Raw genomic sequence first — 109832 nt, forward strand, 5'->3', positions numbered from 1 at the left:
CTGAACCGCGCACTGAGCAATATGGTTTTCAACTAGTTTTGGTTTTTTAGATGGGCAAATTTTTTAAAATATAAAATATAAAATATAAAATCCCCAAAAAATAAGAGACTTGTTGGTGATATGTTTTTTAATGCTTTTCATGATTTTGGCAACGATTGGAAAGGGTTTGGCCATGAATACTTATTTTTACATTTGTCGATATTTTTTGGAAAATTTTGAAATACCTTATGCACAATTTTTCACAACTTTTCAACTTCATTTGGATGTGTTTTATTTAATCATGATTTTATATATATATGGAAAAGCTTTTCCAACGCCTATTGGCGATAGGGAACAGTGATTTCGTCCCAGCCCTATCAACCGTTACTTTAAATGGGATGAAACGAGCATCTGGGATTGAATAAAAATAATGCATGCGCCTAAAACCAAAACTTGAAACTCATGTTAAATTTCAACGTACTCCTCCCTTTCCGCTTCCTCTGGTCTGCGAGTTTCCCGTCTCCCCTTGTAACTCAAAAATACAAAGCCCTTTGTCTTGCTCGCACTCCTGTCTCCTTTGCCCTCTTCTCTCACTGTGAAGTTTCTTGCTGTCAAAGCACATATGCCCTTCTTCAACAAACCGTGTGTGGCATGGAGAGAGAGGGCAAGGATGACCTCACCTGGTTTGTTGAAGAAGTGTGTATGTGCTCTGACAGCAAGAATCTTCACAGTGGGAGAAGAGGGCAAAGGAGATAAGAGCACGAGCAAGACAAAGGGCTTCGTATTTTTTAGTTACAAGGCGATTTGCAAAGCAGACAGCGGGTGAGCGAGAGAGAGGGAAGCTCGCAAAGCAAGGGAAGCGGGAAGGGAGGGGTGGTTGAAATTTTAGACGGGTTTGAAGCTTTTCTTTTAGACGCGTGGGTTGTGTTTATTCAATCCCAACAGCTCGTTTCATCCCATTTAAAGTGACTGTGGATAAGACGGAGGCGAAATCACTGTTCCCTATCGCCTATAGGCGTTGGGAAGATTTTTCTTATATATATATATATATATCTATATATATATATATATATATATATATATATATATGTGGAAAATGACCTTGTGAGACCCTCCCACACCCATGTGTGTAGGACCCCAAGGGATCACCATTAAATTTTAATGGTGATCCCTTGGAGTCCTACACACATGGGTGTGGGAGGGTCTGATATGATCATTACTGTATATATATATATATATATATACATATATATATGGATATACATATATATATATGTATATATATATATATATGTATATACATATATATATATATACATATACATATATATGTGTGTGTATCTTTTTTTGTTTTTTTAAATACTTTTTGGTCTATTCGGGACATATATCTTCTTCATGGTCCTTATCGCCTCGTGCCTCATGTCTCAACAACTCTTCATGTGTTCAATTATATGTGGGCCTCATGTCTCAACAACTCTTCATGTGTTCAATTATATGTGGCCCTGTAGTTAAGAGCCTGAATTCAGAGGGTGAAAAACCAAGCTAAATTTTTTTTTACCACTGAAAATTTTGGTATTAATTTCTTGAACCCGATGAGTAACTTGGAAAAAAGAATCAAATTGCAAGCTATATGTGCCAGAAAAATAGCATCCCAAGATTGAAGAATGGCAAGCAGCCGCAAGAGTTAGAGAGTTAGGTTGATACACGATGGAGCCACAAAACAATGTGATTTGTTTCAACAACTCAAAATCAAACGCCTTCACTTTTTCTGAAAATAATAATCTAATGATTATTAGATGAATCTAAATTTCATATCAAGAAAATTATCTTGACTAGCTCTTTTGCTTGAGGGAGTTAATGCACATTATAGTCTCTCGAGAACATGTAATTTATTGACATTAAACAGTGATCTTATCTCCATGGACTCATCTCCCAAAAAAATCGTGCTCTCCATAATTAATTCTCCTGGTCTCATATCCCAAGAAGAGTCGCATGCTCTTCATATTCATTTCCCTTGTGCTGCACATGGAACTGAGGGTTCGAGCTTTTTATTTTATTTTTGGATAAGCTTTCAGTAGTGGTGATGATCATGATCAAACAAATTTATATATACTTAAAAATCTTGAAAATGGACGGTCTAAATAAAAAATAAACTATTTTTAAAGATAGAAAAAACTCTTTTTTCATGTCTATAAATCTCAAGGTAGAGATGAGATATTTGAGGGTTTTTCAAAATATTTTCTCTAATGGGTTTGTAAAGTGCACCTTACACGTACAATATAGGGTTAAACACTTTATATAAACTTTTTCTTCTATTTTATTTTGGTATTTGGGCTGCATCGTATGCCATCATAGTTTAATATTACGTGTGGAGTGCATCTGCACGTTATTTGAGTTCAATGTATATTAAATAATTTTTTAATCATATCTTTTCAGTGCTTCCATTTTTTTGAACTACAATATTACTGTGTTTCCTTTTTTTCCTCTCAATCACATTAAAAAGGAGTGGTATTAAAAGACTGAAAAAAAAGAAGGGCTGAGGTTTTTTATAAGGCCTGAGCTTTCGGAAAACAAAATAAAGCCTATCTCAAAATCAATTTCTGGCACCAACAATAAAATTTGAAATTAAAAAAATGGTACAGATATTATGGATTTATGAACACTTATTTTTAAGGTGAAATAAACACTCTAAATAATTTGTAATAATATACACTATTTTTAGAGATTAAATTTCTAATTTTTTTTCACAACCATAATTCTCAAATGACAATGATGTAAAAGTTTTCCAATGCTTGAATTATAATTTTGGATAAATTATGAGGTGAGGCTTTAGATACTACCATAGGGGTGCAACCCTATTAAACCATTTTCTAAACAAACAAAATCACTTTTTAGCTTTTAAAGTTCATTTAATTTTTCATGTGATCAATATCATCGATTCTCAAAAGCTTGGATCTGAAATCCATATTTTAGAGGCGTCCACGTGAATAGGTCAGTCAGCCATATCCTTCATGATTTGAGTGTACAAAGGCTGAACCCATTAGGTTATATTTTAGTTTGTGTTTTTTTTCAATGGTTTCAAACTTCGAAAGCTAGATTCCCACAACTTAAAAAAAAGAAAAAGACAAAAAAAGAGTGAGAGTGATTAAGATATGGAAAAAGTTTATATAAGGTTGCAACCTTAGTTATGGTTGTACTTCAAAAATCCATTGTAAAAGTTAGTTTTAATATTGAAAAACCTTTTGATTAATCATCTCGATAAATGATCATGAAAAATAAAAAGATTTTAAGTCTAAAAAATAGTGTATTTTACAACATATTATTCATACCGTCCATTTTCAATATTTTCATTGTTTATAGATCTACTTGATTTTAACTATTTTTTAAATTTAAAATTTTATAATTAAATATAAAAATAGATTTTGAGATAATCCTAAAAACATTTTACATCAAAATTATATACCATAATAAAATTTGAAAGTGCACCTTACCTCTACCTCTACGAATGCATCCATATGCCACCGGTACCCTTAAGATATTAGTGGAGACTTAAATATTCCTATAGATTTATAAAAAAAAGAATTGAAAGACCTATAACCAATGACAATAATTCGACTAAAATATTGCTATAGATTCGTAAAAAAAAATAAAAAGGCCCAATGATCAATAATTGATGTAGTTCAATGGCAATCAGCCTATAAATAGGAGCACCAAGATTCCATGACTTTCACATCTGAATCAGCAATGGAAGTTCCTACTCTCACCACCCTCTTCTTCTTTGTAATGCTGGTGCGCCTCACTCTCTCTCTATAGCTTGCTTCTTTTTAACGTTTTTAGCGAGATGTAATCTCTTAGCTTTTCTATCACTTTTGTGCTATGCTACTACTAATATTTCAGCTGGAGGTTGGACACTTTAGGCCTATTTTTTAAGCCCATGAGGCCTTAATGCCTTCATTTAATCGAAAATTTTGAATCCTTAGTTACCTTTTGGAATATCTTTTCTGTATCTTGATGATTCCTATAATCCTTGATGCTTCCTTTTTTTTTTTCATTCTTTCTTTTTTGTACTTTCCTTTCTACTTTGAGATTTTTATGTACGGACTGGGTAAAATTACCAAAATTTACTCTTCAATTTATAAATTCGGTAATTTTACCATGAGGTCATACTCCCCCATTGTTATTATATTTTCAAATTTTACCACGGTTCAAACTTTCAAACATCAAATTGCTTTTTTTTTTTTTTTTTTTGACATTTGTAAGGGGTCCGTGTATATTATATGGAACTACCCTATTTGTAGGGTAGTCCGATAACTGCAATATTGGACCACCCTATATTTTTGGCCCATGCTTTTTTATAGGGCCGTCTCATATCACAAACATGAGACCAACATTTTTTATAGTTTGTTATGTTCGAGTAGTCCGAGCTTATGACACAAAGGTAGTAAAAAAACATCTGATGTTCAAAAGCTTGGACCACTAAAAATGAAAAGATATGAAAAAAGGAAGTCCGATATTTGAAATATCGGACTATCCCACAGACAACGTTAGGTCAAAAACATAGGGTGGTCCAATATTGCACTTATCAAATTGCCTTTCGAATGAGGCCTTTCTAAATATTTAATATCGGACCGACCTACAAATGTCAAAAATAAAAATAAAAAAATAAAAAAATGATCAGTTGGGGGAAAAATAGAAAAACAATAATAAAAATAGAAGAGAGTATGACTTCGCCATAAAATTACAGAACTTAATGACTAAAGAGTAAATTTGGTAATTTTACCGAATATGTTAAAATTCATTCTACTTTTGCTGACACACTTACTTTTGCGCTCATATTGGTGCAGCTTATTTGCGGTGATGCAAGGGTTTTGGAAGAGCAAAACCAAGAAACCCCATCTACAAACGACTTTGATCCTGAAAATATCCTCTTGTACCATAATTATGCCAAACAAGAAACCGCATCTATAAAGGACTTTGATCCTGAAAATATCCTCCTTTACCATCAGTATGCCAAACAAGAAACCCCATCTACTAAGGACTTTGATCCTGAAAATATCCTCCTTTACCATAATTATGCCAAACAAGAAACCGCATCTACTAAGGACTTTGATCCTGAAAATATCCTCCTTTACCATAATTATGCAAAACAAGAAACCCCATCTACAGAGGGCTTTGATCCTGAAAATATTCTCTTGTACCATAATTATGCAAAAAAGGATGAAGATAGCAACACTATATCTCACCATCCCCTAAGCTCATCTCAAACAACATCCACAAAGGATTTTGAACCTGAAAGCAGTGTCAAAGAAATGGACTCACATTCTCATATAACCAGCCATGATCATGCTCCAGGACCCCAAAATGTTTTCTTCCACATGAAGGATCTCAAGGTTGGAAACAAACTTGACCTCTACAATATGGTTGATAAAACCTTGGCAGCCACCTCCCCTCTACCACGCCAAGAAGCCGACTCCATTCCCTTTGCATCTGCTTCACTCCCTGATATCTTGCATCGCTTCTCGATCCCTCCGGACTCACCTCTAGCTAAGAAAGTAGCAAGGAACCTTCACATATGTGAGTCTCCCCCATTAATGGGCGAACGCAAGTTTTGTGCCACAAGCCTCGAGTCCCTGCATGACTTTGTCTTATCGATCTTGGGGCCTAAAGCTAAACCCCAAGTGCTGGCAACTACCTTGCACAACGGAGAGAATCGTCCTCCCCTTGTGCAATCTTACATTGTGAAAGAGATTATGCTTCGATTAACACCACCATATCTGCCCGTTTGTCATCCAATGACTTACCCGTATACTGTGTTTCATTGCCATGTCGTGGTTAAAACCACGGCCTTGATGGTGAAGCTAGAAGGTGAGGATGGAAGCAAAATGGATGCTGCAGCAGCTTGTCACTTGGACACCTCTGACTGGGACCCCGACCATGTTTCTTTCAAGGTGCTTGGCATCAAGCCAGGCACTGAACCTGTTTGCCATGTCTTTCCAGAGACTCACTTGGCTTTCATTTCGACTTCTCTCGAGGCAGCCGTGTGATCATGATCCTGAACCATGTTGGATGATCAGAATGCCATTGCGTTTACATGTAATTTGGTTTGTGTGTTAGTAACAAAGGCATTCTATTGCTCGAAATAATACCACCTTAGACCTTCTTCTTCTTCTGTTTTTTTTTTTTTTGTCAATATGCGAATTTATTACGAGATTAGTGCTGCATGGGTCGTCCAATAAGACCACCCTACACCTCACGTTGAGTTATAAAAGATGAAAATTTATAAAAATAGGGATGGTATACCACTTACTTTTAGAATTGGGGGGTCACAATTACTTATAACCGGTGTTTAAAAGATAGGTCGATTTTTAAAAAAGCAGCCGACTGACTCGGGATCGGTCCCTAGCCGATCCCTATCTGGCCCGATTCCAACAATCATATATTCAAAATTTTTTTTTTTCAATTCACTAATCGGTGATTTGTTCTAAAAATCGGTCGATAAGTGCACTATCACCAGAGTCTACAAAGTTGTACATATAACATATTTTATATATTTCTCTTTTTTTTTTCTTTTCCTTATTCTTCTATTTCTCTACTTAAGACTTTATATATTATTACGAATTTTTTATTTGTTAACTGCAGGGTTTGCCGCGTTGGGCGAGTAGACTCAAACGTACCAGAGTTGGTTGGGAGTGACTGGGTGCCAAGCCCATAAGTCTCTCAACTCAGGGGATGTAAAATATCTTCCTTGTTCATTTGATTAGTAAGGGCTTTTCCGGTACAACCGAAACCGATCAAAAATGTTGTTCGGCGTTTCTAAATACTGGACACAACTCAACTTTCTAAGTTGTCTGGTATTAAAAAAACTAGACCTAAAATAAGTAATTATTATTATTTAAGTTATTATTACTTAGTTAGAATAAAAGAATTATGTTAGGTATCAATTTTTTTTATTTTTGTTTTACTTAGTTATTTATATTTGAATATATTTTTTTTCAATAGAGTTTCCTTTATCTGTTGATCTTTAAATTTTTTTATTTCTAAATTTCTATTCTATATTATATTATATTATATATATATATATATATATTATTACTTTTTTCATGCAACAGTTGTATAGTAATATAATGAAACCATCTTCAAAAACTATGGTAGAGCCATTTGCTTGACACCAATTTCTACCTATACACTATTTTCATTCTATCGAACAATCACAAAAAAGTAAAAAGGAAATGCTTATATAGAGTCAAGGCGCTAAACAATCAAATTAGAGCCTACCTAAAAAAATTCACTAGAAGAGGTTGTTTTGATGTTCAAATATCTTCAAATCAATCATCTCGACATCAAGATGGATGGACACGAGAAAAAAAATAGATTTCAAGTTTTAGAAATAGTTATATGATAATGCATTTTTGGACCGTTATTTTTCAAGATTTTCAAGTTTTCATATATCTACTTGATCTACATTGTTTTTGAAGCTTTAAATTTTATAATTAGAGATGAAAATATATTTTAAGGCTATCACAAATATTTTCAATTTTGAAACCACAATTCTCGACGCTATTTAAAGGTAGGCTCTACTTTGATTGTTTAGAGCCTCGGCTCTATGCAAACCGCACCATTCTTTTCGGAAAATTTAAATAATGTTATTATCGTTAGATTAACATTGCTAAACAAGAAAAAAATTATTTTAAATTTGTTAAGGTCTAGATCTTAAAATTCATCAAATGGATGGTCGATATTCATTGTTGGAGAGCACTAATTTTGACCATATCTAGGGTGCATATTTAATTTTATTTTTTCAGGATTGATTATGAGAATGAAGAGAGTGTGTGTGTAAATTTTGAGGTTATACAAATATGAAAAACATAGTTTTCTATAGGTGTGGTTCACTTTATTACAATGACACGTTGGTATGAAATCATTCCATATATACATATATAGATATATAATTAAAAATTTCTATCCATTAAATACTTGAGAATAGAAAACATATATTAAATTCTAATTCAAGAATTTTTTTTGAAAAAAATACATTCCTATCAAATGATAATAAATGAAAGTAATTACATTACATAAATTTTAATTATACTAATTACATAGTAAGAATTTAAATAATAATAATTACTTAATAGATCCCTTTTTTTATGCTGGACAAATTAATAATTGAGTTGTTCGATAGTAGAAACACCGAAATACACATATATTCGGTTTTGGTAGTACCGAATATACCCTTACCAATAGAGAAGGCTTGTGTGATATCCCACTTGTCTCGTGTTGGTAATGGCACATCGGTGGGCAACTTTAGAGAAATTTTTTTTTTAAAGGCTTGGGTGGGGGTGGTGTTAGTGTCATTTTCACAAAATTGCGACCCATTATGAGTAAACACGTTAAAACCCTATCGGTTTGTGAGTTTTCCTGAATTTTATTTGCTTGTTTTAATACAAGAAAAACCACTGTGCATAAAAGAACTACCTTTTCGATATAAACTTATGGATAAAAAGATGGATACTGTTATAAAACTAATGAATGATTGAGCAGGTCAAGTTTTTCATATTAAGAGGCTCGATTTCAAGTGTGGTTTTTCTTTTTTGAATTAAAATTATTATTTTTCTTATGTGTGCCCATTTGTACCAAATTTTCGGAGTAATCGGATATACGGCCATCCAATCAGCCCATATTGAAAATCTCTCTCTCATCCAATCAGCCCATATTGAAAATCTCTCTCTCTCTCTCTCTCTCTCTCTCTCTCTCTCTCTCTCTCTCTCTCCCCAGTTCATTGATAGGGTATGGGAGAACCTCTCGCCATTTGGTATTGTCATTTTATCCCGCAGTACAAGGCCTTGCTTGTTTGATAATATATCTGTAGTAGAAAATCTTGTCTAAAATTGATGTACTGTGGAGAATATTAATTTGTTAGTAGATTGCTATGTATTTCGCATTGTCTACAATATTATTTAATTATTTAGCTTTCTTGACAATTTCCAGCTATTTTTAGCTAAGAACTTATAATTTTTAGCAAATTGCTTTGAATAAATTTAAAAAATCTTTTAACTAGTGAAAATTATTTCTATAACTGCCTCTCAGTTAATCTCAAAATACTTTATGATAGAGACCACCAAACAACAGATAGTTCATTATAAGGATCAACTTTGTTTAAATAGTGAGTTACCAATAATAATGAATACAACTAAATAGTGCCTAATGCTATGTATAATATGTTCTTAGAAATTGAATAGCTCATACCTGTTTCTTAACACATCAACTTTGTTTAAATAGTGAGTTACCAATAATAATGAATACATCTAAATAGTGCCTATGTATAATATGTTCTTAGAAATTGAATAGCTCATACCTGTTTCTTAACACATCTTATAATATATTTCCCCTTGTTCTTTCATGGTAGCTTTTGAGTACATATGGTTGGATATAGTTATATCCAAAATTACCCATATAAGGCAACCCATATCATGTAAAATTTGGATTGATATTGATAAGGTTTTTTAATAAAATAAAAATCCAAAAAGATTAGGACTCTTGGGTATATCTTTTGGTTTTTTAGATATATGTAACATTTATATGAAGTTTTCTATTTAGTCTAGATTCCTAACCTTATATATAAAGGATAAAAGATAAAAGAATATGCACGGGCTTTTTGGGTCATCATATGGGAAATGTGGCTTCCTCTAGAGAGAGAGGTATGAGCCTCTCGTGCATGAGGGAGAAGCCTTTGTGCATGAGGGGCAAGGTCTCCCTTTAGAGAGAAAAAAACTTCGGTCTCCCTTTAGAGAGAAGAGAACTTCCAATGGAGAGAAGCGCCGTAGGCCTCCCTTTAGAGAGAAGAGAACTTTGACCTCCCATTAGAGAGAAGAGAACTTCCTATAGAGAGAAATACTACGATGGGCCTCAGGGACAAGACCTCCTTTTAGAGAGAAGAGAACTTCCTATCGACAAAAACACCTATGATGTGCCAAGCAGAGAGAAACACTACGATGTGCCTCATGCAGAGTGAGGGCACAGAGAAAAACTATGATGTGCTTGAGAGGCTGGCTTCTTGTAGATAAGTCGTTCCCATGGAGATTTTACGTGGTTTCCCCCTGCCTTTTAATTAGCCATGGAGATTTTACGTGGTTTCCCCCTGCCTTTTAATTAGAGAAAGTATCGGTGGGTGGTGTTTTAGTTGTGGAGTGGAATAAAGATGGGTGGTGTTTTAGTTGTGGAGTGGAATAAAGATGGGTAGTGTTTTAGCTGTGGGATGGAATAGAGATGGGTAGTGTTTTAGTTGTGGGATGGAATAGAGATGGGTAGTGTTTTAGTTGTGGAATAGAGACGGGTCTCTTCCTGTATGTTAGTTTAGTTGTGGAATAGAGATGAGAGATCGACAATTGATGTCGGTCAAATGTGGAATAGAGATGGGTCTCTTCCTGGACAGTGATTTAGCTGTGATATAGAGATAGGAGATCGGCACGCAGTGCTAGTCAGGAGAGTGGGTCTTAAAAGGTTTGCTCGATTGGGTTTTGTCGAGGGACAATAGTTGGGAGATGAGAGATTCACATTATGATAATTGAGAACAAATGATGAAAGGAACTTGGTTTTAAACACTTAATTTTCTAAACCATGATCTCCTAATTTCAAATATTTGAGCACAAAAGGATGTATGAATCCAAAGAGGAGAATCTTTCCAATTTTGTGTATTTCAACTTTGTGTTATTTTCCAATAAAGGTTACGACTATACAAAACTTCACATCACCCATTTTGGATGATCTCCTTAAAGATGCATTTTAGCATTAGGCTAGGACCGCATAATTATGTCATAATCTTTTGGAGTAACTCATAGTCACCAATCTTTGAATAGAGTTCTATTTGAGACCTTCAAAGTATTCTTTAAAAGCAACTTGTATTTCCAAAACCAAAATTCAAGTTATTTTAAAAAACAACCTTGTTAGTTTGAGTGGGAGCATCTTTGATAAGTAAACTAATAAAATCATCCTCAAAAGATGAATCTTGGTCTTGATTTTGGAGATTTATATCTCAAATCAATTTCGCTTATGAGAAACTTTAGACGATGCATTATATAAAAATGATTTATTAAAAAGCCTGGCTCTGATACCATTGTTAGTATGCAAAGCCAAGTACCAAGTGACTAATTTAAAAAATTTATTAGTGTGAAACAAATAGGTTTTGAAAATACATAGATACCTCATATAAATTGGCAAATGTATATGAGTTCAAGCCACTACTTTTGGCCTTACACTTGCTTTAAAACAAAAATTACAACTCTAATCGGTCTCTTTACAAATCCCAAACTAGAAATACAACTAAACATAAGACAATGCTCAAATACTTAAGTCCTCATATATACAACACTATATAAGATACATACTCACATTTCTCATCACTTATGAATAACATGAAACACTACAAGACCAACCTCCATCTTAATAAAAAAACATAAGATTACATATGCACAATTGACTTGATCATTGTGAGACAACTATGAATTCAATTTGCATAATGTATGGCCAAGAATTCATCATGGCATTAAAGCATAGGGAAACTTACAAAAAACACCTTGAAATGAACTATCTATACAACTTACCCCCACCCCAATCTTTTCTCACTCTTTTTTCCCCCAAACAACCTTTCCTCGCAAAACCCCCCCAAGGTAAAAAATTCTTTTTTTTTGGAAGAAAATGCCCTTTATGTACAAACCAAATCAATTCACGGATCCCAAGTATAGTAGTGCCGGAGCGCAGAATACTACTGTCAGAGTGGAATGTCAAAAAGCACTGTCGAAGCGCGGTGCTACATTGCCGGAGCGTTGTGGCTCCAAAGACTTCATTGCCGGAGCGTGTTCTTAGAATGCTAGAGCGCTGTGGGTCAGACAAATGATTACCAGAGCACACATTGGGACTGCCGGAGCGCGCATTCAGAATGTGGGAGTGCAGTTCTCAGTATGTTGGAGCGCTGTGGGTTAGACAAAGCACTGTCGGAGCGCACGTTGTGACTGCTGGAGCACGCATTCGGACTGTTAGAACACAGTCTTCCATTGCCAGAGCACTGGCTCCAAAGGCTTCATTGCCGAAGCGGACTGCCGGAGTGTGTAGTTACATTGCCGGAGCGAGTTATCAAAATGCCGGAGTGTTGTGGGTTAGACAAAGTACTGCCGAAGCGCACATTGGGACTGCTGGAGCCCGTCTTTACTGTGGGAAACAAGAGAGAGAAGGCCGTGTGAAAAGAAACGAGGGTACTTTAGTCTTATTTTATGTTACTTTTGGGTTAGGGGGTTTTTGCGAGGAAAGGTAGTTTGGGGGAAAAAAGTGTGAGAAAAGTTTGGGGTGGGGGTAAGTTGCATAGATAGTTCATTTTAGAATGTTTTTTTGTAATTTTCCCTAAGATATATAGGCATAAAAGCAAACATGTCTCATACTAGGGTTCGCTCAACCAGTACATGATCCTGGTGGGTTCCAACTTTTGGGATTCTTGTTTCCGCATCTAAAAGAACTATTAGATCCTAACGTATACAACCATTTCTTCGATTTGTTCATTTAAAGATGATGCCCGGTATAGGCCTTATCCTTAGTTAGACCTTAATTTTACCTAGAAGTATGATTTTAAAAATTGTCACAAGAATGAAAATAATGCATGTTAGATTAAAGTGTATGTAGTTAGAAACTCAAAATCAAAATTTTCTCACCCGAAAATACTAAGATGGGTAAAGAAAATTGAGAAATTATCAAAATGGTGCGATTTGTACAGACCCGAGGCTCTAAACAATCAAAGTAAAGCACACTTTCTAATAGTATCAATATATGTGGTTTCAATACTAAAAATATTTGGGATAGCTTTAAAATATATTTTCATCTTTAATTATAAAATTTGAAACTTCAAAAATAGTGTAGATTGAAAAGATCTATAAAAACTTGAAATTTTTGAAATTTGATGGTCCAAAAATATGTTACAAGAAGCACTATTTCCAAAACTTGAAATCTACTTTTTTTTTCTCATGTCCATGCATCTTGATGTCGAGATGATCCATTTGATGATATTTGGACATCAACCCAACCTCTTCTAGTGAAATTTTTGAGGTGGACTCTAATTTGAATGTTTAGAGCTTGGGCTCTATATAAATTTCTTCCTTATCAAAATATACATAAGAGATGTATTATTTAACATTATATTCATTTACACTATTCCAACTCAATATTATGTATCATTCTATTTTGAAATTAGATAAAATTTTTTAATGGATGTTTGCACAAATGTTTCGAAAAGATTTCCGTAAGACGTGCTCCTCTTTTGCCCGATGGAGTAAATATACATTGCGCTTCTGCGGGTTTACATTCAACTTTACACCCCCATTATGTCACCTTGTCAAGCGTACAATGCACCACACCTCTAAGTTTAGTCAGACCAAAGAACACCAAACTTTATCCTTCTCGGATTTTCTCCAAGTGACACGTGGCATCGAAAACCCTAACCCGGAGATTACACGTGCCTTTCCCACGTATGGTATTGGGACCTCAGGGTTCCTGGTTTAGAGAGAGAGAGAGAGTTCGATTGATCTCTCCACTGCCCAGCTCACTCTCTCTCTCTAACGTAAAATGGTCTCCTCTCTCTCTCTCTGAGGTGACTTGGTGGTTTCTCTCTCTAGGGTAGCATGGTCTCTTCTCTCTCTAAGGTAACTTGGTGGTTTCTCTCTCTAGAGTTACATGGTCTCCTCTCTCTCTCTCTCTAAAAGTGACTTGTTCGTCTCTCTCTCTTTAAAGTGACTTGTTGGTCTCTCTCTCTCATCGACGACGCTTACTCAAACTGAGAAGGCCGAATCTGGTTGGTCCTATCTGGACTGCCACTCTCCACATCACTAGCCCGCACTGCCAACCGTCCACCATGAAACTAGGTTCGTCTCTCTCTCTCTCCTTTTATCCCTTCCTTTCTCACTCTTAGGTTTCCAATGTTCTCTTTCTCTCTCCTCCCTCTCTTTCCTTCTATCCCTTCCTTTTTCTCGAGTGTTCTCTTCTCGCTTTCGCTTCCAATTTTCTCTTCTCTAGTGCTTTATGTTTCCTCCATTTTTGGGATTTGGTATCTTGGGTTTTGGGTGCCTGGTTTTGATGGCGGATCCTGTCTAGGGGCTATATCTCTGGATGATCTACCCACTTTGCTTCTGAATTATTGTGACTTTTCCTTTTTTTTCTTTGGAGGGTTTACCTTTTTTATTTTGGGACTGGGGTTTTGTTTTCTGATCTGTTGATGTTCAGCTTATAAGTCTCAGAATTGGAGCTCGCAGTAATGGAAATGTTATTTTCTCTTCTTCTTTTTTTGTCTTATGTTCAGATTATTCTGTTTTTTTGGTCCAAAGTTAGAACTTTATTAGATTTATTGCTTTCTCTGTGCTATTTCTTTTACTAACTCGTTTCTGGTATAATTTAGATAGTATTCATTCATTTGTTATGAGTTATGGCAGGTTTCAATTGTTGGATCTCTATTTTGTAAACTTTGTTTATTGCGGTTTGAGTGATTTTAATGGAATTTTTGTATAGATGACTCATTTCAGAATCTTCAGATTTTATTACTTCTATCTTATCTCTAGACAAGATAAATACAAGAGATGTTGTAGTTTCTAGAATTAACAATTTCCCCATTTATGGTAATTTGGATTCAATACATGTTCATAGAACAGTAATCAACTGGGGCAAACCCCAAGACTCTAGAGATTCAGGTTAGAGAGTCCATGGGCGCCTCAAACATTTAAAGGAGACAAGATCATATCCGTGAGATTGAGGCAAGAGAGATAGTCCACAGGTGTGAAACATGTACTGTAGATAAGACCAATGTTTCAGGACCGGGCCAGTCATCAAACTAGTGAGAGCACTGGTCTAGTCCAAATTAGTCGGACTGGCCCGTTCAATCAATTCAACTCTGGTTGAACTAGCCGGTTCAGATTGGTTTTTGACCAATTGCTAGTTCAGTAATTAGGACATACCAGTTTTGGGCTTGGTTCCCAGTTTAAATAGTTGGATCAGTCAGTTCGGTCATTGAAACAGTGAGGGCATTGGTCTATTCCAAACCAGTTGGACTGGTTCAACCGAATCAACTATGTTTGAACTGGCCGGTTCGGACTAGTTTTTGATCAATTGTTGGTTCAGTAATCAGAATATACTAGTTCTAGGCCCAGTTGCCAGTCTAACTAGTCGGACCGATGGGTCTATTCTGGTCATGACAACAACACCAAGATGCCTAGTCAGGTCTACATTTGTAACGTAAACTTTGTTGGTATGGAGGTCTCTATCATAATTGTTACTTCATTGGTGACCTTGTTTCATTGTTTGAGAAAATGTGTGATATCCACTGTGGTCCCTCTAATTTTGTGTCCTAATATTTGCCAACAATAGTGGTAGGCCTAGAATATACTGGCTTGGCTAGTAATACATCGCCTGACGCTTTCCATTCACTTTGTGATCTAGTAAGTGCACTTTCCCAAGTTTATTTGACACAGACACATGTGTGTATGTGTGTGGAAGAGCTTACATACACCCGCAAGCGAACTTTTACAGTATCCACTCTTGGTACAGTTTGAAGTATGGTCAATATCACATAGTGCTTGATCTTTACGTTTTGACTTCCGTATTGTGTTCTTTTGTTTTAGTAATGATGCAAACATTGAGATGACTTAGCAAATGCAAGTGAGATACTGATATCTAGTGCAGGCACAACATCATCTTATATACTTCTTGCCCTATTGTATTCTTTTTTATCTCTTATGGAATGTGATTATAATTGATTTATTTATAAATAGTTGGATAGTTGGATCAGCCAGTTCGGTCATTGAAACAGTGAGGGCATTGGTCTATTCCAAACCAGTTGGACTGGTTCAACCGAATCAACTATGTTTGAACTGGCCGGTTCAGACTAGTTTTTGATCAATTGTTGGTTCAGTAATCAGAATATACTAGTTCTAGGCCCAGTTGCCAGTCTAACTAGTCGGACCGATGGGTCTATTCTGGTCATGACAACAACACCAAGATGCCTAGTCAGGTCTACATTTGTAACGTAAATTTTGTTGGTATGGAGGTCTCTATCATAATTGTTACTTCATTGGTGACCTTGTTTCATTGTTTGAGAAAATGTGTGATATCCACTGTGGTCCCTCTAATTTTGTGTCCTAATATTTGCCAACAATAGTGGTAGGCCTAGAATATACTGGCTTGGCTAGTAATACATCGCCTGACGCTTTCCATTCACTTTGTGATCTAGTAAGTGCACTTTCCCAAGTTTATTTGACACACACACATGTGTGTATGTGTGTGGAAGAGCTTACATACACCCGCAAGCGAACTTTTACAGTATCCACTCTTGGTACAGTTTGAAGTATGGTCAATATCACATAGTGCTTGATCTTTACGTTTTGACTTCCATATTGTGTTCTTTTGTTTTAGTAATGATGCAAACATTGAGATGACTTAGCAAATGCAAGTGAGATACTGATATCTAATGCAGGCACAACATCATCTTATATACTTCTTGCCCTATTGTATTCTTTTTTATCACTTATGGAATGTGATTATAATTGATTTATTTATTTATTTTATGTGTGGAAAATGCAATTGGGTTTTATAGCACTTAGAGAATGAATTTTATATGGTTCAATCTTCTACAATTTTTTTAGGGATAAGATCACAAAAGGGCTTAATTTTGACTTCATCACTTTCGTGTTATTCACGCTTGTCGAAAATTTGATGTAAATGTCGGGTAGCCTGAAGTAGCTGGTGCAATTGGGTTTGATTCCCGATTGTTTAGAATTGTCAGGTAGATGCACAAACAATGTTATATGATGGGGTTGTCTTGAGTTGATCCATAAATGTTTGGAATACTTATGGTCTTTCATTTGTTCGAAGACTACGAGAACCATTTTCTTTCCACATTCTCTAGTATGAATTGATGAGAGAATATAGTTTTGTTGCAAATTCCTTTCCTAAAGTGAATATTAGCATTATTGGATTTCCTGAATCAACCAAAAGTGAATGACTTGTGGGTTGTTTGTGTTTAACTTGTACTACAGTTAGAAATGTCTCAACTTGGTTGGTTGATGCAATTTTGGACATCCGAAATCCTTACCAGACTTTTTTGAGTATTAATAACAAAATCCTTCTCTGTTGAGTTTTTTCTTTCTTACAATCTTTGATTTTTATAGGGTTTCGTATAAAAGAGAAATTGATCAGTCTATTTTAATCAAACCCTGCCTTGGCTGTAATCAAACCTGTTGGAGTCCCTAGTTGAGTTCTTCAACGGATTAACAACATAATCCCTATCTATTGATCTTCTCTTTTTAAACATTGATTTATTTTGGTTATTTGAAATAGAAATCGTTCATTTTTTTTTTATTGAACCTTGCACTGGGCTTCATGCTAGTCACCCTCAGTGGCTCTTGCTTCTATTGCTGTTTGCAAAGGTGCTTATAGGATTGTTTTAATGGTGATCTTGATTAAGTAACTTAGTATTTCGTTCCTGTGTGGGAAGACTTGCTTGTGTATTTCATGTGGAGGTTTCTGACATATATATTGTGTTGTCCTTTTATAGTTCTGCCCTTCTGAATGTTTCTTTTTTCCTCGACTTTTTGTTTCACGTTTAGTCTTTTTCCTTTTCTCCACATAATTTGTCTGACTTACTTCTGAGTAAGATGTTCTTGACGACTATATAAAATTTTGCTTGGAGCACTCATGAAAGGATATCCTAGAGTATTGCTGCATTCAAAAGTGTATGAAATGGTCATGCAATGGGTAATATCTCTTTTGGCTGCGAGCCTAAGAGTTGCCTCCTCGCCAGGTTATCCGTAAATTTCATTGATGAGTTTTTGGTACCATTTGTAATTGATGTTGGGCCTTAGGATTTAAAAAGATGCTGTATATTAAGTTCCAGTGATTACATTTCCTTTGCTATTGATATTAGTTCTATTCTAGGGCTTAGAAATTTATGAAACTTATTTCTTGCATTTTTTATGAATCTGTGATTATGTTGTGGGGAAGCAGGGTTGAGGGGGTTCTTATTTTCTTTTTTTTGCTTGTATGGAATGTTGTTTACGATAGATGGTGCACAACTCTCCTAGAGAAACCTTGGGGCACATATGTTAACGGGGATATGAAAAACCTTGGGATGTAAAAATCCTGGCTCCTGGGATCCTAGCTTTATAAAGACCTATATTTAGCCTTTGTTGCATGGATATAGGTAAGGGTGTCGGTGTTAGACATAGGTACAAGGTGTCGCATTCTTTGAGCTTAAAAAGTTAGATCAGGTGACACAGAATTATACATGCACACAATAGATGAGGGGAATGATTACTTGACAAATGAAAATGCTACCCGATTGGATACTGGTATTTCCTTTTGAACCATACTAATCAAAATTGATAGGGCCATTGGATCCTTTATTTTTCTTTGAATCTTTTTCATTTTGATTTCTACACGCGTCTTTTTTTAGGGGGTCTACATCCATTATGTGGTATGGGAGTTACTTCAAGTACGAAACTTATTGTGCTGCACAAAAATTGCAAGAATCTGACGCATATAATATCCATACAAAACCCGAGGAAAAATCCAATAGTCCAACACATTTATAATAAAGAGCTTACAAATATTTGATTGTGGTATAGGTAGGAGGACATATTAAGGTTTATGAACCTTATCCCTTATGTATGTTTAGGGTTAAATAAAGAAAAGCTTAATATTAAAATAATTATAAATTAAAAATATAATATTATATAGTGGATTATTTTGGGAGTAGATTATAGCGTATCATGAGAATGCAGATGTTTCAGATTCCATGTGTCTCAAGAATCCTCTTTTTAGCATTCTCTGGAATGGAGAATCTATACGATACATTCCCATCAAAGCATGTGGATTTGGGTATTACCATAGATACATACCCTACCAAAGTATTCTATATAAATCATTCAATTCCTATCGATTTCCACTTTGTGTAAACGAGTGAAACCCTCAAGTTGAGGCCATAACTCTCGTGGAAATTATGTGTAATACTATGTGTATAAGAATCACACCAACAAGGCTGCAACTCTCATGTAAAATTAGAGTAAGAAGAATCATCTCTTATTTCCTATAAAAACTCCCTCAATTGTCTCTAAGGTTCTTCCCTCTCTCAGTTGGCCCTCTCATTAAATTTAGACTAATAAGAAGCACTAACAATGTGTTAACAAACCCAAATAAAAAACTTTCTCAAAAAAATAGAAAACTTTCAGTCACTCGTATGACAACAAGACACCAAAAAAAACAAAAGAAAAGACAGAAATAAAAACAAAAAATAAAACTTGCAATTGGAAACCAACAATATATGCACAAAGATTTCAAATTGGCCAAGCCCTTTAGAAGACCAGAATCTTGATCCTAATAAATTGTAACATTCCTCAGGTTTGAAGTATCACACAGATGAATGTCATCAAACACGATGAAGAAGAAAGTGGTTTGGGGCATGAATTTTGAGAAAGAGTCCATCACAAGCTAGTACCTTCAAGGACTCCTACTTCTTACAATTGGAAACTAGGGATTCAAGAACATCTACATCATCATAAATGGAAAATTATTCAAGAGGAAAAAACCTTAGTTAGAGTGAGAGAACCTTTAGAGCAAATTGGGGTTACTTTCCCATCTCTTTGTGAACTCTTCCCTGATATTCATGGATGGGAAATGTGGAACTTCTGGTTTTACTCAAATAGCTTTTAATGAAATGAAAGAGAATAATGTGGTTCCATTGGAGCTTCATTCTTGTTACTTATTCAATTAATGAACAGCCTGATGAGGCATTACCGTTGTTTGATGAGATGCTGATGACAGAGAAAGTCGCACCACAATTTTGATCATTCGACAAAGTGCTAGGAGAAAGCGAGGCCAAACATAGAGGATAAGAAAGCATTAGATGAGACACAAAGGACAGAGAAAACGAGGCCAATCATTTGCAAGAGACAGGGTGGAGAGAGAGAGAGAGTGAGAGAGAGAGAGATAGAGAGATAGAGAGAATGGGATTGGGGGAGGGGTCGGGGTCATTCACCAAGAAAGTTTGAGGTTCAGCCAATCTCCAAAATTCAAGACCCCTTGAGTTCCACCTCCCCCAAGGATTCCCATGTCCCCATTTTTTGGGGATGGGGGCATTCTTGTTTCCAGCACTGTAGTTAATCCCCATCATGAAATGTGACTTTATGTCCAATTCAAGGATAGTGCAGTCCAGGACTAGCAATCCCTCTTATCACCCTAGTATATTTTCATAAAGCCTATGATTGAAGGGTGTCTGACATGAGTTGTAGTTTCCCTTCTTTTTTATCTTGCTTGCACTCATTTTATATTAAAAATTTCAATTTGTCGCAATGCTTGCTATCATCTCAAGCTCCAATTTATAACTAGTTTTTTTATTTTCAACCTGACACAATATTTTATACAGTATGGTTGCTGAAGATGGAATTGAATGTCAATATCCACCAATATTTTGCAAGTGCAAGTAGACATGATTAAATGTGCATTCTGATTTTATGAACAAATAAAAATGAGGATCGACTATTATATGAATGCCCTAATTGGCCTATAAATGTCATCGAGAAAGTATTCAGAATGTTCTTAAATTAGTCTTATTAGTAAATGCGGTCCTAATATTACATAAGATCTTGTATAGTTTAAATTATTTTATTTTTCGTATTTCTTTATTAATTTTCATTTTGGACCTAGGGTGAATATGTATGTAGATATTTTCATACGGTTTTGTAAAGAATCTTTTCAGAGATACTGACTCAGATCGGTATCGATTTGTTCACCTGAATGTGAAGCTCTGCTTATGAATGTGAGTTACATAGAATTCTTGTATAATAGGAAATTTGGTTGGTCTAGTCCATGGTAAAAATTGAGTTTGGTTGAAAATCGGTCAAAATCAATGCTTGACTGATTTTGGTTGGTCTGACTGGTCGTTTTTGACTGGTTAGACTGGCTGAACAAGGTTGGTTAACTTTTTTGTAATATATTTCATATTTTTAAGCTATTATTTTTATGCTTATTTATTTTTAAAAAATCTGGTCCAACTGGTTCGACCGGTGGTCAGATCGATTTTGACTAGACCAAATCCCTAACTGGCTCAGTGATTGGTCCATTTCTGGCTCTGAAAAAGTGAAAAATGAAAAAGCTCATACAATGCACAATGAGGACATCCACCATTTCGTACGCCCTACAGGTTGGAGATGAACCTTTGGATGTTTAACACATGTTTACAATATTAAGAGACAATAGAGAAAAAAGTAAGAATACAAAGTGCAAAGAATAAATTTCAATAAATTGACATGTATAAAATAAAATATAGAAAGGGCAAAGTGGCAATAATATGTGATGATATGTTTTGAATTTTAGACCCATTTGTCTTTGCCCCAGTTTTTGGAACAACAGAAAAGTGAAAAGTATTTTGGCCCTTTTTATAATCAATTAACTATGGGATTGTAAGATTGCTTATTTTCTTTCTTTATTGTCTTTTATTATTTAAAGGAACATGTGTTATTTTCTAAGGCTTCCTTCCCCTTATAATATTTCAAATCCTTCACCAAAACATGTTTTTTATCACACCTTATAATATTGTAGTTTTAAGTTTTTCGTTTTCAATTGTTTTCACTTCTTTCAAAATCAAACAGGTCACTGAGCTGGTTAGGGATTTTATCTAGGCAAAATTGGTCTAACCATCGGTTGATCCAGTCGGATTAGATTTTTTAAAAAATAAAAAAGTATAAAATAATAGTTTAAAAATATGAAATATATTACAAAAAAGTCGTCCAATCTTGTTTAGCTGGTCCAATTGATCAAGAACGATCGGCAGGACAAGCCAAAATGGGTTAAACATTGATTTTGCTCGATTTTTTATCAAACCTAGCTTTTACTTTGGACCAGACCTGTCAAAGCACCGTTATATAGGTATATATGCACCAAATGAAGCAAATATCTCTATGTAAAATTGGCACTTACATGTTTATTGAGTTGGTACTTCTCATATTTGCCCCTTTTTCATATTAAAAAATTGGGCATAAGTTTAATTGCGTCAATGGATCTATAAAAAACTTTGTGCTTGTGACTAGTTTAAATATTCCAAACTCTGAATTTTGTACTTTTGCGAAGGGTTATTTATTGTTATCTTCACTAATTGGGATGGAAAATGGTGCAATATATTGTCATGAGCAGTTTAATTGTATAGGTTATTGTGTATGTTTGAGAGGCTTACTTTCCTCTTCTAGGGTTTTTTTGGTGGAAATGTGGGGTGTAGGTTAAACAGATTAATAAGTTACCATGTTATCAGAGTTTTGAAGTCCTTATAATGCAACTGAGCATGCGAGATGAGAAATACTTATATGCTTTGCTTCTTTGGAGACTTGGAATTTGGGGTCTCACAATGTAGGCTAACTTAGGGTTTATTTAGCTTCGAGTCTTGGAATGTGAGACTTTGTTCTTGACTTCTTCGGAATTGCCTTGGACCCCCTTGTTCCTTCTCCATCTTCTTGTGTATTTCCATCTTACCACATTTTTCAACAATTTAAAAGTGTCAATTTCTTGATCTAGATTATGTTTCATGGAAGGAATATATCTCAAATATACAAAACAACTCACATATTTTAATTGATGATGATCCAACATGACACTACTTCCATCCCAATGGTGGACATAACGAGAATGACCCTTTCAACAAATTCCAACTTTTGAACATTCAAACTATTCATATTGATAAAGTTGCTTACAATTTTATTGACAGCATTAAACTTTTATGCCCCTTTTGTTAATGTGCAAAAATCCCAACTTGAGAACGACTAATATAAAGAAGCATATAAGTACCGATTTTACATAGAAAGAGATATTCATTTCAACTGTCGTGCAAATTCTGTGTAACTCGTTTAAAATCATGACAAGATCTTCACTTGGAGCACAAATCATCCCTTTTTGGGTCATTATCTCTTGATAATGATCTCTTTATTACACTACATAGAAGTATTAACATCCATTTTCGCCGTGGGTCCAAAATTGATACTTTAAGAATTGAAGACTATGAGAAATAAAATATTCTATATTCTGTTAGATCTTTCATTATATGAGAACTTTGTTTATTTAACAACTACTTATTAGAAGGGTGTGTTTAGCATACGGCCAAGGCTAGTATTGCACCAGTGAGGGATAGTTTCTATGGCCAAATATTTTATTAATGTCAGTGAGTGATGGTCTAGTTCAAAGCTTCAGGCACGCATTAGAAGGGTGTGTTTAGCATAAGGCCTAAGCTTCACTTTAAAAAGTGAAGTCATAGGTCAAAACACCTCTAAAGATACAGTTTTGGCACCGAAAATCCCTATGATAGCTTGAAAATTTATGTTTGCCTTTGATTATGAAATTTGAAGATCCAAAAAATGGTGTAGATCTGACGGATTTGTAATGTAAACACTTGAAAATTGACGGTCGCAGAAAATATGCTACAAGATATACTAATTTTTAGGACTTGAAATCCTTTTTTCCCAATTCCATAATTGTTGAGGTTGGGATGATCTATGTGAGAGTTTTTAGGTACCAAAATTGTTGGGTTTGTCTTCAATCCCGAGGAAGCTTATGTGGTTGATTTTGGTTACTTATTTGTGGGGATGTGAATCCTTAATTTTAGGGAACCAATATTTCCCATGTGCTTATTAGGTGGTAAATTATGCGATTCGGTGTATCTCTTGTTTTAGGAAAATAAAGAGTACATCACATAAAGGGTTTCTCTCTTTATAAAGTTAAGTAGAGAAGGAAAATGAGAGAGAATTAAGCCTGTACGATATAGTAAGAGAGAGGATTGACATCTGGGAGTGCGTGGTGAGGTGAGAGGGGGGTGAGAGATTGAAATTAGGTGTTCTCTAATTCTCTCTTTGAAAGGATCATCTTGTACTTTTTCTATTTGTATTGTGGAAACTATTGATCATCTTTGCTCATGGAAGTAGTCGTATCTGTGAGGAACTACATAAATTCTTAATGTTCTTTCTTGTTCATGTCTTTCTTATTTTTGCTTTGTCTTATATTGGTTATTTTCTCGGGTTGTTAGTTTTTGCTCCAATTTGCCAAATCAAGCCCTCTAATTTTAAAGCTTATGCACAAGTGGTATTCGGGCTTGGTTTTAGGGTTTTGCAATGGTGGTGAAGGTCTCGAATGCAAATTTCAAGGTGGAGAAATTTAATGGCATGAATACTTTGGGATCTGACGGGTTAATGTATGGGCTTGCACTAAGGTTTATACAAAGCATTTAAAGGAAAGTTAAAGAAACCAAAATCAAGGTAAACAATTTCACCAAAAAAACAAAAAAGGTTTACACCAAGTATTAAAAGGAAAGTTGAAGAAACTAAAATCTATGTCTACTGAGGATTGGGAGGATTTAGATTTGAGAGATATGAGCATAATTATCATGACTGAACTAGACTTGGCAGTCCGACCGGTGACTAGTGCCTTGGTTGGTCAGGTTTACAGTAAAAACCAGATTTTGTAAAAATTCAGTCAAAACAAGTGTTTGACCGGTTTTAGGTTTGATCGGCCAAACGAAGTGTACAATTTCTTTTCTAGTTTATTACATATTTTTAGACCATAATTCTTTCTTTTTTATATATATTTCTAAAATCTGGTTAAACCGATTTAAGCGGTGGTCAGATAGCTTTGACTGGACCAAATCCCTCAACGGCTCAACTGTCAGTCTGATCCTGATAACATTGGATATGGGTAACTATTTAACTGTGTCCAACAAACGAGGTATTGTATAGCATCATCAATGAGGATTCAACAACAAAGCTTTGGTTGGTGTTGTAGAGCTTGTATGTGAGGAAGTCCCTTATGAATCATTTGTATTGGAAGCAACAACTCTAATCTTACGGATGAACGAAGGTATGGATATCCTAGAACAACTAAATTGATTCCATAATGTTATATGTCAAATTGTCAATTATTGAATATTGATGTTAAGATGGAGGATGAGGATAGAGCCATGATCATACTGTCCTCACCCCCTCAATCGTATGAGTGTCTTGTCACAACATTGTTCCATGGAAAGGAATACCATAGATATTGAGGATATGATTCTGACGTTCCTCTCGAGTGATCTAAGGAAGAAGTATAGTATTGTTGAGCGGAATGCTCAAGGTTTGGTGGCAAGAGGGGGGTATGCAGAAAGAAAATAGAGGGACATGAAAGTCACGGTAGGTCTAAATTGAAATCCAAATGAAGCAAGAGTAATGTTCGATGTACTACTTTATGGAAAAGGGGCATGTGAAGAGGGATTGTCCAAAGTTCAAAGAGGAGGAGAATAAGCCTTTGACACAACCTATAATGTTGATGGAGGCTCAGACAATGGAACAAAGAATCTATTGTTAGTCTCAATGAGTTGTAATTACTTGAAAGACTTGTGGATTCTTATTTCGAGTGTTCTTATAATGTGTAGCCTCATTGGGATTGGTTCACGAAAATAGAAGCATTGATGGGGAATGAAGACCATTGGTGTAGGGATAGTTAACAACTTAACATCAAGATGTATGATAGAATTGGGAGAGCCTTGGCTGATGTGAGAGGTTCCAAATCTAAGAGTAAGAAAGAATATCATCTCTTTACCTTGGATACCAATGCTGCAAATATGTTGGAGAAGGTGGAGTACTGAACGTTCTAAAGGTTGCCTTGGTTGCGATGAAATGCACGAAGATTGAACAGAATTTATATGTGCTGCTTGAGAGCACAGTCATGGACAAAGCAGCTGTTTCCATAGTTGGTGGTGATTATGAATTGACTCACTTGATATATGCGGCTAAGGCACATGAATGAGAGAGCTTTGTTGAACTAAGCAGATGCCAATCGATAAATAGTGTGAAGAAGTGCAAGATATACTTCTACGAGTAATGTGTTTATGGGAAGTTGCCTGGGGTGAAGTTTAGCATTTTGGTGTATATCATAAAGGACATCGTTTAATATGCTCATTGAGATGTATGAGGCCATGCATCAATTGTTTCAAAGGGAGGATCGTCGTATTTTGTTTCTTTCACTAATGATTTCTCAATGAGGGTGCACATTTACACCTTGAAGAAGAAGACATATGTGTTTTAACAGTACCTCGGGGAGCTCTTGGGGCATACGTCTTCAAACTCTCGAAGCACCTCTTGCACTTTTTGAGGTATGGGCTGCTCCCCTGGCCTGGAAGCCCAAGCAGCTATACTGGTATGTGTAGGCTTTTCACTTGCTTAGCTCGCCACTGGTGTGGATCGGTGTATCTGGTTTGATTAACGCGTTTGGTTCCTCTGGTTGAGGAAGTAGTTTAGGCAGGGTGGGAAGTTAAGTGGGAGACAGGAAGGTTTAGGGGGAGAAGGAAAGCGACGGAAAGAGCTATATGCGTGAGGTGATGATGCGACACTGGTCTTTGAGGTTGAAGATGCCCCTGATGCCTCGCTGAATTAATGGTTTCTCCTCTCTAGGCTCACAAAAAATTGATGTCGGTGTTACGATTAATGGATAGGACACGACAACACTTGTTACGACGGCATAATTGAATTGCAGAGCGGCTAGCAAAAGAGATGGGACTTAGACTTGAGCGAGACTCGAGCAATGAAGGTAGTGTAGGCTTAAACATTAAGAAGCTCAAGTTGAGAAACATACCAAGAAAAAGGTGATATGCTTGAGGGCTGATAATGGTGGAAAATACACCTTGGCAATGTTTGTGAATTTTTGTGAAGCCTGAGAAGGAATTGTTTGTCATTTTACCACTTCAAAGATGCTGCCACAAAATGGAGTTTATGAGTGCATGAAAATGACACTTCTTAAAAACACTTGCAACATGTTCAGCAATAATAGTTTGGCCAAAGAATTTTAAGTAGAGATAGTTACGACGACGTTCTACTGAGAGAAAGGGCCTCAACTTGGTATAGTGAAGAGAACCAATAAGCCAGTGGTGTGGTATGGTTTTGAGGGCATAGTGGCTTATGCGTTGGCTGCAACAATGCCAAGAGCTATCCACTTTTGTGGAAGCTATGAGGGATGTTAACAGTAGTACATGGAGTGATTCAATGAATGAGGAGATGGAGTGTATTCAAAAGCATCGTACCTAGGATCTCGTGAAATTACCCAAGGGAAAGAGACTGGTGCTTATTAGTTTAAGGCACGAATAGTTGCAAAATGGTATGCGCTATGTGCAAAGCTAAGGTATTGACTGTAATGAGATCTTCTCTCTGGTTGTGATACACACCTCTATTTGGGTATTATTAGCCACATTTTCATTGTTTGATTTGGTGTTAAAGCAACTTGACTCAAAACCACCTTCCTGCATGGAGAATTGGAAGAACAAATTTATACAGCCTGAGGGTTTGTGGTCAAAGGCAAAGAGGATCATATCTACAAGCTGAAGAAGTCATTGTACAACCTAAAACACTCTCCAAGGCAGTGGTACAAGCGCTTCGATGCGTTTATGAGTAGACATAGGTACGTCAGAAGTATGATAATTGTGTCTACTTTAAAGAGATTTAGTGATGGCTCGTTCATCAACTTGTTGCTTATGTGAATGAAGTCTTATTGTTTTGAACAAGTAAATCAGTAAATTGATTAATCAATTGGATGAAGAATTTGAGAAAAAGGATTTAGGTTTGGCAAATAAAATTTTGGGTATGGAGATAAATAGAGATAAAAAATCAGCGAATTGTGGTTATCTCAAAATGAGTACATTGAGAAGGTCCCCATGAAATTCAGGATGGATAATTCGAAGCCCATGGGTACACTTGCTAATCATTTCATATTGTTAGCAAAATTGTCTACTAGGACAGATGCCAAAAAGGAGTGCATGTCCCGTGTACCTTATGCAAGTGCAGTTGGAAGTCTCATTTATGTGATGGTTTAGGAATCGGGCTTGGGTTTGAGCTGTTAGCAGTTGATGTCAAGCAATATTATGTCTCAAGTTTGATTCCAACCACTGAACTACCTAACAATAAATAAAAATAGTTGTGATGTTTTGCACTTATCCATATACTTCACATGCCGTTGGTTGTGTTAGCAAATATGTGGTTAACCCAGGAAAGGAGCTTTGGCATGCGATGAAATGAATACCATGTTACTTAGGGTATACATCAGATGTAGTTTTGATGGTTAGCAATAACAAGAATTTCGGTTACAAGGTTGTTGGTTATATAGATGCTGATTTGAAGGTGATTTGAACAATAGAATGTCCATTATAGGTCATGTGTTTACACATGATGGAACTCCAATTAATTGGAGGTTGATGCTACAGCCTGCCTGCTCCAATTATAGGCAGTGGTTTGGGTGGACGGGCAGTGGCTGGGAGAGAGAGAGAGAGAGGGCGATGGAGATTGGGGGGAGAAAGAGGGCAAGGGTGATAGATAAAGAGAAGAGGGTTTTGAGGTGGCATGGGAGGACCAGAACCTGGTAGGGAGCCCCAATTCAATTTGATCCCTTGGTATATTCATGGGAATTTAGATGGTGATAAAGCCACTCACACACACACACACACACACACACATATATATATATATATATATATATATATATATATATATATATATATATATATATATATATATATATATATATGGAAAACACTACGCAACGCCTATAGGGGAAAATGAACAGTGATTTTGCCTACCCTCATCACCATCCAAAGTTCATCGCGCAGTCACGATTGTCCGATAGTGTTTCATTTTTCATTTTTTTTATACAAATCGGAATGACCTGAAATTTGGAGTGTGTATTCATCAAAAATAGGGGAATCTTTGAAAATTATAAAAAAAATATTTTACATAAAAAAAATTGGCCAAAATACCCCGAAAAGTTTTGGGGGTATTTTGGTCAATTTATTTTCATGGATAGTTTTTTTATAGTTTTTTTAGATGTGCCTCAGTAAGATGTACATACCTTCCAAATTTCAGGTCATTCCTATTTGTAGAAAAAAAATGAAAAGTAAAACACCACTGGACAATTGTGACTGCACGATGAAATTTGAACGGTGATGAAGGTAGGCGAAATCACTATTCATTTTTGCCTATAGGCGTTCGAAAGAATTTTCCTATATATATATATATATTCAATTGCCAACATATTAGCCAATCAATCCAAGCCCAATTCCTACCAGGCTCTAATTTCTGGAATATTATTGTTTGCTTTTTCAAATAGTTAAGAGAAAGCTAATGACAAATGGGTATGGTATTGCCTCCTGCCTCACCAAAGTAGCATTGCCTCTCCCATCTATGTTTAGTTTCCATTCCAAACCTCCTTTTTCAAAAATCTTGGACTGGGAATAACATCTTGATGTGATTTCAAAGCTGAAATTATTCTTAGTCGCACAGTCTCTGTTCTTAGACTTTGAAATCTCCCAAGTAGTGAAGAAGCCAAATAATATCCTGCTTTCAGACTATGCTTAAATAATTTCCTGTCTAAACACTTCTGTCTCTAAGTAATTTTATCCTCTAAAACCAAAGATGTCCATTGTTGCCAATTATCAATGTTATTCCATTTTGAACATTTCAAGATACTTGATTATTAGCATTCCCATGGAGTGTTGATTAATTCACCGTAGCGATTTACATTCTTTGATGGAATTTCGTGGCTATGCTCTCTTTGTTTTGTCTTTAGGGGATGATGTTGTGAGCATATGCTTGAAGGTTCGAATCATAGGTTGCCCACTCAATGAAAGAAAAGAAATCCATGGGTTTCAAAATTTGTCAACTGTCTTCATTTGTCTTAGACAGAGAGAAGATGCTTCTGTTCATGTCTATACCTACACCTGAGCTATCACATAGGGAAGGGATTTTTCTAACAACTCTATTTGCATCTAATTTTGGTTTCTATAACTTATTGAAGGTTTCTATACATTCATTTGTTCATTTTGCCTGAGGAAAGATCTGCTAAACGAAACGAACTGGAAACTTCATTGGGAACCTGGGACCATAATTTGGAAGTCAAAGGAGCACTCTCACTTTTAGTGGTGACTACTCTTATGTGCAATTAGGAGTACTTCAGGAGATGAATTCAGAAGATTCAAAAAATTTGAACAATGGAAAAAGAAAATTGCATCTGAGAAAACTGAGCCATGTGCATAAGCTAAGGTATATTATGTATTTGAGGTATTTTTGAAGTTCTATATGGAATTGAATTTTTGTTTTGAAGATTTCTTGTTTCCTAATGGAATAAATGTGATGATAGTAATCAAAGATTACTCCCTTTTATCTTGCTAACAGTATTGTTTTTGGCAAGTCAGGAAAGTCAGTTGTTTTTTCCCTTCAGAAAATTTTACTTGATGGGTGAGAAAGGTGTACTAGTCGCACACTGCAGTAGTAGAATTATTATGAGGGCATGGTGTCCAAATACTTAAATCTATATCCAGTGATACCTGCTTTGGCTTGATATCCTGCATTCAAATTAGCTTTCTCTATTGATAAGTTGAAAGAAATCGATTTGCCCAAAAAATGTTGAAAGATATCTCCAGAGTACCTGTTTAGTCTCTGGTTTCTTCACATTTGTTTCTTTCTCCATGTGTTTGGGCCTTCTGTACCGACCCAATGAATAACAATCAAGTAAACCTCTTCCACGAGGCATAGACAGATAAAGACTTAAAGAAAATCTGAACTTCACTGGAAAGAGCTGCGAAAACCTTTTTCCTTGGATCTACACACCTATTCGATCCTGCAAATTTCTATTAATATGCTGAGTGTGCTCAGATTATCTACTTTCCAGACCTTTGGATCCAGGGTTCTTGGATGACCAAGGATCAAAATTAAGCTTCAGCATTTTCCCCAAAAATACTACTTTACACTTCTCTGTGTGTATGTTACTAAACCTTGATCCAGTATAGTCCTCTGATCTCACTCATCTTAAATTTTCCTTTACAAGGAGGTTTATCAACTTCATCTTTATAGTTTCTTCTATGGTGACCCTACCTGCCTCTTTATCCTCCTAAAATCCTATTGTTATATTGTGACCTTATGCTATCCCAAAGGATAGTGAATGGATAGAATCATTACAGAAAGTCAGCCAACCCCAGAAGGATCCTAAACCAAAAAGAAGTTTGTTGTGGCAAGTCTCATTACAAGAAAGTTATCAATGAGATCAGTTTCTCTGTAGTTTTTGAAGCATATGTACTTTTTTGGGTGGAATGGGTAAAATCTCAAGAAAGTACCTGAGGAATTTAAAAAGAAAAACAAACAAATTCAAAAATAAAAGTAAAAGAAAAGGAGAAAACTAAAGCATACTGAAGAAAATAAAATAAAACTTTCCTGTGGTTTTAAAATTTAAGTTCTTTAAGCTTGTGGCCTTCTGATGAGACAGGTGTGATACTGGTCGAAGTGCTCATCAAGCCACACTCTTGAGTCCTTAACTGTTGTATTACTCAATGGGGTCCGGTGAAGAGGTGACCCCTGTTAAGTCTTCGAAGGCTGCTACTTCAAATCAGGTACTTGGCCTAATATTTCCCGTTTTCTGACTGGCTTCTCAAGAAGGCATCACCATGTTAGTTTAAACATATCGGACTAAAGTTGAATCTTGCTTCTTTTCTTAGCAGGAGCTTCCTTCTACGCCTTCATATCCTGACTGGGCAACTATGCAGGTGCATCTTAATGTGATTGGTGCCTGTCTTCTGAATAAAAACTTCCTGATTTGCTTGTTACTTATCCGGAAAACTTTGTTTTGAACTGCTATTGATCGGTAATGGTTACAGGCATACTATGGGGCAGGTTCTACTCCTCCCCAGGCTTTTTTTGCATCCACAGTTGCTTCTTCTCCAACCCCTCTTCCTTACATGTGGGGCCAGGTGAATCTCCTCCCCCCCTTCCCCCCCCCACCCACCCAAAAAAAAAAAATATCAGTCTTGTTTTCTTCACTTATTTATCTCTGGAAAGTATACTATAATCAAATATATTATGGAAAACCTTTATATCCATTTGGGGCATTCCACTCTTTCTCCATCACTACCGATTTCATTGTACGGTGATGACCCCCAATAAATTACGATATTAGTCCATTTGATGGTATACTTTTCCACTTATTATTCCTCTTTTGCTGATTACTTTCTTATACTTTCAGCACTTAATGCCACCATATGGAACACCACTTCCATACCCTCCAATGTACCCCCCAGGAGGAATGTACCCGCATCCACCGATGACACCGGTAATCATACTAAAATCATTATCATAACGTCCAACATAATAATATTAAACTAGAGGTTATTACTCTAATTCTATGTCTAAGAATATCGATCGTTATATGATCCATGTGGTCATAGCAGCATTATGACCATAAGTTTTGGCGATGAGGTTATCACCATTCCCTTCAAGCATTGGATGAAGGAGGGAGTGGGATTCCACCAAGTCATTAGTTCATCTGTATGTTCCAGTCTCCAACCATCACCATCCAACCTATTGATTCAACCGTGGTATCCACGTGGTCATGCTGTTATCTTGACCATATGGATCACACTACGTGTTACCTTGAAATATCCCTTCTCTTCAGCTCGAGTATTTATGCAAATAGCCGGTTCTATTCTTGAATACCATGTTTTGCTACGTGTAATAGACTTATTATTGTACTCATGGGAAATAGGGAACAGTAGCAAGTGCAGCTGAATCTGAACGAAGGGCTTTAGAAGGAAAAGAGCGTGGGCCGATGAAGAGGTCAAAGGGGAGCTCTGGAAATTTGGGTTTGGTCAGTGGAAAATCAAGGGATGGTGGTAAAGCAACATCTGGTTCTGCAAATGATGGTTCACAAAGGTGGTTTTTTAGTTGGATATTCCTATAAGCATGCCCTTGTCTAATTAGTTTTTCTTAGGGCTGTACAAGTTCTTACTTTTTAAATCCCTTAAGCATACGGGTTAATATTTTGATCCTTCTTTGCATGTTTACAGCGGAGAAAGTGGTAGCGAGGATTCGTCAAATGGAAGCGATGAGAACAACAGTCAAATTGTATATCTTTGCCTTCTCTCCTGCTTTTGTACCTACTGTTTATTACTAGGCTTTAGAAGTTGTTCTGGGAGGAGAAAATTGTGATTTTTGTCATTGTATATGGAGTTAATGTAGTATTAACAACCTGTGTTACTGTGTAAAATTCTAGGATATGCAGGCTGCTAGGAAGAGAAGTTTTGATCAAATGCTTGTTGAAGGTGCTTATTTCTCTACTTATTTATAGCTTAATTGGATGATTTCTGTCCATTCGAATGATTAATTCAATTAATTTGCTCGTGTTGTCGAGTTAACTACTTATTTAACTTAATTGGATGGTTCCTGTCTAGTCAAATGATTTCTAATTTGTTCAGGGGCTCAGCAAAATCATGGTGCTCAATATGGTGAATCATATCCAAATGCAAGGGGCCAACCTGCCTCGAATATTCCAGGCTCCATGACAGGGAAGTCAGGCGTAACTGCTCCCACAACTAACCTAAATATTGGTATGGGTATGGACCTTTGGAATGCATCTCCTTCGGGAACTGTCCCTATGAAGCCTAGACCAAATGCACCTGGTACCTCCTCCGCAATGATTTCATCAACCATGGTTGGGCGCGATGGTGTTCCATCTGATCTATGGATTCAAGTATGCCTCTGTGTGTGTGTGTGTGTGTGTTCTACTTAGTGTTGTGTACATCATATCCTTTCATGAGGCCTCGGTGCATGGCTATCCAAACTAGTCTAAAGCCCTCCATTAATTTTTGGAAGTTGAGTATCCTATGCAACACTGTATATGGTTTTGCTTGTGACTGCTGTTATGGTTTTTGATAGGATGAGCGTGAGTTAAAGAGGCAAAGGAGAAAGCAATCTAATCGTGAGTCGGCTAGGCGGTCAAGGCTGAGGAAGCAGGTACAGTTCTGCTAAAGGCTACTATGTACTAGTTACCTTATCAAATGGTTAACCTCTTTCGTTCTGATGCATTTTGGACTTGTTTTGAGGATTCATATGCTATATGTTTCTTTAATGTGTTAATACATATGGGAACAAGAAACTTAAGTGACTATCCAGTTGTGGCCTCCCACCACATTGACTGGAACTGTTCACCATTTTTTGGGGCTCATGCCGAATGATGCGTTCAAAGAACTGACGGATCTATGAAAACTTGAAAATTGACGGTCGAATAATGCATTACAAGATGCACTATTTCCAAAACTTGAAATCCATTTTTTCTCATGTCCATGTATCTTGAGGTCAAGATGGTCAATTTGAGGATTTTTGGGCATCAAAACAACCTCTTCTAGTGAGATTTTTGAGGTGCGCTTTAATTTGATTGTTTAGAGTCTCCCACTTATATAAACTTTTTCCTTTAAAGAAAGGGTTTATATTTATCCATTTGAAGGCATGTGTATATTACATGTAGTATCTTCCAGTGAGTATATCTTCAGTTCAAGTAGCTACTGCAGACTTTGGTAAGAGCAAATCCTAGCAAAAAAATATGGAGCATATCAGTCTAAGTTCACCATGAAAAAGTTGTATATAAAAATACACACTAAATTTTGAATGTTATTTTGTAATATGCCATATTTAATTGACAACTATATAGAGGCAAATGAAAGCCTAAAACATTGTTAGTATTCTATTTCATGATCAAAAAAGGTATCAAGCCAAAAAGGTAATATGATAGCCAAAAATAAATAAAAGTTTTGACTGAGGATTCAAGTATTCTTCTATTCTATAATATTTCCACCACCAGGCCATTGAGAGCAGAGTTTCCTGTACTTCTGCTAATACAACTATTAATATTTACTCAAAGAAAAGAGAGCAGAGTTCTCTATGACTATATTGTTTCTACTTAATAGTTGTGTATTAATCCTTGAACTTTCTTGGTTATACCATTCATTAGAATCCCAAATCTCAGAGAACTTATACAACACATGTTGATCTCGATCTGCTTCCTTCAATGTATATACTTTTAGCTCAATGAAAAACAGAATTTAGAATAATATGCATGGATTTGAGTGCTGACATGTGTTTTAACATTCCAATTCATCAACTAAAGAAGAAAAACCTCTCATCAATAGTCCCTCTCTGAAACCATTTGTGTTCACATGCAAATTGTTATAAAGAAAACTGTAATCAAATATAAAATTGTTATTCATACCAAGTATTAAATGTCAAATTGAAATTTAAGTTTTTTCAATGACGAAAGTCCAATAATGTTATTTAAAAAAAAAGAAAAAAAATTATTACATATAAGAAAAAGTAAGGATAGTTATTGTTGTTGATAGGTGATGGTGTCAATTTCGAAGCTTCTTTGAAATGTTTAGTGTAACTAATATTTAGCCAAGGTCACCAATACTCCTGCATAAGGTCAAGAATCCAGGGCTAATCATTCTAACTTTTGTACGACGACACAAAGTTATGAACTTAAATTTTTTATCTGTTACATATGTATTTATCTTCACATGTACATGCATACATAAATGTATGTATGCATGTATGTACATGTTTTGTTTATTGTTAGTGAAAAACCTATTTGGAATCACATGATTCTTCAGGAGTTCTAAGTTTCTAGCAATTCCGCAATTATAATCTCTATATTTTATTGAGTAATGCAAGAGTTTCAATTCCCTCATACTTGGGAAAAGCTAAATATGATTTGTACTTCTTTCAGGCTGAGTGTGAAGAACTAGCATCTAAAGTGGAGCAACTTAATAATGAGAACATGACACTCAAGAATGACCTACAGAGGCTTGCAGATGAATGCGAGAAGCTCACTTCCGAGAATGCATCCCTAATGGTGGGCTCTCCTCGCCCCCCCAAAAAAAAATAAAGGAAAAAAACAATGGATGCCAATGAAGGTTTTTGTACTGAACATGATCATCTCTTTCTATGAATGCTAATGAAGGTGATTGTCTTGGACAGGATCAATTAACTAAAATATATGGACCAGATGCTTTGGCTTCAATACAAAGCATTGACATGAACCCAGTCGGTTTTAAGGCCACTAATGCGGAAAGCAATGGCCACTTACACGATGCGCCGAGGGGAAACAACTCAATTTCTAATGGAAAGCTTGGATCAAATTCAAACTGAACACCTTTTCTCTTTCCTTTTCTTTTTCTTCAATTTTCCTCTCGTTTTACTTGGAGGGCCTGATCATTGTCACGGCTGGTTTTTTCTTCTCCCCTAATGTATGTAATATATCAAAAGCCACTGGCGTGCTAATTACCTTTTATGTGACTTAATGTAACATCAGGCAGGATCACCATCTGCGTAAAATGGGATATGTGTGAATAATATATATTATTGTATTATGTGGTATTGTTTATTTTATATTATATATTATTGGAATTTTATATTATCAAACTGTTTATCTGTCATACAAAAAGGTCATAATCACCCCAATCGTCATAAGTGAAATTAGGAAATTAAGGGTGTTTTATATTTTTTGAGGCTTGAGAGATTTTTTGAATGCGATTCATAGTGTAACTTTAGTTGTCAAATTTTATTACGTAACAGTTATGGGTGATTATAACCTTTTTGTAATAAATTTAAATGATCTTATTGCATACTTTCTCTTATGTGAATGGTTTGGATAAAAGTATATATATTTGTGATTAGGGGATCTTGATTTGGAAAAACTCTCAAGTGGAAAGGAAAGGAAAGGAGAGAGAATATTTTATAATTTCAAAAAGTGCAAGGGAAATAAATGATTACATTCTTTTGTAGTTTGGGTAGTTGCATGAATTTGTGGAATCCATTGTTTTACAAATAGGTAATGTTTGCACATGATACCTATTTGAGATTATAATCATTTTGAGATTAGTAAGGGACTTATTACCGTAGTTCTATGGTGTGAGATTTTGTAAGCATTCTAAGCATATGTAACATGTATAACACGTAAATTGAAAGAGAGAGAGAGAGAGAGAGAGAGAGAGATGCTTCAGTACATGTACTACAAACTATAAATCAATGGTATTGCAAAATGTCCCATCTTACTAAGAAAATAAAAGGCAAAACAAGAACAGTTTTTCTGTGCTCTTGCTTGTGCAAAATGTGCATATATTTCCTTGTACAAAAGACCCAATTTGGGATATACTTTAAAATCACTAGACAAGTAGTTCCAATAGTTTTTATAAGTTCATATCTGGCCATCTCAAAACTGGATGGCCTATGTTCAAATTTGGGGCATGAATATTTTCGGCACTTCTAGAAGACATGCAATTTCTTACATGGCTACAACATGTCGTTTCTTCACAAAACGTTTGAGGATTTTAAATATAATGAGTGTTAACTCTTAGTTGTTTCATTTCACATGTGATAGTTGAAAATAATTGTATGCAGAAAAACAATTTTATTGCTTTTCCTCTCTCTTATTTTACGTCATTTGGGTTACTAGAAATTATCCTCAAAATTTAAGGTCCAAGAGATACACCAAAATTAGTCTTTGCCATAGGTATCAAGTTAAAAAGTTTTTTAGTCTTTTACAAATGTTTTTTTGCAGTAACATGTCTTTTTACCTGTATTTAATCTTCAAAGCAAGCAATGAATATTCTAGCTCCCCTAAATGACACTTTTTTCCGTTTTTCTTCTGCAATTCTTTTCTTTTCGTTTCTAAGCACGTAGACAATGCTACATAGTTTACTTCTACTCCCTCGATAAGATAATCTACTTGGTATCCAATTTAGAATCCCTAGATGATTATTCATGAAGAAAATTCAATTTGTTTTTAATACCGAGATCTCACCTTCTAAATATTGGACATTATTTATTTAATTTTGAGACATTATTTTTTTCAAATGCTTAGAGGGTACAATTAATAAATTTTTATTGAAATTAATCTATGTGTTAAAAAGCTTATATCCCCAAAATTGAGGGTCTAATGGGGTTTTACGGGGGAGAGTAAATAGACAGTATACTCCCGGGGTGGTACAATTATCTTTTGAGTTCCTCTTTTATCCTTCTCTCTCCTCACTTTCTCCCTCTTTAGTTTTTATTTATTATGACTTTCTCGCGCATATTTCTCTCTCTGTGGTTTTTAAAAAGCAAAATGCAGGCCGGGCTTGCTTCAGTCTATGTCAGGTGAGCTCCGCTCTCATGGTACGTCAACCAAAAACTAGTTATTTAACGTGGAATAAATTAATAAATTAGAGAAATACAGTTATAATTATAGTGAATTGTCCACTTAATTATTCGTTGAAATTTGTTAGTATAATAATTCCTTTCCATATATTTGTGCATTTTCGGTTATAATTTATCTAAGATTGAAATGCATTTATTGCTATCATGGAATTTAAGCGCTTTCTTTTTGACAAGAGTACTTAACTGTTATTAGAAGAAAGGAATTTAAGCGCTGTTACTCCTTATTTTCTCAATCTTGAATGATATTCAATGTTGGTGTTTTCAGGAAGTTGCATTTTAGGGTTTGAAAATCTTTGCAAAATGTAGAAGGCCATCATGCTATGTTTCTTTGATGAAATACCCATAATTTTGTTCTTATTTTGATCTGCTAGCATGCCTTATTTTGGCAACAAGTGGACGATTTTTAATCCATTTTATTGAAATATTTACTCTAGAGTGGATGGCTAAGCTCACTTAACTGTATGGTTTTTATTATTTTTCAAAATTTATTTTTTCTTTTCTTAGAAGATCTGCAAAATGTAGATAATTGTAATGCTTCATAAGATTTTAGGTCTTTAAAATTGTCCACAATGGAATATGGATTGACAAAGACCCTGGCTTGTATTGAAATTTAATGGACAACCCCTTGTGCTGTCATTTAAGGATTTTATGCTGTGTTGGAAAACTCAAAGAGTCCAATTTGGACTCAGCTGACTTACTCGGACTCAGAGGCTATCAAGTCCAGAATAGAAGTCTTGGGAACTGATTGAGTCTCATCAGTTCCCAAATCCGAAGGATTTATTGTTATTTTTTTAATACTCGGCTGATTTGAGTTGCCTAACTCTAGCTCAAGACCGTAGTGAGTCTGGGCTAAGATCCTTGCTATAAGACACTGATTTTATGTATAACATGTTGATTAAGAGAAAAGAGTGAGAGTTAGGAAAATAGAGAAGGGCGCACTCATGTTTCAATTTAATGGGTGCATTAATTGGATGTTTTCTACATCGTCTTTTTGAATAACATCATCATCATTATCAGAGCCTTTTTCCAACTATTTGGGATCGGTTATACGAATCTTGGTTTGCTATTCTGCTCTATAAATAACCATACCTTTAGTGAGGTCATAAGTTTCCATATATTTTCTCATTACTTCCAACCATGTCTTTCTAGGTTTTCCTCAACAAAAACCATGTCCTTCTAAGCCTACCCCTTGTCCTTCTGGAGCCTTCAACTTGACCCAACTCGTACCTCTTAATAGGTGTTGTACTAGGTCTGCATTGCGCATGGCCAGCCCACCTAAGTCTAATTCCTCTCATCTTATCGCTTATTAGAGCCACACATAAATTCTCCCTAATATATTCATTTCGAATTCTTTCCCTTCTTGTCTTGTCACTCATCCTTCTCAATAATATTTTTTTTAACACTCATCCTATGGGTATGTTGTTTCTGGACCGCCCAACATTCTGCCCCATACAACAAAGCTGGTCTCACAGTTGTCCTATAGAACTTCCCCTTCAGCTTCATTGGTATGCGGCGATCACATAAAACTCCGGTTGCACATCTCCAGTTCGCACACCCAGCTCTAATTCGATGTGATTTTCCTTAATAACAAGTTACCTTAAAAAAAAAAGCCAATATTGGGAGTCAGGATAATTGAGAAGAAGAGAAGGACTCATATTTTAACGTTATAGCAAAAATGGGACCTTGATCCATTGGGTCAATGCACATTTATTCGATACGAATCCAGTGGCTTTTGTACTATTGTATATCAAATCTCTTCTATTCTTCTCTTTCTTTAAATATTCTTATCTTTCCTAAGATAGAATCTTCCACATTTCACCATCTCATGGCTGTGTTTTTAACAGAAATGTAAGCCATGTTAATGGGATTATGTTCATTTTGTTCCTTCCTTGATTGCCTTTTCCTCAGGTTCAAATACTAATTTATGTACAACCATTTCTCCAGCTTCACAGTAGTTGGAATGTTCCTCTTTGTATGAATCAATTGGAGTGTGCTTTATTGTTCCTGCGAAACAAACTATGGAGTTATCCAGATGGCAAAGCAGAGATCGTGTTAGTAAATCGTTAGGCATAATGACACTTATTATCACTGATGTACAGCTTGTTGAAAATAATAATTCTTGTCAGCTTATATTAAAGCTTGCAAGATAATAGTATTTTAGCTTACCTGGATTGATACGCCTGTTCATCATCACTTTAGGCATTTTCAATATATATGGATACAAATTTACGAGTCAAAAGACAATACAGTCAGCTTAATAATGACAAAAATAAAATAAAATCAGCTTAATCAATCAACAACAGGTTATTTCAAAATTGAAGAGTAACACACTTATTGGGTTTTATTTGATTGCACACTCTCTTCCTTTCCCTGTATTCCAATTACTCATATGCATGATATTGCTTTTCACCAAGAAGGTTGAAAGTTCTGAGCACGATCATCTTCTAGCATTAGTAGCTTTTGATGATTTTAAAAAAAAAATAGTGGCTTTTGGATTAGAAGAGAATAAGTCTTATGTCTTTTAGTATTGCAGTACCTCATTGAAATTCCGGAGTCGAGCTATTGGCTTTTCTGAAATGAGCAGGATGCAATGCAACCAAAGAATTTCTAATTTATCGGCATCTTTATCTGCAAATTTTAACGGCAGGAGAAAAAGTAGATTGAAGGGATCTGTTGCTAAGGAGAGTAGCCAAGCTCCAATAAATAATTCTGAGAAACCAGGAGAGATGGGCGTAAATTTAGCAATGGATATCAAGGTTCAGAAATAGTTCTTTGTCTGAGTTCTCCATTAATATGCCTATGTCAGCATTTGCCCTTATGATTTCATATGTTCTTAAACCATTTCTTCACTATGGGTGATATCCAGGTGGACAAGATGGAAAGCCATGAAGGAGTTCAGGAGGCCGAGAAAGATCTAAAGAGTTTTGAAACTATGACAGTTCAAGAACTCCGAGTATTGATGAGGTACTGTTCACTTCTAATCAATAATGACCATATGACTTTAGAATTTGAATTGTTTCAGCACAAGAAAAGTTTTTGGAAGAACTTCAAATTTGGCAAATGAAAGTTCAAGACATGTTTTGGATTATGCAGTGAAAAAGAAAAGGCATATCTTGGATCAAAACTAAAACATGCCTTCTTTAATAGATATTTAAAAGATCTAAGTCAAAACTTCTTTGATTTAGGCATATGTTTTGGAAATGATGGCCAACATATGGGTGTTTAAACATTCCATCTGTTTTGCTCAGGGTGAGAAGCAAATTTTGGCTGAGATTTCCTGGAATTTTGTTTTATGCTTTGGTCTGGTTTATATCTGAGAATCAGTGGAACTATGATGGGTTTTCATAATCTTGAAAAAGAATTTTGCTTGTATTCTATGTATTTGCAGGAAAGCAGGTATCCCTCCTAGGGGTCGTAAGCAAGACCTTGTGTCAGCCTTGAAGCATTCTATGGAATCAGGATTAGGTGGGAGTGTTTGAAGTTTTTTGCCCCTTATAGCTCATCATATATCATGTTTCTTATTTCTATTTGTTAAATAAGCTGTTGGGTTTTTATTACTACTCAGAAACAACATTTGCTGGATCAGGATCGGAAAGTCATAGCAAAATACCATAATGGGTGATTTGTGATAGTTTTGTGTCCCATTGAGTGCAGGTCAGAGTTCTCAACGTCTGGAAACTGAGGGAAATGCTGCCTCCATGATGGAAACTGGTCATCACAAAAGGGCAACACAGAATAGAAAGGTTAAGAATTCATCTGCCAGAGAAACTCGGACTCTTTCTCATCTTTCTGTGGACAATGTTGAGAGTTTGGAGATTATTTCAGAAGTTTCAGGAACTCACGAGGATGATTCTCATGTGGTCCTGACAAAGAATGCATCTACCACCAGAAGAAAGGAGAAGACAGGGAGTATGTCAACAGGTGAACAGATTATAGTCTTTGCTATATTCTTTCCACTCTTTTTTATCAGTTTCATAAATTTGGGTACAGTGCTGATCGGGTGGGTTATGACCTATCATTAGTCTATCGGATTATAGTGTCCTTTTGCAGGATATAATACTTCTAAACTGTTTCAGCCAAATTTCACTCTTGCAACATTAAAAATGAAGACACATAACTTGCCGAGTTCTCTAGTCAAATATTCTAAAATTTTGCTTCTGGGGCTTGCATGTCTACATTTTCTGATGCCATGTCTCATGGTGCGTTGTTGGAAATTGTTTTACACTAAAATAAATGATGCCAGATATGAAGCCTACCAAAGTTAGCTACAAGAGAAAGGCAGCAGCGAGGGAGTATGAGAGAGTTGAGGTTGCTAATGGTGTTGGTCCATTCATGAATGAACAACCATGGACAGTGTTAGCACACAAAAAACCACAAGAAGGATGGGTGGCCTATAACCCAAGCACCATGAGGCTTCCACCTCCTGATGATACAAAACATGTGAAAATTCTCTCGTGGAATGTTAATGGCCTAAGAGCACTACTAAAACTGGAGGGATTTTCTGCTCTTCAACTTGCCCAGAAGGAGAATTTTGATGTTTTGTGTTTGCAAGAGACAAAACTACAGGCAATAGTTCATTACCACAATCTGGCTTTCTTCAGATATGTCATGTTTTGTTTCTGTGATTGTGTTCTAAGTATGCTATAAATCCATCATTGCTTTTTGCTTTTTATCATGCTCATGATGATGGAAATAAGGGTGGTAAGATGAATAAAACCAGTTGATGTTTTTGGTTAGATCAGAACTATAAGAGAATAAAAATTAATGCTTTTGGTGGATGAGATTAACAGCACTATTAGTTATTTGCCTGTTCCATTTTCAGCTATTTAGATAAGAAATAAACCAGGCAAAATGAGGAGTGATGTTACCTTTCATTTGTACTTTAGAAGTCTAGTCTGCTGATAAATAAGAAACAAAAACGAAAGCCCAAGTAATTCTTTGTTGGCTGTATGGTTATGTGCCATTGCAACTTAAGTTAATAAATTTGTCATGGTAACAAATATACCCTTTGTTTAATAAATCTTTATAGTTGTCCTCTCTACATATATGATTGTATTAATTGTAAGCTGGAATTATTATACGTGGCAAGTCCTAGGGATTCTTCCTGATTTAATTATCCATTTAAAATCAAAGCTGCCTTGCTCATGCATCTACTTTGTATACAGTTCTCTTTTTATTTATTTTAAAGGTTTCAATCTTATTTCCACTATTTTACTGTTGCTAACACTCAAATATGGTTCAGACTAACTAGCAAATCCAGAAGAAGATGAAGAAGAAGCTGGTCCCCACTATTCAACTACAGCGTATTTTTAATCAAGTTGTATACAACATATTTATAAAATTCATTTTCTGACCATGCACATTAAGAATTGTAATAATATTTTTTTTTTGGATTGCTAAGTGAAATTCATTGGTCGAAATTGGTGCACAAGGTTTTATGTTCTACATTAAGAGTTGTATGTCTTCCCTCACAAAATGAAACGTATTTGGTATAAAAATAGGTGGAACCTTCAGGTTATTCGTCGTAGTTAAGCCAATATTTACTCCTGTGACATTTTATGAACTTTAAGTGTTGCAAAACGGATTTTTTCTTATTATATTCATTATGTCAATTTATACTTGTTTATGTCACTTATTGCTGCAATTTCATTGGTTTTCTCTTGGTTTTCTTGTTTATGCAGGAGAAGGATGTGGAGAAATTTAAACAATCCCTAATAGATGGTTATGAAAATAGCTTCTGGACGTGTAGCAGTTCCAAGCTTGGTTATTCGGGTACTGCAATAATCTCACGGGTATGTTGGTTCTCTTCAGTACTTCCAGATGTGCTTGTCCACGAACGGATGAGGAAGCCAGAAACCTGTAGCACACTTGATGTTGAATTATTAGATCTGCTATATATACTATTGCATACTGAATATTTCTTACAAAGTTTTTTGTCCAAAAAAGATAAAGAACTTACATATCAAACACTTGGAATTTCTGTTATTATTTTTACATTATTATTATGTGTTTTTCTGGTTTTGCTTTTGGTAGATTGAAAGCCATAATCTCTGAAGTCTTTTGAGGCCTGTCCTAGTTTAGCAGGCTAACGTGTGACCTGTCTACACTTGCAATTCCTATTACTTTAGGGGCATGCCGGTTGTTTGGATGGAACCTGGATGTGTTTTAGATAATCAAGGGCCCATTTTTTATAATTTTTTTCTCACTAAATAGACCCTATTTTTCCTGCCTGTTTTTATACCAACAGATAAAACCACTTTTTGTTAAATATGGGCTTGGCTTACCTGATCACGATCATGAAGGACGGGTTGTCACAGTGGAGTTCGATACATTTTTTTTGATAAGCAGCTATGTACCTAATTCCGGTGAGGGTCTCAAGAGACTGGTATGTGACTCTTATACTTGATGCTGTAGTTTTGTAAGATTGACTTTCAGTTTGGCTAGTCTAATTTTCAGCTTAAGACTAATGCCCTTTCTTTTGGTGGTAGACTTATAGAATTGAGCAATGGGATCCATCACTGAGCAACTACGCAAAAGTAAGTAAATTTCTTAAGTTTGTTCTCATTATTTAAGGTTTCCTGCTGATGATACTCCAACAAGAAATATATACAATACCATGTAAAAACTTCCCTGTATATTATAGCATGCAATGCAGTCATCTATAGTAAAGAGTATCTAAGCAGGCAATGGTCACTGTATGACCATATATTTATGGAGGGGAAAGGTCTGAACGGTGTCTAAAAACAAGTGGGCTGATTACAACTTAGCATCACTAAAATTGAATGGCTGAATTACCATCTATACATGTAAATGTTGCAAGTGGATGTTCTGCTTACGGGTTTATCCTTAGGCTTTTTTCCTGAACGTTTTACCAATTTTATTAATAAGTTGTATTGATACAAGAGCGAGGTCCCTCAAAATGGGACCAAAGACGAAAACAACAAGAAAGGCAACCCCCTAGGGCACCCAGATAAAACTGGAATACTAAATCTCCTTAAGAAAGCTCGTTTTTATCACTGTTTTTTATTTTTTCAGATGTAGTTGTTAAGATGAGCGTTCACAACTTATGAGCTGGATGCCTTTGTATCGTTTCTAAATGAAAATGTTTTTGAGTGTTTACAGAGATCTTATATAATTCCACATCCAACTCACTGCTCTTTTGATTGTGGCATGTGCTTGGATTAACTAAATTGCTTTCTTTATGCAGGAATTGGAGAAGTTCAAGCCTGTCATTTTAACTGGTGATTTGAATTGCGCTCATCAAGAGATCGACATTCATAATCCATCTGTAAGCAACTTATGACCTTGTTCCTTATTCTCAGCCATAAAAGTAACCTGTTGTTCAAGCTCGTAGTTTATCTAAGTAAGCTCCCTTTAATTTATTGAACGCATTGTAGTTCAAGGTTTTTTCTTTCACTACACAAGCAGGGTTGTGCTGGTATCTCACCCATTATTTTTTCTTTTTGAAACAGCCCCCAACATTATATTAATATGGATGAAACATTCTGCGTTATGACATTTAGAAATATCCTCACTACAAGTATCTATCTTTCCATATACATTGCATTAGTGGCAAACCTAACCAACATGTCATTTTATGTTTGTCATTTTATATTTGATGTAAGAAATGGAGAGATTATATACCTTATATTATTCTTTTTGTCATTATTTGTTTTTTTTAACTCTGGAGAGTTACTCGAACTTGCCCAATTAGCTCACCTCGGCCAATGGGTGAGTTCCCTGGCTAAGTTGAGTCCCGGTAGCTTGGTTCAAGTTATTATACTAAAGAAATATTTCTTCTAGTTTATTTCTTGGTTATGCATCACATGCCTCGAATTTATGAAGATCTTGCTTCCTGCAGATTCCATTTTGTTTTATGCTAATTATAGAAACCTCAGAATGTGGCCTAGACAACTTGAATGTGAATTCCAACACTTTTATCTTCTTCTTTTTTTTCAATTTTTTTTTTTTCCTTTTTCTTTTTCTTTTTTTTTCCATGAAAGTAAGAATATATGCCTTTGCTCCTATTTTATTTTAATAAACCTTTGCTTTTACTTACTAGTTTTACTATAGTAAATTGTAGGAACCAGTGGCTGGTAATTCAAACATCTTGTCTGGAATTTGAGTGACTTTCTTCGAACTTTTACAGGGAAATCGCCGAAGTGCTGGATTTACAGATGAAGAAAGGACATCCTTTGGAACAAAGTTCTTGGCCAATGGTTTTGTGGATACCTTTCGTCGACAACATCCTGGTGTGGTTGGCTACACCTACTGGGGATATAGGCATGGTGGGCGTAAAACCAACAAAGGTGAATAAGAATACATATCTTTTATTCAAAAAAAAAAAAAAGAACCCATGTATTTTAACTTTACAGAATCTATTTGAGATTACTTGATGTCGTAAAAAAAATTTAATAGGCTGGCCTGGAGATTTCGGGTTGAAAAACCTTATAATTGCCTGAATTTCCTGTTTTTCATAATATTTAAAATTTTTCTTTTCAAAAGTTACCTTGTCTGACTTGAACCCACCTGAGTGTACCTGGGCAACTCAGTCTCGGGTCTCTACCGAGTTGGAGCTCGAATCTGACTTTTTAGACACTGCTTGAAATGCATTGGTACTTATATATGCAGAGCTATTTGAGCTACTTGTTATTAGTTTGTTTACGAAAAGATTGTTCCATTACTCTCCATTTTTGTTACTTGTTTCAAATTGATCTTCATTGAAGTTAAGTGTACTGAAAGCACCTTTAGATGGAATTGCATTATGGATCCCATCAGATTCATCCAGGTAAAATATTCTTGGGAAAAGGACACGGTTTCTATTTGAGTCCATGTAGAAATGAGTCCTCTCTTGAAAATCTATTTTTGAGATGGATTTTTGGACCCAATTTTTAAGGACATATAATGTTTGACATGGAGATCATGAATATGAAAAAATAAATAAATTTTAAAAATTAAAATAATAATTTATGAAGAAAACATTTGGACAGTTAGATTCAATTGTTTTTAGATGGACCACCTATTTGCAATCCATCTTTAAGATGAATGCTTTATACCTCAGAGGACGCAAATGTTGAAATGCATTCCCTGACGCATGAAACAATTTTCCTTGGGAAAATATCACTGAACTGGTCAAACTACTTCAAAAAATCAATGAACTGATTTAACCAACCAATTTACCAAAGAAGTGATATTTTCTTTAAAAAAAAAAAAAATTCATTTCACCGATTTGGTCATTTTTTACACAAAATTCTTTTGTACGTAAATGCGAGGATTTCAAAAAAGTAACTTTGTTTAAAACTGTTGATTCAACCACCTTATTGATTTTGGGAGTTAATTTGACCATTTTAAAGGTATTTCCCCTGAATACTTTATTACTAATGCATTTATTGATTAACTCTTTAATGCATTTATTAAAACTGCTATTTGCCTCTTTAATATGCAACTTTATGGAAACCCAATGTGGCATTGTCAAAATCTTTTGCACATGATTTTAAGAGTTAAAGAGGCTGGACCAGTGTTTGGGTTGGAATAATTAGTTGAACATTGTTCGAAATCAAGTTATTGAACAGTATTTTGTTTTTCATACATTGTCTGCAATTCACTGTTTGATTCCTATGCCTCTTCTATTGTTTATTTGATCAATGAACCATGGAAAATTCAAAATTACACAATTATGTTTCCGCCATCAGGCAAGAATATTTCGGCTGTTCGCCATGAATATCAGATTTGCTCTCTCTCTTTCTCTAAACTACAACCCTATGTTCTTGGGACATGTTACAGGTTGGCGGCTTGACTACTTCCTCGTTTCGGATTCGATTGCCGCCAAAGTTCACGACTCCTACATTCTTCCTGAGATTGATGGTAGTGACCATTGCCCCATAGGCCTAACATTGAAGCTCTAAATTCATATCCAAATTTGCATCGTTTTGTGTATTATTTTGCTCCAGTTTTTCTGGTCTCCTCTTTGTTGAAGAATCTGTTCAAGAAGCGTGTCCATGGAAATGGTTGGGATTTGCTTGGTGTGAAGATGGAACATTTCAATTTTGATGTCAACTTCAGTAATTTATGGGTCAGGACTCTCTTCCATTTATTGTCTATTAAACGCGGTAGTGGAGTTTAGAATATATTGTATCCAAGATTGCTAGATCTTAGAGAGGGAGGTGTTTTTTTTTTTTTTTTTTTGTGCAAGTAATTGAGTGGGTAACACATGCCCTAAATGTTTTTTGTTTTTTCAAATAGTTTAGGAGTTAATTTTATTTTTTAAGTATTAGTATGGTGGTGTTAGTAAGAATGGAAACTACATGAAAGTATAAGGTTGCTATCACCACAACCCCGGCTTTTTTACCAAGGTGGGGGATTAGATTATAGTTATTAGGATTAGGGGTCCACTAGACCCGTGATTTGTTTGACCTGGTTGGCCACATTATAGAAAACATAAACAATTAGATTATTGTAGTAAAATGTTTTAACTTTGTCTAGCTGGTCCAACCGGAAAAAAATTGAACAATCCGACCAGCCAAAATATTTAAATATTGACTTTAACTAGGTATTGATTTTAATTGGTTTAAGACCAAATTATAAGTTTTGCTTTACCAAATCAAATCAGTAGCCCAACCAATCGGACCAGGTTGTTGGCCCAATCTTAATAACTATAGTTTAAATTGAATTTTCTTTATTATTATTATTATTTTATTCCAAAATTTGTAGTAATATCAAAAGAGAGGCACGCAGATAGGATGAATGCTGAGAGAGAGAGAGAGAGTGTGCGTGCTTGGAGAGAGAGAGTTAGATGCATGGTTGCTTGGAGAGGGAGAGAGTTTAGATGCATGCATTTGTGAGAGCGCGCAGTTCCCTCAAAAGAGTCAAATGACAGCAACACAAAAGGATGACCGCAGATGCATTATAGTTTATAAACGATCAAGTTGGTTTGACGTGCAGCATTCAAGACTTAGTTTTATAGATGACCAGAATCCAGACGCAAATGCTGCAGAGTGTTGGTGAAAAGGAAAGAATGCAGTGCATTTAAACTTTCATTCAAGTGATGAACCATTCTAACATGCATTGAAAAAGGAAACAAAGTCTAGAGAGAGAGAGAGAGTGCGCGCCTAATCTTACAGAGACTATCACCAGGAATTATATCATGTGTGGAGTGTACGTGTGTGAGAGATATTAATCTTAGAGAGAGACTATCACCAGGTATTAGATCATGTGTGGAGTGTGTGTATGTGTGTGTGTGAGAGAGAGAGAGAGAGGGAGATGCTTTCTCTAATCGATAATATATCCATATCCATGGGCAAAACAGAAACAGCAATGGAACACTAACCATATGGAAAAATTCAAAGTAAGATGCATTCCATTTAACAAATCTCTCAAAAGGGTGAAATTCAAGAAAACCTGCCAGTTTTGTGCATCAAAAATCTGTGTCACATGAAGAAGAAAAACACTGCCATGCGTGAATGCGTAACAACACAATGCTTCACCAATCTGAACCATCCGGGAAGGCCTTGAGGGCATCCTGTTTCCCATTAACATAGTACTCAACAATGGCCTTCATCCGAGGAAGCTTGTCGGGGTGGTAATTAACATGAAGAACCACAGGCTTATACTGTGCAAAATTATGCTCGTGCCTCAAAATTTTGAACAAAACCTTGCTATTCATGAAGAGATAGAAATCCATGGTCCTCCTCGATGCATGAAGGCCATCATAGCCCGGATGAGAAGGAAAGTAAAGCTCCTCATTGAATACAGCTTGGTCCCATAATTTGGCCTTTGAAAGCCTATCGGCCACCCTATCCAGAAGCTCAATAGATGGGATAGTTGGCCTGATATAGAAGAAACCTGAGTTATAGACCCATATACGCATGGTATGTGCAAATCTAGCCCAACCCATCTTAGGATCCTCAGACACATCATTGTACCCATATGCAGTCATGTTGTCATGGCCATCGCTCATGGATTCCACATCGCAATCTCGGTAGAGATGGTCAAATGGGTTTTGGAGATAGACTATGTCGATATCAGAGAGAAGAACACTATACCCAAGCTGTAAAAACTCTCTCAAGATCTGGAACTTCAGTCCCGAGATCGCATGGTTGCTTGCTGTTCTAAGAACGGAGTCCACTTTATCATCAGGGTCCCTCTTATATGCGGGAACTCCCTTGGACTCGCAGTATTTCAGAGTGTCATCATCTAATGCCACGACAAGATAGTTGGGTATGCCCACTCTTTTAATACTGTCGGACCACACATTTAACATATCCCTAACATGAATATCAGCTAATGCAACGATGAGCTCCCTATTGATGGCCACCTTCTTGAGTAACTTGGCAAGCCTAGGGTTGACAGTTTCATCGGGAAGGACAGTGGGATTGGTTCTAAGGCTCTTGACTGTGCCTACAGGCCCAGCTTTATGCTGTTTCCCTAAGACTAGGAACTGCTTTTGAGCTTGATCCTTTCCTTGTTCTTCTTGCTGAAGCTTCAGGGTTAGTTCCCTCACCTGTTTCTTTAATCCTGCATTCTTCTCCATTAGAGAGTTTACCTCTGATTTCAATAGGTTGGTACGCTCTGATGATTCGCAGGGTGCTGAGCTAACCTATGCATTGAAAGTTAATGCATAATAAGAAGCAGATAAAAACATATAAAACTCATGAGGCAAATCTGAATACTTTTTTTTCCCTTTTTGTGAATTGACTTACATAAACAACGCATAGAAGCATAAACAACAAAAACATTGCCTTGAGCAACTCAAAAAACAACACATAATTGACAGATAAAACCCAATAACCAAAAGCTGTGAGATTGATAACAAAAATTTTATTCAAATATATATGCCAAGAAATACTTCGGTTGTGAGCCGTATAGCTATAGATCACATCAATATCACAATATTTAGGAGACCATTTACACAGATGCCACAGTTAAGTGCAGGGAGAATAACAAACATGAACAGAAAAATTTACAGTGTAATTCCATAATTGTTGGGTTAAAAGGTTAAGTTCCTACCACTAGCAACATTCCGTTGCGCAACTTTAAAAAAAAAAAAAACAAGTCATGTATTTTTCATGAATTAACTGACCAAAGGCTAGATCTTCATTTTTCCAACAAGGTACCATGCATTTCCATCTGTAATTACAACTATAAGGGCCCTTTTGGGTCCTTGAAAATTAATTTCTAGGATATTCTACCCTGGAAATGAGGCATCTCTAATGATTGACACCCAAATAGGGGGGAGAAATCTTCATTCCATTCAGTTTTTACCTTCTTTTTGGGAAAAAGATCTTCCAAAGTAAATGGTGCAAAACAATTTTCTCTGAAGACGAATCTTCTTCACCCGGATTCATCTCTCTCCTACAAACCCATGCCCTCTCTCTCTTGCGAACCCTCTCAATCATTTCTCACTCCTCGAGATACTCAAGAATGTTTTTTCGATGGAACCAAATGGACCTGAAGGAATCGCTAAATCACTTAAAAAATCACATTCGTAATATAAATTCATACAGCATTTGGGCCGAACCATCTCAAGATTCATTTCTTTCTTTCTTCGATCAGTTCCTCTCTTTTTTTCCTTTTTTTTTTTATTGATGAACCACCTTTGAAATTAAAATACCATTCGCTATTGGCATAAATTCCACAAAAAGCCATCCGAAGGTTCATTTCTTTCTTTTTCTGATGAGGAAACAGAGATATGAAAATCACTATTTCAACAAATTCCTTCATTCATCAAATGAAGTAAAAGTTTTGTCCCAAAGGTGTTAAACCATAAATTGCAGAAAATGAAGGTCACCCAATTTAAGACAACTGTGGATTCAGCCTCAAATTGCTAAGCATTCCAGGTATTGTTCACGAAAATCAATCTCTCTATACACTAACCTTAACAGATTCAATGATTCCCCAAAATTCATCACCTTTCCATGGAAATTCTAGAGGAATCCTATATATAGATTTGCAGAAAAACTATGAAGAAGAGGCACCATGAAATCTGATATCTTCAACGAGATCCAAAAATGCTGATCAATCTGAGCAAGCAAAAAATTCTAGAGCAAAAACGCTTACCTGCAAAGAGGACCTTTGCTGCTGTGTTTGAGGAGTTTCTGATCTGAAGAATCCATGGGGATAAGCAAAAGCAAAGATACAGCCAACAAAAATACCAGCACCAACGGCCATGGCCAGCCTTGAGACACGTATCCCCTGCGAACCACCCCTCAATAGAGTCTCTCTTCTCCCCGTCATGGCTATGGCCCCAATACTGTTGCAGGTTTAGTGATCAGAAGCCCGATCAGGAGGAGAGATCACAGGTGCGAGTTCAGAAACCCTATAAACTCCATTTTTTCCCTGTTTCGTGCAAAGATCGATTGCTAGAAGAGAGGGAGATAGATCTCCATCTCTTGTTTGAGGCGAATTCAATGGCGAAAGCTTCAGGAGAAGTGCGTCTAATAGAGAGAGAGACAGAGAGAGCGCTTTAAGTCAACAATTCAGGTATCAGAGGGTTGCAAGACTGTCTTGACTCAGTTAATTTTTGAGAGAGAGATTTCACTTTCTTACAAAAGAAGCAGTTTTTATGAGAGAGAGAGAGAGAGAGATAGGCGCAAAACCTTGACTCAGTGAATTTTGAGAGAGAGTCGAGCGGGTGGATTTAGAGAGAGAAAGAGCAGAGCGGGTCAAACTGCTCTCTGTGAAATTAAATACAACTCAAGGAAACTGGAATCCAAGGGGAACTCTTGTCTGAAACGTGATAAATACCCCGTTTCTATGCGGCCAAATAAGCGATATACAGGAAAATTTATCAAAATAACGCAAGCGATTAACTATTTATATTATTTGCAAAATTGTTTCCTGCTGGCTGAACCGCATTTCTACATATGCGGTCCAGAAAGTGTGAAGCATCCATCTTTATGATGGATCCAAGTAGGTGTTCCATCTAAAAAAAAATGGAAACTAGTTGTCTAAATGTTTCTGTACTAGAATTATTATTTATAGTTTTTAAATTTTATTTTTATTTTTATATTCATGATCACCATATTAGAGATTACATGTCTTTAAAAATTAAGTTTTAAAATCCATCTCAAAAATAGATTTATTAGGAAGCCCGCATTGCTACATTTGCGGGCTTGACCACATAGAAACCGGGTCCTTGATATTTTGAAGGGTGTGGTTTCTATAAGGTTATAACCTTAAACACTCCAATTAAGTTGCACATCCAAAATTTATCATAACATGTAATTTTTTGGTGAAAAATATTGTTAGTGTTAGCTTAAAATCTATTTTTATATCTAATTATAAAAATTTAAACTCCAAAAATGGATAAAATCAAATAGATCTATAAACATATGAAAATATTGAAAATGGATGGTCTAGAGACAAAATCTTTTATTTACTTCTGTTTTCCTTTATATTCATACATCTCGACGTCGAGATGATCAATTAGAAGGGTTTTTCAACATTAAAATAACATTTTCAGTTGGATTTTTGAGATGCATCTTTAATTCTGCATTTTAAGATTGCAATCTTATATAAATTTTTTTCTTTAATATTTGAACAAGGTTTTTATGAGTCGGCTGACTCACCTGTTCAAATGAGTCCTCTCTCTAAAATCTATTTTTAAATATAGATTTTAGATTCAAAATTTAGAAGACTGTATAATCTATATACCGATAAGTAGTAACTTGAAAAAAAAAATTTAAAACAAAAAAATAAAAAGTTTTGGCATAATTTTTACACTGTCGATGTTAAAACTTTGATGTTAAAACTTTTTGGAACAATTATTTTCCAACGCCCATCTCCACGATAGATTTTTCATGCATCAGGAATGCAATTAAAGAAATGCCTCACCTGACACATGAATAACTTTTTGTAATATTTTTCTATAATTCTTATTTAATTTCAAAGTACCAATCAAAATATAATTATTGATCTGAAATTAAAAATAAAGAAAGTAAAAGGTTAAATAATAAAGTATTTTGATAAATTTCCCTATTATTAGATATCCAAGGTTTGAAATTATGAACAAGTGTGTTATGATGATTGCACATATATATGCATTGCCAAATTACTAAAATGTCACAGCTTGTCGAGGATTTCAAACCCCAAAACAAGAGATTTTAATGGAAAATATCAATACATAATCTAGGTTTGGAGCCCATAATAATTGCGACTAGTCTCAGCATTTTGCTTAGACCACTTAAATGATAAACTTTTGTATAGAGCCAAGACTCTAAACAATCGGAATAAAGTCACTTTCAAATAGCGTCGAGATATATGGTTTTAATATTAGAAATATTTGTCGTAGTTTCAAAATATATTTTTATTTTTAATTATAAAATTTAAAGCTTCAAAAATAGTATAGATTAAACTTAAAAATCTTGAAAATTGACTGTCGAAAAATACATTACAAGATGCACTATTTCCAAAACTTGAAATCTTTTTATTTTATTTTTTTTGTTTCTATGTCCATGCATCTTGATGTCGAGATAATCACTTTGAGAATATTTGGACATCAAAACAACTTATTTTAGTGAAATTTTTGAGGTGGCTCTAATTTGGTTGTTTAAAGCCTCGCTTTATATGAACTTTTTCTATTTAAAAAGGCATTTGCTAGTTCTAAGTTTAAAAATAAATTTTATTTTTCGATTGGGTCCGAGTCTGGCCGAACCCGACATGACCGAACCCATTGCCACCCCTACTTTCTCTCTCATAATCTATATCTCTCTCTCTCTCTCTCTCTCTCATTCAATTTGGCATAGGGAGTTGGTAGAGTTGGATTCTCCTTAAAGCTATAATTTTGTGTTTCATTGGAATGTATTGTATTTATTATTTTTGAAGGGGGCCAGGCCAATGCGTGCTCATGGAACTTGTCTCGTCTCTCATAAGAAGACATAAGCATCGGACATTCACGTTATCTAAAGAGACGAATTTGGTGGATGTCCCGTTGTCTTTTTATGTATAAAACGTGAGGAGGTAAATTCATGTTATCTAAAAAGACGAATTCATATAAAACGTGGGGAGGTTTGTGACCAATAAAAAATAAGGCCGTGACCACTTGCGTGGCGCAACACGTGCCCCCTGCAAACAAACAAACCAGCAAGCAAGCAAGCAAGCAAGCTTGCTTCTTGTCTTGTACACTGCAAATCAAACGATTTGAAACCCAAAACCCCATGCCACACACACTCTCTCTTTCTCTCTCTAAACCCCATCTCCAGACCCTCGTAGTAGGCAGGCCCAAATGGAATTCCGCAGACAATTCAACAACCGTCCACTTTCTCTCTCTCATCTCCCGCCTCTGCAAAGCCCGAGATCTCTCCCAGGCCTTCTCTCTCATCACCCAATTTGAATCCCAAAGCACCCCAATTCAGCCCCACATGTATGCCCCCATATTCATGGCCTGTACCGGTCCCGCCTCTCTAAAACCAGGCCTCCAAGCTCACGCCCACATGACTCTTCGCGGCCTCCAGCCCGACTCCTTTGTAGCCGCAAAGCTCGTGGCCATGTACGCGAGTTCCCGTGATGTAATCGCAGCTCGTTCAGTCTTCGACCGAGTCCACGAGAAGACCTCTCTCTTGTATAATTCAATGCTGAGAGGCTATGCAACATGTGGCTTTCCACTAGAAAACCTTCAAATTTATACACAAATGCACAAAAGTAGATCCCCACCTGATAATTTCACATTTCCATTTCTTTTGAAATCGTGTGCGGATTTGAATTGGGATTTCAATGGGAAATGCATGCATAACCATTGCTTGAGGGCCGGCCTCGAGACCGACTTGTATGTTGGCACATCTATCATAGGCATGTATGCCAAATGCGGAGACATGAGCGATGCGACGAAGCTATTTGATATAATGCCCGTTAGAGATGTGTCATCATGGAATGCGTTGATCAATGGGTACATGAAGTGTGGTGACATCGATTCGGCAACCAATTTGTTCCATGAAATGCCTGAGAAAAATGTGGTCTCATGGACTTCTATGGTTGCAGGGTTTACACAGAATGGATTATCTGATCGGGCCATAGACTGCTTCAATGCCATGAGACAATTGGGCCCTACACCCAATTGGGTCACTGTAATGAGTGTCCTTCCGGCTTGTGGCCACTCAGCCGCTCTTGACCAAGGAAACGAAATCCATGAATATGCAAATTCAATTGGGCTTTCGGGCCACCCATCGGTTCAAACTGCCCTCGTAGCCATGTATGGACGGTGCGGTAGTTTAGACCTAGCCCAAGAGGTTTTCGAAAAAATTACACTAAAGGACTTGGTGGCTTGGAACACGATAATCACGGCTTATGCCTCACATGGCCATGGCCATGATACAATTTTTGCATTCGAGGAGATGTGTGAGCATGGGGTAAGGCCCGATGAGGTAACATTTATTGCACTTTTAACAGCTTGTAGCCATGGAGGGTTAGTGGAGAAGGGTCAAGCCTACTTTGAGCTCATGGCTCCAGCTTATGGTGTGCGCCCTAGGCTTGAGCACTATGCTTGCATGGTTGACCTCCTTGGAAGGGCAGGGCAATTGATCAAAGCCAAGAGCTTGATCGAAACCATGGATGTCGAGCCAGGCCCATGTGTGTGGGGTTCGTTACTTGCCTCTTGTCGAGTCCACCGAAACCTAGAGATAGGAGAGCTTGCAGCCGAGAAACTCTTTGTTTTAGAGCCTCAAAATACGGGGAACTACGTGCTGTTATCAAATATATATGCGGATTTGGGAAGATGGGTAGAAGTGAATAGGCTGAGGGTTCGACTGAAGGAGTTGGGCTTGAAGAAAAGCCCAGGTTGTAGTTGGATAGAGATCAATAAAAAGGTCCATGGCTTTGTAGGGGGAGACAAGTCACACCCTCAGGCTCAGGAAATCTTCACATTCTTGCGAGGCCTGCCTTCGAAAATTATGGCATCGGGTTATTCGCCTGATACGAGTCTGGTTTTGCATGATGTTAGTGAAGAGGAGAAGGAAGACAGTCTTGCGAGCCATAGCGAGAGGCTTGCTATAGCATTCGGTATCCTCAATACAGGGCCGGGAACTGTGCTTAGGGTTACAAAGAACCTTAGGGTTTGTGGTGACTGTCATATGGTTGCAAAGTTCATTTCGAAACTATATGGGAGAGAGATTGTTTTGAGGGATGTGAGCCGCTTTCACCATATTTCACAAGGGATCTGTTCTTGTAAAGATTACTGGTGAACAATGGGGATCCCTGTTTCATTAATTTATTTATGAGCATTGTGGGTTTGGGCCTCTTGGCTTAGTGGTTAGGCCATAAGGCCATAGCATGAACATCCCAGGTTCAAATCGTGTCTTACCCAATGAAGTAGAGAGCACACCGCGAGGGACTATATGAAGTAGCGATCAGTGAACCCACCTCTCTTGAATCTGACATTTCTATACATATTTATTCTTCTTTTTTTTTAATGTTAAACAGTAATTTCATTGACTGAATGAAAGAATACAACGGGAAGTACACAACGAAGTAGAAAAGAGAAAAAGGTAAGAGAGATATAAGGTGAGAGAGGAGGATGAAAAGAAAAACAAAATAACAAAATAGAAAAGAATAAGGAGGCTGAGGGGTTAGGAATTGAAGAAAAGGTGGGATGTTTATGCTGTGATCATTTTTTCTTGGTCTGTCTGCTGCTCCATTCTTTTCTCTGATATGGTTGAAGATAACCTCATTAATGTCGCAGAATTGAAGCTGGTAAGTCCAAATATTTTTTCTCACTTACATTCTATGTTCTTGGCCTAAAAGTGGGCAATGTGCAGACATTCAACATAAGGAGCTTGTCATTTCCTTGAAGTTTCATGGGCAGCTTTTTGCAGTCTTTAGATTTTCTTTGTATAATCAGCAGTCATGTGGATTAGGTCTCCAGGATCTGGTTTTGGAAGTCTCTCTCTCTCTCTCTCTCTCTCTCTCTCTCTCTCTCTCTGTGACCATGTTAATCAAGACAACTCTCAAAACACTGAGGTTTATCCGGTTCTTGATTAGTGTCCATCTCTAGAAAAGCCTATACCAGCATCGTGCATTATTGGATTCAGACAGTTGACATGACCAATGCACCAATAACTTTCTCACCATATTCAAAAACCTTCAAAAGTCATTTCTCCTTTCATTTACTGCAAATCCGGGAAAACAGCACATGAAATGAGCTACAAATCAACTCTTGGTAAAGTGGTCTGGCCATAAGGGCCTCATCACTCACACCCAAGATTCAAATTCTTGTTCAAGTGGTCAGGCCATAAAGGCCTGATCACTCATTACCCAAGGCTCAAATCCTGGCTTTTCTACCAAGAAAATACTCATATGAACAACACATGTTAAAGTAAACCAGAGATTGACTTTGTCACTCAGCATGCGAGATTTCCCATTCTCCTGTCCAACCTTCACACTTCCATCTCCCAACCATTTGATGAGTAAAGAGAGCTAAAGGGAATGTACATTGTATAAAAGTATAATTGAGCCTATTGAAATGTTAATCATCATCATTCGCATCGGTTTCACGGATCTGTCTGCCTCTGGGTGCAGTCTGATCACACTGCTGCGTAGGACCCGTCAACATATGGCGCACTAGAGAATAAAAGAACCAAAAAAGTGAAGATTTGGTCAGAGAGAGAGAGAGAGAGAGAGAGAGGTGCTTAAAATGTCTTCTTAGAGAGCGGCGTGCACTTAAAAGGTGTCTAGAGAGAGAGAGGCAGAGAGAGAACGAGGCGGTTATAATGTATTCCTTGAGAGAGAGAGATGGACTTTTAAATGTCTACCACAGTTTTTAATATATATATATATATATATATATATATATATATATATATATATATGTTCGAGAGAGGGAGAGAGAGAGAGAGACTCCAGAATAAAAATGAAGCTGGAAAGTGTATGCCATGTATTCATTCTTACCTGCCCCCACAGACTTCTGAACCATAGCTCCCATAAATTGGATCTCTCCTTGGTGTGCTGAGATGAATTTGCGCTGTGAAACCAGCAAAGGATACTAAGTCATTAGCTCACTTCGTGTTTCTTTTTTAGTAGACTACTTCAAAAATCTAATTCTTAATCTACTTAGAAAAAAAAACGGGTAGGGGCCTGTCTTCCCCCCTGAATTACCTAAAAATAAATGAAATCATTCACTTCCTTGATGTTAATCTTGTGAATAACGTGTTCTTGTATGTTAACTTTTATTGCTCAATCAAGTAACTACTTTAATGCTTCACATCATCCAAAACTCAAAAAACTAAAATTTACAACAGTTCACAGAATGTAAAAAGAAGGGCGTCGTTTCTAAGGTTGCAACCTCAAACAATCCACTTAAGGTGCACCTCCAAAGTTTATCATAATATGCAATTTTGGTGTAAAAAATTCTTAGGATTATCTGAAAATCTATTTTCACATCTAATTATAAAATTTAAACTACAAAAATGGTTAAAAATAGTCTATAAACATATAAATTTTTTGAAAATGGACGGTCTAGATAATGTTTTGCAAGATGCAATATTTGTGGGACTAAAAATCTTTTTTTTTTTATTCATATTCATACATATTGAGGTTGAGATGATCGATTAGAGAGTTTTTCAACATTAAAACAACCTTTTCCGATGGATATGGATTTTTGAGGTGCATCTTTAATTCTACATTTTAAGGTTGCAACCTTATATAAACTTTTTCCTAAAAAGAAATGCATATATAAATTTAACCAAAAAATTAAATGAAAATAATTCCTCTTTGAAAACTGCTATGTTAAAACCTACATGTCTTGAAAAATTTTGTTTGATTTGCATTCTCTTGTTAAGAAATGATATACTGATTAATGAGAAATTCCTTACCATTTCACCAGAGACCACAACTAGAATTTGGTCTAGTCTTCTCTGATACTTCAAAAGGAATGGACGCAAGTACTTCAAATACAACTGCTTTGCACCCTGATAATACAGGAAGACCAATAGGTGGAAAACAAAATTAGTTTGGGAACCTCAAAATAACATGCAAAACATCCAAAGGAAAATGGTTTCATCTCAGATGTAATTTAAAATGAAAGTATTGTGTGGAACAATAGCGTTATTTTTTTGGCTCCATATTTCCATTTTAGATGTGCTTACTAAAATTAATCACTTAATCTTTATTATATTGCATAGTAGAATTGAAGGCCTTAATGCCTTCTACATAAAAATCACTCAAAACAAAACCATCAAAGAAAAAAGCCCAAGTGGAACCCTCTCAAAACTTAACAGATGAACTAAGTTGAATGAGTACAGAGCCTTCAATCAAACATTATATACTGCTCCAACACTTGGGTACCCTACAATGTGGCTCAGAGTCATCAATAGATGGTATGAAAGCATCAGAGACAGTCAAACCATGTCTACAGTCTTTGAAAGCCATTAAGAATTACTCAAATGTTCTCAAAACTGAACCCATTGTCATATTGTGTCTGGCACCTAAGGGGTCAGCAGCATTCCAGCATTCAATTCCTGCTCATCTGACAGTAAAAAAATGACAATTCAATCAAAGGCTACCTCTCAGTTTAGACAAGACATAATTGAAACCTACTGGTGATCTCCCGATTGAGTCAGTAATCTGAAAGTAGGAACCTCAATAAATATATTTTTTTAGAAAAAAGCACCACAACCCATGTCAAGGGATTGCCAATGCGTAAGACCTTATTTGTCTTGATTATAGATTCACTTGACTTTCGATCATGTTTTCCTTTATGATATATCCACAGCTTCTATAGGCTCCAATTTCTTCCCAACCTGTGTTAAGTGTGTGCAAGAATGTGCATGCACACATGCATATACACATACATTGATGCATTGTGAGTGCGCCCTCATGTTAATAAGAACACAGTCAACACATCTTCAATGATGCACAATAAATGACATATGTAAAACAAGGAAGCAAGCGATGGGGTATACAAACCTCAACAGTGGGAAGCTGAAGCCAGACAAAAAAAGCAAACTTCATATGGTAGTACAGTGGAAACCTGAAAGAGTATGGCAATGTAAGAGGTAAGAAGATTGAGAGAATTCAAAATCAACTAATACTATCAATCAAGAAACCTTTAAACGCATCAAATACATAATCTTAAAAATACTCAACAATGAATCTAGGAAAGAAATATGTAAAAGAAAATGGTTACTGTGAAGCCACACCACATTTGTCCTTTTTTTTTCTTTTTCTTTTTTTCAGTCGCCTTAAAAATGCTCAATCTTGACTGCAAATTTTTCATTTAGTCAAACTGTACAACATGAAGCCAAAGTGAGGCTAGCAGGCCAGCCTTCCACCAACCCACACATGAGGAATGGAGCAAACAATCAAGCAAGGCACCCACCTCACTCTAAAACTTGGTTGTATAGTCCGTGAGCTCATATAGCACCATGTATACACGCACATCCCCATCCTCATTACATTGGCCATTAAAATTCGCACCACATTACTACCCAACACCCAAAGTGGCAATTACATCAGTCCATGCCCCACCCTTCAATGTCAGCCCATGTGGCTCATGAGGAGGTTTAAGGGTCTGGTGAATCCATTGCTAAGGTCAGTAAGGCCCATGCCAATTCAAACATGCATGGTCATTACATGGCTATTACTGCCCTCATAGCCCACTACATGTACATTTCCCTCTTACATGGCCCATGCCCATTAGACAATCCAAGCTAGGAGTGGTTACTCATTGCAAAGGTAAATCCCTGACTTGATCGCTATGGTCAATACACATATATTAGTCAGCTGCCTCTTGCATATGGTCCATTCCCATGTCCCATCAACCATTTGGCCATAGTAGTCCACTAAGTCCGATCAACTAAGTCATCCATCAGCACCACTTGCCCACTAAAGGCCAGTCAAGTCCGAAGAAAACTCTACACCGTCATATAGGTTTGTTATTAAAGAACTAGCCTGCATGTTAGACAGCTAAACCTGCCAAAGCAGCATGAGCTTATGCAAGGCTTGTGTGTCCCTTGCAAATTGTTTGCTGTTAAGGGGTTCTTAATCATGGACGACTTAACTAGGCATTTACAAGATAAGCTACCGTAATGTTTGTTGTTCGCGAGCGACAAGTTTGATTGATAAGACCCGAAGTGGCGTCAACACAAAGTTAGAACTTTGGAGGGATGCTCTAGAATCTAAAAGTATTAAAATTAGCTGGATTAAAAAAGAGTATATGAAATGCAAGTAATAATAAGAGTAGAGATGAGGAAGAAGTTAAGATTGACGGCCAAGAAATACCAAAAGAGTACACTTTTGATTTATTGGGTCGATAAACCAGGAAAATAGAGAGATTGAGGAAGATGTCACACATAGAATTAGAGCTAGGTGGGTGAAGGTGGAGATGTGCAACCAGAGTTTTATGTGATCATCGCTACTAATGAAGTTGAATGGGAAGTTCTACAGGACAGCTCTTTGCTTTATGGGGCAGAATGTTGGGCCGTCAAGAAAAAAATACCCATAAGATGAGTTTAGCTAAAATGAGGATGTTGAAATGGATGAGTGGCAAGAAAAGAAGTGAGATAATTCAAAATGAATACATTCGGGAGAACTTAGATGTGGCTCCAATAGGCGATAAGATGAGAGAAAGTAGACTTAGGTGAGTTGGCCACTTGCAAAGTAGACCTAGTACAACAGTTGTTAATAGGTACGAGTTGGTTAATATGGAATGCTCAAAAGGGCAAGGGTAAGGCCCAAAAGGAAATAGTTGGAAGTAGTGAAAAAAGATATGAGAACTTATGGCCTCACTGAGAGTATGGCCCTTGATAGAGTAGAATGATAGATCAAAAATCATGTGGCCGACCCCAAATAGTTGGGAAAAGGCTCTGATCATGATGATGATGATCAAAATTGAGTGATTCTAGGACCGTTTGAAAGCTTATGATTCCACTACAATCTAGAATCAAATTTCGCCTAATTTTGGATGAGTTTTGGAGGGGTTATTGTGCATGGACTCTAAAGGATCAGTTCGAGGATTTCTAGTTGTTAGGTTGGGGCACAGGGTTTTATGAGTCTATTAGGCTTAGGGGGGCCTGGGATACCAAAGGTAAAGTGTTTTATAAGTTTAGAGTCAAGGTTTGAGATTTTATTAGGTGACTAGGTCTGAGTCCTATGTCTAGGAGTGTAGGTACCGAGGAATCCCCTTAGCCAGAGTAGGCATCTACACTCCGAGTTGGCCTAAGGCTTTCACATGCTTGGATAAAGCCTCAAGCTAAAGTCCTTTCAGCACTTGGACAGGTTCTATGTTGCCACCAAGTCGTTATACTCATGCGCACATGATCAGGTCCAATTCAACCACCAATGTGTTCACCTCAGTGTGTGATCAGATCAGCTGCTACTACCATGATGCATTCCACCTTATGCATCCCTCAAGAGGAAGGCCTCACTCCAGCCGCAACACAAGTCAAGAGATGCCCACAATAGTCATAGCAGTTGCCAAATATCCTCTTCTTTGCCCCACTCAGGCGAGGAGGGTATTCCCTCCCATCACACCCCTCACTAGTCAAGGATGTCTCATCCATCATGGAACAAGGTGCACCTTGGCCACTAGGCCACCCCCACCATCAGCGTTTCCTCATGATGACCCCACTCAAGGTATCACTTGACTCCCCCATCTCGACCACCTTAGCTATCTTTGGCTTAATCTACTACCAAGCCTGCGCACCAATCTCTACTAGCTTCATCTCGTTCAACAAGTATATGGAGCAAGCCTATGCATGGTCCCCATCCTCCCCAACTAGTCAAATTGAACGAAGGGGCAGCTTTTGTTGGCAGACCCCTACCTGGTGGTCATCCTTGCAAATGAAGCAACCTAATAAGGCCTTCGGGGTGCCTCTCTCTCCTTGATCACCCACGTCTTAGGTCTCGCCCCATTGTGGCGCAATAGCGTCTCGCCATTTACCACAAAGGCTCACCTGTACAGGTCAACTCCACTGTGCTGCAAAGGTTGTAGTCTGTTAGGCCCTCAACTGTCGTCACAACAATGGGCAAGTCTCACACACCTTGCCTCTTCAACTCTACCTGAGCTCAACTATACGGCCCAAAAATGAAATTGAACAATTGATCGCCATCAATCATGGTCTGGACGTCTAACATGTGAGAAGTGAACCTCTTCGTATACTTTCCCACTGAGCTCATTAATCAAAGATTTGCACAGCATCACAAAGCCACCCAGGCCGCATTGTCGGGGAAAAACTAATCCTTCAACTATTGTTTCAAGGGCCCCCAAGTGCTCACCTTGGGCCTTGAAGTGTCCTCAACCCACATCAATCACTAGAGATTTTGATTCCCGATGAGGTGCAAATGCAAAAACTAGGTCTTCCTCATGGGCATGAGCAGTATCGAAATATTGCCCCATTCTCCATAGGAAGTTCTCCACCACCCTGTTGAATCCCTCACATCATCAAACACCCTAGTCTTTGGCACCTTACACAATTCTACACAATGTCTGACGAAGGCCATGCCTTCTTGCAGGGTCATAAGACTCACCTTAAAGGAGTCCATGAAGTCTACGAGGTTGTCCATGAGTCCTCCCATACAAACATCACAGACGCCAAATCACTCCTGCATATTAGCTCCAAGACACCAATCAAGCCTCTAAGATGTGAAGCTTTACACTTCTTCTTTTTTTCTTTTTTAATCTGTTGACTTTGTATTAAAATGAAAAGGTATACAAGTTACATAAGCGACCACCCACAATCCAGGTGCAGTATACAAAAAACCCTCTCAGCATATGCTATACAAAAGGAGGTAACTGGTCATCAAAGCTAAACAACAGTAAACAAGAACACAAAAAATGAGAGGACCAATAGATCAGAAGTGCCAAAAAAAGTTCCTTGAGAGTCTTGGGATCATGCTGTTCCTTATTTAGCTAGTTCATCTGCGAATGTGCTTGATTCCTGCTACATATGCTTCCAAGGATGCACAAATCCCTGCAGTTTTGGAAGATTAAAAAATGTGTTAACCTCCAAGGGCAATCCGAGAGGCTGGACGCTCATGCAATAACATTTCCGGAGTCACCTTCTACGACCAAAATTGAGCCCCACCTGGGGTCAAAATTTTTTAGGCTTTCTAAGAGGGCGAGGGCCTCTGCTGAGGTGGAATCTGTGAGTTTGATGAACTTGGAGTATGAGGAAAGAATCCGTTTTTCGTGGTCTCGATGAATGCCCCCGATCCCAGCTGGGCTTGGGTTTCCTAAGGAACAACACTCGAAATTGAGTTTAGTTTGCCCAACATCAGGGGGCCTCCAAAGTGAGGAACGGGGAATGCAGGTGGGGATAAAGTGAAGCAGGGCTTGCCAATTTTGGTGAAAATCCGAATAGCAGACATGTTTGAAAGAGTTTTTGTTCTTGGCCCAGAAGATCATGAACTCCCTAACCCTGTTTTTGAGGGCTTTGAGCATGGAATATTGGCATCTGTTGTTCTGTTCAATCCAAAGGACCCACAGCACGGCAGCTACAGAAGCCCTCCAAAGCAAGATTACCGATTTCGCATTACCGATTTCGCCCAAGGAAAAGGACAAAGGGAGGTGAAAAGATGAGGAACACTATGAGGGGTCACCCCTTTCCATTTGAATAGCTGCAGGATAATATCCCAAAGGTCCATGACCACCAAAAAGTGGACGAACAGATGTGCATTGGTCTCTTCTGGGGCTGTACACGTCACAAATATATTCGGGATGGGCACAGCCCTGATTTGGAGTTGGTCAATTGTTAAAACCCTTTCGCAAGAGTTAACCAGCTGAATACTTGTATTTTGAGGGGAATGAAGGTGAACCAGGAATTCGAGGTGATGGATGGAGGTTGGCATGAGGAGCTTGCGGTAAAAAGTGAAGACTGAGAATAAGCTAGAGGCAGCCCAGGGACCCGATCATCCTATATTCTTCCTGAGGGGGCAGGAACACAGACTGGAGCATGGAAGACATAGCGACGAAGTCATCTCTCTCATGGTCCGCAAGGGTTGTCCTAGAGCTGGGGTTCCAGCTTCTGGAAGAGGCAAGGGTGTTGAAATGGTTGACTACTGCCTTGGTTGTTGTGGGCCAGGAGAAAAAAGCTGGGAATTGCTCCTGCAAGGGAGAGTTACCTATCCAAAGATAAAACCAGAACTTGATTCTGGTGCTTTCCCTAGCTTGAAACCTAATGTTTTCTTTTAAGGGGTTCAAGCTGCAAACTGTAAATCTCCATATACCTAAGGAGCAACTGCCTGCACCGCAAGATGGCAACCAGCAAGAGGTATGAAGGCGATATTTGTGACAGAGTACTCTTGCCAAAGAAGGTTATCCTGGGTGGCCAAGCACCACCACTATTTGCCTAGAAGGGCAAGGTTGTTTCTTTTGAGGTTGCAGATACCCAGCCTGAAGATGTTTGGGTAAACAAACTCTGTCTCAGTAGAAAAGGTGAAATTTATTGCTGCCTCCATCTCCCAACCAGAGAAAGTTTCGCATAAGCAATTCTAGGCAGTGGTTCACCTTTGGAGGAAGTTGGAACAGTGAAATCTGGTACATGGGAACATTGGAGAGAATGGCCCTGATGAGGGTAAATCTGCCCGTGGAGGAGAGGAAGTGACCCTTCCACCTGGTGAACTTCCTATCAAATTTGTCCATGATCCATAGGCGGTATTTAGGCTTCCCAATGCACAGAGGCAAACCGAAATAGGTGAAAGGTAAGGTTTCTATGCCACATCCCCACCGACTGGCGAGGGCACCAGTGGTATGGGCATCGGAGGACACTCAATCATCTTAGATTTGGCCATGTTCACCCTCAAGCTGGTGGCCAATTCAAAGCATTTGAGGAACAACACCAGGGCGTCGACTTGTTGGTGGGTGGCACCACAAAAAAGGAGAGTGTCGTCTGCATATTGACAGTGGGAAATAGTCGGTCCTTGGCTGACGATCTCGAGGCTGATTTAGCCTAGCTAAGGACCAACTAAAAATCTTGCAGACAATAGCAAAGAGGAAAGGGGAGAGGTGATCTCCCTGCCTAAGGCCTCCGGAGGAGGAAAAGAATCCTTTGGGGGAGCCGTTAATCAATAAAGAGGAGGGGTTAGAGATACATCCTCGGATCCATTTCCTCCACCAGTTGCCAAAACCCATCCTACAAAGGGTTTCATCGAGAAATCAACATGGTCGTAGGCTTTTTCCAAGTCTAACTCAATTATCACTCCGAACACATTGGAAAGATTCTTGAGTGGATACACCCGTGGGCGACGAGGGCTTCGTCAAGGATCTGGTAATCATTCATGAAAGCCCCTTGGTGTGGAGATAAGACCCAACCGAGTACCTCTCTAAGTCTAAAGGCTAGGACTTTGGAAAGGATCTTATAGGAGCTATTGATCAAACTAATCGGTCCGAAGTCCTTGTGCTCTTCTGCCCCCTCAATTTTGGGGATAAGGACGATGAAGGTTGAGTTCATGCCCCTGTGGATGGTAACTCTAGAGTCAAATTCCTCAAAGAAAGAGAGAAGGTCGAGCCTAATGTGAAGCCTTAACCCTCTGTCTTGGGCCCCTTGGGATCATGATTTGCTCCAACTATTCCTCGAGGTGGTTGACACAATCCAAAATTTCAGCCAAGGAACCACCAGTCGTTGTTAAACAAACCATGATCTAGTATCAACCATAACAGGTACTAATTTTTCAATTAGACAAAATGTGGCATGAAGTCGAAGTCGAAGTCAAACCAAAATTAAGGCAAGGGCAACCTTCCACAAACTCCCACAAGAGGAATGGAGCAAATGATCACAAAAGGCATGTACAAGTTATAGAAAGGGCCTCAAACCACCTTCATTCACTCTACATAGTTGGTCATATACAGCCATGGATGCCTCTCATGGGTTCGGGCAAGAAGTTTACATAGATTGAGTATGCACCCCCAAACACACCCTTATTCGGCCATTAAGGCATGCATTTTATTACTATCCACCAATTGGTGTGGAAGTTACACCAGCCTACACCCAACCCTTTAATGCCTGCCCACATGCGTCATTAAGGGGTTTTAAGGTTCTAGTCAACCTACTGCATGGATCATTACTGCCCATGCATGTGCCAACTCAAACACCAATCGCCATTATGTGGCCATTACTGCTCCCTTACAGCCCACTACATGTCCACTCACCCAACTCTCACATGGCCTATGGCAGTTATACAAGCCCACGTATGGGACATTTAAACATTTTAGATTCAAATCCATCACTACACCATAATGGTCAAAACACCTACCTAATAGACATCTGGTCATCCACCTCTTGTACATCATCCATGCCCATGTCCCATCAAGTGCAGCTAACCATTGTCTAACTAACCAAGCATTAGCTAGTTGGTGCACCAATCCTGATGCAGTATAAATCTATTGGCGACTACCACCTGGCAAAATAACCACATTTTAGAGAGAGAAAAATCAAGAATGAAATCACAAGCAGAAGGCATAATCGTGCAAATCTAAGTATTCCGCTACAAGACCATGAGCACAAGAGAAAAAAAACACCCACAAAGGGTTTTCTCTCTCTCTCTACAAAATAACTCTATTTTTCATTCACAAAACGCCGTCCTGTACACCCCACGTTCTCTTTTAAACTTCCCTTACTCTAAAAAGATTTCTCCTTATAAACACACACTATAAGATGCATGTCCTTTTCTTTTATTAAGATGCAAGCTTCCAAAACACAACGCTTCTTAAAAACGGCCTTATCCCTTCCTAAAACAACTTCATCCTTTTCATAACCTAATCTACTCCTATCAATAAAGGAAATAACCTAATCTGTTATTTCTTTATACAAAGAAAAATACGGACCTACCAAAAAAAGTACGGACCTACCAAATAAGACTGATTAAAAATAAAGAGAAAGAAATAAAAAATTAAAATTAAAATACTAATTTATCGCTACTTCTTCCAACCGCGATCTGATAGCTTCAAAAAAATCCAGCTCGATAATCTCGACTGCATCACTCCCCTGGTTGGAGAAAACTCATCCTCAAGTTAAAATGCGCTAAGATGAAATTTGCATTAGTATCACATCCTTCTTCAACCCGAATATTGTAAACACGATCCTAAGATCTGTGGGTTACTGCACTAATCAGAACATAACAATTGTGCATTGAAAATGATAAGCCCTCAAAGAAGGGGGCGTTGTATGTTGATTTTTCAGCCACATAAACTTGTTGAAATTGCTCAAACTTAACCTTAGGGCACATCACGTATGCATCTTTTAGATAAAAACTAGATTCAGTTGTTGAACCAAATTCACCTATTGATTCTCCTTGGAGGTCTTTCCCTTTCTCTTCATCAAATATTTTCATAGGCTCCATCTCTTCTAGGTTCAAGTCAATATCTTGATTCTCCATCTCTCCATTAATGAGAACATTAGATATCCTTACCACCTCAAGGACAACTTCTCTCCTTTCATATTGCTCTTCATCAAATATAGGACCTTCATCTTTGATGAGATCTCTTTGGAATGATAATGCCAAATGAAGATCCAAACCTAGTTCTTAATCAAACTTGACTAGATCACTCTCCCGACCATGAGGTTCCAACGCAGAGCGTGCGAAAGGAACAAGTTCTCAAATATAGCATCTGACTCACTACCGTCATCATAGTTTGTCGGGGCCAGATTTTGCACCAAGCGCTAAGTCAACTCCTTTACTTGCCTTTAAAAAATTTTTATCTCTTTATTTCAGAAATCTCAAAGGTCTCATTCTCTTCGACTGGGCTCATTTCCAATACCCTGCCATAGACTATGTCTACGTGCCATAATGACTGTCGACTAGACTAGACTAGACTAGACTCCAATACCACTTGACGCAATATAAATTTACCAAGAACTAACACCTGGCAAAATGACCGCATTTTAGAGAGAGAAATAAAAATCGATAAGGAAATCACAAGCGAAAGGAACAAACAACGAATCCGAGTATTTTGCTACGGACCCACAAGCCCAAGAGAAGAAAAAACACCCACAAAGGGCTCTCTCTCTATACAAACTAACTCTCGTTTTCATTCACAAAAAGTTGTCCTTTACATTGCACGCCCCACCTTGTCTTTTATGTTTCCCTTCCTCAAAAGATTTCCCCTTACAAACACACTCCTTATTTTCTATTAACATGCATGTCCTTATCTTTTATTAAGATACAAGCTTACAAAACACAACCCTTCCTAAAAACAGCTTTATCCCTTCCTAAAACAACTTCATCATTTGAACAACCTAATCCACTCCTACCAATAAAAGAATCAACCTAATCTCTTATTTCTTTATACAAAGAAAAACACAGACCTACTAAAAAAAAGTATGGAGTTACCAAATAAGACTTATTGGAAGAGAAAGAAATATAAATAAATTAAAATAATAAAAAAACTATTTTATTGCTACTTCTTCCGACCATGATCCGATAGCTCCAAAAAAAATCCAACTCGATAATCTCAACTACATCTATCGGATCGCGGTCGGAAGAAGTAGTGATAAATTAGTATTTCTATTTTAATTTATTTTTTTCTTTCTCTTTATTTTTAATAAGTTTTATTTGGTAGCTTTGTACTTTTTTTTAGTAGGTCCATAATTTTTTTAGTAGGTCCATATTTTTCTTTGCATAAAGAAATAAGAGATTAGGTTTTTTCTTTATTGGTAGGAGTAGATTAGGTTGCTAAAAGGATGACGTTGTTTTAGGAAGGGATAAGACCGTTTTTAAGAAGGGTTGTGTTTTGGAAGCTTGTATCTTAATAAAAATCGAGAAAGAAATCGCAAGCAGAAGGAACAAACATGAGAATCCGAGTATGCCGCTACGGGCCCACACGGGCAAGAGAAGTAAAAACACCCACATATATATGGGACAATTAAACATTTCAGATTCGAGTCCATCACTAGACCATAATGGTTAAAATACCTACCTAGTAGATGTTTGGTCAGCCAACTCTTGCACATCGTCCATGCTCATGTCCCATCAAGTTCAGCTACCCATTGTCTAACTAACCAAGCCTTAGCCAGTCGGTACACCAAGTCCCGCTGACTTAGCTATCCATCAAAGCCTCTTGCCTAAGGGAACAAGGGTCTTTAGCCACTAGCCCACATGAGTGTTCACACACAACGCCACACCAGCCTTGCCTCACGCCCAAAGCCAGTCAAGGCTAAAAGTACTCAATTCCCTTATATTGGTCAGTCTAAGGAGCTGGCTCGCAAGAGAGAGAGCTAAATTTGCCAAACTAGCACAAGTCCATATGAGAGGGTCCCTTGCAAATTGTCCCATAGCCAAGGGGTTCCACACACTCCACCCAGCCCGCATGCATGAAACTAAGGAAATGGGTCTAGCAACGAACACATCAAAATCTGATATAGACCATCAATTTCAATGATGATAGATCATCAAACTTGGAGGTTTCTAGGAGCTCTAAATCACGAGTCTGAGGTGCAGAGGTAAGGGTCTAGGGTGCAATCGCGACCTCACACCGGATGAATGGACCATTGTGTACATAGGGTAATTCAATGCAATAGTAGAGAGGCAAATTTTGGGAAACTTCAACTCAAACTCAAATTAATCCGTAAGTAAATGAATCTAGAAACTAATCGCAAGCCCCCAAAACATACAGAACAGTAATCTTATGCCATGCAAATTATACCACTCCAAAAGTTGATCCTACCCTGTGCCTATGAACCAACACATACATCTTTAATCGAAATACAATCGCCATGAGAAAACAAAATGACAAAAACCACCACAAGGAAGGGAGAAATCCTATTTCCCTTCTGGGAGACAGAGACATCCCAAGAGCACAAAGAGTGAGGCCCATTGCTAATTTGTTGTGGAAAAGAGGTTGCAATTGCTTCCCTAGAGTACAGGTAGTTGAGTGAGGTTTTGTAAGCCTTACAAAGGGCTTTTTTATCTCACAACATGCATGGCCTCTTGGGAAAGGTAATAATATGTGCACTGTCAGATTATAAGATTTTGATACAAAGAGACTATGTTTGTAAAAGAAGATGTTAAAGTTGCCAGGTAAAGTTGTGAGATTTTCGGAGGAGAAAACGAAGGCATATAGGGATCAAGCAGATGCCGGTGACTTGGATGAGAGTATGAATTGATTCGAGGTTGAGAATTTACGGCAGGGTGAAGGGCCCATACTCGTAGAGAATATGGGCATTGCCATTCAACCACTGCATATTTTCCTCATTCCTTGTTCAATATTTCGCCAAACCAAGTTCAATATTTCAAGCTATACCTCCTTTCCAACTTATGCACTACTTTGGTAGAATCCAGCTTTTTGCTCTGAGTCCAGGTTTCATAACCCCTTTTCACACATCAAAAAAAGGAAAACATCCATCGTCGCTTCTCATAAAGAATAATTACATTTTAGAAAAGTTTCCTCATAAACAGCAATTGAAAGTTCTAAATAAGGAGTTTTATTTATAAGATTTCATTTATGTTGTGAAAAAGAAAAACAAAAAAAATGATTCCTTCAACATTTACAGCCATAGACAGTTGATGATAAACATGTCCATAAATATCTAAGCAAAGAAATGTACCAATAGAGGATCTTGTCTGCAAATGCTTCTACAAGGCTGAAAGATCCATAAACTACACGTAGAAAAATAAAACATTATTCAATACCCATATAATACAGAGAAACAAGTCATAAAACTTATAAAAGACCTATGGCAGATTGCATCAAGCAATACATGAACAACACTACCAAGGAAATAAGAGATCTAGTTCCAAAATCCATAAACAAACTGTTCAACAACTAGTTATCAGTCCCTTGCATGTACGAATTGCAAAATGTCATAGTTACCGGATCAGAATCAAATTAGATTCAGGATTGGGCTTGAGACTGCAAGATCATACAAGCAAAAAGCTACCTGCAGGAGGGATCTCGGTTTGTACACCCGAAAATCTAGGGATCTCGATCCCCATATGTGGTTGAGGTCATCCAAACTCAATTGCGATTGTATGGTATATAGGACCGAGCTCCATCTCGTTAAAAATCGAGCCCGTGGGATACTTAACTGGTGTAGTAGTAGGGTATATACTATTATAATTAACCACAGTATCATACAATATTATACTTCCGATCTACTATTCTATACTACAATACTATGTTATATACTATACTATTGATGCAGGAAGGTAAGTGGGAACCTCAAACAAGTAAAAAATAACAATAACGTAGAAAAAGCATGATTGTATATCAAGCCACGAGAAAAACTTTTCTTCCATAAAATAAAATTCATTCCAATAACATAAGCATCCCATATTGTGACGCCCCACATATTATAAGCCTATAAGACCCTAAAATTAACTTAAGATCCAAGTAAACAATTTAATACCCTAAAATACACCTAAACTATATTAAAATATTCAGAAATACTCTTGGGAACAGTGTCTGTGAATAGTAACCATGAACAGTACCCATGAATAGTATATGTGAACAGCACCCATGAATAGTAACCAGTAAATAGTAGAAAACTAAATACAAAAAAAATAAAAACTAAGTGTTAGAGATTAGCCCCCCATTAAAAAAATAGAAACTAAGTGTTGGAGACTAGCCCCCCATTATAATTCCTAAAAATCAACCTCAGTAAAAATAAATATAACATACACCCACATCCATAAAATTAAAAAAAATAAATTTAAATTTTTGAATCACCTAGCTCATGACCTCCATCATTATCCCCTGGTTGGAGAAAACTCATCTATGAGTTTTGAAATGGATTAATACGAATCCTCCTCTAGACAAAACATCTTTCTCAACCCAAATATTGCACGTTGACATTGACGCTTGATCCTAGAATCTGAGTTATATACTTGATCAAAATATCCTAAAAAATATTCTCAAGTAAGTTGCTGAGGATTTTGGTATACCCAGCTGTAGGATACAACTTTTGTGGAACGGAATGCTCTAATTGGAAACAGGAAATATCAAGCCTAACATTGGTGAAATAAAATAGTACTTTACGGTCGCGGCCACCAATTGCCTCCCCTTTTACCTCTTCACCACCACCACTATCATAGTCATTACTATCATTGCGACGACCATTACCATCACTTGCAACTTATTCTTAGTCATAGATGAGAACTCCAAGTTCTTCATTTCATCCAATGGTTCATCACAAATATGATCACTATCAAAGATAAGATCACCTGGTTCTTTATAAAAAATAGGGTCATTATCAAACATAGGATCATCCATTGATTCAAAAAGTATTGAATCCAATTGAAGATTGGATCCTTGTTGTTCTTATTCAAAATTGGGCTCCCGTCGATAGCCTCTCGCATCAAATCCATCTACATAACTTGACACGTCATCATTGCGTTCCCACTTAGACACGAAATCTAATTCGCACCAATCTCCATAAAAACTCTCATAATTTGGATCTATCCTTGTGAATTCCTCTTTGTTTAGGGCACGTTGTTGCTAATCGTGTGCAACAATTGCAAATTACCCTATCTGTCAAATTGTTGATTTCCTTGCACAATTGAATCATATTCCATTCCTACAACTAAGAACCCCAAGACCAGCCGACGAATCTCTAACCGTCTTCGAACCGAGCTGTGATACCACTTGATGCAGGAAGGAAAGGTGAAAAATTAAATCCACTTTTTTTCCAAACCTCAAACAAGTAAAAGTCAACAATAATGGAGAAAAAACATGGTTGTAAATCAAGCCAAGAGAAGAACTTTCTTCTTTCATAAAATAAAATTCATTCTAATAACATAAGCATCCTATAATGTGATGTCCCAACTTTTTAAATCTATAAAACCCTAAAATTATCTTAACATCCAAGTAAACAAGTTAAGACTCTAAAATACCCCTAAACAATATTAAAAAGTTCAGAAATACCCAAGTGAACAGCAACCCGTTAACAGAATCTGTAATAGTACCCATGAATAGTGACCAGTGAGTACTAAAAAACTAGAATAAAAAATAAAAACTAAGTGTTAGATATGAAAATTAACCCTCATAATAAATAAACGTACACCACATCCTTGAAATTATAAAAATAAAATTAAAATTTGGAATCACCCAGCTCTTGATGTCCATCAACTATAATATATGCTACTGTATTTAAATCTATTATGTACAATTATATATTATATATTATATATTATACGTTATATATTATATATTATATATTATATATTATATATTATACTTTATAGTATAGTAGGATATTACTATACTCATTGCTATACTATACTGTAATGCTAGGGAATTTGGATCTCATGTAACTCAGGACCTTGATCCGTATTAGACAGGATCGAGAATCCAAAATTTAAAAATTGCAAAGCGAAATCCCCTTCCCTAGATGTAGGATCGGGATTCCAAAGCGGAATCAACTCGTAATTATTTCTATGACATTATTCGCCATCAGAAACTTTCTGGCTCGAAATATGCCCCACAGTCCTCCGAATGTAATTACACTCTAGGAAGCCTTTGAAGTTCTTATACTTAAATAAGAAGTTACACGATAACTGTGTCTAATTCGTGTATATGTTTTATGTTGAGAAAGTAGTATGCAATCCTATGCCCCACAGTCCTCCGTATGTAATTACACTCTAGAAAGCCTTTGAATTTCTTATACTTAAACAAGAAGTTACACGATAACTGTGTCTGAGTCCTGTATATATTTTACGTTGAGAAAGTAATATGTAATCCTCAACATTTCAAAAAAAAAAAAAGATGCAAGTAGATAATGTAGGAACAATGGTAATGGTCTGAAATAATACATGGAAAATCCCCCTCCACATTGAGAAGATAAATCATTTCAAGGGTATACACATGCGTGGAATAACAAGTATCCAAATACGCCAGGAAGATTCAAACCTGCCCAGTACAAAAGCCATTTTTCTTGCTCCTTTTGGTCCTTGTTCTCAATGGCCTTGAATGTGGAGTATACAGGCAAAGCAATCCCCACAGAACAACTGCATAGGAGAAATTTAATTAATAACCTGAATGGAAGGGCAGATTGTGTACCTCATAGGCATTTTTATATAGTTTCACATTACTAAAGAAATGCCATGCCCAAGAGTACAATCATCCAAGAAGTCTCCTGGTCAGAATAGAAATATGTCAACAATTCCTAAAAAAAAGTACAATCATCCAAGAAGTCTCCTGGTCAGAACAGAAATATGTCACTTGTTTCTTTTTTATTAGATTGACCTTACCAGTTCTTTTTTCTATGCAGCAGTACAATATTACCACCATCAATATGTCACCAAAGAAGTCAACCATGTATTATAGTGTATGCAACTAAACTTAGGTTCTAAACAGTAACAATTGGCAGCAATGAGATGATAAATTATCGATAGGAATTTGACTAAGATTGATAATAGGATCCCATGCTACTACAAGGGCTGCTATGCCAGAAGGATCATATCCTGCACAGACCATCTCCCCTAGATTGTCAGCGTGATCTTTGTTTCCAAATGTTTTAGAAATCCACACGCATAAAATGTTAGTGTGCATGCCCATAAAGGCATAGTGATGTAAGTTGCATTAAGTCCTAATATCTAGTAACATTTCATAACATGCATCTCATTCTCATTCAATCAAATGAAATCTGATGACAAATAAGCTTACATAGCCCAGGTTCTCTTGGCTGTTACCTAGCCTACCTTTAATTTTTTTTTTTTTTTTTTTGAAGCAATGGCTGATATCTAGCCTCACCCTTACAAACTTGACAAAGTTTCAGAATGAACATCTATGATTCAGCATACCATTTTCACAAAAGGAGAGAAACATATTAGTAGTTTAGTACACTTAAATGCCCCCACACACTTTTTTTTTTTTTTGGGTAAGTTTTAAAAAGCAAATTGGGTAAGTACCCCCACACGAATATCCATCCATAAATAGTGCAACACCTATTAGTAAGTGAGATCTCAATTTGCACCCAACTGTGTTCTGATTAATATATAATACTTAATTATGTAACACATCAACTAATGAAGGAGAACATGACACCAAAATGACAACATATCACATGCTCAGAGAAATCAAAATTCAATTATTAGGAAAAGATGCCGCAACTTATGTAAAAATGGCAAAAATGGTGGAGAAAAAATTGTTCCTAATCAACCATTTTTAATATCACATTGACTAATAGCCAGCAATGTTAAGATAAATAAATCCTTAAGTAAGATCAAAATGTATGCAATTATCAGTTATCACTTATCAGTGACTTAAGAAAAGGAAATTCTCGCAAAGGCATCTGAAATATTACAGTCCGCAGGCCTACACAATGAAGGATAAAAGGAAAAGCAAAGGTTATGCATTCTAACATATGAATGTGAAGCTCACCAAGCTGTTCGGACAACAATGTTAGAACCAAAAGGGCAGAGCAGCAACCTCAAACCAACCTACAAGAACAGTTAAAACGATAAATATTCGTGTCACTCAAAAAAGGAACCACAGCAAAAAAAGAAGGAGATGGCTTCAATATGCATGAAAACAAGTTAAAAAGAATAGAGGAAACACATTTCATCAAAAATTGGTATTTAGTATAATCATGATTTCGATACCTAGTACAGCACTAGTTAGAAGGTGCGATTTGGTTCAACTACAAGGCTCCAAAAGGGCAAGGGGAAGGCATAAAAAGACACGGATAGAATATAGTGACTTTTAGCCTTACTAAGGGTATGGAGAACATGATTCATATAGCGACCCCAAATAATTGGGATAAGGCTTGGATGATGATGATTCCGATCCCCGAAATTTATAAATTTTTTCCACCAAAAAAATAAAATAAAAGGAAAAAATAATTTATTTTCTGATTAACTAATTTTCCGCTCAATAGAAGGAGTCAAGGCTATCCGGCTCTGTGCATGAAGCTGACAACACTTCCTAAGCAGCTAAACGTGGAAGAAAGCAGCACATTGAGGGTAAAGTTCAGGGAAATAGCACTCAACTTACAAAGCAAATTGTGCTTTCACAACAAAGTGTGGTCACATGGGTCCAGAAATAACCCCAAGTCATTATAAGAATGGCCAAGCATCAGTGATTTTTGCCTGATATTCTACTTATGGTCCTAAATTGCACACTTTTGCAAGAGACTGCATTATTATTCTCCATAAATATACCATGGTTTGAAATATATGCTCAAGTTGGTAGCCTAGCCAACAAGCCTGTAGTTACACAAGTTCTTGCAAAGATGGGATGAGAGTGCAATCCCTCATCGTAGACTAGTGTTTCAAAAATCGCCAAGCTGCTTAGGATTCCCTTGAGTCAGCCAGCTCGGGACCCAAGTAAGTCCCGTCTCAAAAACAAGGACTTGCCTGAGTTTCACCTTATTTTGACATTCTTTTGTTAGTATTTTGCAGACTTGGCTGAGTCTTGTTCCGACTCGACCAAGTCATGCTGGGTAACTGGGGCTCCAGGCCCGAATCCTTGTTTTGAATCACAGCCCTGGACAATGAGAGGTGGAATCTAGTTCATTATAATATTAAGAAGACATACTAAGCTTCCTATCAGTGTACTACAGAGAGTTATATAGCCTCTAAAAAGATCAAATTTCACATGTTACAGCTCTCATATTTGGTTCCATATGAATATTAGCTTTTTTATAACAAGCCAAACTTGCCACTATTCAACAAATCCAAAATAAACTTGCATTAGGATATCCCTTCTCTTAGTTAAGATTTTAGACACTACTTTGTAGGAAAGGATTTAATTTCTCCAAGATATTTTATGACTTTGCTTTAACCCATCTTTTCCCCTTTTCTCTTTTCCATAAGTCTTTGCTTTGTTATGATGCTTTGCTATAAGATAAATATAATTGGGCATCAAATTTGACAACCCATATTGTTACAAGAGACTGAAAGAAAACTCCACTGCCACAAAGGGGAAACCTCTGATGTGTCTCCACAAACATATAATTTATGTGTCTAAAGACTCAGAACCATCCCAGCTTGATCAAGCAATTGGGAGTGAGCTGCGAACAATGTCATAAGCTGGCATCAATTATGTTTGGGTGCGGTTTCTATAAGGTTGCACCCTTAAACAATCCAATTAAGGTGCACCTCCAAATTTTATTATAACATGTAATTTTGTTGTAAAACAATTCTTAGGATTATCTTAGAATTTATTTTCATATCTAATTATAAATTTTTAAACTCCAAAAATGATTAAAATCAATTAGATCTATAAACATATGAAAATCTTGAAAATGGACGGTCTAGATAATGTGTTGCAAGATATACTATTTCAGGGATCCAAAAGCTTCTTTTTTTTATGTATTCATACATCTCAATGTCGAGATGATCAATTAGATGGTTTTTCAACATTAAAACAACCTTTCTGATAGATTTTTGAGGCGCATCTGTAATTCTACATTTAAGGTTGCAACCTTATATAAATTTTTTCCATTATGTTTTTCATGTCGTAATTAATGTATATCATTATTGTTGGATCAATCTCAACTGTTTGATCAAAACAGACTACTAGATGTCTCCAAACGCATGTAAATTACGTGTGTAAGAGACATACAAAGGTTGCCTAATGCTAAAAAACAATAGTAGCAACAATTGAATCAGCAGTCCACGACTCAAAGCTTAAAAAGCTTTCCTAAAATGTTATCCCTTGAAGGACCAGAGGTCCTCATAGAAAACAAAAACACATCAAATTACAAAAGGGAGGGGGGAAAAAAACAACCCACTCAGAATCATGAATTTCAGAAGATTGCGACCACAGTGAATATGCAGTTGGCCACTAACCATAAACCCCATAATTTGCACAAAATTAACAGACATTATCTCAATAGAATGCCATAGTCACAGACAATAAGCGGAATACAGGAAAAAACCTCAAAATGCTTCAGAATTGACAAATATTCTCTCAACAAGAAGCAGCAATCAGATATAGCAAAAGTAAGTAACACATGAAGAACCCTAGATATCACACGTAACCAAGAAATATTCACTCATCAGCATATTACCATCAAACTTAAACTAAACAATGAAAAAACTCACAAAAAATTACATAATCAACAGGATTTCTTTCTCTAAGATGATTCCATATATGCAAAATCGAGATCCAACATAAAAGCACGTATGTCCCTCAAAATCAACAGATTTTCTCTCACTAAAAATTACAGTTAATTAAAACCAAATTAATACAAAAAGGAAAGAGAATCTGCTCCATCCTCTTCCTACCTCGCCTGCAACTTGAGGCCCGAGAAGAGCCATTTTCTTCAGTGAGAAACAGAGAAAATGGAATTAAGATCGAACAAAAATCACAGGCGCCGATGAATCTTTTGGCTTATCAAATTCCCCTTTCGTCTTCAATTTACTCTTTTTACCCGCTTTTCCTGCCTCTCTCTCTCTTCTTTTGAAAATGTAAAATTTCGATGAGAGAGAGTTTTAGAGAGAGAAGGGATTTTTTTTTACAGAAAGCTTCGAGTGCATAACAGTTTACGTATCACGGAAAGCTGAAATTATCGGCTATCACTTGGTTTCGAACAGTTTACTAGCACCTATCTATCCCTTGTTGTAGACATCTGACGGTTGATCGGGGGCTAAAAATTGTTGGGAAGTGATATTGAAAGCAAGCGATGTAATTTTGGAAAGCAAGCAATGAAAGTTTTGGCTACCGCTCGATTTCACACAGTTTGCTAGCACCTTTCTAGCCGTTGTTGTTGACATCTGATGGTTGAATGGGGGCTAAAAATTGTTGGAAATCAAGTGCCGCTGAATAGTTACCCTTCTTGTTTTCATGCAATGGATGTGGAAAGTTTATGGGTGCCATTGCATAAGGTGTCAACCATAAAAAATCAAAGTAAGGACCACCTTCACATCCTGTTCAAATTTATAGTTTCGGTGTTAAAACCCCCGAGATGATCTCAAAATCTATTTTCATCTTAAATTATGAAATTTTAAAGCTCAACAAAATGATGTAGTTTGAGCAAATATAGAAACACAAAATTTTGAAAATGGACGGTGTCTAGGTAATATGTTATAACATACATTATTTTTTGAGACTTCAAATTTTTATTTTTCCTATATCTATATATCTTGAAGTCGAGATGATCAATTGTAGGTTTTAAGGTGCATCATTCTTCTCCAATATAATGTTGACACCTTATATAAATTTTTTTCAAATATCTCATCTCTCAGACATATTCAATAAATTTGAGGAAAAGATTATTCAAATTAGATATTAAAATCAGATATTTGAGGATATTCCACTACATAAGCACAAAGTTTAAAAGAAAGTTTATCGATTTTTGCAATATACACTAAACTTTAGGGTTTGACATCATATGGTTTCGATTGACTGTGACCTTCTTATACCAAAGGAAAATGGTCGTATATAATCCTATTATTTGATGTGAAGCATTTCATGCACATATAATTCATGTATAATTATATATCAGAAGACTAGTGGTTAGTAGATCTTGATCGGTTGAAGGTGAGTCAAGAGTAATTTTACAAATTATGTTGGGTTTGTTTATCTTGGCTTGCTCCCAATTATCAAAGTAGATGAAGAATTAAACAACTGTATATCCCTAGATAAATTTAAATGATACATATGAGCAGACTCAAAAAAAAAAAACCCTTCGAAGATGGTGTTAACATGAAGCTCTTGCCTGACTTCAAAATTCAAACGTTTTATGAGCAAGGATCTAAAAACCATTTTTTGAAAATAGATTGTTTGTCTAAAAAGAAATAGATTTGAAGCTCTAAAAGGGTGCATTTCACACTAATTTAAAACATAAGGGTGTATAATGTGACCGTTTGATACAAAGAAAATGTTGGTCCATTAGATGTGAAATGGGCCAATTGGGGGTTTATCACCAATTGAGCTCAAAATCCAACAAGAAAATTTTTGAACTTCATGACATCCCAAACTATCCAATTTGATATCTGATGGCTATAGATGATTATAACATTTTTTCTACCAAAGCTAAATAACCTTCTAGTATACAATCTCCTTTAAAATTCATCAAAATAGTTAATCTACATGTTGAGTTGACATTCATTATGAAACATTTTTAGGGCTCTAAATCCAATTTTTTCTGAATTTGTGCTTATGGCTCAAAAGTATAGATGTTGCATATTTTAGAGCCCCTTAATCATCCAACCATCCAACTTATATAGGAATGGACCACCTCAATTTTACAGCTTAAGCGTGCCTCACCAATTATTTTTCTTTAATTAAAATAGAAAATATTATTAAAATGATCAAGCCACCTTATTAAGGCATTAACCAATTTAACCAATTTAACATTAGAGTAGTTCTATTCTCACTCAAGTACCTACTAAAAATATTTTTTCTAAAACTACCATAATTGTCCATAATGAGGATTCATAACCCTAAATAAGTCAAGAGACACAAGACATTTCCATAATGTGGCCCCACTTAAGCGTGTTGAGCTAAATTACCATATTTGTTCATGGTCACAAACATGAAACATTGTTTTTTATAGGGGCACGATTTTTATGAGTTCTAGTACTCATATGTAGATATGCATCCCCACTTCATGATCCATTTTTCAGATGGATTTTGGACTTAATGTTTTAGGTATCTATATTCTCTCACATTGGGACATTACTATGCCAAAAAAAAAAAATATTTAGAAATAAACAATATTTTTTTTGGAAAAACTTGAGCCTATTGGTTTTTTTTGGGGAGGTACCACCTAAGGGACTCAATTTTTGTTAGGCCTAGGTCTTACACAAAAAAGGAAGAAGAAAAGAAGTAAAGCCTCACCTCGAAATAATGTCCAAATAACACTTTGGACATGGGAAATATCTAAAACAGCTCTACAATCAATTTCCACAGCCAATTATGAAATTTGTAGTTCAAAAAATGGTACTGATCTTGCAAATACTACTTAAAAATGAATAGTCTTGATAATGTGTTATAATATACATTATTTTTAATACTTAAAATCCTTATTTTTGTCACAACTATAATGATCATCATGATCGAGATGATCGATTTGAAGGTTTTCCAAACTCCTTTTCTTTATGATAAGACTTCTATTTATTTTCATAGGGTTAGCACTTTCCTCTTTAGAATGGATGTCCGGTGCCAAAGGGGACACAAAAATGGTTATGCATCCCCCAATGCATAAAGCACTTTTCCTTTTCATATTGGAATCTCACATTACAAGCTACTAAAAATATGCATTATTTCCAAAAATGGAAGTCCTTTTTTCTTTTTTAGGCCAAGGCAGCACTAGTCAAATGACTAATGAACCCAAGGATTCTAGAATTCAGGCTTTAAGAACCAGAACCCAATTTTTTCATTGGATTGCAGATTACAAGCTGCTAACAATAAACAAAAATAGACAACTTGGTCATTGCACTCAAATTGAGTGACTCCAAGTAATGTAGCAATATCTCTCACGTTAAGAATCTCTATTTTTTTTTTTAATATCTTTTATGGGTGTGGTGTCATAAGGTTGCAGCCTTAAAAAGTCATTAATCAAAGTAATGTGCACTTCGAAATGGTGTAGAAAGACGTTTCAATGTCAAGATTTCTTGCCACGACCTATAATTTGTCTTCAAATCCAATTATGAAATTTAAAATTTCAAACCAAGTGTAGATACAAAATGTCTACTAACTTATGAAAATCTTGAAAATAAACGGTATATATAATGCATAAAAGCATTATTTCCAGAAATGGAAGTCCTTTTGTTTGACATCCCTGTACATCGTAATTTTTCAACATTAGACCAACCTTTTCTATTAAGTTTTTAAAGTGCACCTTCGGGTTAACAAGTTATAGAAACTTTTCTTTTTAAAAAAAAAGTGAGTTTTTAATCCATGGCAATATATCATTTTACACAAAACTAAGTAGCCCAAGTAGATGATTTTACCCCTGCTTGTTCAAGTCTAATAATTTATAACCTATTTTCATTAAGAATCTTTTTTTTATAATTTTTTTTAAAAATATTTTCTTTTTTCATTAAATCCTTCTTTTTTGTTCTTAGATCCAACCATCATCATCATTTTAACCTTGTCCTAATTAATTGAAAATGACTACATGAATCTTGATTCTCCAATCTACTCTATTAAAAACCATATCCTCAATGAGGCCATAAATACACATATCGTTTCGAATTACTTCCAACCATGCTATTTTAAATCTACATCTTGCTCTTTTAAATCTTTCCACTTGAATTAATTCACATCTCCTAACAAATGCTATATTTGGTCAACACCACACATTGCTAGCCCACTTAAATCTACTATCTTTCATTTTATCGTCTATTGTTGCTACGCCTCAATTCTCTCAAATAGATTCATTGTGAATTCTATTTCTTCTTGTCTTACCACTCATCAATCTCAACATCTTCATCTTTGCTACACTCATTCTATAGATATATGGTTTTTTGTCCCCCCAACATTCTACACCAAAGAGCAAAACTGGTCACACCGCTGTCCTATAGACCTGTTCTTAGGTCTAACTAAAAACATGTATTTCCAAATTCCACATTCCCTTAATTTATCACAAAGAAAATCTAATTATTAAAAAAGAAAACTCTAAAAGATAAATTGGAAACAAATTTTAAAACCACACAAAAAAGGCAATACATTTTCCTAAAGTCTTTTTCTTTTTTTCTTTTTGTTTTTTTGGCTTACCCCAAAAATAATTATTTACACCCATGTAAACACAAAAAAAGAAAAAAAAAAGAAGACCAACATTACAATTTCACCGGTTATCTTTTTACCCCATTTTGCTTTTTTTTTTTTTTTTTTCCCTCGGAATGGTTTACAAGAAACACAAGCAACTAAATAAGGTCGAATAGACGTTCCAGATTCCCCAACTCCGAAGTACGTCTTAATCCGGCCGTCCAACCACATATGTGGAGTAAAAAGCGGAGGTGGCCACGTGAAACGTGCCTTTAGTCCAAACCATCCAAAAAAAGAAGGCCAGCCATCCGTTGGACACTGCCCAATAACACGTGCGATAACCTGGCCGGAGAGAGGCACGTGGCACAGTCGGTGAGGGAGGAGAGAGAAAGCTTAGCACACTGCCTGGCCGAGAAAACAAGCAGCAGCCGGGAGTCTAGAGAGAGAGAGAGCAACGCCTCTGTCTAGAGAGAGAAACTAGAACCAATACCACTAAATGGTTGTCTAGAGAGAGAAACTAAACCGAAAAACACAATTGAAGTTACAAAATGACTGAGCCTAGCTAGAGAGAGAGAGAGAGAGTCGACAACTTAATGGTTAGAGAGAGAGAGAGAAAGTAAAGAGAGTCCCGGCCAAAGGATTTAGAGAGAGAAAGATACAAATATTGTACCATGGCAAACCGAGCAAGAAAGAGACTGCAGAGAGCTGAAACCAAAGAGAGTGACAAGACTGGGAAACAAAACAGAGTAAGAGAGAGAAAGTTGGCTGGAAAGGGCACCACACAGAGAGAGAGAGGAATAAAACAAAGGAAAAGAGAAGTTAGAGAGAGAGACAAACTAGGGGAGAGAGGAGACATGTACAGATAGAAAATCGACTGGTGTGGAAGAGAGAGACGGGGCAGAATTCGAAAGAGATAGAGAGAGAAAGGCTGGCCAAGAATCCCAATTTGCACAATTCAAAACAAAAATGAGAGAGAGAAAAGCCGGGAACATCCCGAACACAATTCGCAGCAGCAGCAGGAGGAAACTGCATGAAGAGAAGATGTTAGAGATAGAGAGAGAAACAAGTCTAGAGAGAGAAATTAGATTGGAAAGACAAACACAAATTGATGAGAGAGAAAGTAGGCTCGAAAACAGAGACAAACTAAGTGAGAGAATCAAAGAGTGGAGAGAAAGGAACAGGGAACAGAGAATAGAGGCAGAAACAGAGACAGAGAGAGAGAGAGAGAACGTAAGAGAGATTAAGAAGAAACAAATAGAGAACAGAGAAAAAATGGCAGAAACAGAGTAGAGAGAGACAGAAAAGAAGAGAAACAAACTCACAACGCGGTGGTGGCCATGGCCTCAACAGCAGCGCCACGCAGAGGCGGCCACCAGAGGGCGCCTCTGCCAACAGAGCACCAGGGCGGCGCCCCTCTTCTCGACATGGAAACCCCGCACCTGCGTCCGCTCCACCAAACACTGCGCCTGTGTCTCTGTAAAATTCGTCAACCCGGCAACGCTGAACCCTGCACCTGCCACGGCCTCGCGCCACGAAGCGGTCGAGGTTCCGCATGTGCTGCGTGGGGCGCCGACCACCGATGCCTCTATCCCGGGCCTCATAATCAACCTCTCAATCCCCCTCTCGACCACGTTCCCGATGGCGGAGGCCTCCAACGATTCCATCAGAGAAGTGTAGTACTGTATCCCTCGCGTTAACCGCCGTGACAAACTGGCCTCGGCCCTCCCATTCTCGGCCTCCACCACAGCGACCACGCGCGGCCCTAGCCGCCGCACCGACCGGGCCACAGGGCTGGAGGGTGGCATGCCAGCTCCGACCATTACGCCGATGGCCTCGCCATTGCTCGCACACAAGCCTTCGAGCCCAGACGCTATGTTGAACTCGAATACAAGGCCGAGCTCGCGGGCAAAGTGGCGGAGGTTCTCTCGGGCGAGACCCATCTCGAACCCGAGCTCGCCAATGGCAGTGAGCCTCATGGCTGGTGGGCCACCAGGCCTATGCGCGAGCTCCTGCATGAGGGAGGCCCACTGACCGCCGAGACCCATGTCGAGGTCGATCACCCACACGGCAGGTGCGCCCTCGAAGGCCTCAAGCAGGGCCTGGTTTGCCGTGAAATTGGAGAATTGGGTCAATGGTATCGCCTCAGAGAAGGCCTTGTACGCGCCGATCTTGTGCACGATATCGAGAGGCAGCATCGGTGCCGGTGCATGTGGGCCGAGAAGCCCGCAGAGGGCCTCCTTGAACTGAAACAATGCTCGCTGGTGGGGGCGTCCCACGGAGGGTGGGAGGGTGTGATTGAGCCGCGCCAATATCGCCTGAGCCATGGCCACGTTGCCGCCCTCCAGTGACTGAGCCACCCGAACCAACTGCTCGAGCCACCACTCATCATTGGCCACCAGCCCGCCGCTCTGGTGGTGGTGGCCCGAATACACCTGCTCTCTCTCGAACCCGAATTGATCAAAATGGGGGTTGTTTGCGGCCACAAAGGGGAGGCTTGAGAAGGTGGCGGTGGGCTCGATGGAGGGGAAGGAGAAGGGGTCAATTGGGTACACGGGCTCGACAGGGGCAGGCTCGGTAGAGGCGAATTGGGGTCTAGAGAGAGAAGAGGGGTTGCCAGTTTCATCAATCTCACCGCCCATGATCCAGCGCATGAGAGAGGGCTCGTCCAGGAGGAGAGAGTCCCATTCTTCCATGGGAGGTGGTTGTTGTTGGGCCCATAGCGGCGGGGCAGGGGTCGGGCTGCTTCGAAGGTCCAGGACTGAGGTGGGCTCAAGGGCGGGTGCGCAAGCCGGGTGTGGGGGGTGGGCTTGGTGGTGCTGCGCTATGGAGAGAAGTGGGTTCATTTGGGTGCGAGCCTTGGGTGGTTTAGGTGGTGAGAGAGTGGGTGCAGGCCATCGAGAGAGAAAGTTGGAGATTTGGGGATTTCTCAGAGACTGAAAAAAGATCTCCTCTCTCTCTCTAAAGGATCATCTTTCTCTCTCTCTACAAGGCCCTCTCTCTAATATGAATGATTGATTTTACCCAGATGATGGGCAACGAGGAGGCGCTTCCCCCCACTTTCTCTATCTAGAATGAGGAGTGATTACCAGAAACCACTTGGTGGGACAAGAGGAGCAACTTCTGAGCCGCTAAGAAAAGAGGAAAACGTTTTTCTCTCTCTAAAATCCAGTGTCTTCAGATGGGGATTGATGTCCCTAAGGCACTTGGGGGCTAAGAAGGCGGCGTGTCTCGCCTGTAAAACCCCTGTTTCTCTCTCTAAAATGTCCTCTGAGAATCACTTGGCAGGCAAGAAACAACCACCTGTAAAAACTCCACCTTTTCTCTCTCTAAAACGCCCTCTCTGTCTCAGGTCACAGTTAGAATTATTTCCTTGTGGGGCGTTGATTTCTTAAATGGACTGGTTGGGCAAGGAGATGAAGCTTTCTCTCACCTCCAAAAATCCTCTCTCTCTCTCTAAAACACCTTCGCCAATGTTATTTCACAGACGCACTCAGAGAGCTAGATCACCTGCAAAAACAAGTCCTTTCTCTCTCTAAAACGCCCCCTCTGAGATGGGTATTCCACAGACGCACAGAGGGGGCAAGAAGAAAGCCGCTTCTCCTGCAAAATATCCCCTTCTCCCTCTAAACAACCCCTTTCTCTCTCCAAGACCAGGTTTGATTTCACAAGACGCACCTGATTAGCAAGAAGCCCACACAACCTTTCTTGAAAAAGCCCCTCTCTCTCTAGAACATCTCTCTCTGATGTAGATTCACAAACACATGGCAGGCAACAAGAAGGTATCCCCCACCTGCAAAGACTCCTTTCTCTCTCTAAAACTCCTCTCACCAGCTCCAAAAGCTCCTCGCTCTCTCTCTATCTCTCTCTCTCTCACTCAAGCTTTTGTATGCTATGATTACCCTCTCTTTCTCGCCTGACTTCTCCCTCTCCCAAGTACCAACCTCTCTGTTTCTCTCTCTTCAACTTTTTCTCTGGCCTTCACGATCTCTCTCTTCTGCATATGGGGGAGAAAGGCCCGTATTATTTCGTTTTTGTCATGATGGGTTCATCATCTTTAGCATGGGCATAACATGTTCATGGCCATTGTGAATCACATGAGCCCACTATTTTTTTCTCTTCTTCTTTCTCTCTCTACTTTCTCTCTCCTCATCTCGTTCTCACTCTTTCTCCTTTTCTCTCTCTACCTCCCTCTCTCTACCTCTTTCCTCTATTGGTTTCCCTACTTTTCTCTTTCTCCTTCTTCGCTCTTTCTTTCTCTCTCTTCATCTCATCCTCCTTGCTCTAATTCTCTCTCTACCTATCTCCTCTTTCTCGCTCCTCGCTCCTCGCTATCTACCCTCTTTCTTTCTCTCTCTACATATCTCAGGCTCTTTTTCTCTCTCTAGCTCTCTCTCTCTCTCATCGGCTCTGGCTCATTCTGTCGGCTCCGTAGCTTTTGTTTTTTTGAAAATTTTTTAAACTTCGAGGAGATAAATTGCTCAAATACCCAGACCCTCACTTTTGGCGAAAATTGGCGGGACTCTTATTTTTGAACAACCCAATCTTTTTTCCTTCTATTCTTTTGTTTCCCCCCTCTTTCTCTCTCTAAAAATTGGGCTTATTTCCTCTCTCCTAATGTTGAGGGAGTGCCACCTTTTATTTTTCTTGTTTCCTTTATCTCAATATTTTGAGATATAGTTCCTCTCTCTCTCTCAAAATTGGGAGAATATTCTAATTTATAATCTCTCTCTTTTAGCCATAAAAATATCCCTCCCTCTCTAAAAGAATGGACCTTTAAAATTAAAGTGATTTTAATTTTTAGAAAAAAATTAAAATTTAAATATGAAATAACGTTGTGACTAAATATAGACCCAGTTTCTATGCGATCAAGCTCGTATATATAGAAATGCGAGCATATTAATAAGTCTATTTTTTAGATGGATTTTTTGACTTAACTTTTAAAGACATGTAATCTCTAACATGGAGATCATGAATATTAAAAAATAAATCAATTTTAAAAACGAGAAATAATAATTCTAATAAGAAAGCATTTGGGCTATTAGTTTCCATTGTTTTTAAATGGAACACTTACTTGCATCCATCTTTAATATGGATGCTTTACACTTTTTGGACCGCATGACTATATATACGGTCTACCCTGCATGAAACAATTTTCATATATATATTTATTGAAAGAGGGGATTGGCTGATTGAATTTGATGCTTTCTTAATTTTTGGCCAATATTGGTGGGACTACTAATCTTCATTAGTAATAAAATTGCCAACCCGATTCGATATCGCTCGAGACGGGGTGAATTAGGATAAGACCACTAAAGATTTAGGCCAGGATTCCCCATTTCTACTCAAACATTTCCAATAAAATTTAGAAAATCGCTTATAAATATGTTCTCTTTAAGTCTCATTTACATGTTCAAAGCCCTCCCCTCTATTCATTTCATTCTTCTTTTTTTTCCACAATCATATTTTTTTGTTTTAGGCAATTGAGAAAGGAATAAGTTTATACAAGGTGTCAACTCAAAGGTCCACCAGAAAAGTTTTTTTTTTGGAGTTAAAAAACATTCAAATTAATTTTCTTAACCTCGTATGGATATTAAAAAAAAAGACATGTTTTTAATCTTAAAAGTAGTTGCATCTTGTAACAAACCATTTGGGTTGTCCATTCTAAAAAATTTTGGGCGTTTATTAATATGTTTGATTTGCACAAAACTTTAAATTTCATAATTAGAAGTGAAAACGTATTTTCAAGCATTCGATTCTATCCAAAAGAACAATTGTTCCAAGTTCTGATAACATTGAGAAATATTATTGTTATTCATGAACACTTGAAAAAAAAAAAAAAAAAGAAGAAGAAGAAAGCCAAATTACATAAAAAATAGATTAGGGCTAAAAAGGGATCGGGTCAAGATATATAATAAAAAATTAGTATGAGTTTGTTGCTCGAATAATTTAGTTTCGAAGCGTTGCTCATTTTCTCGTGTCACTCATGGGAATTACCAACGGTCCAGATTTTGAGAGGTGATCCACGAAGGGGGATAAACTTTTGTTTTGGAAAATCTAGGCCATACATTCTACGTATGGGGAACTGTCATCACTTTTAAGTTTTTGCTTTTCACATAAACAAACAAATAAATGTATAAATAAATAAAGTTAAATTTCTTGGTTTCCTAATTGCCTCACGTTCCAAAAACGACCAAGTTGCTAATTGGGAATAGAAACTTTAGGTGCTTGTTGTGTACAAGTGTTTCTGGAGAGTTATGACACAAATAAATTAAACAAATAAGGGTAGGAATTGGGTTGGGTCCACCGTGGACCCGATGGGTAGACCCAACTGAGACCGGGGGTCTGGACCCAGAATTTGGACCCGACAGGTCAAGCTTAGGTCCATTGAAATGTTAAGTTCATGCCACTTGGATGATGACTCTGGTCATTTGGGCAATTTAGAGCTCCAAATATTTTTTGTGTGCGTATGGTATGGGAGCATATTGTACAACAACTCCCTTGGGCAAAATAGTTACTTTCGCGGATTTTTTTTTGTCCAAAATTTTGGGATCTATCAAATAATGATTTTAAAAAAATAAAAAACTAAAAGCGATTTTGAGTTCTCGAACATCTAGATATTGCCCTCCAAAAATTGGACAGATCCTATTCAATCTTAGGACATTTTTTTTCTTAGGCTCGTAGAGAGTACGACTTAATTTTTTTTCTTCTTTGATGTTAGCCATTGGATTATAAAGATTACGTTTTTGAACATTGGGATCCAAAAAGTATCATTTACATGAGTTTTCCACAAGCTAGAAAATGGACAGTATGCTCCCATAAAGCATGAAATCTTTTCACATTTTTTTTTCTTTCTTGAAATTGTTCACAAAGTGAGCCCAATCTTATTAAAAAAAAATGGGAAATGTATCTAAAATACCCATGAGAGATTCACTATTTAACATTCTACCTATTTCTTTAGGTTTAATTTTAAAATACCCATCAAAATACACCATCATCACGAGCCGGAAGAGTTGCATACTAGTAAAATGTTGAATAGTTCATACGTCATACATATTTTGATAAATTTCCCTTAAAAATTTTTATATTAAAAGGGTCTGCCTGACTATGTGTTCGATGCATGGGAGCAAGTGTATAATTTGCTGTGGCAGGAGCACGCTACATTACCTCGTGAAGAATTTCATAAAATAAAATATTGAAATTTAGTTGGTGAAGAAGAATGAGCAACATCGGTCCATTTGTCCTTTGAATGACCAGTCTAGATTTAATCTGGAATTGCTTATTTGTTTGGAGCAATTTTCAGGCTCTAATTTGGTTATTAGGTTTAATCTTGGAGATGAATACAGATGATTTGAAATTTTGGGGGGCCTTAAATAAGTTTCTTTAACACAATGGTTGGCCGTTGGAGCAAGTGTACAATATGATACTGTGAGAGCATGTAAATCTTTCTCATATAAAAGCAAATGAATTATGGATTGTGTTGCATTGGATGACCACCTATTTAAATGATTGATGGTCACGTAGAGATGGGTTTCATGGTGCTGTAAGTGTATATGTGGCGTATATAAATTGATTATCTAATTGCTATAAGAAAATGTAGGCTCTGAGTATAGTAAAAGCTCCTCAACCATCAAATTGTTGACCATGTGGAATTTGGATCTATTACTTTTAAGGCTTGAAATCTAATTATTTTTACATCAATATTTGACAAGGTCAACATTTTCCGGCCTTAAACTTCATCTCTTAGAGAGATTTAAGATGTGATTTTATAAAGATGGGACCCCACAAAATACTTTGCAAGAAAAAGATGTTAAATGTTTCTCAGTATAAATAATGAGCATGATAAATTTGGGCAATTTTAGATACTAAACAAAGACGAAAGATAGATTTAATGTTTTGAGGTTGGTCCAATTGATTACCTTTTTCCCTTGCAACGCATTAAAACCAACTCAACACTCAAACCGAAATGCCATTGCTTTTCACTTTGCTTCTGCTCTGTCTTGCCTTTCACACAAGTTTCCCTCGCTCTTTCTTCTCTCTGTCATCTTTGGATCTTTCCTACGTTGGATTTGCTCGGTTTGCCTAAAGTGAAAAACTTAAAGGCTCAAATCTAATGGAAAGAGAGAGAGAGAGATAGATTCAAAGGGGCCAGTGTGCTTGAGAGACTGATGTACTGGGTTTGCCATGAATGAGAGTGGTGGCAACGGGTCCAGGTCACCCAATTGGATTCTACTGGACCCGAATGGCCATGACCCAAACATAAAAAATATATATTCAAATATTGTCTTGAATATATACACGTATTACTTTAATATTATAATTAAAATATAATTATATATTTATTTAAATTTTAGTTTATTTTATTAAAATATTTTATTAAAATATTATATATTAAATATTATTTATAAAATAACACTATTCCAGGTCGGGTCCTCATGGACCTAGACCCGAATAGTGTTCGGATTCAATATTTAGACCCGGACCCCAATAGTGCTCGGGTCCACTTTTGGACCCAGACGCAACTAGCCGGGTCAAATTCTTTGAAACATACATGAACCCAAGTCTGGTCTAGATGTCAGGTCACGAGTCGGGTCCACGTCCAGTGGCACCCGTAATGAATAAAGAGTTTAATCACATAAGGGCATCTTTGATTTCCTGAAAGATTTCTTTCATAAGGTTCCCCGAAAAAAATAAGTTTTTTGTTTTTGGAAAGTTGAATGTTTTGTTTTGGAATGTTTGAATGAGTTCTGGATATTCTGATTGATAATATATATATATATATATATATATATATATATATATATATATATATATATATATATATATAGTTTATAATAAATTACATTATCTTATATGTATTATTAATGGATATTTGTGTTATATATAATATATAATACATAATATAATATATAATATAATATTTGTAAATTATATATATATATATTAATAATATAAATGTAAATATATAATAGAATATCATTAATATATATTATAAATATATATCATATAATACAAATTACATTAATAAAATATACAAATATGTAATATAATGTAATATAATATAAATATATTTTAATAGTATATGTTATATATTATACGTTATACATAATATTATGTAATTTGTAATATAATATAATGTACAATATTATTATATATAAGAACAATTGTTTCATGTGGGCTGGACCGCATTTGTACAATATGCGGTCCAGATGTATAAAGCATCCATTTTAAAGATGGATGCAAATAGGTGGTCCATATAAAAACAATTGTAACTATTTATTCATGATCTCCATATTAAAGATTATATATTCTCTAAAAATTATGATCAAATTATATTTAAAAAATATATTTATTACCAAGCCCATATTTGTACATGTACGGGCTAGGCTACATGCTAATCGCGAATATATATTAATAATATAAATATAAATATAATATAATATTAATATAAATATATAATATAATATTAATACTAATAGGAATATATAATAAAATATTTAAATATCTAATATAATATTATAAAATTTATTATAATATATATTAATATTATCGATTATATATAATATATAATTAATATATACTATATAATACAAATTACATTCGTAAAATAAATATAAATATATAATGTAATATAATATTATATTATATTTTTACAAAATTATATTGTAGTAATATTATATATTATATCATATTATTAAATACTAATATTATATATTATATTATACATATATTATCTAATATTATATAATATATTATAGAGCGATGATTCCATGCAACAGTTGTATAGTAATATAATGCAACAACCTTAAAAAAACCATCTTATGGCCATTTATTTGATCCAAAATTTGAAATATACACTCTTTTAATTCTAATGGACAATCATAAAAAATAAAATAAATTGAAAACACAACCTAGAAAGTATTTTTTTAGCCCAATTAATATAGGCCATTCATTTTGGTGAGATGCTTAGATCTAGGTCTTAAAAGGATTTTTTCATTTTCAAATTTTTTTGATGGTTTTATTATCTTTAAATGAACAATGTTAAAAAAAAAAAGATTTTGAGTTTATAAAGGCTAAGATCTTGAAATTTACAAAATGAATTGTCTAGATTCGTTTTTTGAAGGAACTCATTTTAACCATATCTAGGGTTCAAATTGAACTTTTTTTTTAGGAGGGATTGATTATTGAAATGAAGAGAGTGTGCGTGTAAAATTTGGAGTAATACATATATCACAAACATGGTTTTCTAGAAGTGTTGTTGCATTATACTATAATACAACTGTTGCATTGGATCATTGCTCTACATTATATCTCTGTACTATATAATATAAATTACATTAATAAAATAAATATAAATATATCATCATTTTAGCCTTTCCCAATTAATTGGGGTTGGCTATATGAATCTTCGTTCTCCATTCTACTCTATCAAATGCCTTAACCTTAATAAGACTATAAGTCCTTATATCTTTTCAAACTACTTCCAACTACGTACTTTTGGGCTTCCCCCTTGCTCTTTTCAGTCATTCCACTTGAACTAACTCACACATAATAACATGTGTTGTATATATTATAAATAAATATAAATATAAATATAAATATATAGTATAATATAATGTAATATAATATGACTCAATATAGTATAATGTTACTGTAATATATTTTTATATGATATAATATTATTATTAAAATGTAATTTACATTAAATATATTATTTAATTTATATAAATAAAATATTATATAATAAATTATGTTGTAAATAGTTAATAATGAATACTGATCACCAAGAGCACTAATAGACAAAAACATTCTTTTTTATAAAAAATTCTTCTTAAAAATAGAACCGTTTTCTTTTTAAAAAATCTTTTAGAAAATCAACCATACCATTATAGATAGAGAGAGAAATATGGAAAAAGAGTATTGAAAATGCTTGCCCAGACTCCAGAGGTATTAATGGAGATCTAGCTAATAATTTTATGAATCCGAAGGAGCATATCCTATATCTACTCCTTCTCAGTAAAATGTTATTTAGAAGCATTTTTATGATGATGTAACATCGGCAACCTAGTGATGAACCCACAAAAAAAAAAGAAAAAAGTCCGTAAATATTTTTATATATGTTTTAAAAAATAACGGTCTACTATTGGCAAAAGCCTAATATTTTGATAGATAAAGTGTTAAAGAAAACATACTCTTTTATTATTATTATTAGTCGAAAATAGTCATATAATGATTCTAAAAAGGATCCCAACATTTCATGTTCAAACAATTCTCCTCACTGGGTTTTTGGACGAGGGATTAAGTATAAAGTATGCTCCTAGAGGAGTACACTACACTTGCAAAAAATGAAAATACAAGCCTAGAGAACTATTCAAACAGAAAGGCATAGAAGTCATATTTTAAAGCAACAAGGAAAAGACAGGATAAGAGGTTTATAGTTCATGAACTGAGAGAAAAGACATTCCATCTATCCCATGCATACATCCAAGTGCTTTTCTTGCTGGCCCTATCATCAATAATGGTTAGGCCACTTGCACATTGTGGTCCTCTCCATATTTTCTCCATCTTTTTTTTTTTTTTAAGTTTGAACTAGTAAGTAAGTTGTCTTGACTGATTGAGGAAACCAATTTAGACTTGCACTATCACTCAGACTTTTCTATGAAGGTCTATATTGGATTTTCTCAACTCTCTATCATGGTCACAAGTCAACATTAGATCTCTCCTCTCTTTCTCTCAATCATTGACATGTTTTCATTGGTTGAACATTTTGAGAATGGAAATCATGACTTGCAAGAACAAATTATTTATTGGAAACCCTGAACCAGTAGGTTATGGAGGAGTTGTTAGAGATTATGATAAGATTGTTATCTTCTCATATGCTGGGCCCCGTGGTCAGGTATATGCAAACCAAGCTTAGTTGTGTGGTTCAAGGTCTTAAACTTATTTACCAAAGGCAAGTTACAGCAACTTGTACTGTTGAAGGAGATTTCCCTCAATGTCTATAGATGAAAGCTATAGACAACAAATTGTTATTTGTTTCCTTCAATCATATTTACTGCGGAGCAAATGATTTAGTAAATGGTTTGGCACGTTTGGGTGTAACTTTATAGGATATCACTGCGAGTGATAATTTAATGAACACGGTTTCTATGCGGCAAGCACGCATATTGTAGAAATGTAGGCTTGGCAATAAATATATTTTTTAAATATAACGTGATCCTAATTTTTAGAATATATAATATTTAACATGGAGATCATGAATATAAATTTTTTTTTTTGAAACTATAAATAATAATTATATTAAGAAAACATTTGGACCGTTAGCTACACTTGTTTTTAGAAGGACCACCTATTTGCATCCATCTTTAAGATAGATGCTTTATACCTATTGACCGCATATTGTAAAAATACGATCCAACCCGCATGAAACAATTTTCCTAATTTAATTGTATAATCCATTGTACTTCTCCATTATGTTAACAAAGGCTTTGTACTATTGTCAAAAATAAACAAAGTAGTTGCCATAGAAAGATATGATCATTCCTAACATCTACAATTTCTTTTAAGGTAAATCAGAGGGGATTTGGACCTTTACCCATTTTTCATTAATAAAGTTTATGTCATAGGTCTTTCATATGTAGTCATAACCATATAAAAATAAAGAGAGTAAAGAAGTTTGGTGGTTTGGCGTACCAAACCGTGGCCTCAAAGAGGTTTATAGCTCTTTTGGCCAGGCGATCAGCCACCATATTGGCCTTATTATAAACATGAGAAATGCTCCAAGAACAACGAACAAGTTGATTAGAACAATTTGGTGCAGTAATATGGATGTTCCAAGGTGGCTTTGTGTCGACATTGGAAAGAGTGCACTAGGATTTGTGGATTGCTTTCAACGAGTAGGTGTAGAGCTATGGTGACCTTCAAATTTTATCATGGTATATAATTTTACTGTAAAATGTCATTATGATTATCTCAAAATAAATTTTATTATCTAATTATAAAATTTTAAATTTAAAAAATGATTAAAATCAATTAGATAAAAAAACGTATGAAAATCTTGAAAATGGACGGTGTAGATAATATGTTGTAAAATGCACTATTTTTGAGACTTAAAATGTTTTTATTTTTCATAGTCATACATCTCGATGTTGAGATGATCAATCAAAGGGTTTTTCAACAGTAAATCAACCTTTTTCGATGGATTTTTGAGGGGCATCCGTAGTTCTACATTATAAGTTAGCATCCTTATATAAACTATTTTCCATATTTAAATCCTCCATACCAAGACAGATAAGGTCATATGTATAGGAGGCACCACATGAAGGGCAGTTAAAATTGAATTTTGATGGAAGAACCCGAGGTCACCCCAACTCAGTTGGGTACGAGGCGGTCCGAACTAATCTTGACTATTGGATGGTTGTATTTATTATATTGACCAAACTTAAAAGTTCAAAAGGAATTTTTTTGAACTTTGTGATATACCTAAGCTATCAGATTTCACATATGATGGTTATAAGTAATAGTGATCTCCTTGTACCAAAGATGAAGGTCTTATTGTATAAAATTCGTTTAATTCAAGACGATATATTTTTAAAAGTTGTTTTTAAAAAAATTAAATCAACATGTACAATGTTAAATTGATGTAATTTGATAAATATCCCAATTAAAATAAAAAAATTTCTCTCACACGTCTTCTCTCTCAAATTTTCCTTAGACTTGAGCACATACCAGCCCCAATCCATACCTTCATGGATAGTGTAAAAAACTACGGATCGTTGGGGTGGATCCGTGTAAGATTGCAAGATTTCTAATTAAGATTGGTCCAAATCGGTCTGAATAGACATCATCTTAAATTAAAATGGTCACATATGGGTAGAATGTAAATAAATCATTTCATGTAGATATTTCACCCTTCAATAAATTTCCCTTTGAATTTGACATGAGAGAGACTTATGGAATTGATAACCAGCATATGAGAGGGAGAGAGAGATGGTGCAGGTTCTCACGAGTGAGAGAGTGTGAGGCTTATGGGGTTGGTGGAGATTTGATGGAGAGAGGTATAAGGGAGGAGAGAGAGTGGACGGTTTGAAGAGAGAGAAAGAGGAGAGAGAAAGTGGAGGATTTGATGAGAGAGAGAGAGTCCCATGGATGTCCGTGCATGGATTGTGGAAGAGAGAGAGAATGCATGGATTGTGGAAGAGAGAGAAAGAGAGATGATATTCATATCACATCGTAGGAGGAGAGAGAAAATGCATGGATTGTTGAAGAGAGAGAAATAATGAAGAGAGAGAAAGAGAGATCATGTCACGTCCTAAGAATCCCATCCTAATCGACTACCCCACACCTTGTCTTCCAAGATACACACGCTTTTTACCTCGAAAATCTCTTTCTTCACTCTCTCTCTCTCTCCTCTCTCCTGAACAAGCCTTTGTGAGGAGTGATGATGGCTCACTTTTGGCTTGGGAATAGCAAATTGCACACCCCACCCTTTTGTATTCAACAAGCATGCCCCCCATTCTCTCTCTCTCTAACCTCTTTCTCTCTATACATTTCACAATCTTTTTTCTATTCAACGGCCCAGATTCACTTCCCCATATTGCACCAGCCGTTGATCATGAGAGAGAGTGAAAAATGTTGGCCAAATTGCAAAGGATTATAGAGAGAGGGTAGAGAGAGAGAGAGGGGTACTTTCCCTTAAAGGCCCCCTTTTGCTTTTGGGCCAAAATGAGAACATATTCTTAGCCATCTCTCTCCCTTTCCCCGCCCTCTTTTTTCTTGTGGGCGTTATTTCTACGCGTTATTTCTACACAAAAATAATTATAAATTTAAATAAAACAATAACAAACAAAAAAACCCAAAGCCACTTATCCACGTGGATGGATGCATTTCCATACCATGCATGCATGTGCATGGCATCCATCACCGTCCATACCATCATCCATAGCCGACAAAAGCAGCCACGTGGGGCCACAAGGACCACTGCCCACCCTAAGCCGTCTTCTCTCTATGGTGCTTTCTCTCCCAGCAGCGTCTATACTATCTCTCTACAGTGGGTCATCGCTCTCTTTTTTCTCACTCTACAATTTTTTCCTTCCAAATGACGAACAATAAAAAATATAAATATATATATAAAATAATTATTTATTTTTAATACAAAAAAAAGTCGCTATTCACATATAGATTTGAAATGGGATGATCGAAAACATGTTATTCTTTAAACACAAAACAAAAATTTTCAAATGTTGTCAACCATATTCATCTATTAGATTTGGGTTAAAAATAATTATGACTTTCTTATACAAAAAAAATAAACAGTTTCATAAATTGGACTTACCTATCCGACCCACTACACCATATATCAATATCTTTCGAGGATCTGGTTCAAAACAAAAATTAAATTTAATCAAAATAAACGGTTCATTGAATTTGACAATTCACTCTTAACGGTTTTAACCGATTTGATTTTGCTAAATAAACTTGAATTGTTTTTTAAAATTATTATTATTTTTAATTTGTCCAACCAATTCGACCAATAATTAGATTGGTTTTAACTAGATTGGATCGACCAGATTTTAAAATAATAATAATAAATTAAAAATATGCAATACATTCAAAAAGAAATTACATATTTTATTTGTCTAATCAAACCGGTCGAAATTTGCGATTCAAACATGCCAAAACCAAACAAACACTTAATTTAATTTTTTTTTTCCTTTTTAACCAAATTTGATAAAGATCCGATCCGATCTTGATAGCTCTATATTATACTTTTTCTCTCTCTACAAACCCCGGCGCTCCTCTCTCTCCTCTCAAGCATTCTCCTTGGACACCACGGATTTCTCTCTTTCCACCGCAAAGGTGGGCCCGCGGTCCCTAACTAACTGGATTTGACGAGGAAATTTGTTTTTAAATTTTATCTCATTTTTCAAAAACAATTTTTTTCTTGAGAGGGACGGCACAGCGCTAAACGATGATTAGGTCACATCTTTTCCTCATCTTCTAAGCCGTACACAACGTTGGAGCTTAAAAAGTAAATTTTATCGCCCTAATTTTAAAGGAAAAAGTGTATGCGCAACCTAGGCTCTAACCCGTCAAATTAGAGTCCACCTCTAAAATTTTACTAGAAGAACGTTTTTTTTTTTTTTCTTAAATATCATCAAATTAATCATCTCGACATTAAGATACATAAACATGAAAAAATGGATTTCAAGTTTTAGATATAGTACATCTTCATGTTTTGAACAGTCAATTTTCAAGAATTTCAAGTTTTCATAAATTTACTCGATGTACACTATTTTTTAAGCTTTAAAATTTATAATTATAGATAAAAATATATTTTAAGGCAATCACAAAAATTTCAAGTATTGAAACCACATCTCTCGATATTATTTGAAGGTGCACTCTACTTTGATTGTTTAGAACCTCGACTCTATACAAACCACAACCAATTTTAAATGGTGTTGTTTGTATAAGGTGGATGCTCTAAACAATCAAAGTAAAACACACTTTTGAATAGTATCGAAAAATAGTGCAGATCAAGTAGATCTATAGAAACTTCAAAATCTTGAAAATTGACGGTCTACAAGATGCACTATTTCCAAAATTTGCATCTTGAGGTTGAGATGATCATTTTAAGGATATTTGAGCATCAAAACAACTTCTTCCAGTGAAATTTTTGACGTGCGCTCGCACTTATATGAAATTTTTTCAATTTTAAAAGCAAAGTAGTTTGTTGGGGTTGCAACCCTATTAAAATAAGTAAAGCATCACCTCATAACTTATCTAAATTTACAATTCTAAGTGTTGGAAACATTAAAATAATGTAATCCATCGTCTCAGGTTGAACATTATGGTTGTGAGAAAAAATTAGGATTTCAAATTCTAAAAATAGTGTAAATTGCAACAAATCGTCTAGACCATCTTATTTTGCACTGAGAATAAGTGTTCATAGATCCGCAAGATCTGTACCATTTATTGAGTTCCAAAATTTATTGCTGGTGTTGGAATTTGATTTAGATCCAAAATTGTCGTTGTCAAAAGTGCTTTCTGGACAAGTATTTGTGGTGAGGCTTTATTTTGTTTTCATAAAGCCTACGCCTTATAGAAAGTTCATCCATATAAAAAAGGAAAAAATTTATATAAGGTTCCAACCTTAAAATGTAGAATTATTGATACACCTTAAAAATCCATGGAAAAAAGTTGTTTTAGTGTTGAAAAAACCTCTAATTGATCATCTCGATATCAAGATGTATGAATATGAAAACAAAAAGATTTTGAGTACTAGAAATAGTGCATCTTGAAATATATTATCTAGACCGTCTATTTTCAAGATTTTCATATGTTTATAGATCTACTTGATATTAACCATTTTTAGAGTTTAAACTTTTATAATTAGATATAAAAATAGATTTTGAGATTATCGTAAGAAATTTTTTCACCAAAATTACATGTTATGATGAAATTTGGAAGTCCACCTTAATTGGATTGTTTAAGGTTGCAACCTTATAGAAATCACACCCTTTAAAAAATTGTATTGTTTAAGGTTGCAACCTTATAGAAATCACACCCTTTAAAAAATTGTATAAGGCTGAGGACCAAAACAATCGAAATAAGGCATGCCTTCAAATAGGGTCGAGAGATGTTATTTTAGTACCAAAAATCTTTATGATGAACTCATAATTTATTTTTATATTTAATTATAAAATTTAACGCTTTAAAAATATTGTAGATCGAGTAGATCTATGAACACTTGATAATCTTGAGAATTGACGGTCAAAAAAATGCATTACAAGATGCATTAATTTTCATACTTGAAATCTATTTTTTTCTTATGTCCATACATATTGAGGTCGAGATGACTAATTTAAAGATTTTTGGGCATCGAAACAACCTCTTCTAGTGAATTTTGAGGTGCACCCTAATTTGATTGTTTAGAGCCTCACCCTTATATAAATATTTTCCTGTTAAAAATAGATTAAATAATATGATTTGGCATTTATATATATATATAGATATATAGGGTTGCAACTTTAAAATGTAAAATTAACGTGAGCCTAAAAAATTCATGGAAAAATGTTGTTTTGATTGTTGAAAAACTCTCTAAATGATCATATCGACATCAAGATGTATGGAATATAAAAATAAAAAAATATTTGGAGTCCCAAAAATAGTGCATCTTGAACCACATTATCTGGATTGTCCATTTTCAAGATTTCATGTGTCCATAGATCTAATTGATTTTAGCCAATTTTTTAGTTTAAAATTTTATAATTTTAAGATTTCAAGGCCTCCAAAGAATTATTGACACCAAAATTATATGTTATGATAAAATTTAGGGGTGGGCCTTACTTTAACCATTTAAGGTTGTAGCCTTATAAAAATCGCACCATTTGTTAAAAGAATTTTATTTTGAAAATGATTTTTATGAGTCTCGAGGCATGCATCCCCGAGATGAATTTTGGACTTAAATTTTTTCTCTAGGTTCAGGGATTATTAATATGTAACCATATAAATTTTAAAAACTAGAAATGATAATTTTTTAAGAAAATCTTTTAAACCGCCGTATTTAAGATGGATATGGGGGGCACAGATGGAGTTATGCGCCCCCCCTACGTATAAAGCACTTTTCTTTTTAGTTTTTTGTGAGTCCTCACCCATCAGAAGTGGCGCCAGCCTTACATTGTTTAAGGTAAATGTCAAGAAAATATCATAGAAAAAATCTTTTGGGTGCAATATGCACTGTTTAATTATATTGAACAGTGCAATATTACGGTGTACACAATAACATGTGAAATTGAATGGCTAAGAATAAATAATTTATATACGACTAAAAAAATTAGATTTTTAATAAAATCAACAGTACACACTCATCCGCCAATTTTCACAACCTCGGTTAATTATGGTTTATTGTTTAATTATATTGAACAATGCATATATTACGGCCTACACAATAACAAGTGAAATCAAATGGCTAAGAATATATAATTTATACACAATTTAAAAAATTGGATTTTTAATAAAATCAACGGTAGACACTCAGCTGCCAATTTTCACAATTGACAATATTATTGTATACTTCAGCCTAAAATACGCGCCTTTTGTCAAGTGTACCTGCCCATAGGACACTATGGGAGTAAGTTCACCATTCCAACCATCTATTATGGAGATGGATTTTGGATAAAAAAAACTCTATGGTCACTACAATCATAAACATAATAAATTTTAAATTCATGGGTTAGAGATGAAACCATGAATTTCTATGAGTTGGCTGACTCATCTATTTAAATGTGCCCTCTCTTCCAAAATCTATTTTAGAGATGGATTTTACATTCAAAATTTTAAAGAATGGAAATCTCAACCAAGATTTGTAGTTAAGCCTAAAAAATAAAAATAACAATTTTTTTAACATAATTTGCACACTATTAATTTTAAATTTTTTGGCGGCCGTTATTTGCTAACATCCATCTCCAATATGGATGTCACATGTGTAAGGGACGCCATTGTAGAAGTGTGTCCCCTGACGCATGCACTACTTTTCCTATTTTCAATAATATAATATTTGTTTGGGCATTAGAAGTTTAAACCCTCGAACAAAAGGGTAGACCTTGAGCAGGTCGACTCTTCAATAACTCTTCCTAGATATAGTGGCTCTCTTTAATTTTTCTTTTCTTCTTTTAATTTCAATACTCTTTTTCTTGGTAGGAATTGAGCCTAAGACGTCGTTGTAAATTTTTAAGCGCCAATCAATTAAGCCCATAGCAATATTTATAAGAGAGCACACTATACACTTACTCCCTTGAGCAAAAGTAATATTCAGGATATTTTGATCCACTTTAGAATCAAAATATGAGTGTTGTCAAAATCATGATTTTTTTTAGTTTAGAAATACTTACATTTAAAAAAAAAAAAAGTTAGACGGTCCCTATTCAATCTCAAGATGCTAGTTTTAAGGATAAAAACTATATTTGCCCAAGGTTAACATATACATGTTACCAAAATAAGTACCTTCTTGTAATAAAATAAAGTAGTTCTTTTTCTTTGCTTTTTTTTTTATTTTTTATTTTTATTGTATGCTAGAGGACCATTTTTCTTTAGTACAATGAAGTCGTCATTCTAAATTGTGAAGTCAAACCCTACCATTTTTCTTGAGTACAATGAAGTCGTCATTCTAAATTTCTTTAGTACTAAGAATATTTTTTTTTTTAACTGTGAGCTTGATCAAATATACATCTACAACATGCTAATTTTAAACATAATAGCCATTGTTAATTGTGATTTTCTTGTACCAAAGACAAATGACTATATTCTGTATTTTTTCTTTAATCTTCCATACCACGAAGTTAAACTAAAAATTACTAAGGATTGTCTACAAAGAGACTATTTATGTTTTGTAGTCACAATTATTCTCGCTTATTAGATGTCAAATTGGATGGTTTTGGGTGAGTCATGAAGTTTGAGAAATTTTTTTAAAAAAACTTTATGTCTATTCAATGACACTCTTACAATCACCCATCTTAAAATTTAAGAGACAATAATAGTTTGAACCTCTACAAAATATAAATGGTATTTTTGTAAACAATCCCAAATTACTATATTGAAGACTCCAAACTGAGATTAAGCTACTTAATGCGGGAGGTGAGCATCTCTTTTTTTTTCCCCTATATATATATATATATATATTTATTGAGAAAGAAAAATCATGTGCACACTCAATCCATTCATATGAAGGAAGCAGAAAGCAAAACTGAGAGTCAAATAGGCACTTCATTTCCCAACCATATTGAATGGAAATTTAGAGAGAGAGAGATAGAGAATGGAAATTTAGTGAGAGAGAGATATAGAGGACATCTCTGTCCATTCTTAGTTGGGAAATTGAAAACAAATTGTATGGCCACTAGGAACATCATCCCCAAACCCCTCTCTCTCTAAAGAATGGAAACTTGTTCATTGAATGGGATTCAAAACAAAGTTACGGCCACCTTATTTTACTATTTTTATTTTATTTTATTAGGAAGTTTCCAATATCATTGCATGTGTATCTCCTTTTCTATCCATTATAAAACCCCCCACCCTCTTTTATGAAGTCATTCATTTTTATTTTTTAACAATTTTTCGAATTTTTTGATTTTTTATTTACTTTTTTTTTTGTGAAGTCTTTGATGTTTGGTGCTCTATCATGATCATAATCATCATGTCTAGGCACTTAGGGACATGATCATTACTCACCTTTTGTTTTCGTTGAAGACAAATGAACAAGCCATTAGTATATAATAGTAATTACTGGTATTATGATTAAGCATTCCCATGTAACAACTGTGATAGTCACAGGTTGCATGAATGTCTCAATCGCAACCATTTGGTTACTAACTGCAGATGGATAAGAAAAGGTTATGAAGGCATCAATCTTAAACACGTACCTCAATTATTTGTGAACCCTCGAATTATTATCTCGATCTCGAGGTGTACGGATATGTAAATAGAAGGATTTCAAGCAATTAGATTAGTTGTCGAACCAATGAGAGATCTAATCTAATAAAAACTGGTTCAATTGCAGGTGGCACTAGTTTGACTGAATATTAAAAAGGAAAAAGTTTATACGCGATTAACACATTAAAATGTAGAATTAAAGTGCACATCTAAAATTCTTCGAAAAATATTGTTTTGATGTTTTTCTTAATTGATCATCTTGACATTAGAATGTATAGATATAGAGAAAAGAAGAGATTTCAAGTCAAAAAACAATATATCATACAACATATTAACTGAACCATCTATTTTCAAGATTTTTATGCATTTATAAATATGCTTGATTTGAACTATTTTTAGAATTTAAAATTTTACAAACAGAGATAAAATATTCTCGCACCATCTTAAGTTGGATCACATGACCAAGTTCGGGGGTGCACTTCAATTTGATTGTTTAAATTGCAAACTTATTCAAACCACACCCTTTAAAATTACTAAGAAAACTATAAATAATATTTTGACAATATGTTATAAATTAAAACCCACTTTGTTTGGCTAGTTGAACATGTCAAAATTGACGAGCTCAATAGGTCAAAATCAGTCAAACACTGCTTTTGACAAGTTTTTAACCAAATCTAGTTTTTATTTTGGATTAGATTGACCAAGGTATTGATTGGCAGTTTGATCGGTAGAACTACCCATCTAGTCTAGTCAGTGTTCTCAAATCTCAGATTCCCATAGTCTCCGGTGAGTGGAGGACAAAGGACATTTCAGCCTCAAAAGAGCTCGTGTAGTTCTCAACAATTGCAGGCGTTTTTGCTAAGTAGTTCTTTCTGCGCTGGATAACTGACACTTAGGGATTGGACACCGAGACCATGACATCAAAGGCCTGCAGCTTGTGGCTTGCTTGATAAGGGAAAAATAAGACGTCCCTCAAAGCCCGACGACCCTCAAAGCCCGACGACCTTGATAATGATGATATAAGTTCTAGAAATAGTAATTCTTTGTAACATATTATCTGGACGGTTTATTTTCATGATTTTGAAGTAGTTATAAATTTGTTCAATTTGTACAATTTTTGAAGCTCTAAAATTCATAATTAAGGGTGAAAATATGTTTTTGGGTCATCATTAAGATTTCCGGCACTTAAATTGCATGTCTCGACGAGATTTGGAGGTGTGCCTTACTTTGATTGTTTAAAATTGACCCTTGTTTAAATCACACCTTTTAGGATATGTATTATTAGGAGAGGAATTCATTGTTACCGAAACCGGGCCGAACAACTGCTCTAGTGCCTTGGCCAGTCCGATGTAAATTAATAATCAAGTTTGTCCGAAAATAAGTCAAAACTAGTGTTTGACCTGTCGGACCAGTTGGGGTTAACTGGTTCGACTAGTTAAATGAAGTTGGGAATGTTTTAATATATTTTATATTTTTGAACTATTATATCTATTTTTTTTCTCTTTCTAAAGATGTGGTTTGCATTGCAACCTTAAACAATCAAAGTAAGGCTTACCTACAAACTTCGTCTTAAGATGCAATTTTGGTATCGAAAATTCTTAAGATGGCTTGAGAATCTATTTTATCTTTATTATATTATTTGAAACTCAAAAAGTGATTCAAATCAAGTAGATATATAAACGCATGAAAATCTTGAAAATAGAAAGTCCATATAATGTGCCGTAAAATGTACTATCTTTTGGGCTTGAATTTTTTTCCACATCCATACATGTTGATGTCGAGATGATTAGTTAGATAGTTTTCCAAGATCATAACATCATTTTCTGACGGATTTTTGATGTGTACTTCTATTAAAAAAATATAAGGTGTCAACCATATATAAACTTTTTTCTTTTTTTAAATCCGGTCCAACTGATTCGATTGATTTTGATAAGACCAAGCCCCTCACTGCTTTGTTGGCCAGCCCAATCCCGGTAACATTGGAAGAATTTATAAAACTATTTGACGGTATATTGTGGGGAAAGTTTTTTACCAAGATGCATGAGATCACCTTTTTTTTTTCAATGCATGGAATTACATTATAAGACACCTTTATTGAAAAATATGTTTTCGCGTTAGATCCATGTGTTTAGTGAAAAATATGTTTTCGCTTTAGATCTAATAATTTACGAATAATCAAAATGAATAGCCAAATAAAAAATATTAATTTTAAGATTCCTTTTATTTTATTTTATTTTATTTTTCACTTTTTACATTCATGATGGTGGTGATTTGGGTTATTGACTAATAAAACTTTGGATCCAAAATCCATCTCTAAGAAAGATTATGGAACAAAGAATGTATTTGAATGGGTGTGTTGGCTGATGCACCAGGGCTCTCTCCTTCACAAGTTTATTGGCATCTATTTTATATTATGAGTCAGTTGGCTAAAATATATAGCAAAGAGGATTTCTTTTTGGCGGAAATTTTGCAAAACAATATTTTGAATCAAAAATTAAAGAAAACAAAAGACTGTATAAAAAAAAGGATAGTTTCAAGTTTGTAAATGCTTAGATCCACCGTCTATCAAATGGACAGCCAATATTCAATGAAAATGATTGATTCATTTATCCCATTATTTTATTGTAAAATTCAATATTTTATTTTATTTTATTTTATTTTGATCACCTTTATATAACAAAATTTGAAGTCCAACAAACCCCTTGAGCTCCAATAATTTTATGCTACATCCTAAGCTTCTGGGGTTTTATATTCATATTTTCCTTATATTTTATATCTTGATTAGACAAATAATTGCTTCTTTTGTCTTTAGATTAGATAAGTAATTTCATGTCTTTTTCTAGTTGGCAAAAGATGAATAAGCACATTATTACAGGGCTTTGGCTTTTAGCCTGGATCCTTTTGTAATGCAAGAGATGGGAGTACTTAAATAACTAACAAGCATTAAGCTAATAATAATTTACGTGTTTCTTAATAAATAGTGCCAAAATCTATGAGCTAGATCTTCTTTTCTTAAAATAACTTGCAATTTGTTGTCAATAGGAAATATTTCAATTAAAGAGGGGCTTAAGGAAGTGCATTGGTTAAGGGTTGTTGTTTGTCTCTCATGTACACTCTCATGTAGGGCGTGTTTGTGCGTAGAAAGGATTAAAAAAACAGAGCGGTGATCTGGATCGGCTATCCTAAAAATCGGGTCGGATCAGCGATCCAGATCAGAGAATCGATTGAATTACTACTTTTGACCTTAATTTTCTTTTAAAAAAATCACTAAAGTTCTTAAAAAGTAATTTTTCTTATATTTCCAAAGAAAGTGGGGCATTGCATTGTAGATTTTGATTATTTCATCGAAAATATATAAATATTGAAGTGCTTGTTGACCATTACATCCATTTGATATTCAAAATGGAGTGGATCTCTCTTACTTAATTTTTTTATATTATATTTTTATAATCTCCATTACCATTTGTGTTTGTAAATATAGGGTTATTGCTTACTTATTTAGTATTTTTCTTTTTTTCTGAAAATTAATTTAGTAATTTAGGCCAAAACTAGTTAAACATAACTAGAAATAACAAAAAATGAAAAATCTAAATATTAATAATATACATAGTACAAGTACAAAATATCTAATAGAATAATATTATTTAAATTTATTTTATATAAGATAGTTGAATAATTATCATTCATGCCCTAAGAGAAGCTCTCAAATAATTAATATTGCATCAAAGTTAATTTAAAACATTAAACTTTTAGAGTTTTTGGTACCTTTATGTCAAAAATAATAAATTGGATTTTTTTTTTTGGAGATTTTTCTAGTAGAGATTGAACCTTGATTC

General features: G+C 36.0%; 6 protein-coding genes and 1 pseudogene across 55 annotated transcripts; 4 read left to right on the top strand and 3 right to left on the bottom strand.

Moving 5' to 3' along the window:
- Nucleotides 1-3681: 3681 nt before the first annotated feature.
- LOC18445870 (BURP domain-containing protein 6) lies at nucleotides 3682-6148 on the top strand. Its single transcript, XM_006855996.4, has 2 exons — nucleotides 3682-3768; nucleotides 4824-6148. Exons 1-2 carry the CDS (start codon nucleotides 3700-3702, stop codon nucleotides 6021-6023), a joined length of 1269 nt encoding a protein of 422 aa, XP_006856058.3. The 5' UTR covers nucleotides 3682-3699; the 3' UTR covers nucleotides 6024-6148.
- Nucleotides 6149-13603: 7455 nt separating this feature from the next.
- On the top strand, nucleotides 13604-36197 carry GBF1 (G-box binding factor 1). 39 transcript variants are annotated; one of them, XR_016048531.1, is made up of 14 exons: nucleotides 13604-13658; nucleotides 13747-13877; nucleotides 29614-30086; nucleotides 31306-31429; nucleotides 31535-31582; nucleotides 31694-31786; nucleotides 32059-32145; nucleotides 32578-32744; nucleotides 32879-32936; nucleotides 33085-33133; nucleotides 33295-33561; nucleotides 33747-33824; nucleotides 35590-35715; nucleotides 35841-36197. XR_016048531.1 is itself a non-coding variant. In XM_020674555.2 (14 exons), exons 4-14 carry the CDS (start codon nucleotides 31370-31372, stop codon nucleotides 36009-36011), a joined length of 1212 nt encoding a protein of 403 aa, XP_020530214.2. In that variant the 5' UTR covers nucleotides 13604-13658; nucleotides 13747-13877; nucleotides 29614-30086; nucleotides 31306-31369; the 3' UTR covers nucleotides 36012-36197. The 39 variants fall into 39 exon arrangements, 29 of the variants coding, with proteins under 29 accessions (XP_020530214.2, XP_088713088.1, XP_020530216.2 ...); XR_016048534.1 differs by having other exon boundaries at nucleotides 31538-31582; XM_020674555.2 differs by having other exon boundaries at nucleotides 33287-33561.
- A 1752-nt stretch (nucleotides 36198-37949) lies between these two features.
- On the top strand, nucleotides 37950-48207 carry ARP (apurinic endonuclease-redox protein). Of its 8 annotated transcripts, none has more exons than XM_020674646.2 (12): nucleotides 37950-38018; nucleotides 40594-40816; nucleotides 40927-41024; nucleotides 41449-41525; nucleotides 41715-41981; nucleotides 42304-42626; nucleotides 43742-43852; nucleotides 44308-44445; nucleotides 44549-44596; nucleotides 45268-45348; nucleotides 46210-46369; nucleotides 47844-48207. In XM_020674646.2, the coding sequence occupies exons 2-12, from the start codon at nucleotides 40637-40639 to the stop codon at nucleotides 47963-47965; spliced, it is 1605 nt and encodes a 534-aa protein (XP_020530305.2). In that variant the 5' UTR covers nucleotides 37950-38018; nucleotides 40594-40636; the 3' UTR covers nucleotides 47966-48207. The 8 variants fall into 8 exon arrangements, with proteins under 8 accessions (XP_020530305.2, XP_088713106.1, XP_011627685.2 ...); XM_088856980.1 differs by having other exon boundaries at nucleotides 41715-41969; XM_011629383.3 differs by having other exon boundaries at nucleotides 40708-40816.
- Nucleotides 48208-49390: 1183 nt separating this feature from the next.
- On the bottom strand, nucleotides 49391-52494 carry LOC18445867 (arabinosyltransferase RRA3). The gene is made up of 2 exons (XM_006855993.4): nucleotides 52116-52494; nucleotides 49391-50655 (listed from the first exon to the last, which is right to left on the bottom strand). The coding sequence occupies exons 1-2, from the start codon at nucleotides 52290-52292 to the stop codon at nucleotides 49540-49542; spliced, it is 1293 nt and encodes a 430-aa protein (XP_006856055.1). The 5' UTR covers nucleotides 52293-52494; the 3' UTR covers nucleotides 49391-49539.
- A 1992-nt stretch (nucleotides 52495-54486) lies between these two features.
- Nucleotides 54487-57511, top strand: LOC105421558 (pentatricopeptide repeat-containing protein At5g06540 pseudogene; annotated as a pseudogene). The gene has a single exon (XR_016048540.1). The product of XR_016048540.1 is annotated as a pentatricopeptide repeat-containing protein At5g06540 pseudogene (transcript).
- Nucleotides 57512-58119: 608 nt separating this feature from the next.
- Nucleotides 58120-80249, bottom strand: HVA22K (HVA22-like protein K). 4 transcript variants are annotated; one of them, XR_016048542.1, is made up of 8 exons: nucleotides 80145-80249; nucleotides 77296-77354; nucleotides 75823-75920; nucleotides 72524-72575; nucleotides 60951-61014; nucleotides 59858-60510; nucleotides 58935-59007; nucleotides 58120-58607 (listed from the first exon to the last, which is right to left on the bottom strand). XR_016048542.1 is itself a non-coding variant. In XM_088856982.1 (8 exons), exons 1-8 carry the CDS (start codon nucleotides 80175-80177, stop codon nucleotides 58513-58515), a joined length of 570 nt encoding a protein of 189 aa, XP_088713108.1. In that variant the 5' UTR covers nucleotides 80178-80249; the 3' UTR covers nucleotides 58120-58512. The 4 variants fall into 4 exon arrangements, 2 of the variants coding, with proteins under 2 accessions (XP_088713108.1, XP_088713110.1); XR_016048541.1 differs by having other exon boundaries at nucleotides 59858-60608; nucleotides 60691-61014; XM_088856982.1 differs by having other exon boundaries at nucleotides 59858-59953.
- Nucleotides 80250-84535: 4286 nt separating this feature from the next.
- On the bottom strand, nucleotides 84536-88243 carry HAM4 (GRAS family transcription factor). The gene is made up of 2 exons (XM_006855991.4): nucleotides 85896-88243; nucleotides 84536-85599 (listed from the first exon to the last, which is right to left on the bottom strand). The coding sequence occupies exon 1, from the start codon at nucleotides 87414-87416 to the stop codon at nucleotides 85917-85919; it is 1500 nt and encodes a 499-aa protein (XP_006856053.2). The 5' UTR covers nucleotides 87417-88243; the 3' UTR covers nucleotides 84536-85599; nucleotides 85896-85916.
- Nucleotides 88244-109832: the final 21589 nt, after the last annotated feature.

The sequence above is a fragment of the Amborella trichopoda genome, chromosome 13 (genome assembly GCF_054954075.1).
Source record: "Amborella trichopoda isolate Santa Cruz 75 chromosome 13, AtrichopodaSantaCruz75HAP2 v2.0, whole genome shotgun sequence".
Lineage (NCBI taxonomy): Eukaryota > Viridiplantae > Streptophyta > Magnoliopsida > Amborellales > Amborellaceae > Amborella > Amborella trichopoda.

Excerpts from the sequence above, each read along its gene's own strand:
- GBF1 (XM_011629385.3), top strand. The coding sequence starts at position 31,370 with ATGGGGTCCGGTGAAGAGGTGACCCCTGTTAAGTCTTCGAAGGCTGCT. Across the intron at positions 32,146-32,577 it reads CGCATCCACCGATGACACCG|GGAACAGTAGCAAGTGCAGC; the intron begins GTAATCATACTA and ends CATGGGAAATAG. Across the intron at positions 33,825-35,589 it reads GGTCAAGGCTGAGGAAGCAG|GCTGAGTGTGAAGAACTAGC; the intron begins GTACAGTTCTGC and ends TACTTCTTTCAG.
- HVA22K (XM_088856982.1), bottom strand. The coding sequence starts at position 80,177 with ATGGCTCTTCTCGGGCCTCAAGTTGCAGGCGAG. Across the intron at positions 77,355-80,144 it reads GGCCTCAAGTTGCAGGCGAG|GTTGGTTTGAGGTTGCTGCT; the intron begins GTAGGAAGAGGA and ends CTGTTCTTGTAG. Across the intron at positions 59,008-59,857 it reads TTGTGGTCTCTGGTGAAATG|CGCAAATTCATCTCAGCACA; the intron begins GTAAGGAATTTC and ends CTGGTTTCACAG.
- LOC18445867 (XM_006855993.4), bottom strand. The coding sequence starts at position 52,292 with ATGACGGGGAGAAGAGAGACTCTATTGAGGGGTGGTTCGCAGGGGATA. Across the intron at positions 50,656-52,115 it reads AGCAAAGGTCCTCTTTGCAG|GTTAGCTCAGCACCCTGCGA; the intron begins GTAAGCGTTTTT and ends TTCAATGCATAG.
- HAM4 (XM_006855991.4), bottom strand. The coding sequence starts at position 87,416 with ATGAACCCACTTCTCTCCATAGCGCAGCACCACCAAGCCCACCCCCCA.
- ARP (XM_011629381.3), top strand. The coding sequence starts at position 37,969 with ATGCAGGCCGGGCTTGCTTCAGTCTATGTCAG. Across the intron at positions 41,025-41,448 it reads GAACTCCGAGTATTGATGAG|GAAAGCAGGTATCCCTCCTA; the intron begins GTACTGTTCACT and ends ATGTATTTGCAG. Across the intron at positions 45,349-46,209 it reads TCGACATTCATAATCCATCT|GGAAATCGCCGAAGTGCTGG; the intron begins GTAAGCAACTTA and ends GAACTTTTACAG.
- LOC18445870 (XM_006855996.4), top strand. The coding sequence starts at position 3,700 with ATGACTTTCACATCTGAATCAGCAATGGAAGTTCCTACTCTCACCACC. Across the intron at positions 3,769-4,823 it reads TCTTCTTCTTTGTAATGCTG|CTTATTTGCGGTGATGCAAG; the intron begins GTGCGCCTCACT and ends ATATTGGTGCAG.